Source organism: Cygnus atratus, chromosome 8 (assembly GCF_013377495.2).
Source record: "Cygnus atratus isolate AKBS03 ecotype Queensland, Australia chromosome 8, CAtr_DNAZoo_HiC_assembly, whole genome shotgun sequence".
Lineage (NCBI taxonomy): Eukaryota > Metazoa > Chordata > Aves > Anseriformes > Anatidae > Cygnus > Cygnus atratus.
This window is the reverse complement of record NC_066369.1, coordinates 30,623,993-30,731,475: the sequence shown is the minus strand read 5'-3', so window position 1 is coordinate 30,731,475 and position 107,483 is coordinate 30,623,993. Positions and strand designations below refer to the sequence as shown.

General features: G+C 44.6%; 1 protein-coding gene across 1 annotated transcript; it reads right to left on the bottom strand.

Moving 5' to 3' along the window:
* Window positions 1–3,840: 3,840 nt before the first annotated feature.
* On the bottom strand, window positions 3,841–107,243 carry CACHD1 (cache domain containing 1). Its single transcript, XM_035564416.2, has 27 exons — window positions 107,007–107,243; window positions 71,135–71,197; window positions 60,205–60,353; window positions 48,964–49,070; window positions 39,261–39,387; window positions 36,931–37,075; window positions 35,147–35,363; window positions 31,997–32,146; window positions 30,754–30,987; window positions 28,389–28,538; window positions 27,714–27,837; window positions 26,846–26,963; window positions 25,390–25,558; window positions 22,723–22,865; window positions 21,912–22,093; window positions 20,087–20,197; window positions 16,447–16,569; window positions 14,370–14,469; window positions 14,131–14,247; window positions 12,722–12,882; window positions 12,280–12,366; window positions 11,956–12,072; window positions 10,839–10,990; window positions 10,450–10,611; window positions 9,393–9,470; window positions 8,368–8,469; window positions 3,841–5,728 (listed from the first exon to the last, which is right to left on the bottom strand). Exons 1-27 carry the CDS (start codon window positions 107,241–107,243, stop codon window positions 5,490–5,492), a joined length of 3,864 nt encoding a protein of 1,287 aa, XP_035420309.1. The 3' UTR covers window positions 3,841–5,489.
* Window positions 107,244–107,483: the final 240 nt, after the last annotated feature.

Here is a 107,483-nt window from a genome sequence, read left to right as displayed (position 1 = left end):
CTTTTGTACTTTGGATGCTTTTTTCCCCCTGAATATACTACTGGATCAACTAGTCACTGAAAAATCTCAGTTGAAGTTTGCAGAAGAGGTAGAAGAGGTTTACCCTGTGCCTGGTGCAGGCCTGCTATGCAAAGTGAGTAAGTCACTTTGGGAAACTGCTGTTCACATCGTGCTGGATATGCTCTAAATTCCTGCTAATTCAGGCTCGTTTGAGTTCCCAGGCAGAGGTTTTGTGTACCCCAGCCTCAAAAAGCACCATCCGAAGCAGGCAGTGTAAATCGTGCAGGGGCAGGGAAGCATCAGGCTCTTCTACTGGCAGCAATTCTGCGCAAGCACTGGCCAACATACCAGTTATGTTTGGCACTTTGCTAACGAGGCAGGGTTTGGAGGACTTCACTCTTGGACTTAAGTGTCTGAATTCCACTGTAGCCTTGGCTTCAGGAACACAAGCCCTTCTGGGCCAAGGTCCTTCCGTGACTCAGTTCAGAGCACATCAAGGAAACAAAATAATTACATCTCATCACAGAGACACTCTGCAAATAAGTAGTATGAAATACTCTGACATTTATATTATTTTTTCATAGTTAGGATCAATGGCAAAGGGAACATTGTACAGAAAAACAACCCAACAGTTACTGAATTAACTGCTGTAGGGATTAATATTCCAAACATCACTGAATGACAAAAGAGTTGAAAGCTCAGTGCAGGCTCCTTTGAAAATCCCAGCCATAGCTGGGATTCTTTTTTTGGAAAACAAATGAAATTGGTATGTAAGAGCTCCAAATGCTGCAAACTAATCTTTATACTTGCACACAGCCTTTTGGATTACCTGCACTCTCTTAACTTGACCCAGGACTTTCGCACCCTATTTTCTCCCCTCCTCCCTATTTGGTGCCAGCTGTGCAATAAATTCTACTCTGACAAATATACTTTCCCTCCTCATCACCATTTCTGGGTTACTTTACAGAATAAAGTCTTTGGAAAGCTAGAGATCTCATTTTGACCAGTTATAGTCATAACTACTGCCCATGTGAACATCTGATGAATTCTTTCCTGTCCTCTCTCATTGCAAAGGGCAAGGGTAAAGATAATACTTCATGGTGTAAGTGGCCTTATAAGTGTTCATGAGCCAAATGTAACATACTCTTCTTCCCAAATCACATTTTTATCAAGGCAATAATGTAAACAAATTAAAAAAAGAGTCTCAATTCATTTAGAAGCAGCGTATTCTGAACACGTGAACAGCTTCCACCTCTATGCAGGCTAGCTGGTTTTGCGGATGGATGACCTGCTAGTTACGTATAGGAAAAGTCAATACACTTCAGTGCTCCCAGACTGAAAGCATTAAGTCTATTTATCTCTAGTGAATGCAAACCAAAGGCAAAACTCATTGTAATCTCGGAAAAAAAAATTCAAAATAACTTCCTGGAAGAATGAAAGAAAACATACAGGAAAATAAGACAATTAAGTTTCAGAAATGAAACAAGTAACAAACTGATGGCCATGATATCTACCAGTTATAGGTAAGGAAGATACAGGATACAAATCCATGTCAGGCAAATAACTGCTCATTTTGTTCCTCAGTCAACACAATAATTATGGGGAGGAAAGGCCATGGCAGCAACGCCTGCAATAAAACTGGTAGTGCTATCATGCAGCTTCTTAGAAACCTTGACTACGTCAACGAACAGCAGTGTCTTTATCAACATTAAATGTATTCCTGCCGTAACAAGGTTAGCTGTCAGCATTTGAATTTGTGATCTGACACACCTCTAGATGTGTATTTTTTCCTTAATTATTCCTCAATAGCAACAGCTTCGTCTCTTCTCATTACCTCAAGCGTAAGCAAGGCTGTCCAGACCCCACGAATCAGGAACAGTTTGTATGTCCTAGAACAAAAGCGATGAAACAACGATGAGATGCGGCTCATAAAAAAATAAAGATAAAATAAAAAGCAAGATAAAGACAAAGGGCTTTTGATGGCTTGGACTTCTTGATAGCTGTTCAAAGAGCAACGTTATATAACACTTAGATATATTTCTAGCAAGGCTGCAAAGAGCACTGCACACACTTTATACCCAGCACATAATTCTAACACAACCACCAAAATCTCTCCACTGAAACAGTATTTTAGTCAAGGAAGTAATTAGGGTTTGCTTGTATTTTAAGAAAGGTATTTTGACCTATTGTCTTCTACACTTTATGTACTTATTTTCATATTACTTTCTAACATTTTGAACTACTGTGATTTCTCACACTTAAAAAAAGAAGTACAGAATATGCCCGTGTGGCTGGGTATGGACATTGCAAGGTTAATAATGCATTCAATACAATCTAGAGAACACTCCTGTTTAATTAGAGAGGGACACACAGACACAGACACAGATTTCTAGGTTGGAAGAGAACTCAAGATCATCGAGTCCAACCTCCGACCTAACACTAAGTACTCCACCAAACCATATCGCTAAGCTCTACATCTAAACGTCTTTTAAAGACCTCCAGGGATGGTGACTCCACCACCTCCCTGGGCAGCCCGTTCCAATGCTTAATAACCCTTTCGGTAAAGAAGTACTTCCTAACATCCAACCTAAAACTCCCCTGTCGCAACTTTTGCCCATTCCCCCTCGTCCTGTCACCAGGCACGTGGGAGAACAGACCAACCCCCACCTCACTACAGCCTCCTTTAAGGTAACTGTAGAGAGCGATAAGGTCTCCCCTGAGCCTCCTCTTCTCCAGGCTGAACAAGCCCAGCTCCCTCAGCCGCTCCTCGTAAGACTTGTTCTCCAGACCCCTCACCAGCTTGGTCGCCCTTCTCTGGACTCGCTTGAGCACGTCCATGTCCTTCCTGTAGCGAGGGGCAAATGACTCAATGATTTGTTTTGCACTACAAACATGCTCCATAACTTACCTGGTATAAATTAAGACTGGCATCAGAGCAGGCAGGCAAGTGCAGATCTAGCCAGAGGTGCACTTTTCTTTATTTTTTGTTAATATTGTATTATATGCAAGGGAACAATTTTAATGTTGCTTGCCCTAAAAAAACTATGACTAGGGAGCAAATACTTAATTTCAAGAACTTGAGCAGCACAGTGAGATTCCTTCACGTGTAGATGGACAAGATAAAATTTAAATTCTGTTTTACAAGTCGGTAACTTCCAGGGACACTGTCACGTAGCAACAACTTTTGGCTGAAAGCCCTCTACTGTTACATTAACAGATTCAAGCAAATAAAGTCCTGGCTAGAACTTCAAATTTCATCTACCTCTGAACTTTAATGCAATCACCTTCATGAGTGCTGCAGGACTAGGACACATCAACAAAGCATCTTGCTTGGTGTTTTACACAAACTCCTATTAAACTTACATATAGTTCAACAGTTTCCACACTGAAAGCTATTTTCCCGTCATGCTTACAAATTTTGCCTCTTGGCTGTGCATGTTTTTGTTTGGTCAAGCAGTGACATTAAGATAATTCATTTTCTTTTAAAGTCAAACCTGAAAAAACAACCAGTTTGTGCACTGCCCAACAGCCAGTGTCATTTTGGATTCAAAATTAGAGATTCTAGCAAGTTGGGTCTACAGACTGAACCACAAACTGTTACAGGACATCAGATTCAGCCCTTCGAAAACATAAAATGGTGCTTAATAGATTTGTACAGCTGTCTCATCAGCAAAAAAAACCCAACCAAATGAAACAAAAAAACCCACGCAACCCCCTCTTACACAAAACACAACAGAATGACAAATCCAATGCAACTGACTTTTCAGTAACGCACAAGAAAAAACAAACGTTTAGCTTCGGTGAGCCTACAGAGTCACTGACCACTTCAAAATTGTTCACTTCCCAAACAATAACCAACAGGCTAAAAAAAGAAAAAACTTTAAATCACACATCAATACTGTCATTTATATGTACAGCTTAGATCTTTCAAGATAGCTGATAAAACCAAGAGGAACCTGATCAAATGCTTCATTCCTACTACAGCACTCATTCAGCCAGAAAATTAAAGGAAACTGAGACCGAATAATTTCAGTCTAGCCAGTTATCCACAGAACTATACGTTATATACAGTTTATTTCACTAGAGATTTTAAATTTATACATAGTATAAAGGGGTATCCTGATATCACACATATAGTTATTTTACCGTAATGTTTAAGAACCATTTTTTTTTACATAATACAGTATTAAGTACCATATTAATTAAAACAAGTGATTTAAAAAAACTACATATAAATGGATGTTTATCATATGCACAGTGCAAGAATGTTTTTATATCACTGTAATCACAAAATGTGAATCTAAAGTACAACACTGTGATTTAAAACTAATTTATAATTATGATGCCCTGTGTTGTAGACAGATTGATTAATCTTTGTTTGAATTACCAAGCAATGTTAAATTCCAGACAAACAGCAGCAGCTTATAATTATGATTTCAAAAAGATACCTTCCACAGTAACCCAAGTTGTACGAAACACTGGTTTATCCCTACTTCTGATCCTGACAGTTTCCTAAAGAAACACAAAAATGGCACAGATTTCATTTGGAATTCTCCAGTAACCAATGCTAAATAAACCCTTTATTACTTCCAAAAAGGAAACCTTTAAGGATGACCAAAGAGGTTAAGATGGAGAGATTTATGGGCAGAATTCTCAGAATTTTAGTAACAAAGTACAGGATTTCTCCTCTGCAAATAGGAAGAAAATACTGTAATGTAAATCCGGTTGTAAAATTAACAGAAAACAATTGTGAAGAAGAAAGCATTCATAATGTAAACACGTCAGAGACTACTTCTTCATTTTCCCTTTTGCAGAGTGGGGCAGTGGATGAATATCAGCTAATAAGAAACAGACGTCTTCCTCAGAAGAACCACTTCAGCATCAGAGAATATATGTGGTAGTTGTTGAAAATTGCTAACATGTTTTCTCCTCTCCCTCCCCCCAAAGTTTCAAGTTCAATAAATAGTAGAAAAATAATCCTTTACTTAAAAATCTTGAGATGCATTGTCCCAGGTTCCATACAGCAATTGTCTGAGCAACAAACTTTCGACAAGCAAAAAAACTGCAGAGAACCCGACAGGCTTTTCCCCCGCCCTCTCTGTCTGGCACCTTTTTAGTCTTCAGCTGCAGAGTTTTCTGCTCTTCCAGTTAAGGAAACCAAATCATCTCTGGCTCTTTTAAGCTCTCTCTTCTCTTGGCTCAGCATAACAGGGCTTCCAAAGCTTCAGCTGCTGTATAAACTTGCATCCCTGTTTTTGGAGGTCTAATGTGCCTCCTGCTCCATTTTATTAAATGTTATGGCAGGTCCATTCATCAAGCACATTTCCCTTCCAGTTCTGAGCCAACCTTACATTTATAAAAATGTAAAGCTTTATGCCTAACAATTTACTCAGGAAGTTAGCTAAATTGTTCCTGGTAAAAAGCACAGAACAAAGCTGCCCAGTGCTGCATGGATCGTTGTTCACAAGTTTTCTTTCTTTTGTTGTTCATTAGCATTCTGCATCCACAGTGTGTACCGTGACTGCAGCCTGTAAATGGTGGCTGTGGTGAAGAGTTGGGTGGTGCAACCGGTAGTGGTGAAACTTGTGACTCAACAGGGCAGCTGTTTGAGGTGGGGTATCCAGGTCTAAGTCTTCATCATGGTTTCCAACATCAACACCAGCTGACAACGGATCGTTGTTGCATGGAGGATTTTCACTGTCTTCCTGAGGACTCATAGTGCTGTAGCCTGGAACGTAAAACAGCAGGGATGAGAATTAAAAGCAGACTAAAAGGTCAACATCCACAGTGCTGACTGCCACGTCCTGCATAGAATCAGGCACAGCTGGTGCTTTAAAGAGAATAAAAAAGTAGCTGCCTCAATTAAAAGAAAACAACGCAAAAACCCACCTTCTCCTGTAATTACAAAATGCATCCCTTTTCCTGTCACGTTTGGAACCTAGCGCCTGTACAACACCTAGCAGCAAGACCAATTGTGCATTCAACAGTTCGTTATGGTAGAATTGCTAGCACTGAATTTAAAAACAAAACCTAGTAGAAGGGGTTTTTGGGTGTGGGGTGGGGATGGTATCTTTTAAGATATTACTTGGATTTTACAAACTGAAAAGAATTAAGTGGGCTCTACTACCACTACCTCTGTTACTATCAAACTGCAACTTTCCTAGTAAGGAAAAGTACTGAAAGTAGCAAAACTTACTCAGATCATCTCATCGTATTATATTTAATCACAACGTATTTTTAAAAGTGAAAGAACACTTGTCACCTATTAGTGGTCTATTTGCAAACACCAAACACGTTTTCAATGCTGGTGATCTTCCCACACAGGTGAAGAAATCTACTGAATCCACATGGAAGTATTTCACACAGTCCCATTAAGCCAAATAGTTCTGACTCTTCCAGATAAGCATGCACACACAGCATAATTGACTTGAGGCTCTTCCTTGGCTAAAATAACCTGCTACCAAAGTCTGAGAAGTTAAAACAAAAACAAACCAGATCAGCCAGATCACGTTTGTGAGTAACGAGGCAGTGCATTCACAGGGTTATCCTAGGGAAATTACGTCACTAGAGAGTTAGCTAACAGCTAGCTGTTGCAAGATGAGATTGTGCTTTCTCAGTGAGAAAGCCATCTTGTAACAGGTCCCTTGGACCTGCCCCTTTCTTTTGAAGCAGGTGCTAGTAGTTGCTATGAGGTTTGGATTTACCACTAAAACCAGCTGTTACCACTCAAAACCAGTTTGCAGTGTCCCCAACAAAAACAGCTCAGTATTTCTAAATGCAGAAACGCAAACAGAAGTTTTCTTCTTTGAAGATCTTGCTTTAATTAGAACAATAATCCTTCCGAGAAAACTTTGGCTAGGAGCTGAACAACTCCTAGTGCTTCTGAGCATGTCAAGTTTTCAGCTTGAGACACCTAGAAGCAGCGTGTTAAGAAATATCAGGCTAAGTAGCCGAAGTTGGTTCTCACTTCGATGAGTCACCATCCCTGGAGGTGGTCTTCAAGAAACACGTAAATTTAGAACTTAGTAGCATGGTTTGGTGGTAGACTTTAGCACTAGGTTAAAGGTTGGATGATCTTAGAGGTCTTTTCCAACCTGAACAATTCTACGATTCCATGGTCTGAGTCATGGCTTCTAGTTGGCAGAGAAGAACTGGGGGAGAAGACTGGGCAGAAGACTTCAGCCTCTGAAGAAGATTACAGAGGCTAAAAACAGAAGTGCACATTCCGGAGACAGGTGGACAGTAACCCTGCTAACCCTCACATGTTAACGAGGGAAGATGGCAAGGATTTGCTGGGACTACAAGAAATGGAGCAAAAGGAGCATTAGTCTAGCAAATCTGTCTCAGCGCAGGTAATCAGACCCCAAATCCCAGATAATGCCTCCTAGAGCAAGATTGTCTCTCAGACATCTGTTCATTCACACTGCACGGTTTTGGCACTGAGATTTCCTGTCCATCAGTAATTCCATTAGTGCAACCACTGTCTTAAAATTGAACGGGTCTTCCAGACAATTGACACCCACTGTGGCAGGCTGTTGTCTGTAGCAGACTGCCCTAACTGCCCTTCTCTTAAATTCTGTTAAGCTCTCCTCATGAGTCAACAGCACAACACCCTTCTAACTGCTTTTAAGAGTTAAGTAGCCTCAGGGCATGAGAGAGGTATTAAAATTCTCTGAACCTAAACAGTACGTATGTGCATGTGTGTGGAACAACCACACAAGGCTGAACACCCTTCTAACTGCTACCCATGTACACAGTTAATATTGATATTTGCTTAACAGTGACATGAGGTGATGATCAATGGTGATGATATTGACTGAATGTGCAACAGAAAGGCTAAGGAGGCACCCAAGTCACTGACCTCTAATCCATGCTTTTTTTACCCTAACAAATGCAGGCATCCAGCACGTTGCTGGAATTTTATGAAAGACATGCATGTCCCATTGAAGACAAAAAGCAGTAGATATGCTGACTTAATTTCCAGGAATTTGTTTCCCTCACTGAGTAGGAGAGGTTTATCATCTCAACTGAACATCTAGATTGTTACGGTCAGCAGTGGAAAACCAGTGTGGTAAATGTAGCAACATTTCTGTTAGTCTGAATTCTGGTCACCCAGTGAAGCTAGCAGAACCCAAGGACCAGACAGGGAGACCACAGCATTTAGCTGCTCTCACACGACCGCTCTGACAAAAACAGCTCCTTCGCCGGACAGCATCATTTGATGAAGAGTGTCAAAACTGTTTAACTGAAGCAATAACGTGCAAGGTGGTTTTTGGGTTTTTTTGGCAGCCTTATCTGCAACATGCTAGACATCTGAATAACCACAATCATTAACCTGTAATTAGGATGGTGATTTTAAGGTATTACCGTGGTCGCTCTCTGTTCCCGATCGACCCCAGTATCGGCGTCTGCGTTCTGGGCTGTGGGCGTGCCGCTCTATTACCGCTGCGATGAACCGAGTGTTACTGACTGGGGGAGAAAAAGAAACGGAACTGACTTTTATGAGAGTGCTTTTACTGAATTTTATCAGTGGGACAAATCAGGCACAGTGAAACAGGCTTTCTGCAAGCTAATTCTACTCAAATACTACTATTAAGACTAAATTAAGACTGTCAAGTGACAGAGGACTAGAAGTAAAGAGATGGTATCTAAATATGGGATAGATCAAGATCCAAACTCATCCACCTCATCAACTTGAAAGAATTTACAGTATTAACTTATCCATGCTAAAGAAAGGACTTGGAAAAACAGTAGATGCAAGCCATGAAGCTCAGGTATGCTTATTTTTCCAATCTGTAAGTGTTGACAGAGTTTCAAATCTTAGGTGCTGTTTTAGTGTGGGATCAGAGGCAGGGATCTGGTCTGAATCTGGAGCTCTCCCAAAATTTGGGTACACCTGTGACATTTTACAATACAGCAGCATTACATTCAAAGTGCCACTTTTACTGACAAAGAACGAGCACCCCAAATTCAATGCAAGTAAGATTTACTGACACATTTGTTGAAGGTACATGCTAGACTTGGCCTCTCCTTGCCAAGGCTGAACAAAGGTAGCAGCTCTGCATACCTTTTGCATATTGTCACAATTGTAATTTCTAAGCTGCAGCTCAGCTGCTGTTGGAAATGGTCATGATGGGGGGGGGGGGGTGTGTGCAAAAGAGAAAAATTTCCTCCACACAGTTGAGATTATAATCTTTTAAAAATAAAAAATGCAATTTTTCAGCATGAGACTGTAAGTACTCTGGAAGTTACAACTTAAGTTAAAACACTGTCCAGTCATTTTCTACTGCTAATCAGCACGGAGTTTCCTTTTTTAAAAATTCTAGCTTATTAAGAAAACAAATCGTTCATTTACTTTAATATTTTTGACAGAGAATTGATTTGGTACTTACTGATTCCTCTGTCTTCATGGCTGTCATCGTCTCTCTCGTCCCTATCATTTTCCAGGTTCGACATACGCACTGACATTTCTACACACCATTACAAACAGAAAAATGCAACTGTTAAGAGAAAAATTTTGGATCATCTTACTAATGGCTGTTACCCTGGTTTTATAGTGGAATCACTTTGTATTACTGCTTGAAGAGATGCAGCTTGGTGTGCTCTGTTTCCAAGACTGATGGGGCATAGGGATACCACGAAAATGATACAGGCCACATCCCTGAATGGAACAGGCTTTATAGAAAGAGAACTGATTCAAAATGCAGACAGGGTAATCAAATACACAGGTGATTAGCACCAATCACACTTTCCCTTCTGTAACTTTCTAATCACCATCACTCCTCAACAGCATTTTCTCCCAAATACAGTTTTGTCTCTCAGACTTCAGTGCTTCTGTCACAAAAATATCCTCTCATCACAAGTTTATAAGGGCTCCGTGACTCCAGAAAAGCTTCCATGCCCTGCCGAGGCAGCCACAGCAGAAAGGATTTTGCTCTGTTTTGCCTCTTTGATGTCTGTGATCAAGAACATCACGTGGAACAGAAGCAGGGATACAAGTAAAACAACAAACATGTCCCAAACAGCCCAAGCAGAAGGGGTGTGAAAACTGTAATACTCCCAAAATCATCACTCCAGTGCAGAAATAAACATAGATGACCAGCATGCTATGACAAGGCCCCCAAAGCCGTGAACTCGGGCTTATCATTTTAGCTCTGGAAAAATCGTAACTTCAGCTTCCTGATAGGAAATGCTTTTGAGTTTTTCGGGCAGACTTTCCTCTGGAGGCAGCAGGTTGGACTACACCCAGAAGAGGGCAGCAATACACAAGCACCCTGGACGTGACCTTTTACAGAGGCTGGCAAGAGAGAAATAAAATGGTGTGAAGCACTGAGGGGAAAAAAAAAAAAACCAAGAAAAAAGTTTTTTTTCCTGCATGCGTTTTTGTTGTTGTTGTTTTCAGCTTTTAATTCCCATAACTACTACTTCTCTCAACAGTTATCAGCTCACCCTGTGCAGCCAAAGGTGACATGTGCTGGTGACTCCTCCGATGTATCTGGTGGCGATAGGCGTATACTGCTAGGACAAGCACCATAATGCAGCCCATAATGCCTCCAGCCACTGGCCCGACTGGTGCACTTTTTATCATGTTCAGAGTGATGACCTCATCTCCTAAATCAAAAGGTACAAAATATAGGGGGGAAAAAAACATAAGTGTTCTCCAGAAAGGTTTAAATCAACATCTCTAACGACTAGAGATGGAATCGGGTGATCTTTAAGGTCCCTTCCAACCCAAACCGTTCTATGATTCTATTAATTCAAAGCATGCTCTGACATTGAAAGCTTAATGCTATCGAATGAAAAGAGTTAATGTAGCGACTGTTCAGAAAGACAGTTACCTATTGCGCCCAGGTCATCCACATACGGGCTCTTGGCTCCCACAATGCCACCAAAGCATTCCTTCTGCGGGGCACAATAGGACTTATCCAGATGGGTCTTCCCATCACTGTCTACCATACACCACTCACAGTCCAAGACACCAAAGCAATCCCTGAAAGTTAAGAACAAAAGAAAACAACATTTACTGCCAAGTCCAGAACTTTTCATTTGACACAGCTCAGCCTGTTTTAGAATCATGAGACAAAGGGAGGCCAAAGTCATCTGTAAACTCTCACATTATGTAACATATGGCCACAAAAACTTCTCACTAAAATGGTCAGCTAGAACAAGGTAAGTCATACGGGGGAGCTGTATCTTGAGCTTCCAAGCCTGTTTGATTTGTGTTTTTTTTCCTCCCTCCCTCGCATTGAGCAAAGGGAGAACTTCCTATTTGTAACTCCTCCAATAAGACACTTCTCAGCATAGTGAAGTCTGACTACAGCTCCACCCCTTTTCTGCAATCCTTTGGAAGACAGAAGAAAGGATTTGGAAAAGTCTGGTCAGAGCATGATGTGTTCTAGCAATCTCAGTTCCCTAGAGACCACTCAAAACTGGCAAAAACTAAATAAGCCCTCAAGCATCTCCACAAAATGCCAAGAGTAGAAGAGAGATACAGGAAGCTGACAGGCAGCTAACATTGCTAGCATGTTCCAAAGTCACCACTGTTAATGTATTGTCTCCTTTCTGCGAACACTTCAGTCCACATGTTCCTCCAGAAGGCAGACAAACATAGCAGTACTATCTGTTTTGCTAAAAAGAAGAATTTGTCCTTTCAACAGCAAATGTTGCACTTGCACAATCCTCAGCTCTTCATAGAATCATGAAGTGTGACTGGAAAGCCATTTGTTTGTTATTAATGGTGTTATGTGACTCAGACAGAAATAGTGAGGTCTTGTGTTCCTGCACCACAACATAATGTCATCATTGGTGTTTGCTATAATATCTCATTCTGGTATCATATTTCCCTTTTTTTTCTTCCTTCAAACCGTGTAAGGAGGAGCTACTTTCACTTAAAGGAATAATATTAATTATTTCACGAACACCATGTATCTTCAGAAAGGGAGAACTGCACTTTACCCGCTCTCTGTCCTCTGATTGCACTGAGTGTTAATGCACTGCGGGAGAGCATCCTGGAGGCTTGGATCGATCGCTGTGAAAGTCATTGGCTCCTGATGTACTTCACAACTAGGATTCCTATATTGGGGCAAAAAGTAAAGCCTTGTAACGTAAGAAGTGGTCAAGTAACAATCCATGAAAAACATCATTTTACCTACTACATTGTCATTTGCTTAAATATACTAAAAAGTACTGTATGTTCTCTCCCGTACCACCTGCTAGTTGCATGAACAAACGCTCATTTTTGTTAACTTCTGTCCCATGAGACAGGACATTTGTCCTCACCTGCTTTCGGCGTTGGTGAGGTTGCCAGTACACTCGTTTACCTCCAGAGGGCACTCGCACGGGCACTCGCATTCGTTCTGCTCCATTCTTCAGAGGCAGAAAACAAAAACAAGGCATCAGGCGGCTCGTGAATTTTAACCCCACCGTGCAGCTGCAGAGGGACTGCTCACCAGTGAGAAAGCTGTCCAGTATCCCTTCTTCTCTTACCCCCTCTTATGACCATGGCAAGAACAAACTACTCTTAATATAGTGACACTATGGATTAAAGGAATGCTAAACCACCATGACCCCTACAAGCAGCATGAGTAAATTAACTGGTTTTCTCTTTAGTTTTGCACTGCACATTTTCGTTTAGCTTATAAAATAAACACGTTTTAAAAAACTGTTTATAAACTTTACAAAATGCCTCGACTAGCCCACTCATATCAGATCTCCAGCTGACCTGTGGCAGTTCAGACAGAGCCTGTCCACCATGCTGCAGGCACAGAAAGCAAGCGAGTCGCAGGTCTCGTTGACGATTCCCACGAAGGCATTGGTGCCCGGTATCCTTGTGAGCCTGTACTTGGAGCAGTGACTGCCATGGACAAGGTTTGTCAGATCTCCCTAGGGAAAAAAAAAAAAAAAAAAAAAAGCTGTGTTAATGGTATACCAAGAAACCTGTTCTTTATGCAGCTGAAGATTTTCCCCCTTCCAGGGGGACACACAAAGCCGAGGGAACAAAAATGCATGGGAGAGCTGCTTTTACAAATATGAGGCTTATGAAGTTGTTCTTCAACCTGTTGAGTTTTGCACATCTTCCAAGCTGCTACTGGGTGGAAAGACTTTGATGAAGATAGAAAAAAGATGCTTAGCTTGTAAACATTATGAGATGCAGCGGCGGGGCTGAGCCTGACATCCCGCTGACAGCAGGTTACGTTTCACTCTGTGGCATTGCTCTCCCCACCCGTCCCACTGCGCCAGCTCTCCGTGACCTCCGCTACGAGGCTCAGCTCCGACGGGGAGACACCATCATGACTTGTTGAAAACTTGCTGGCACACGTACATAAAGAACCCATACACCACAGCACTGTACAGCTGCGATCTATTTGGTAGGCAGGCTAATTTCTGATTCCGATTTGCACAGCACAATCTTAAGGTTTTGCTCTGTCCTATACAATTTCCTTTAGAGTAATACGCTCTTTGCTTTGCATTTCAAATGCGGGGCAAATGTTTAAGCCTACCTGACACAAATCAATGTATTCTGACATAACTTTCAAATATTTTTGACACTCATTTCCCACCTTCTCATTAATAATTGAAAAGTATTATTTGAAGAGCATCTTCTCCCACAGAGCTTAACATCTTTTGAATAATTCTGCAGTAATCTTGCAAGGATGGATCTGTTACACTGCAGTCGGCGTTCACCACGCAGCGAGATGACAGCCCCTGGCTTGGACCTCGAAGCACGGCTGAGCACAAGAGGAATTCAGGTCTCCAGACTGCAGTTTGACAAGTGATAACCTGAAAATGCTCGCGCACATTGCATCACCAAATGCATTTATTTGTTTGCTTGCCTAGCAAACCTCTCTCATTTTCCTGATGCTGGCCTAGACTTTACTGACATCAACCACAGTCGACCATCCATAATCCCTTGTGTGTCAACTGACTTCTCATGTGAGAACTATTTGTGCGGTTCAGATCACTGATTTCGTGTTTGGAGGGGGTGAACAGAGGCCAATCCACACAGAAGGCTGGCTTAGACTCATGTCTGCTGATCCTGGCAAGGCTTTGTGTTTCCACCAAAAGAAACCCAACCCAACCAATGCACATTCAAAAGCAAAATAAATAAATAAAAACAAACAACACACTTACCACTAAGCTGGTATTAAATTTATAAAACCGCTGAACTGTTCTGTCACTGAAGCTGTTGCAGAGGTTTTTCTTCACAAAGTTTGGGTGGTTAAGAATGTCATTCGCTACCAATGGCTCCTAAGTGAGAAACGCAGTATTTGATGCCTTTTAAATCAGGTACAAACAGCAACTTCTCTACAGTCCTTATCACTTCAGAAGTTAAAAAAGGGAGGAAGAGATCAAGAAAAAAGGAGCCAGACCTTGTGCGTAATATGCTGTTGCTCTACTGGCGCATGTCCTTTGGGATCGATGAGGGTTGGGTGGGCCACGAGGTACCCCCTGTCCTCCATGATAAAGCACCTGCCCGTGACAAACAAGAGCTGTCAGTCTCCCGTTAGGCCTCCTTAGGCATTACAGGAACACGGTGAAATAAAGCATGATCTTCAATTTACAGCTGAAGGAAGAGCTTTTAAGGGCTTCTGTTTATTAAAATAACAGGGCCATTAAACAAATTCACTGGAAAACAGTTTTGAAGGCTGCATCAGTATTTCCCTGAAGCTTTTAAGCCTGTTACTGCTGCTGCAAGCCTGGGCTATGGAGAACTTGAAAACTGAACTGGTTAGAAACAAAAAGGGAAACCGATCGGTGCATGGTCATGTCTGGTCTGGAAAGATCCTGAACTAAAGGAAGCATACTGAACTTCAAAAAGGTTTAAGAGTTCATTAATCTACCATGTTACTGATTAAACAGAGGTTTCAGACTCATTTAATGACGTCCTGCTTTAGAATTAAATCTTAACGGAGAGAGAAATGACTTGTTTCACTCGCAGCCCCCCCGACCTTTCCTCTCCCTTTGCAGCAATTCCCGTTAGTTTCCTGTGTGGAAGCGATGCCCCATCCGTGCCCCCACCCAGACAGCAGCGTGCTGCGAGGCTGGAGCCTGCCCTGCCCGCAGCAGCCCTGGGCTGCGTGTTTCCATAGCCACAGACACGGCGCTGGGAAGGCCGGGGAGCTGCGCGGAGCCGCTGCCGGCATGAGGGAGACAGGAGGAGGGCAACGCGGCTGCCCGACACCGCCCAAAGGAGTCATGAAAACATTTCATAGTTTTTTCTTGGTTTTCATTTATATATTTATCTTTACTCCCTCAATCTTTTGGGGGTTTTGCATTAGAAATTCATGTTGTGGATGGTGTCTTCTATTTTTTTCCTAAAAGATGTTAAAGGAAACAGGAGAACCAGTGGGCTCGTGACTACCCCAGAATGACTGCAGAGAAAAGCTTTGTAGAGATACACTTAAAAACAAACAAATGCCTGCCAAATAGTTAGAATTGATATCCCCTGATACCTGCAAGCATTTATGCAAAGGCTGTAAAAGCATTAGATCCAGCTTCTACATTAGAATGGTCTAACAAAGCATTTAATGATAATGCTTGAAAATCCTGATTTAGGGAATACAGGAACAGAATAAAGTATAGAACTTTACTTCTGAAGTAAAGAATAAACTGGAGGAAAAAAAAAAAAACAAAAAAAAGAATGCCAAACCAGAAATCCTGATATGCTTTTTAAACGTAATAAGATATACAAAAAACATCCAAACCAAACCAGAAAATAACTGGAAGGATGACAGAAAACCACTTCCCTTCCCAAATTCAAGATTTAAAAACAAAGAAAAAACAACAATGCCCAAACTACATTATCAAGTTACTCCAGATCCAAACTACAACCTCTCCCCCCATGATTCTTCAAAGACAACCAAGGGAGGAGGAACAATTAGATACACGTAGGTCAAACTAAAATTAGATACTCCAGACACAACTGGACCTTTTACAACTAGTGCTGTGCTAGGTATTTTTTAAAAATATAATAAAAGTGTATTTTAATAATCACAGTTAAAATAACTAGAGCTAATATATCATTATTACACATGAATAATCACTGCTCACAAGAACTTGGTTGGTCAGTGTTCCAGAAGGGAGGTATCTAGAACAAACCCAAATCAAAACAAACAGAAGAGAAAGGAAGCGTGTTCATTTAATGAAAACTATCGGTCTCCCTCCCAAGATTTCAGTGAAGCCTAAATATAACAAATGGAAATCAGTTATCTTCCTTTTTTTGTATTACTGCAGACCGTTTTCTTAGCTCATGATCTTAGTTTGATCTTGAGCAATAAAACGTCCACATAATCTGTATGAGAACCAGCACAAATTCTAGTGCAAATCAGAGTATCAACAGTAACAGAATTCCAGAGTAAGACAGGCTGGCAAGTACCTCTGGGTCACCTGGTCAAATAAAGAATAAAAACCACTGAGGATAGTTATTACCTGAAAGAAAAGGCTTACCTTATTTTGTTTCCTCCGTCTTGGTTACAAACTGGGAGCAGGTCCATGAGAACTTTGTAGAAGTACCGCAGGGTGAAGTCAATGCCCATCACAGCCACTGAATGTCCCGAAGACATCTGCGCGCTGCGAAGCAAGGAGAAAAAAGCAAAAAGGCTTTAACGGTTGTATTAATTAATATTTTAATTGCTCAGCTCCCTACTTGAACAGGGGACTGGATTCCCTGGCACGTGAACGACCAGCTCAGATCCATCCGTATATGGCTCGGATCCATCCGTACACCAGCTGCCTGCAGAGGAGCGAAGCTCCGGCACCTCTATCAGGCGCTATTTAACGAGCACTGTGTTAAATGCCTCACGTAGGGAAACTGCATGCTATTACCAGGACAGCTACCCATACTAGCGGGAATTCAACACGAGTAATTCAGTGATTAACCTCACATTGTCTCCCACTTGCCTACTGAGTGCCAAGTGACATTTCAATCCCCGTAATGTAACAAATGTTCTGATCCCGTATTTTTCCCCCGGTGCAGGGCAACAATAAACCACAGGAAAAGTGCAGAACCTGAAGTCTCTGTGGATGCTTACAAGCAGAGGCAGCAAGAGCTGCTATGCATTGCAATATCTTGCCCACACTGAAAATGTGCTTGTGTTCCTATTTCTATGCCTCAGTCCAGGAATATACACAGTTGCCTTGGCAACTGATAAATGAAAGACCACAAGACAGTCTCAGGCTGATGTACAGAAGCATATTTTCTTGCAGCTCTATAAAGGTAAAAAAGTACAACTTTTGCTCAGTCCTAATCTTTTTAACTTTCCCCACCATCAGTACAGTAATTGCAAGAGCTCTCCTGGAAGAAGCACAGCCTTGACGTTTGGCTGAAACCATCTGGCTGCTGACAGCTCCAAACAGAAGTTATATTCCAATTACGCTGTTATTTTTCCGTAACTTCTGTCCCAGAAAGTTCCCATCTTCCCCTCAGGAGTCATGTCCGGATGCACTTTAATTAAGGTGCAAATCCCCACTGGGAAGTTGGGCATCAGAGCAGCGAGGCCCTGGAACAAAACCCTTCTAAAGCAATAACAGAGGAAAAATACCTAATATTTATTACAATTATTTTCGTAAATGCCTATTTTGCAGCGGCCTGTAGTAGCCCAAGGCTGGACTGAATGACCAGGCAATCCCGTCACATTTCCAACAGCCACATTCTCATTGAGCTGGCACGACGAGAGTACGTTACCTCTCCTCCCTGAAGAACGTAAACCATCAGCTCATCCGCAAAGGGCAGGGTGTGCTATTTTGCACATACGTAGGCCTTACACTGATGACATAGGAGATGCATTTGAAATGCTACTTAATCTACTCTTTAAAATAGTTTTATCTCTGAAGATAGGAATAAAATCGCTTAGAAGAGAACTGAGCAGCACAGCCGGACTGTATGAAGTGGAGGCTGCTGGCCACCCCCTCTGCATATAAAACCAACTCCATTTACTGGACTGAAGTTTGTTTGCTTTTAAAGAGGCACAGCGAAGATGTAGTGAAATTTAATGTAGTCAACTCTAATTTGTAGATTTCTAGATGTAGCTTTTAAAAATGGTATTGAATTTATTTTTAGTATTATCCATCTCAGGAAGAAGGAATGGAAAAAGAATGACAGTGAAGCAGCACAGACAAATTTAACTGTCTGTGACAAGGCATCAAGCTATGAAGTTAGCCCTCTGTCCTAAGAGACAAAAAGTCATGAGGAATGCTGTAAATATTGTAGCTTCATTATTAAGTATTAATTCCTTCTGGTTTACTGAAGCAAGCTGTATTAAGCAACTTCTTGCATGAATCTTCTATTCCCAGACTCCAAAAAAGAAGGAAGATACACATAAGATGGCAATGTGAGATAAACTTCAGTTCCAGACAAACTGATGTTGTTGCACAGCTGTTTCTAACAAGTATGTGTATTAACTCCACTGATCCCCTTCCACACCCCCCTTTTTGGGGGGGAGATTATAACTGCATGTGACTCTAAGCTTCAGAGGTCACATTTACCCAGGAATCACACTCACATCTGCCAAACTTCATTTAACTCTTCCTTAATCATGTTCTAGTCACCCACGCAACCTTTAAGTTTTTAATGCCAACTGAAACATCTCTTACTAGATAAAAATCAGAATTTGGATTAAGAGCACTTCTCCTCTTACAAAAGTGCTTATTTCCCTTGAATAAATCTCTGCAAGAGGCACCACACAGGCATCTGGCTTGATACCGCTCCTGACAAAAGAGGCAGATGTTGTGCGGTGGGAAGCCCCGAACAAAGCCAAGATGTGTCCGAGAACTAAAAAACCGTGTCTAAAAGATGCGTCCAAGAACTAAAAAACTGAGCTTTGCTGGCTTTGTGATCTGTATCTGTTAGATAGAGCGTGCAAGTAAGCCACGTGCTCAGTGAAAACCTTGGGAGAGCCTCCATATAAAATCTGAACTGAGTACCAATATTTCTGAATCTTGGGAGTGCTTGTAACAGAAAGCTTCAGTACCCATTCTACCAACCGAACTCCTGTAAGCATCCTAAGTCTCAGAATGAACCACAGCCTTAGGCTAGGGGCCTGGCCAGGAGAGAGGTGAAACACTGAAGGTCTGGTCCTTGACGAACGGGTCACCTCAGCACTGAGAAGGTTTTCCCAGACAGACAGACTCCACTTCATGGCAGCAATACTAATTGCACTGAGAATAACGGGAACGCCGAGATTCTCTTCATCAACTTTGAACAAAGAGACATTAGAATGTTCCCTTTTTCCTTTTTCAAATCACAGAAGATGTTAATTATGAAAATGTTCCCTCCCATCTGGCTGTGATGTTCCTTTAGCTATATGTGGTGCTTTAACCCTAAAGGCACAGGCTGCTGCTTTCATTCTGATTTGTTTTCTGCAGTCCTGTAAGTACAGCTCAAGGTTTACGGGCTGCTCCACAAGTTTTTCTTCCTCCTGAACAACTCGCTACAGAAGTGCTAAATTTAAACAGCCCAGGCGAGGAGCTCTCTGAATTTCTGGAGCACAAACAGCTCTTTAAGGAGTAGGCTTGTGGATTCACCTTCACTGGCAGCTCAGCAGATCTGCTTTTACCTATCCCTGTCCGAGCATCACCCTGGTACATATGACTTTTGTGTGTGTGTAACTTCAGGAAACTTCCAGAAATTTAGAGATTAGCTGTCTTGACGAGAAAGTAGATCATACCATTTGACTAGTGACAGAGAGGGAACAGATCACAAAGAAGGACCACAAGGAAGTGGTCCTTCTCCCTCTCCTAGATCTTCATCTTGTACACATGAAATTTCTCCTCATGGTCATCCAGAAGCACTTTCTCACCCACCCAATCAATCTTTTATTTATGCTATTCTTATTCACATATTAAATAAATAAACCAGAATATAAACTCATTCATATCCCAGGGATTCTTCACAATGTCAATATCCTATTTCCAATGAATCTACCCAAGGTTAGATTACACTTCATCAAATGCACTTTAAAAACAGGCTGTTTTTCAGTTCTTGAACGCAGAGGAGTCACCCAGCCTGTTTCAGTCCTACCCAAAACAAACCTTTTCAGAAGATTTTCAGAGTATTCTCACTTGACACAAACCTACAAACACAATTTACCTGGAAGAATGGACTGTGTGACTGATGGTAACGACATAGCCTGCGCCTCCAACATCTAAGTAGGGACCAGTAAAGGTAATTAGTCCTGGATTAGCCACTGCATGCAAATACCTAAGGGGAGCCAAAAGAAACATTCGCAATTAGTGAAAAACAGTTACTTTAAAAACTTTAAGGCAGTATCCTAGATTTTGCAGAAACACAGACAAGCATTGAATTCTGCACGCTGTGAACAACGTGCTGCCAAATTAATGCTTCTTAATATTAACCAAAGCATGACGAGGACCCAGATGTAAAAGAGACTAGCTCAATAAATGGTTCCTCAGTAGCCAACTGCATTTAAAAAAATAAATCACTTTACTTGTGCATAGAATATGTGTAATGTCATTTTGGACATTTTTCTCCCACAATAACACAGGATGCAGTGTCAGCGGAGTCTCAGACTCTCAAAGGAAATACAATCAAAATCGTGACATCACAAACAGAGGGGAAAGTACATCCTACCAGCAGAATTCACACATGAAAATCTGGAAAGATGTCAGAAAGCAGTAACAAATCACAATCTTTTAAAACTTATTGTCAATGTGAAATAATCCACAACCTTGTCAAATATCTTCCTACTGCCACAAGAAAGTTTCTAAAACATTCTAACTGTTGAAAACGCTTTTATGCATGAAGAAGCTATCACCTGGCTTTTTTCTGCCCCACTGTACTAACTTGCAAGTTTGTGCTGCTCTGTGCAAGCAGCTGAGCCGACTTGTACTTTATTACTGTTTTGCTTGCATCTTCTTCCCAAAACACTAACATTTGGCCCTATTTAAAAACAAGACACTATCTGATGCTGCATGTGGAGACTTAAAAACGTGGTTTGAGGAAATCAGTGAAGTATGAAAGCAAAAAACCAAAAACAACAACAAACAACAACCAATAATAAAAACAATAAGAAAGGCCTTTAAAATGGAAACCAGGGATTGCAAAGGTACAGTCGGCTCATTTACAACATGAATGCACCCCATTTATCTCGCTACAAAAGAAGAGCAATATTCCATCATCTTATTTGTCAATAAAACCATAAGCAACAACAAAGAGGAAGAAAACCTAAAGAAAAGGTAATCAAGAACTATGGTAATGATCTTTCAGGGGAAACATGGGTCAGGAGAGCTCCAGCATGGGTGATGCCAGGAGCATTCAGAGCCCCCCCCATACAGCTGGAGGGCCGGGAGCCAGGCTTAGCTTGTGCCTCGCAGCCTTTCATGGGCTTGCTCCGAGTCACAGTGCGGCAGCACCTGGCTGGCTGCTTTCAACAAAGCGCACGTCAAAACACACTCCAGACGGCTCTCATGTCTCAGGCTCTCATTTGTAATGTATACAAATATTTTCCCAAATCAAATGCTAGTGCATAATTAATAGCTCGCAGCCAAGCCAGCAAATTCCTATTTTGAAGCAGTGAAGAACCCACTGTACACAAACAAACAAGATGACTAAAATATTCACAACCAAAAATGGCACAAGGAGCTGAAAAGACTTCTGAGGGCTGAATTAGCTAATCCCTAAAGGGGATGCTCATTTTCTGAATATTTATATTCCCATCTGCTATAGCAGGGATATGAAACAAACGATCCTTTAAAATAAAATGGTTTGAAATTAGAACCAATAAAGGTTCTAACTAGCTGCATTTAAGCACCTTTTACCCACGATGAAAACATTTCTAGTTAAATAGTTTACAGCTGACCGTAACAAACCCAGGCTATGAAATCGATACCAAATATTTTTCTTTATTGCCCTCCCAGATTATCCAAAGCTTTGATAACAGGACCCTAAAACTCACCATTGTCTCCTGGTGGGATCAAATGCTTTGTCCATGAGGGAACCGGGGTAAATTCGGAGCACCCCATTGGGAGTTGCTATGTAACGGCGCACAATATAACTGTTCAGGCTACTCATTTCCATTTGTGTCATCCATTCATCTGTGACGTGACTGGTAGCCATTACTTCATTTCTGACAGAGAACTGCAAAACAAAGGCAGACCTAGCAGGGTTCCTCTAAGACTTGCATGAAAAGATAATAAGCTGCTCGCGGGGTTTCCTAAAGCGCGATCAGAGATCATCTAAACTCAATTACTTGTTTAAAGTCTTCTCACACCAGACGGATCTGGCACATTCCGAGCAAAGGAAAAGCTTATTATAATGAAATATTGTTGTCGTTATCTCTGTGGCTTTTAGCACTTGCTTTTTTAATTCGGGTAAATAAAAATGCTGCTTTGCTCGCAGAAAGAAATAGTTTTCTCATTTATATGCCTAGAAACACAAAGGTAATTTCAACTAACAATTTTCTGCAGCTTTATTTTTCCTCACATTTATTTCAATAGCTGCTTATCAACTTTTTTCCACCTCATGGGGAAGGATGCCCTCCCCTTCCTCTCTCTGCTCCTGTGGACCTTGAGGCCCATGGCCATCTCTCCAGGCATGGAGATACCACTCCAAACCACCATGCCGCTTCAGAGCCCTGCGAGCACCAGGAAATAAATGTTTCAGGTAGTCCCCTCTGGGATGAATGTTGTACAATCCAGGAGGTCGAGCCAGAAGCCCTGGATGGGAGGAAAGCAGGGACAGAAGAGTGGCCAACACCAAGGACATACCTTAAGGCCAGGATTAGCAATCAGACGCGTGTTGTCGCTGAGGTACGCCGTGTAATGTTCCACCATCCGCTTTGTCTCGGGCTGGCTGAGATGTTCGTAAGGAGAAGAGAAGCTGCCCGCAGAGAGCATTACCGTAGGGCTTTCTAAAAAGAGCAAAATAGTAAAAAAAAAAAAGTTAAGGACAGTGAATGGGACGTATTGCATTGTAAATACATTCATGTCATGAAAGGGCTTCTGATGTTGGTGTCCTATCTGAGGATATATGGAAGGAAATACACCAGCGTGCTCTTTACTCCTGTTTGCTCCTCCACTCTCCCACACATCAGTAGGAAAAGTACACAGCTTTCTGGGGTAATGAATGGACTGTGAGTGAGGTGAGGAAATGTGAAGCTCTCCACCCAAACCAGGACACTTATGAGCACAGCTTGTCTCCCGAGGCCCTGTCAAAACTCACTTTGCACAAACATTTCTACAGTGCTGGATACAGTTTTTGATAAAGTACCAATGTCACAGTCATCTAGGCACAGCTCTGGCCCATTGGGCTACGCTGCTTCCAGGATGTAGACAACATATTCTTTGCTTCTGGCAATAGTCTTAATTGAAGAGGAAAAAAAAGTTAACACCAGCTCACTGCATCGGATCTGCTATGCTGCTACCCATACACCTGAAAGGAGATCTTAATGAAAACAAAGAAATGGCTAAATGGGATTTTGGCCATTCAGGACAGCGCAAAGGTGTACAGCAAGGGAAGCCAATACTGGGAAAACAGGCTGGCAGCAGTGGAGTAATTTAATGTCTTACCATAACACGAATAAAGTTGTGAAGTTTTAAAAAAAAGCAGATATTGAAAAAAGGGAAGCCACTGAAGAGTCAGAGATGGAAACGCTCAAAAGGAAACAGAGGAGTAGTGCAACAGCTGGAGGAACCCAACAGTTGTCCTGCATTCACTCAGCGCTACGAAAACATGGCCCAATGTCAACTATCTGCTTTCGTAAACCCGAAAATGCCACATAAAACAGACTAAGAATGGAGAGAATGATGCAGCGTCACATGGCAAGGCATATGAAATGCTAAGGGACTTCAACTCTCACACAAGGCAGTGGAGAACATAAATCACAACACAAACTCCCAATTCTGAAGCCAGCTCTCGACCCAACAGACCACGCTAAACGCTCACAAACTACCTTTCCTGTTTCAAACACAGAGGTGACAAAATTAATCCATTTACTCTGATCTCTGTGTGTTATTTGGTAGACTTTAGTGCCCTCGTTCTCAAAGTCTAAACAATTTCTGAACTGTTGGTTTTTGAAAAAAAACTACAGGAGTTGGTTTCCCTTAAGAAAAAAAGATTTTGTGATAAGAAGAAGAAATTATTTCACCATGTTAACGCTGGCTATGGCAGAGGAAGACACAAGAGGAGCCTTCAGTTCTAGACAATGAACAATCAGAGAATTACAAATACAGAGGAGGAAGCTTACTGATAAATATATAGCTGGCAGGGTTGATTGTCAGAACAGACTAGCAAGTAATTTTTCATTGTACGTAACTGCAATACCAGACAGCTTTTTCTTTTTAAAAGAAAAATCATGATGATGGTGCAGGGCTGAAGGTTGAGAACAACATCTTTTCTGAATATTTAACCCATGTAACCCAATTCTCAGTGTGCAATGGTCTCCAGAAGAAAAAATTAACTGAAGTGAAGCGATCTGCTTTTATTCACATTCCACTAAAACATATCACTGTACATCCAGCAACCATATGTACTGCAGTCATAACTTATGAACTTCTATTATAGTCCTTCATCTGCTTCCCAGACCAAATATTCTGATATGACTACATTTTGCTTTGCATGAGGTTTTTCCACTTGTCAGCTTAGTACTGTGGTTTTTGGATATTTTCCATTTATATCTTGTCTTTCTGGATAGAAGACAATCAAGACTAGGCACCACATTAAAGAAAGAAAGAAAGAAAAAACCACTATTTTAAACAATTGACAGCAATTTCTATAGGTTTGTCAAATTCCTCCATTACTCCTCCAGTCTAATCTCACTTCACTGTTCGTGGCACTGCATTATTGCTAAGAAAACATCACTACTGTCTCTCTAATCCATCATAAGACCGTAAAACCTTGCTACAAACAAAAGCAGTTAATGCAGAACTTCTTATAAAATAGCACAGATTTTAGCAAAAACACCAAGATTAAAATTTAAAATTTAAAGATTTAAATTTAAAATTTAAATGTAAATGTTAGATATATAAAAGGTGTTAGATATATAAAAGGTGTATGTTCTTAGGATGTATTATGTGCCAATAAACTGCTTTACAGCCAAGAGAACAGCAGTTAGTTTTAAGCTTGGTGAGACGTCTTTCACTCTCCCCACTCCACTTTCTGGGAACTTGATCAAGCAGGACTGACAGCGTAGTTACCTCCTGCTCGGATGAGCAGTCCCACTGCATCCACCCACACACGTGCTCTCCAACGAGCAAGTTAGCTATGATCACTGAAGAGCAAAAAAGCCACGTAAAGCTGATTTTCTAATCAGCCTTAGAGGAAAAGAAGTCTCTCCAGAGGACAGTATTTCCAGCGTTTTGTGAGAAGAGTTTTCCTTTCTGCTGCCCCACTCCCCAGCAGCATCACGACGTCAAGAAGGACTACGAGAGCTTTACCTAAGGTTGCCAGCTGCTTGAAGTGCAGGCAGGCGTTGGGCTGGCCCAGCAGATCCAGTCGATGATACAGGAGCTTGCTGCTGGGGACAGTGTTGAGATTCTTAAGCTGCTTAACGGGTATTTCTGGTTGTATCACCACGACACACAGAATAAAGGAGGTGTCCTGGACCTGCAAAACACGGACAAGTCAGTAATACCTTCCCCTCCACTGCTTAGACAGCAGTGACTTCTAACACTGGGTCATGGATACTTATTGAAGGGTCATTAACAGAGAGGCTCCAAGCTCACAGATGATAAAAACACACTAGTATTTGCATTAGGAAGAATACTGGCAACTTAACTCCAGAGAATAACATTTTATCATTGCCACACTTAATTGTGTGCTGCACGTGCCACATGCTTTCATGGTTTGCATATCTATATTTTTTTTAAGCACCCTCTAGTACTTCAGACTAGCAAAACTTGGAGCCGCCCAGCTGCTCCGTATGGGTGTTTGATATTTAACGTGGCATTACAACATTAGACAACCTCTTCTGCGAATTTCTGTTACCCAATGACAGGTTTAATCTCTTAAAGTTACTCAGCTTAATCTTTAAAGTTTTATTTAACTTAATACTGTGAAATGATCCACAGGCACCCTCTTAAGCTTGCTGGCACATAGAAGCAGCCAATTATTTCTGGCATCAGTAAAATTCACCTGAATTATATATAATTTTAGGTTCCATTTTAACCCCAAGGTCAAGATTAGTGTTCAGTTATGTTCAAAAACTGAACTGAAGAAATGAAGACAGCTGTTAGAAGCTCTCTTAAAGCTCTTACAACTGGTAACATAGCCTGTTGCATATACATTGTACTCAGCTTCAAGGAAAGCTGTTATATAACTAATGTTAATAAGAAAAGTGTTAAATTACAGCAAACATCATTAACGGCTTCTGATATAATTCTGAAATGAGATACTATCAGAATGAGAAGCTGACGTTTTCCCTATTAAATTAATGAATCACACCACTCTGCCCCAAACATAACAACAGTGATAAACAGAAGAATGACTTAATGCCATACAGTGCCTCAGCCCTGTTTTTGTACTTGGCCTCCTTACACATCACTCAGCACGCAGTATGCTCTTCAGCCCCGCAGATTTACTTCCCTTGGGAACGCAGGGTACAGTCACCGTGTAACTGTACATCACGTCTTAGGAAATGGGTGCCGTCACGAAGAAAGAGCACACACGTGTCCATACAGACATGTCTCTAAGGTTTACATGGTAACAAACATGAAACTGTAATTTCACTCATTCTTTACTAAAAAAAACAAATTCATGCAGTTTGAGTAACTGAAACCTTTCATGCCTCAACAGTAACGTTTCGTGCTTCACTATATTCAATATGTTAATCTACTCGTCGATACTTTAACTTACTTGATGCCAACATACAACAGTGTCACTTTAAGCACTTACCATTTTCCAGGCGTAGCTGACATTGTAGGCTTCTTTCCCAATTTCTCTCAGTTTGTTTACATGCCAAGACAGTGAGGAGTTCACAGGAACCGTAATGATCTGACTGCCCAGGGGAATGCTACATTGGCAAAAACAACATCCAACGCTTTATTAAACACAGAAAAAGCTCCTAAGCAGTATGCTTATAGAACATATCACAAGATACAAAGTGGTCAACTGTTACCTGTCTTCAATGAACAGAAAGATTGTTTGCTAAAAGCGTACTTGTGTACCACCACATTTTGAGTCAAATCTGTCTTTTCCAACAAAAAAAAGAAGCCTTTCAATTTCTGTTCTGTACATTCATATAGCACATGACCACAACTCATCTTTTCCTGGCACACTATTAATACTGGAATGGTCCTCATTTAGTATCACTTTAAATTTAAACTAGGAAAGGCAAGGCAGACTTGAAATTAGATGTAATTTCCAGAATCAGCAAGGTTTACATTTACATATATCACGTTGTATCTTTGTCTACTCTACTGTTGCTTCCTGGCCAGAAATGTTGAAATTCATGCTTGAAGACAAGAACTAGTCTACTTTAGCAACGTGCCAGTTCTTAAGAAGGAAGTCAAGTATAAGATTTGCAATGTTGGTCACAGAAGTGTAATTTCTCCAAAGTCTATCAGACATAGAGGGAAAGAAGGCGAAGGAAGTTCACCCCCTCAAAAAAAAAAAAAATCTTACATGATTAAGACTAGGAGATACCCAATTACAGCTGTAAGCACAGTAATGCAAGGTAATGGACAAAATGAAAGTCCTGTATTAACGATCATGTTAATGAGAATTCATTTACTCATTTGGACTTGCATCCCAGATCGCTTACCTCAGGATGTTCTGCCGCACCAGCTCAAATTTAGGAATGTTCTCATAATGTATAATATCTGTGTGGAGCGGTGGCTCAGACAGCAGGTAGGGCCTGGTGAGAGATGGGTGCATAAGAGTGTATCCTAAAAAATAAAGACAAAGACATGCATTAAACGCATTAAGATAACTAAGCCTAGAATGAATGTTTATAGGGAAAAAAGAAAAACAATACAGTAACTACACACAGGTGCTGCTCAAATTGTACATATTAATAGAAGTGAACAAGCAATATTATCATCAAAGAAGTTGCAAAGTAAAAACTACTGAAGTTGCCAACAAAAGACAGCTCAAAGAACCAAGCAATAAAAACAATTTGGGAACAGAAGAAAACAGTTGACAAAGGTATGCACCAGTTTTGCCTTTTGCCCTATACACAGAAATACGTAACAACAATTTCAGCAGCAGTAAACATTTCCACATCAAAACTCCAATACTGAAATTTCGTGTCATGAATCCACCTACAGTCTCTAGCTGGCTGGCAACTCTCATGCAAAACTAACCAAACACCACACAATCCTCTAATAAACATTACCATTCAATATTTATAGACAATTTAGATACATGAGAATTAAGCATTTACTTTTGATAGCTAATGACCTCAGTGACAGTAAGATTATTTTAACCAAAAAGTTACCTTTGTTATCGATGAGAAATGTGTAGGAACCCAAGGAGTCCTGGTAATAGGTGACATCTTCCAAGATATATGCAAGATTAACATCTACTCCAACAATCCCCAGCAGCAGGTTTCCAAAGTAACATGGTTTACTTACAGTCATTATCAGGCCTTAGAATGAGAGGAATAACAGAAAAACATCAGCAATCTCCAGTTAATTTCTGGCAGAGGTAGCAGCATGTGCTTTATCATTTCAAAATGTTATGCAGTTAAGTTTCATACAGTATTACATGCTGAAATATGGGAAAAAAATGGTGTACCTATGGGGAAGCTGAGCAGGTCATCTGTTGTGCCTGGCTGTTTTTAGCTACTCTCACCAGTTATTTTTTGTTGCTGATAGTGACCTAAGGTACATTTAATCAATTTATTAAAATACACAGAACATGTAATGTTTTGGGTTTGTTGATTTTTTTTTTGTCAGCCTACAAATGAATGCCTTACAAATAAGAATCATTCACATGAAAAGCCAAGATACTATTTTGTTCCTTCAATGCTATGGCAACTTAAGGCAACTGCAAAAAAGGAGGAAGGGGGAAGGGAGACAGAATTCATACCTGTAAAGCAACAACAGGATGAATTATTGCTCATCTAATTGCATATTCAGAATATTAAACCTCCTCTGCTCAACTAAATCCCAATATAGACACTGTACAGGGAATTATACCTGTAATTACATGATCGTTTGAGAAGCATCTCTTGTGCCTGAGGTAGGAACTTTAGGTAATACCTTACTGCTCCTACTTTCTGTGCCATTGCTATTTAGAAACTCTTCCTTCAAACCAATCTACAATTTATTTGCATGCATAAATACTGAAGTGTACTTAAAAGCTTATATAAGCAAAACTTTCTCTGTTGCACCATTTCTAATCCTTCTGATGCTCACATTTTCCATTATACTTGGATATCGCTTTGTGAGAGAATAATAATAAAGCTTAATTACAGAGGTTAGGAAACACAGCAAGAAACAAGCACTCTGACTCAGAGCAGATTTACTCGGGAATGGTCTTAAATTTGTTTCGGGACTCAAAACCTAAACTCAGGCACCCTTGAAAACCATTCAGCATAACCCCTAACTACTAGGTAATAGCCAACACTAAGAATATGCAAAGTCTTGAATGAACAAATACAGAATTTGTACGTTGTCATAGCAATACACAATCACCAGTGTGATTTCCTTACATCATCGTCCTGTGTTTCACCTCTCTTTACAGAAAGTCCTAGAGATATGTCAGGTGAGCTACCCAAGACCAAGCAGGGGTAAACCCTACAGCTCTGACCTTTCAGGTACATACACTGATAGCCGTCACTGACATCCATCAATGCCTACACCTTGATTCTCTCCATTATCTGGCTGTAGGAGCGAAATCAGATGAAGTTGAACACACTGTGTTTGTTAACGCGGCATCGAGTTTTAAGGTAAAAGGGCAGATCCACACACCTTCCACCATGTCAACACAAATTAGCCACTGATGGAAGAACCAGGCTGCAGACATCCGCTGCACTAAGGTATTCTTCAGGATGCAATCACAGGCTAGGGAAAAACTGACAGCAGGCTTCCACTAAATTCGATGTATGCCTTGCTGCCAGACTGCTCGGGGCCACGGACAGCTGGCTGTCAGGGCAGCCCAGCTCTGCTGAAGCTAGAGGAAGAGCTAAGGACAGCACATTTTGGACAGCATTTAATAATCTCTTTATGCCATTATTAAGCTGGTTGCCTTCCCTCTCTTAACAGGGGTCTGACTGCCAGTGCCTGACATCCCCATCTTCACAGACAGGACAGAAAAAAGGAAATTGCAGCAGCAATGATGGCTCAAAAGTCATGTGCATGGCTGCAGAGCAGAGAAGGAAGGGGAGGCTCAGGTGATGATAAGTTTTTTCTCTTCCAGTGTGGGAAACTATGCAATCCTCTGAGTCTACTGTAAGACCTCAAGCCATATGCAAGTACTGAAATAATGAACCCTGCAATGGTGCGGCATGGTCGTGGGTGTCACTTCAACGTGACATGATTGCTTTGCTCAATTAGAAAGAATTTCTCTCCACAGATTAAATTCAGGGGTGCTATATATATATATTCACATACATGAGAAACTCACCCCTGAGAATCCAACCTAAAATCTACCTACCTCCATGTCCTATTACCCCTTTTTTCATAACTAGACTTTCTGCAGATAAAAAGCCTATGGGCGTGAAAGGCTAATTTTACATCTGCCTTGGAAACATGCCCAGAAGCATCACCTTACAAGACTACAGCATATTTGGGAATACGTAAGCAAGAGGAAACCTGATCTCTTAGATTTTTATACCCAATTTCAATGTAAGCACTTACCATCTCCCATTTCATCCGAGAAAGGCAGACTGAAGACCGCCTCATCAATCATTCGGTTGGGGAGGTTGGTATAGAATCGGCCAACTGTAGTTTCCAGGTTACTCAGCTGGTTTAGGACCATCATGCTGCCCTTGATCACTGGCAGGGCTGTTCGATCTGGCACCCCGTACTTCACCGAGTTCTGCTCTGCCAAGTCTCGCAGGAAGGCCAGTTCTTTCAAACCTGTCACTCCCTCTGAAACCAAGAAATATAAGGAAGGAGATAAAAGAAGCTTACTGTCCATCAAGAATTGTGCATCTTACTCTAAAGCACCATAAATACAAGCAATTAGCTAGTACAAAATGTAATAAGGTTACTTCTCACATACTCTGACATACAGCACACAAAAATTCAACACGCTGTTCATACCACCACTTTAAACAAAGATTTCTTTTAACAAAGACTTATGTGACCTATAAATCCACAGGACGGCTCTTTGTTCTCCACTGGTGGCTAGTCCACATAAAGAACCCGGAGCATATTATACGCCCTTGGAGATAACAGGCTTTGTTCTTTAGCTTAAACATTAAAGCCTCACATTTTACATAAGTCCCAGGTTCAATTCCTGCAAGCAAATCAAAGACTTTTGTACATATTAGGACTCAAATGAGTATTTAAACGTACAGTAAAATGATATATCAGCTTAAGCATTAGTTTCCTTGGCTAGAGCCTGTGTGCCATTTTCAGTAATGCAACATGTAGCCTACTTAGTGAAGAGCTTTGCTGGAAAACGGAGGAAGCCAAACTGAGCAGGTGATCTTCATATTTATCTTCACTCTCAAGTTAGGTCCTGAGTTATCAAAGCACTTCAGGTTGTTTGATGTTACATTCATGCTCACTGGCTAACAACTCCAATGTAAGTCACATGTATGCTCATTTTGTGGGAGCAAGAAACACTGGCAACGCCAGGAAGGTTTACAGTTGCAATAGTTATCAAATTTAATTCAGTCTGATTACCACTAGACATTCTAGGCAAAAATCTTTTGTATCCTGAGCAGCTGCACTTTGATATACAAGCATATAGTGGCACAGGGTTTTATACGTTAAAGAGGCAACATCTGGATATGGCCTGGGGATTACACGGACCAAAATCCATTAACAAACTGCTCCCCAACAGGGCGTGGAATTACACTTGGATGAGCTTAATAAACTGGCTGTTCTATGAAAGGGAATTTCCATCCACTGGAAGGAGAACATTTCTCACCATTCATAAGCGCGTAAGTGAGAATCATTACTGAGTTGTTGAGAAAACTATTTTCTTCGTTGATGACGCGTAGAGTAGCCTTTTTATCATCTTCTGAGGAATCTTTCGATGTGATCCCAGCCGAGAGATAAATTATGACCATATCAGTATCTAAAACGAATATAGCAGAAGGTGCATTAGAGTTTTAACTCAGTAAAGTATTGTGGTAAGAGTCCTTACATCTGCTTGCAAATATATACTGCCAACAGCTTCATTTGTAAGATTCACAGGAATCTACAGTGGATAAACACGCTGGAGCCTTACGAATTATACCTTTTGTTATTAAATGTCCATTCACACCATTTAGCAAACCCCTGGTTGGTTTGGTGCCTACCAGCTACCCAGAAGGAACACTGATGGGCTTTGCAGAGCAGACCCCACCGACACAGTCTGGCCTGGCTGCAACTAGGCAGGAACACACTCGAGATGAGCACACAGCGTGCTGCAGAGGCCTCTTAACAAGACTTAACAAGAGCAATAAGCCTGCAAGTTTCACCTGCTGAGCCCTGCTCTCCCCTGCAGAGCGGAGCTGTGCGCCTCGCGGGGCAGCACCTGACTGCATTTCCTACAAGAGAACTGCACGGTGCTTTTTGACAGGCAGCGCGAGAGCTGAGGACGCCAGGGGATGAAGGGCACCTTACCTTTCCTGTGGTGTAGGTCAGAGCGTAACGCCTGAGAAACGCAACGCGCAGCCCTTCATCTCCGGCTCACTTTGCATGAAGCTGAACACGTTTTTCGAGCCGAGTATGTTCTATGCAAACGGCCTGCTTCGAAGCCTTTGAACATGCAAATCCCAGTCTTTGCTTACACGCAATCTGATTTCATCATCTCAGTGTTAGAAGTGTTTTATGCATATAATTAAGACACTTGTAGTGATCATGCAACACCACATAATCTGAAGCACATGAGGCTTGTTGGTTGTATGCCAACTTTGTTGTCCCATCTGTTCTCTCTTATTTTTTAAATAGTTATGAATATTGACTTGAATATTTTGTCCTCCTGACTTGAGAAGACCTTCAGCCAGAACTGGGTTATGACACAAACGAGTATGAGGAGCTGTTTATTTGCAGGGAATTTCTGCTGTATTTTTTAAGAAGCTAAAGCTAGAAATAAAAGCAAAGCCAGATATTAATACAGCTTTAGCTGTATTTAAGGAAAGCCATTCATCTGTTTCCCAGACTACAGCACAGATATTTTATGTCGCAGCCTGGGCATGGTGCTTTTAACACTTTTTAAACATATATGTTTGATTTAACATATCTATGTGTGTGTATAGAGTTTTCAAGGAGTGTTGGCTCTCAGGGACAGCATTTTCTTACACTTTGGGATGAAGGTCTGCTGAGCAGGACTGCAGTAGGAACTGGCACAAGGCAGGAAATTCTGACGTGTTCAGCAGCACAATTCCTCCATCACATACCAGTAGTTCCCTTCTAACTTTTCCAACGCGAACTCAGGAGCAAGGCTGTATCTCAATAGCTTCCCTGACACACCCACACATTGTTCTTCAGGAACAGGATGTTAGAAAATTAACATTCAAATGAATAATACTTTTTCTAGCTTTATTTTATGTTTTTGAAGATAAAAAGATTATTTATAAGAAAACGAATCATGGTTTATAAACATCCTCTTCTCAAATCTATTGTGTCTCACCCTATGAATTCTGAAGCTTGCTATATTCATATTAGATCTTCAAAAATCTTTTACTTAGAGAAAACCAAAATCCATAGCATTTACCTTGTATTTTAATTTTACATACTTCTGCTCCCAAATAATTGTTCTAAATGAAACCTAGTAAAAATGTGTTCTTCCACATTAGTGAAGAGGACGCCAAAACCTTCTCATCCTAATACACAAACAATGCCAAACAGAAAGGTACGTAGGAGGATGTTGTAAGATTCACAGACAATGTTCTTGGAATAACTACCCATGACTAATACGTCTTATCCCAGCCAGCTTCAGCAGCCATAGATTTTTTTTTTTTCTCTCTAGAAAGTTGCACCCCTTTCATCATTTTGCCAGAGGATGGTAAAAACCTGCCCTTGACAACCCTGTCTTTCAGCTAAGCAATGTACAGACAGATAAATGCTTCACTTTATCTATGGCCTAAAGCTCAGAAGTTGAATGAACCTTTAATAGCAAAAGCACCATTTTATAAACTGAGGGAAAGTGACCTGAAACAGAAGCACATTTCCTTAGTCTTTCAAAAGCACTTTCATCCCTGGGGTTTTCTTTTTAACCTTCTTCCGTTCTGTACAGCAATCTGAGCTGCTGCCCTCCAGGACAATGAAAAATTTGCAATCGTCTGAGCAGGCCCAGGACCAGGCTATGGGATCTGCGTTACATATACAAATTGGCTAAAATGACAAGAGATCAGGGTGCTCCCTCCACCCTGCCACGGCCCTGACAGTGCTACTTGACTCCCACGAGCACTCGAGCGCAGCCTTAAGAGCTGCCTTTCCTTGGCTTCCTGGTAAGCAAACGTGCCACTCGATTTCACATCCACCTTTCACCACGTCCCCATTACAAAAAACACACAAAATAAAACAGTTTGGGGAATGGGAAGGAGAAAGCCCATTATGCATACACCAAACTTCAGGAGGATATTAGATGAAGAAAAATTTGGCCAGGCCAACCTCAGATTCCATAAAATATCATCCATAACTGGTATTCTTAAAACACCCTTTTCCCTGAGAAGTAAGGACCACATCCTAGGATTCCAGTAAGGGAATTACCCGCATGCATACATTTTAGCAATATGCCAGTGAACCTGCAGCAACAGCAATTTCCATTGAAAGGACCCCTGCGTACCTCTGGGACGTAATTCTGTTATCAGCAATGCACTCCTGCAATTTCATATTATAGCTTAAATGAAAGGAAAGTCAGCGAGTAGAATAATTTTAAAAGGAATGGCGACATTCAACAGCCATTTGTGAATATTTCAGATCAAGTAAATGCTGTTTAATAAAAGCCATGAGTTTGGTTTTTTGGGGGGGGGGGGGGGGGGTGATATTCCAAACACTACATTCCTTTGGCCTCTGTCAAAGTGAGAATCTCAAAAAAATATAATTGCAAGCCTCAGAAATAATCAGGATTACACAACAAGAGACTTACTTCCTTGGAGTTTCGTGCCATTGTTTGTATTTCGTATCAACTGGAAAGCCTTTTGAAATCCTACTGCGTGCTGTGTAGGGCTGTCAGATGACTTTATACTGCTAACGAAGGTGGACATCTTCCTTTTTGTCTCACTAGTGGCAGGAGACAGAAACGTCTTATAGCACTGATCCAGCGAGCAGGTTCTTACTGTGTCTGCCACGGTTAACACAGAGATCTTAAAAGAGAAGAAACTATATTGGATTACCTTACCATTTATAATTCCTTACATACCAATATAGGAAACACAATGATAAGCCAACTGAAGAGATTTGGTGGATTTAAATTCAATTGTTAAGAAATAAATGCTTGAGGCATAAATCCATCAAATTTGAAAAGGATTAGACTTATGGTGATTTCAAGAAAAAGAGACTTCGGTCTTTGTTTCTCAGATGAAGTCAGCTCTGCTCTGTTCAGGGCACAAACCTAAGCAGACTGGAGATATCTGAAAACAAAATCAGCAGAGAGCATTTCCAGGAAATCCTTGGGTGTCTATAGAAATGTGGAGGGTGCACAGAAAATGAAAAAAAGAAAACTCTCTACAGAATTTTCACAGGAGAAGTGTTATGATTTTTTTTAAATGTTTTAATCAAAGCGACCCAAATCTACCATCCATTTTTATCCTGTAAATAAGTTAAGGCATGTAGTGGTAACACTTGCATTAATATACATACAACATACCAATCTAATTAAATGAGTGGCATACTTTATTCTAAATTATGACTGATGCAAGAAAGTCACCGAATAAAGCAGTAATTATTTACTCGTTTAACAGGTTTCGTAACCACTGAGCTACTGACCAAGTAATCTCTCTCTCAAATGTATTTGCTTCATTATAGGTCTGTATTCAGACAAATACGTTTGACACTTAGATTTAAGTACTATTAATTCTGGTTAACTGTAAGCATTATTATACTGCATTAAAACTCTCTAAAACCAAAGAAGTTAGAGGTGTTTTTTCTATACTATTTACGTAAGGCAAAGATTGTAACCAGTAATTCTTCAATATAATTTGACTAAAACTCCCTTCCAACTAGGAAAACAAGCAGCAAGAACAAGCAAGGTCCCACTAACAGAGAATTACTGAAAGTAAAGACAAAACTGGGGACTGCTTGTGGAAGCACTTTTTGTGCCCATGTTGTAATCCCTACTTCAAAAAAAAAAGATGGGTTAAGTGACTTTCTCAATGTCAAGTTGAATGTATATGGCAGAACAAGAAATACAATACAGATTTCTTGGCCCTTTGCTTTATCCTTTTCTTGCTGGTATCACAGCTGTCTGGGAATCTTCCAAACACTAATTACATTTCAGATCACTCCAGTGTAACAGCAGAATAAATCATTTCCATTTTCCCAGGCAAGAGGACAGCTTCAGAGGCAAAATGAGTCACTCAAAGCAACACTTCAGTCATCAAGCTCCGAGCATGGTTCCAATTGCCTACTGAATCTCACTGCTGACCATGACCTAAAGTCTCTGCCAAGATCGATAGCCTTTAAGGATTACTCAGAAACAAGATTTTGCCTTAAATCAGTGGGTTTCATCTTTTTCAGCCTCTGGATCCCCAAATGCTTCCCCCGCAGTAACATGGGCTTCCAAAAGTGAGTTTGATTCTTCATCACCCATGAGAAGCAGACCACAGATCTCCATGAATCCATGGACCACAAGTTAAAAACACTGCTTGGGCTGAAAACATCAAGCATGGCTGAAAGCAGCAGAACCATGCTCATCGCTTACAGAAAGCTCACCTTATCGTGTTCATCTATAGAGCTCAGGATAACCTGAGCAGCATCTTTGGCGATCTGAAGCTGTGTCTCAGTGACCGAAGCCCCGTGGTCCACAATGACGACGATATGCTTGGACTGAGGTCGGACAGTAGAAACGTAGACGGGCCTGCAGGAGAATGGAACGCAAAGCACTGCCGTGAGTCATCATTTCCACTAAGATGTTTACAAGTGAAAATAGTCAAGAACTAAAAACAAAAATAGCCCCACGTAGAAACAATAACTTACAAAAGGAATTTTTGATTTTATAGAACTTCTACCAGGAAAGACCATCTGGGAATCCAGACCTTAAAGAAAAGGCCCTTGCTTTCACTCCCTCTGACTTTAACCCAAGTCAGGTGTCAGATCCTTCTCCCTCTAGCACAGCAGCTGCTTCCAGCTAGAAATAAAAATTTTTGCTGAAGCAGTGGCAGTGTTTGGGACTACTGTTCACACCAGGCTTTGGACTGAGCACGATAAGCACGAATTATTTAATGATAACTGTTGGGTGCCGGGAACATTACTCACATGGAAAGGTAAGTGCAATGGTGGGTATTTGCTGGTTACATGACAAGTAAAAACCTGTGCAGCTGTGCAGAGTTGTATTAGCATAGGGAGCTTGGTTTATTTTAATAAGAGAAGGCTTCTGGCCAAGAAAAGTTTTTCTCTTGGAGCCCTGGAGGATTTCACACGGGTTGTGCTCCACATCCCCTCGGGTATGCGCAGCTCTGAGCCGCATGGCCCACCTGCGTCAAACCTGGGTCAGGGCTCAGTGCTGCCACGCGTCTGTTTGTGCTAACATCAAAAAACATATTTTCAGTGAAGCGCTGCTCAGATATAGTTCAATATTGTGAGGTATGTGAGAAAGATTTCACGAGCTCTCTCGCCAAGGTTTCAACCTGGAAGAAATTAGGAGTATCTTCAGCAAGAAGGAAGGGGAAAAAAAAAGATAGGCCCCTTTTTCCTCTTTAGCCCGGACCCAAAAACTACTTAAGAGTCAAGTGTGAGTTCTGGAACCTAAATTTTGTTATATTAAAGACAGCCACAGCAATCGTATCAACAGATAAAGAAATGCAGAAGGTTTTAGACAAGGCACTGCAGTAAACAAGTGGCACAAATCTGTTCTTAATTGTAGAACAGCCTGCAGCTCTACACTGGTATTAATACCTAGAACTTAACTAGTGCATTTGATCTTCAAAGCACTTAGTATTAACTAATTAATCTGTCCAAACTACCCTGTAAGGTAAATATTAGCAGAAAAATAATATCCCTAATTCATCCATGGAGAAGCTAAGACCAAGATTAGGTGATACGTATGAAATCGCCAATGGTTTTAGTGTCAAAATTCTGATGGAGACTCAGGTACTCCCAGCTCTCATGTCTTCAGACCGCACCTTTCCAAGACTACAGGAAACTTAATCAAGCCCAGACGCTTCAAGCTTTGATGATACATAGAAGATAGTACCAGTAAACATCTGATTGCTCAACACTGTCGAGAAACCAAAGTGCTGCTCAGCTTCTGTGCATTCAGCTCTGTGGAAATGTACTTGGATGGGCTAACGCTTCCCCCGCGCAGATTGATTAGCTGGTACAATTAGCTAACTTGTGACTTAATAGTGACTAAAGCCGCTGCACTTTCTCAGAAGAATCCACCCTTCAGTCTTGATCAATCCCCATAGCGTTGACAGCAAACGCCAGGGGTAAAATACTGCACTGCAACTGCTCTGCTGCATGCCTACAGATAGAACAGGCAAGTTATTACCCTGAATAAGAAAATCATGTCACCATTTGATCCTTTTTTCCTACAATTTTCTCAGTAGAACCAGAAAGCGTCCACTATTGCTGCTTCCCTGCTACCCACGACGTGCCACTTGAACCTCGGGGGGAGGTTCCAGAAGCGCTCTTGCTGAGGGCCTTTCCCATCTGTTATCTCCAGCCCCCTTCCCCAAAGCGATGCACCTGCCTCAGCAGCAGAGTACGTGCTTACTGCTTTGCTAATAGGGGTCAAGTATGAGTCAAACACAAACCAAATTTTGCCTGTGGGCTGACCTTCAATTTACAGGTTGCTGCTCTGTACAGCTTATTTGATCTGAGAGAGGTGAGGAACCTGTTGGCAACTGTATTGTACTCCAAAGTTTCTTTTTCTTAAGTGAAATCTAGTACTTTAAAAACAAACCTAAGGAAACCAAGGGACCCCAGCAGAAGTTACTCAGGAATGTTGTTGTCTTGGAAAAGCAAAACACTGGAAAGAAATCAGTACTCGAGGAATGCAATTTTTGTGCTTTGCCCACTAAACGTAAGGAGTCGAGTCGTACCTGCTGCGGTGTTCATAGCTGCCTTTGCACCGGAACTTGTGGGCTGGGAAAACGGTGAAAATGCCTTCTTCTGAGCTGAAATACTGCCATTTAATTCCCGGGTTTGACTTCAGATTATCAGCAAGAACTGGAAGTTGGACAGGAAAAACGACAAATGAAGAAGAGTTATGAAGGGAGGTCAAACTTGGAGCCATGTTTAATGAAAGGCCTCTCTCATATGTACTTGGAGAAGAATAACAAGGGTCCCAAGCAGCTCTGTTTGAGGATTGCTAGAGCTTCACGTCTGATTTGCAAACAGTTGAAGTCTTTTAGAAACCTAACATAAGACTTGATAGATTTTATTTAATGGGATGACTGTTCCTGAACCTCTGAAGCATAACTGCGACGAAAGAAGCCAAGGCAGGAGCAAAGAAGGAAGAGATTAAGGCAACTATATATAACATACATGCAAACATACATTTACACATAAACACAATGTCCATATGGAGTTTTCATAAAGAAAAAAAATGTTTAAAAAAAGTATGTTCTTTACACTGAAATAACTCCAAAATACAAAATATGTTTGCAGCTTACAGCCCCGTAACCCAGGTTACTAACATTACCTGTTTAAAAATGTCTACATGAACATTTGGCAAAAATAGTTTTACAAACAAATGTGGGTCAATGAAAACCTCACCAAACAAATAGCTGAAAGGGTTAAAGAACAGGGAGAATCTTTCTTTGTTCATCATGCTTTCATTTGTGAAGGGTAGACAGATACAACTCCCACTCTCGGGACTGAAGAAGTTCTTCAAGTTTCTCATTATCCCCGTGCCATAATTGACAGGGCTGCATGCTCTCATGTTGCTTGTTAGGAGAAATAGCCACTTTTCAGGAAAATCACAGCGTCGCCTCTTGGGGTTATGCAGCAGCCATCCTGTCTAAGTGCTGCCTGGCAGCTGGTGGCTCCATGCTGGTTCCACCACACGCACCACAAGCATCACCACCAGGTTCCCATTTTCAAAATCAAAGTAGAGGAAGAATGAAGGTAACATTCATCCTTAGCAGCTACACAGTGACTTTCCTCCAAATCTCTCTAACTCCTCTGTGCCAGGTGATAATTACTCAGTGTATGGATAAAAGCTATGAATAAAGAAGGTACATGACATGTTTCCAGGTGGTGTGGTCAAGCACGAACCAAGTTCAGAACATAACTGGGGAGCACAGATCTCAAACCCTCTTGTAGTTTATAGACCACATTCATTCTTCTTAAAATGTGCTTACCTTCCCTTTCAAATGATCTTTAAGAAAGCGCTACTTAACACCCACAAAGTCACTCGAAAGCTCTAGCTCAGCAGCATTAACAAAACCGACTGCATCAGTAAAAACACAAAGCACCGCCAAAACCAACGACCAAGTAAAGCAGCTTCCCCAGGGTTGAGATTGTTCACACTAACAACTTGAAGATATTTAAATCACACTGAACGAACAGCTTGTAAGGATATCGCAGAAATCATGAGCACTGAGAGCCCAGGTCAGGAGAACCAGCTTTGAGTTGCTGGCTGCAGAGGTGGCACTGGGCTCTCTGCCCTGCGGTGACACGGGGATGTCCCCGCTGCCACCTCCACTGCTCCCCGCAGGCCTGGCGAGGGGACAGGGGCAGTGCTCACCAAAGCCATCGCCAGCTTTGCCACACGGGTGACATTAGGCAGCCGTGGGCTTGCTGAGTCCCTTAGAGTGAGAGCAAAAATGCTCCCAGAGAGAGGGAAGGGAAAGTCACTAGCACGGGAGGCACAAACATCTCACCGACACAGCGCAAGCAGGACTGTATTCTACCTAGGGGAAGTCATCTCTGCTGCTGCAAGCTGAAAACAAAACTCAAAGGTTTGAATTCTGTAATTTTCATCTAACAATTAAACGCACTTTATAGCTCTAAATGTGCTAAAAAGAAAAAAAAAAAAAAAACCACGTTCCTTGTCATTGCTCCCGTCACATTTTTTGATTGAGGAACTTGGCAGGACTGGCGGAGGGAGCTCTGCTGTGCAGCTCTCCACCTTTCCTTGAGCAGTTCACTTCTGGCACTCCCCTTTGTGCTGACACTGAAAATAGGCCAGACAGCTTCATCTCCTGGATCTCATTCATTATCAAATACCCCAATATTTGGGTTGGAAACCACCGCAGGGCACATTCAAACCCTAACCAGATGTTCTACAACAAACTACGCAGGCAGCCTCAGTTTAAGTTCCCATCCTCAGCGGTTTAGCACCTTCTCGAGTTTCCCAGGCTGGCTGTGGCCACGACGCTCTCCAGCATTCAGCTCAGTGCAATTACCCCATAAAAACCACTATCTCTCCCCCCCCCCACACCTTATGCTACAGTTGTTTGCATTTCCACTGTGCCTACGAGCCCGTGGCTGCATCACGCTGGCCTCTGCCCAAAGCGGCAGCTTTGCACGATCTTCACTCCGAAGAAGCTGCTGCCTTATGAGATGAGGAAGAGGACCCAGGAAGAAACAGAAGAACAAGGCTCCAAATCCCCACACGGATGTCGAAGCTCGTTTCTCTGCCCCTGTGCGCAGGTAACATCAACCTGGTGATGTTCTTGGGAGCACAAATCATTTTTCCACTTCATTTTCACACTTTCAAAGAAAGCATCCGTGATCTTGCAACCAAAAGTCAAACTCGTTTGCAAATGTTTTTTGTTTCACTCAAGCTCTCTATAAATTTCTCGCAAGTCCTTGTGTTGGTGTCACACTTGAGACGATGCCAGTTTATCGGTGCCATTTCTGTTTTGTAAAAAAGCAGGTTTTTGTCACAAGTAGTTTTTGTGTGGCAGGGACACAAAGCTGTGTGAAATTTTAACACTGCAAAACCAGAAATTTTAAGAAAAAAATCACTTTCCATTACAAATGAAATAAAGCTAAAACCACACCGAATTTCTAGCTTTTATAGCTAGGCCTACCAGCGATTCCTCTCCCCAGTCCCCTCCGGAGTGCACCCAACCTCTTCTTTTCCTCTCCAAAATCCTGTCTGGAAAGCCGGGATGTATTTCAAGCTCGTCTAGGGTGTTTCAGCCTCATCCTCCACGCATGGGAGCGTGATGCCTGGCCACAGCCATGGGGATCCAGGGAAGTATCTGGTAGCCTTTTATTAAGCTGCAAAGAAACACTTGAGGGGGAAAAACCAACAACACAGCACCGCCTCCCCAAAAGCACCAAAACCTTGGAAATATATAGATGCAGTTCATAAATACATCAAAATGTAATTGATTTTAAACAACACTGCCTCTCAGCATCACGTGACAACGTTTTATTTTCTGAAAGACTTTGACCCAGACTTCCTTCGCCCTCCTGTAACCGCTGGGAAATCTAGGTGTCTCATTAAGCTAATTGCTCAGACTGCTTTTACTAACCGAGACCGAGCCGGCACCTTCCGAGGGCTCTTCACTGGGTCATCCTCGCCGGCTGCACGCTGAGCTGCCAAAACCCCAGGCTTAGGGGAGCTGAACCTGCCCTCAGAAGTCAGCAGTGCTGAACTTAGCTCATTAGCAGCATTATATATTTATAATATAATTGCCATCATAAAGAGGCTGAATTCCTGGCGTTTAAGTTCTTCTCATGTCTTACAGAGTCTGAAGACTGTATTTTCAAATCAGGTACTTGAGCACTCAAAGCCTGGCTAAAACAACGTGCCCATTTTAATTTCACCAAGAGCATTAAAATAAAGGAGTTTATAATTACAAGGATTTTTTTTAATCATTGCTATATTGAAGGTAAACTCCTCATTCCCACAAGGCCATGCTTTGTATTTACTTTCCCATGACAGCATCTGGGCTTAGATGCTCATTTTCCCAATAAAACAATTGGTTTTGAACCCCTAACAAATTGCTCGCAGCCTCAGTGCTCCCCGTCTGCTTTTCCTCCTTCTGCTCATGCTTCCTTTGACAAGTACATCAGGTCGATACTGCCTTCCCTAGACACTACCAATTTTATCGTGACTCGTTGCTTATTTCTTTTTCCCATGACCACAAGAGACAAACTCCCATCAGATAAGCAAAAGCTGAAAAATACTCTTTTTTTTTTTTTCTTCCTCTTTAGGTGCTCTCTTATTTTCCATCTACTAAAGTCACAACAATGCCCTGCAGATACTTCATCCTTTCTTGGTCTCTGCCAGGACACAAAGCAAATGTTCTGCCTCTCCTTTTTTTTTTTTTTGTTTTGTTTTTGACAAACCTCCCCTCCCCTAAACTCTTCACTCCCTCAGCTGCTTGCCTGTACTTAATTATCGCCTCATCCCTGCAGCAAAGCCAGGCTTTGGACAGGTTATGCAATCAAAAGACCCCCAAAAAACACCTCGTGAGCTGCCTGCCCAGCCTAGAGCTAACATCGATGTTTGTCCGAGTAGGCAGCAGTAGCAGAAACGTGCGCAGGGCATTTCACCGCTACTCATTTTCTAGGCTTTCGTAGGCTTGCTAAGACCTGTGGTTCCCATTTTAACTCAAACACCAATCTAATTTTTCATTTTCTGGTCAGGTTCAAGTTATTTTTGCACGTACAGCAAGCCACCTATCTCCCTATTGTAACACAAATAACTATTTTGCGTTACATGCAATGATTTTGCAGTTCTAAAACGAACATCTCCGCTCCGCAAAGACCCAGCCTTGATATCCCACCTACTGGAAAGAACCCGGAGGTCTAAGCCTAACGCAGAAATCCCAGAGGTGTCCCTCACTTGGAGGCACAGACGGGGACACGAGCGTCCAGCTGGGACCTGCCCACGGGCCGCCACCAGCAGGCAGCCCCGGAGCCTCCGTCCTCGCCACGCACGACGCGGCACCACCTGACCCCAAACGCTGCCGCAGACAGAAGTTGGGAAGAATTAGCATGAGAGCATTTGAAATGATCATTCTCTCTAATTATAAATATCTAACAAAGCAAAAAGGACTTTTAGAGAGAAAGCCCTGTGTGATAGAGTTTATAAAACTTCAAAGGGAATGCGATATGATAACACTTAGCACTTCTAGATACCACTTTACATCTTCAAAGCGTAGTCAAATCATTAACTAATTAATCTTCAAAGAAAAGCACAGTCAGTAAAAAAGAAAAAAAAAAGGAACTGCTGAACATAATTGCTCATTATAAGAGTTTCTTACAGTCCTCTTCTTCAGCATTACATTTATTGAGCTGCAGACCTCACAGCGCTCACCAGGCAAAAAAAAGAAGTTGAGTTTTCAGTGAAACACACACACACTGCAGCTCTTCTCCAAGAGACAACAGCTCTTCTCTGTTAAAAGTCATCGTTATGGAGATACTTCAGTGACGCTCTGGAACAGCAGCAGACAGTGAACGTGTTTAGTTTACAAGTAAAGACACCCTCTGACTCCCCAGACCCACAAGACTTATCCGGGACTTTCTGAGTCAAGCTGCATTCTGCCTCATGCATTTTCTCCAGAAATAAAAGCCTGCAGCTTAAACCCAATTAAAATTCTGCTGATGGCACGAGCCAGGACTGAGCCCAGCTCACTCCTTGGGAGCTGTTTGGACTCTGAAGGGCAAAGAAGTAACAAACATCATGTGAGGGAGTGATCCCAGCTTCCGAGCTTTAAAAGGATTTGAGCCGTGAGTTACCACCCCCCTCCAAACGCCTCCCAACTCCTTTACCTCACCCGAGCTACCAGCTCGAAGTATAGCAATGTAGGGAGCACGACCAAGGCACTCCACATCTTACATGATCAAGACCTTGAATAAGGCACAGACAAAATCTCTTGGGAAACGTGGTCCCACCCCTGCATGTTTCTGGGGAAAAGCACTCTGCTAAAGCTGCCTGATTTGAAACAGACATTTGGACGTTTTGGAGGCTGAGAAAAAGAAAGATTTACTGGTTCCTTGTTTATTCAAGAAGATAAAGAGCAAGCAATCTGATAACATAATGCCCAGGCTCTGGGCAGAGTTTTGTCATCTAATAAATAAAGGACTACTCACAGAGTGAGGGCAGATCTCTTAATCTGACTGACTGAAGCCTGTGGTTCCCCGTGAAGAATAAAGACTCTCTCCTCATCTATTTCGTAGTCATGGCTAAAGGTAATCCAAATGGAAAACTCAAGCCAAGATAAAACAAAAACTTTTCAAGGAGAAAAAAAAAATAAATGACCACCACCACCAAATCACCTCATCTCACAAAAAATTAGCAGAAGTGGAATTTAAGGGCTGGGAGAAGAGATTTTTTTCTATTTTTTTCTTCTTCCTCCCTTCTCCAAGACCATGTTTATTTTCTACGTTATAAAAGTCCAATCGAAAATTACAAAAAAATGTTTATTTTTGCAAATTTCACGAGCTACACTTCCCCCGTTTAACAAACTGCTCTGAGTAGAAACCAGGCTGGCTGGCTGCACCACGGGCTCTCCGAGGCTCGGGTCCCGCGGCTCGCCCGGAGCCTGCGGTGCAGATTCCATCCCGTCCCGACACCTCCAGCTCCGCAATGCCAGCCCCGCGCTCTGACGCTCTGCCTGGAGCCAGCCAAGAGTAACATTTACAGAACTGACATCGAGGCCCAACGCGGCACGAGTTGAATTTACGTTTTGCTGAGAGCTTTTTGTAGGCCAGATTCTTTCAACTGCAAAATTCACGCAGGCAAAGAGGGACACCCACGGGGATTTTTTTTTACACGAAGAATGAACTGACCGACCCGGTCAGGAGGACAACCTGGCTGCCGGACCTGCCAGCCTCGTTTGGGAAACCCCGAGCAAACCAGAGCAGGGTACAGGAGCTCCTGCTCTGGGAGCTGGGGCAGCAGAAGGCTCGCAAAGCTTTTCTCTAGAAGGCTGACAAGCTCGGGGTCCATCCCCAGCATGCTGTATCCAGGGGAAAAGCCAGGATTGGCAGGATTTTGGGGAAGCCAGGGCTGCCCATCCTGCCTGGAAAAACATGATCAAAACAGCTTTTTAGAGCAGGAAAATAATTCAGACTAAGGAGGAGTCTGGATTCGAAGTGCAACAGATAGTCCTCACTAGCTCTGTGTGGGGACCCCTACGAAAGGAGTAAGGAAAATAAGAGATTAGGGAAACCTTCTCTTGTTTGACCTTTATCCTCTTTCGAAGAGATCGTTAGTTTAGAATAACAACTTTGCATGCACTGATTCATCCAGAAACAGCTCCTGCGCAGACCAAGTGCTCTGTCTTAGGTGCACCTTCTAAAGCAAACGGCCTCACAGAGCCGGGTCACTAGGCAGGATGGAAAATCCAGTTTCAAGAGAGAGATGACACAAAGGAAGTACTTTTAAAATACATTTCTAACCCTGCAGTAATCTGCACAGCTGTCTCTCCAACCAGAACTGCCTCCTGGTCTGTTTACATCCCCAGCCTGCCTAAGGTCATCTGTTGTTACAAGACAGTAAATTTTGGGGGCAGGACTGCTTTTTTGGCACAGTAGGTTGTGGCCTGTGACTACGCAAGCAAGAGCTCCAAACACCACCAACACAGTACGCTCCACCCGCTAAACAGACACCGCCACCCTGCCCCTGGGCCTCCCCACACCCCCTTTATTCCCAAACCCAAACAGTTTGGCAGGGACAGGCGACGTGCTGCTTGGGCAGCGGGCGATGGCAGCCCCGCGCCGGCCCAGAGCCAGGCCAGCCCCGTGTTTCCCAGCCGGGGCAGCAGAGCTGAGGCACGTTAGGTGTTCTCACCTGCGGAACGGGGAAGGAAGGTGGGAAACCTCCCCTACCGGACCTCCAAACACCTCCAGAAAAGGAGGCGAGGGACTAGGGGTGCTTACTGCTTGCAGCTCTCCTACAGAGAACTTAACTCGGTGTTTCACTGGGTTTCACTCAGCATCAGCTGGTGGTTCTCAAAGAAACCTGTTTCTGCCTCATTTTCAGCACCAGCCCCGTCTTCCTGTTCCATTCCTCTCTCAAGAGCATCTTCTCACTAGTAGAAAAGATCCCACCAAAGGCCGTGCTTGAGAGCTGCTAAGAGGAAAGCCAGAGGAGAGTTGTTCACTGTCACCAAGTCCTGCAGCGTTTCCCTGCTCTCACCATCGCTCCAATTCCCTTGTTGTGTGCTGCCCCGCGCTGCCAAGGCCATTTCGGGAAGCTTTCGAGACAGAGGCAAGGGCAGAGGAGGCACTCGAGTCTCAGTGGCGAGTCAGGACAGTGAGAACTTGCGCTCACTTTGTTTTTGTAAAAATTCAAAACAAACGTGAATGCTTAAGGGAAACTCCAACTTAGGTTGTTTTCCACCACTCAAGGAGAAGGGATACTTTTTAATGCATTCTTTTACATGGATGTTCTGCACTATGAAAGTAAAGAATGGCTTTTCTGTTTCAAAGGACCAGTAAGTGATTGATTCAGTAATTTGCTTTTACTGCAGTGCCTGAAAATCTGCTTTCAAAAATTATTCTGCTTAATGAACAATTGAATGTGATTCTAAACATTACTATACTAATAATTACTATTTTTTATTATTTTTTTATTTTTTATTTTTTTTTATAAAGAGAGCCTGCAAGTAAAACGAAGTCCAGTAGAACACAGTAACTGAACAAAGACTGCATATCTTCAGGATGGGAAACACCGCACAAATTACAATGAGACATATCAGGAAATTAGCTTGTCTGGCCAGCACCTGTATTCAAGATGCAGCATACAGTGGATGGGATGAAAAGGAACCTATGGGGGCTTCTGGGGGCTTTTTTTTTTTTTTTTAATTTTGTTAAGACAGTAACTAACCAGAAACAATGCAAAGCTACAAGAAGAGATGCGGTAAGAGAGGCTAGGCATATATATCTATATTATTTTTTTTAATCCAATTCTATCCTTTTTTTTTTGCAAATGCTCTGTGTGTGGTAAGGAGAGAATTCTGGGTCTGGTACAAAAGATGCATGAGAATTAAAATAAAAAACATTCTCTCTGGAATCTGCATCATTTGTAAAAAAAAAAAAGAAAAAAGAAATTTATGCTAAATGAAATCCTCAACCAAAATCTATAGTGCTCTCTAATTTACAGCACTAAGCATAAAAAGCTGAAAAGCAAGATAAAACAGCTGGGCAAAACCTGAACCATGAAAGAAGAACCTGAAAACTACATATTAAGTTAAGTTGACTGTGTAAAAAATGAAAATCAAAAGAAAAAAGCAAACTGTGCCACACTGCAGAACCAAAAGCTTGATTGCTCAGGGATAAGTCGCATGCATTTAAGGGTTTGAAGCATATTTCCAGCTCCTCAAGTGTGTTAGCACAACAGGTTGACAGTCAAGATAGAAATGCCCTGAGAAGACAAAGAAAGGAAATATTTTAGAACGTCCTCATATTTTGTAGTTTTTGCACGTCACTGCAAACACAGCCTCACATTAGCTGAACTCAGCTAAGAAGATCAGAGAAACTTCGCTGCTTGGCCCCATCAAGAGCCGGCACTACTGATGCCGAAGCAGACAGGCCTAGGAAGGAAAATGCCTTGGAAGAAAAAAGAAAAAAGTGCATAAACCACAACAAAATTATCCATGGTAGGCTGGAATAAAATCTTCATGACATTTTTATAAAGTCCTTAAGACTAAGGGCATACTTTAGGTATCATCTTTCCATCATGAAATCTCAAATTAAGAGCAGTGTGACAGTTTCAAGGAGAAATAGCTTGTTGCTATGGCAATCCGTGCTAATTCTCCATGCCAAGGAAATGTTACAGTCTAGTGGAAAAAACCTACAAGAGAAGGAAAATACCCAAACTATACTACTTACCAGAATTTAAATCACGTCCAGGATTGAAGGCTCTGCTGTTGACAGTGGTGGACAGTCTATCGCAGCTAATCGTTCTAGACACGTTGGTGTTAAAATTGCCATCAAATCTGAAACGACAACAGCAGGATTAGCAGAGCAGACATTACCTATTAAACACACACAGCATTTACAGTGGAAATAAATCTTTCTGAAGGTTCAATGAAAAAGAATTATTTGTTTGGAAACTCCAACATTACACATGTTTCTAGGGTCCATGACAAATTGTGAAACCCAAGAGCAGGGGGGATAAACTCATCACAGCTGGATTGCATCTGCTCCCTAATATGATACGTTGCATTTTTCCTCTCAGTACTCCCTGAAAGATAGGATCGGGGGAGACTGAGCCCTTTCATCTAGATTTGTAGAGGCTCCAGGCTGGGAACAGGCAGAGCACCCAGGCCCTCGGCAGGTGTCTCCTCCTGATGTCGCACCAGATTTTTTCTTGCTACTAAGATCCTTTCATCAGCACTGATATTTCCTCTGTTGCTTTTAAAAAAAACATATAAACCAAATACCTCCTATGAAGAGGATTTCCTCTTTACGTCCTTAGGAAAAAAATCTAGAAGTAGATCAACACAAACCCATTTTCTGTAGCAATATTTGAGGATTTACATTCTGAAGAGCACAAGGAATTTGAGTCTGAAGCTTTGTTACATTTCATTAGGCAAAATAATTCCAATACATCCCTAATTCTAATCCCAGAATCATCTAGGTTGGAAAAGACCATCAAGATCGAGTCAATGCAAAAAGTAGTTCAGTGCGTAATTTTAATGACGACAAAATCTAATTAAACCAAGGCCTTAATAAAATTAAAATAAAAAGGGTTTAAAAGGTTTTTAAGTAACTATAAACATTTCTGAAGCTTTCAAGGACTTAAAGGCAGTTTTGTATCATTTATATAAGGCCAGTTTTGCTCATTAATATCCCTGTGACCTTGAACTCTTGATGGCATTTGACTTACAGTCTCATTGTTCACAGACCTCCAGAACTATTTACCTCCTATCAGAGATTTTTCCTACCATCAATTTATTTCTGAGAAATCACAACAAACCGCAAGTGAGGCCTGCAGAAAATCATGTTTTGGAAGAGGAGCCTGGCTTGCCTTGCTGGAGTGCTGGCTGATAAGAACACTGTCTTGGAGAGAAACTGGGCAGAACAGGAGGTTGTTGAATATTGTCGAGACTGAAATAGCAAATTAGAGGACATACGGCTGTGTCAAAAGATACTAACTTGATTAATACCAGTGGCACATCAATAGCTTACATACATGTACACAACCCTCACCCAGTGCCATCCCTTTAGATCAAAGCACGTACGTATTGTATACACACTTTTAGTCGTTTATTGTCAACTGCACAGAGATGTTTAACCCGAGGTTATTTTTTCATGCACATGTATACGCACATATATAAACATACGTACACACACAAATACACACGTGCTGTAACACAGTGGAAGCCCAAAATGCTGGGAGTAACGCTGCTGAGGACAATAGGCAGCGCTCTTCTGGTTGAAAATTGTCATTAAGAAATTGAAATCCAGGAAGATGCAACTAGTTCAACAAGCAAGGTGCCCAGCAAGAACGGGAAGAGATGGATTTTCTTGTTCTGAACTTGCAGGGTGCGTGCTGTAATGGCTGGGCCTCCTAGGCACAACAGATAATGACACAACGTGCTTCTAAATCATCCCGCTAAAACAACCATCAACAGAAACAAAAACTGAGCCCACAGACAGATGGAACTGGTTACCACAAGGAAATATCAAGTTATGACCACAGGAAGTGAGCCTTTTAAAGCAAACTAAATCTCTCCTAATCCACTGTCTTCTGTTCAGCCCAAATCAAAGTAATTTCTTCCTAAAGGAACAAAGCTGAGGCTGCCTCAAGCCAGCCAGACCCAGGATCTGCCCCATCTCCTGGCTATGGGACCCTCGCATGCAGGATGCGGCAGAACCTTTCATAACTTGGAAGAGATCTACAGAGACTAAGGAAAAGAAAAAAGTGTTAGTAGGCTTAAGGCCACCACTTCTGTACATGACTGGATCCACTTTCAGAAACGTTATCATCACAGAACCAAACTGATGTTATTGAAATGGGGGCTAGAGCTCACCGCAAGCAGCACGGCTGCCGCACGCAGAGGTCACGAGTTGGCATTTTGGGCATCGCTCACGCCAGCACAGCCAGACTTCAGGTTGGGAAGAATTATTTCCTTAAAGCAGAGGCTTAACTTCTGAGTGGAGGGTGCAGCACAGCCTTCCCCATACTTAGAAATTTGCCCCTCGAGCAGACAAGTCATTTCCTGAGAACTTGGTACTCAGCTCCTGAATAACTTCCTGAACCACAAATAATTACTCATGCAAATGCATAACAGAACGTCAGACACTGATTTCTTCGGTCCTAACATCAAATTAAATATTATGACTTCTGCAGAGTCACAAAATGTTTTGTTTTACATGGCTACAGCTCACGAGAGCCACGGCTCTGTCTGCAGAAGCCCTCTAACTTAACTTCGGAATATGCAAAAATAAGCATTATTGATTACAACTCTTTAATTTTTAGGATCTTCACTGCTATGTAGAAACCTCATTGAAAAAAAGTATCTCCTTAAACTAGCGTGCTTTAAAACTGATTTAATCAATACTCATAAACACTACATACATTTTAAAGTGATTGTATTAGTCTTAAAAAGATGAACAAGACTGTCAATGGACAGAGTTAGAGTTAATGAGGCACCAATGTTTTTTTCAGCTCCTACCAAGCAAGCAAAAGTTGTGTTGATTTTTTGTTGGATAGGGAATCTCAGGATTAAGACGAGCTGATGAAGGATGGGCTGCCCAAAGAACACGTTTATCTTTGGGCAAAACCAGCCGGGGAAGAGCTAGAGACTGCAAATTACACATCTCAGTGCTAAAGAAATATTTCCAAGGAACACTACGGAACAAACTCTCAGGGAAGGATAATGACTTTTCAGGATGTTAGCTAATTGCCCCAGTGCTCCCATCAAAATCTATTAGCAATGGCAACAGGCTACCTCATTAGCAACTAACATCGTTCGTGTCTCAGGGCACCAGCAATAAATGCTGGGGTTTAACTCAGAATCATCTGGAGTCTTCCTCTGCTCCTAATTTTATTTTATGGCAAAAATCACCTCTCACACTCACTGAAAACTACATGTGCACCCTGCCGTACAGTTCTTACACCGCTCAAACTACCAGCTTGAAGTTACCAGACTGAGAAGTTGCATTTATCTGGATTTATAACGTCGTGCAAAAGATCAACACAGGCAAGGCCCTCAGCTCTTCTCGGGGAGTCCTGTGCTGCCATCAGGAAAGCGAAGGAAGAGATTCTAAATAATCAGCAGCAGAGCTGGGGAAGGAAAGGGAAAAGCTACTGCAGCCTGTACCAGCCCTCCTTTCTCTTGCCACAGCACACATATAACAGAAGGAGGATAAAGTTAATGTCAAAGGGATATAAATAAAATACAGAAGAATTCTTTAAAACTCCACGAATTAACACCAGCCCTCAGAGCTGCCGCCCTAGCGCCGGGCTCCTCCAGCCTGAGCCGCGTGGGACATCTGCTCCACGCCTGGCCTCAGGTGCAGCCCACCCTAAAGCTGCCTTTGGGGTTTTTGCACCTTGCACAATGCAACTGATCTGCGACACACGGAGCTGGAGGGGAGCAGATCCCGTCGCTAGCGGGGGTGCTTGGGAGACCAGGAACAGGGGCTGGACTGAGGCAACGTGCGGCAAGCTGACAGTCCGGCATTTGTGACCACTTCGATCACGCTGGAGAATCTCACACGTGCTCCTTTTGGATGCCCTTATGTTGTTTCAATTAAGAAGGTGCTATTAAAGAACCCGATGATCCTCACCATTAAAACAGCAATTAAAGCGAAGCCTCAAGACCGCAACGTGTTCGTTGCGGTGAACACTGGTTTCCTCCGCTGTACCTGCTGGCTTCACCTCCCCTACGATGTATGCACGCGATGCACATTTTCAGCAGGAGCTTTGCAAATCTTCACATCATTTAGTTTGGAAGAAGTTATTAAAAATTAGTGATTGAGGATTTGCAGACAAGCATCGATCACCACCCCTTCTCTATACAGAAGAGACTGCATTTCAACAGTATTTCTCATTTAATTTTAACAGTATTTCTCACTTCTGCCAGCAGAAAAGATGACAAAGTGGACAAAGTGAGTACCAGCTGTCTGACTTGAGACCTCGGTTGGAATCTGGCCCAAAAATTTCCAATACCACATCCAAAACTTATGGATGTCTTCCAAAATTCTTACCAGAAGAAAAAAACAAAAACACCACCACAACTCTCCAGTCAGATGTAATTAGTTTTTGTATAAACTTAAACAAGAGACAAAAAAAAAAAAAAAAGAAAACCCCCACACTGGCTGAAATTCAGATTCAAGAAAAGCCCTGCTCCCCCCATCCCCCTTTCCCTGCCTCTCTCTAAAAATCCCTTCCTTCTGGATTCACTTTAATGAACAACTGATCGAAACTGCATCCCGAGGGAGCAAACAGAGCCGCGACTCCCACTTTGATCTCTTCCCCATGGAGAAACGCGCTCCCTGCCTGGCTTGCAAGATGTTCACTTGATTGACGTTTGCTCTGATGTGCAAACTGCTTTGAACTTCAGACATTTAATTCCCATCAGGCTGCACTCATTTTTATTCTCCTTCAACAGGATTTACAAGCAGGAGATCAGCAAATGCAGAAGATAAAATAAATTTGCAGAAGCTTTGAATCTTACATCAAAACAGCGCTCAAGTGAGCTCCAATTGGATTTTGCTCAGCCTGAATTTGCAGTGTAAATCAACCTCTTTTGTACAGTTGCAGTTTAGGGAAAAATGAAGGAGCTGTGCACAAAAATGGCATTTGAGCAGCCAGCGCGGGGTCCACGTTGTTTTGAGACTCATTTTGTTCTGTCCCAGGCCATTTATATGAATTTCAGGATGAGTTCAGTATGCAAATGAAATTAGGTAAGTTCACTGAAAAAATCAGCATTTCCTCTTAAGTTCTCCACTAGGCACGTTTTCCTGAGAGTAAGGCAAGATCTGCACTCCTGTTTTACGTGCTAACGTACTTAGGTAGAGCAGGAACCATCTATTTAAACAGAACGTTGGAAAAACAAAGTTTTAATGAATAAATTCAAGAAAAAGCTACTGATGATTCAGTTCACCACTTTCTTATGGCATATAGGTTGTTCTAATTATTTCAACTCCTGCTTGAGAAAGTCAAAGTGTATTTATTTGTATATAGAGAGAAATTTGTCCACGAGAGGAGTTTCCTACCTACCTGCTGCAGCTCCTGAACAAAACCAGGCCGTGCCAGGACTGGCACAGTGCACGCTCCCTACAGCTTCTGGAAAGCCACATGCATCGCTGCAGTCTGATACTCTGCAGGAACAGCAAACACAGCTTAAATTTCATCGAGTGCGGTCCACCCACTTCTCCTTTGGAAGTGCAGCTCTTAAGATACTGCAGCGACTGAATGGATCCCCGTTATCTCCCACTTGACTGCTCAGAGAGCAAAGATAAACACCGAAAGAGCTGCGATAAAACCCAAGCGCGTTAGCAAATATTTAACCATCTGTTTAAAAAGGAAAAAGGCAGACCACTTCTGAGGGCGCTATCGCGGTCCGGGAGTAAATGATTTTCCAAAATAGGTTTGTAAACTCGCTTCCTCAAACAGCTCGACCAGCGCGGGTAAGGCAGCGCTGCCCAGCGGTGTTTCACCACCAAATATTTCTGCATTCTGCTCCGTTCCCAGCTTTAGATAAAGGCATTCCTTAAGCACTTGTCCACGTTGTTAAACAAAGAACCAAAATAGCTTTCCAGCTGCCTCAAACCACGTACATGAGCAGCAAAAGCACTAGATGCGTAGCCACGCACATCTCCAGGTCACTGTGACGCTTTTCGACGAGCGCCAGCAGTGACACCCGTGTCGGGGAGCAGCGAAGGACGAGGGGGACGCCCCACCTGCACGCACGAGGACAAAAAGCTGTTGGTACTCCTGGCAGATGGCCACTCCAGCGTTACACACACTGTCAGACACACTCTTTCCTTCTCTGCAGAGCTTTATTTTCCTTCACTTGCAAGCCTCCGGTATAAGTCGCCTGTGTGACCTACTCGCGGCCATGCAGCCCAACCCCATTTTTACCAGCACAGCCGCTCCAGCTGCCATTCCCAAGTCAGACACCACAGACCTGCAAAATTACAAGCACGCGGAAAGCGAATGCTCCCAAACAGCTCCCCCAGCCCGCTAAGTCCTTACTTAGATCCACTTTTGACAAGAACCCCGTGGGTTCCCACCGAAGGGCAGGGCAGCGGCAGGCACTCGCCAGAGCCCAACGGCAGCTGCACATCTCCCTGCCTGCTGCAGCCCCATCTCCCCCCATACACACCAGGCCATCCCAGTTCCCAGACTTCCCAGCCCATCGAGGGCTTTCTCGGGACAGAGGCATCCCTGATGAACAGAGACACGGAGGCATTATCCTCTTCAGCAGGAAGATGCTTTAATTACAACACTGTCGTGTAAATGACCCCCCAATTCGAACCTGAAAGGGGATGTCTGCAGACTGCCTGAAATCTGTTTTCACGGCTTCTTCAGCAGCCCAATAAGTGAGGGAACACGAAGCCCTGTGTTTCCAGCAGGGATTTCTTCAAGGGTTAGAAGACGCCTGTCACCTGACATCCATTTTCCTTATCTCCCATCAGTTTACCTACGCACTTCGCCAAGAGCCCGGAGCGCTTTACCCACCCCAACCCTGCCTGGCAGGAGTGCTGCCTCGCTGCAACCGCTGCAGGTGCCCCTCCGCGTGGCACGTGGCCCTGGGAAGGGGATCTGGGCTCCAGGCTCCGTCCTCCCCGGCAGCAGGGCAGGGAGGGGAGATTTGCACTGTCTGCTGCTGCGCTCCAAGTGCCTCTCTCTGGTTGCTCTTCTCAGCTGCCGTCCCTCCTGCCGTTGCCATCTTCTTTTTTCCACTCCCAAACCCTGAGTAGAACTGAAAACACCAACAGCTGGACGTGAAGCACCAAACAGCAAAAACTGAAGAAAAAAACGCAGCCTCTGCTCTGCTGCTCTAACTGGAACCACAGCTGCATGAAGCGCATTCACTGGGGCTCTTAGTTGCAGGAGCCAACACCACACAACGGCAATAAAACAAATATTGTTCTCCTGGTCATATCTTACTACGCCGCTAAACAAGCGACCTAAAGGCCAAGTTCATTTTCTGTTCCAGTTCGTGTTTTGCTGGTCCTATTTGCTATCATTTATTTATAGGCGCTGGGTGTGGTATTCTCACAGCTTATCTCCAGCAACACAAACTGTCTGCTAAGCCAATGCTCAGATTTTCAGGATGAATACAAGCAAACGCAAGGCCACACATGGACAATTTTGTTAATAATAACAAGTACAAACTAAATAAAGATGCCAAGCCATTACAAAAAACTCACGAGTAAAACAATGAACCTCTCTCTACATATTTCACCATCACCAACTGATACAGGCTTTAGCAGGGTAACAAAATCACACAGCAATAAAACTTTAAAACAAATGAAGATACTTGGAGGAAAAATGTGGGGAAAACCATTTTAAATTATACTGCTCTAATAGCTTTGGGTACTGCCTTCCAACAGAACGATTCCCAATTATGCCGCCTTCTTTTAATGGGTAGGGGCATGCAACCAAATAACGTGAAGGACATCTCAGGAGTTTTTTCACTTCAGTCAAAATGCTCAGGTTCTTCTTTTTCTGACCAGAGAGAAAGAAACATGACACGAGAGTTTTTACTGAGATCAGTTCCCTTCACAGAGGGGCATCTTGTATGTTGGTGCCTGAATGAGTTAAGTGGAAGAGGAGCCTCTCTCCCACTTTGACAGGTACACAGGACAGCAAGGAAGTCAAACTGACAGATATTATAAATACCTTCCACATAATTTTTCCAACACCACCCCAAACTCCTTGCATTCCCAAAGCAATTTCTGTAAGTTACACAGCAGCGTAAAGGAATAACGCAGGAATCACCTGCCAACATGAGTTGCCCTCAAACTGAGGAGTGTCAGCGTGTATTTAGAGGCTGAACACGGGACAGAAAGCCTCAAAGGTCCCGGCACAGGCCCTTAGATCTACCTAAGAAACACAGCCTGCAGGTAACGTGCTTCTGCCACTGTGCTTGCACCAAACTTTTACCCAAGTGAAGAAGGCTGCTTGACAAACACCGCTCTAACCAACAAAAGGAATACACAGGGTTCAGCAGAGGTAACAAAATATTTCACAACTCTCCTAGAAGAAAAACAATAGCCCGAAGGATGCACAAATTTTCAAGTCACAATCTAAAACCATCTCCTAAACAGCACAGACAAATCAGGCTCTTTTTCAATGCTCTCTCTTCTATAGCACCACCTACTAAAGGCTTGAAACCAAACAGCAAGGTTATTACGTTTATTGTTGCTGGAACAGTGCTCACGCCTAACACTAATGCACTTCTTTTGGACTTCAAGGATAAGCTGTCACCAGCAAAACTGTACCTAACTTCACTTCTCAAAGTACTGACCTCCTCGTAGCTGGACCACGTCAGCCCAAACGTCAAAGGCAGAAGAACTGAGGTCAATCAGTACCTCTCAAAATACCATCACAGCGTCCCGGTGGGAAATCCTTGGGTCTGAAGTTTAAGAACTACTCCTAACTCCATGTTCAACTACTTACATGTGTCCCTGTTCTCAAAACTCTAACCGTTAATTTAGGTTTCCTAACTTTCAGTATTTTCTGTTAAAAATGTCAGTATATAGCTCTTTTGACAAGAAATAAAGAAAGAAAAAAAAAGAAAAACTATTGCCGATTTCAGATGTCTCCCTGCAAAGACACTCACCCTGCGCACTGATTTCCCCCTTTTAATGAAGTTTGGAGATGTCCAAGAGGACAATGCTGACTCTGGCCAGGAAATAATCTATTTATTTTGATGGAAAGCTTCTGCTTAAAAAGAAGCTTCTCTCATTGTATCATAAATTAATCTCTTGTCTGGAGAGTCAGGGCAGGGGAACGGTGTCAGGCGACCTCCGGGCTTATCAGGAACCACCACCTCTTGCCCCCGGGAACGTTTCCACCTTCCCCTTAGCATCCTTGGGTCAAACACCAGACCTAATAATGCCACCTGAATATCAACATCACCTTTTGTTCCAGACAATTTTAACCAGAACAGGCTAACCACAAAACAAAGAAAAACGAAAGGAAGAGCAACAGCCAGGGGAGGCAGAAGGGAGGGAGACAACAACTGACGGGCTGGCAATCGGCCAGTTCACAAAGCGTGATGCTAACAACTTGGAAGCTCAGTTTCACCAGATAAACGTGGTTTTACATTCTCTCTCTGTACGACTTGCAGACAACTTCCTAAAGATGGCAGTGGATATACTTCCAGTGGTCTGCTACGCTGCAGTTCTTCCATCAGAACTACCTGCCTGGCTCTTGCTGAAGCACAGCCCGGAAGATCCTGCAGGCTGACAGACTGATCTGGTAACCACTTAAACAGATTTACTCTGATCAAGCCAAGTAACTAAATAATGGAAATCACATTATAAAGCCCAGACGAGGAGCTCTGCAAATAGAAAATTCACGTCTCTGCTTTGCCAGCTGTCACCTCCAGTTCATTTTTTAAGCCGCTTTCTGTGAAGGCTCCTTACGCAGGTCCACCATCGGGAAGGACATTTCTGAAGGCCTTCCAACCTGAGTCATTTTGGAGGACAAAGTGAAAAGAAATTCATGGCAGCTTCCAGACTAAGAGCAGAGCTCTCATTTTTTATTAAAAATTACGCCATCGTGACAGGGGAGGTTATAAGTTTCCTCATTCCTCCTCTTCACCCCTCACTGGAAGGTGTTATGGCTCCTGCATGGAGATACCAGGCACCTGAAAAGTTTTCATCCTCAAATAATTCTTGACCTTCCTACTAACACTGCCCAAAGTCTGGCCATTTAGCACCAAGTACACCAGCATTTTATGCAGCCCCTCTGTCCACAGCAGGAACTGCGCTGAGACCATGAGATTCACCCCATAGCCACAACCAAACAGCAAGGTACTGCTTTCTTCAGAGCCACCTGAGGCTTAACCCTATCCAGGTTTCTTCCTTTCATGCCAAGCAAAACAAATAAAACCCAAAAAAGCAGCCTCTCTCTTCATACACGGATTCATGACGCACGTTTGAACGCAGTGAATATTTTAAAACCTTACATAAATAAAGGTTAATGCTGTCATTAAGAGCTGTCTTAAAAAGTTAGATTACAGAAAATAGTTTTAACATTTATTACCCAAATTACCTTCCTCCCTTCAATGTTTTTAAATCAGAAATGAGATATAAACAATGAAAATATACTCTGTATTCAACGTTTACTGTGTATAATAAATGGTGAGAAAGTTACTCTTGTTCTTTTCTAGCACATATGGAAGTGAAGTGTTTAAAATGTTGATTGTTTAAAAGAAACAATTACACTGTTACTGGAAAAATCAGGCACTCCATCACACCTTCCTGCAACTAGGAAACGCAAAGATGTTTCTGTAAACACGCAGCATAATACAAGTTGATTAAAGACAACCAACTGCCTGGATTTGGGCTATTCAAAGCTCTTTAAAAAACAAACTGAAAATGAACAAACTCAGTTTTCAAGCAATGTTCTCAGTTTCCGTAAATCTGTGTATCGAGCAGCAGCAAGTCAACTGGATTAAGCTGTACCGCAACACTTCTAGCATGTGATGTACTGACCAGCTCGTGATTTTGGTTACTGCACTTCAAAGGGGAAAAAAAAAGAAAGTCCCATGACCAGCTTCAGAAGAGTTATTCAGCCTAAGTAGTGTCTCAGAGCAAAACAGGTATCTTGGATACAGACAGGCTCATTTCGTAGAAAAGTTTGTTCAACCCTTAATTGCATGAAATAAACTTTTGTGTGTGTGTGTTTTATTTTACAATCTATCATAGCAGAGCCCAGTCCTTGTTTAGAGCTCCTCATTAAACATGTGTATACTAGAAACACAAGAGCAGAGGAGGAGACAGGATACGGAGCACCTCTGGAGTACTGCTTTCCCTGTTTTCTCCCAGTTAACAAGAGTAACAGAAAATATGTGCTATTTTGCAAAAGACAGATTTTCATCTTTTTTCTTCACATATTAAATGGCAACCTAAGTAATTTCAGAAATCGGTACTTACTCCATCATAGATGGTGGAATAGTGCAGCAGTCCTGGATTGCAGTCAAGGGCGACGTGAGATGAGCGGTATACGACGCTTCTACTACTTGCTTGTTTCGATTCACGACATCCAAGTAACGGTTAAACTTCTCACGGATTTTTTTTGCCAACTGAAAAAAAATAATAAAAAGAAAGATGAAAATTCAGTCAGTTTCTTTGCAATACCATGTTCCTTACTAAGAAAACTGAACAGAAAGTAAAAACCACATATGTTAAAGCTAACAGTTGTCTGCCTTGCTCGCTGTACTCCCTGTTTTGGTGGCTCAAGGTACTGTGAAGTCAAGTAATTAATAACATTGGCCAAAGAAGGCAGTATATATAATAAGATAAAGTAATTTTACCATCTAGTACTTGAACACTGAGTTCTGCGTGCATGAGGCGTGAAGTTTCCATTATATCTAACTTTCCTTTCACCGAACTGGGACCCTGATAGGGCTCTACCTGCACTACTGCGCTCAGCACGGAAGCTCCAACATGGTGCTCTTGCAAGGTCTGACGAGGATACGATGGAGACCAAAATAGCTTGACGTGTGGTCTAACATCCACAAATGGACTCCTAAGTAATACCACAAATAATACCCCTAGTGTTACCCCCTGTGAAAACGTAGATAAATATCGTACAGCTTCAGGAGCAGACAACAGCACATCCGTCAGAGCACTGAACGTATTTAGGAGAGCAAGCTCAGGACCCAGACAACTCCAAATACTGCCACGCAAATTTTCTCTTGATCAGCAGTCTCCTCAGGCAGGTTGATCGGTGCAGAAATATTTCACAATTCCTTTCACGTACTTCTCTTCACCGTGGTTTGGGCAAAACGAACCCTCCCACTTCTTGCTTCTGTCTTTGTCTCTCCTGCTGCCTTCCTGGGGTGCCCCAGGGACCGAGCCGAGCATCTCCCAAGTGAGGCTCCTACAGATCCAGCAGCTCACCGTGGCTTGCCATAGGCTACAGCTACTTAACTACAGTTTAACTTCAAATAACAATAAAATGAAAAATCTGTAATTACTATTACAATACAATAGGAAAAAGAAGGCAACGTCTCACAGACAGAATTATTCCACAAGCTTTTTGTCGACAGGGTTCCCTGTGACGGAGGCAGCCTCTCACAAACCAGGACAAGGTTTGGAGGTTGCACTACCACCCGTAACAGCAGGCAATCACATTTCTCTCCTTTCGGAAAGTAAAACCAATCAGCCTGAAGTCCTGCCCCAACAATTCTCAGACCTTCAGCGACGAGTGACTATTACAAACTAATTCTAACTTTAGAAACAGCTGATTTGCGTACATTAGCCTCTTTCTTAGATTTGTCTTTTAAACATTTACTTTAAAATGTCTAAATAATAAATACATTTTCCATCTAGCAATGGTACTTGTGCAAACATGCAGCGTGGGGCTGGCGGCTGTGCCACCGGAGCTACGGTCACAGCCCTGCTCTCCCCGTGCCCAGCGACTCCGAACCGAGGCTGAGAGGCGAGGGGTGCTGCAGGGGCACGGGGCAGGACCCCTGCAGCTGCCCTGCTGCGGGCAGGCGCTTGCTCGTGCATCATGCGAGGCACTTCACGGCCAGCTTGCCTAATGACTTGCAGAGGAAAATTGGAAGGGAAAATTTGTGGCTGTTATTTGAGCGGACGTGACAGCAAACGCAGCCACCAGGGAGCATCGGGCCGTACGAGGAATGTTTATTAGGGGTTTTGCTCCATCCTTCATTCAAGGTTAGGAATAAATAAAATAGACTGGGCATACAGAAAACTCGGGCTGGCACATTCGGCATGCTTCTCACACCTACACAGTCACCCCCCACGTGCACCCGAAATGAAAGAGAATACTCTCTGAGCAGCTGCGGGGCTGAATACTCGGAAATATTTCATTCTGCATTTCTGCAAACTTTCAGGGCTGGGGTTCGTCCGTGAGTTCACAACTCCCATGTGTCCTGCTGGGCTCCTCCTGCACACCCCAACTCCGCTGGGCTGATCGAGCGGTGCCACGGCATTTGTGCGCCCAGACCCGCGGCGGGTTGTGCCAGACCCCCTGGCTGACAAACATCTCCCCTACCTGTTACTAACAGGACACTTCACCACAATTTACTTTGTTATGCGAATAACGAGGCCCACAGTGGTAAGGTCCATGACTTGGCCTCCACTGTTCCCATCACACGCAGCAGTTCAGCAGCAGGTCTCTGAGGAGCACGGGTTTGGCAGAACCTTGCCCGGATGACCTGCAGCATTACACCTAATTACCTTCCTGCAATGATTTATTGCCAAGGCACCAGAGGACTACCAATGGCCTCTTCCACACGAGGCATCCAACGCTGTTAAATCGCTCCCAGTTGTCAGATAATAAGCTGCTGGGTGGTTCCTTCTCTTCTCTATTTTCAGGCAAACTTTCTCTTTGTCCAACCGTATGTCTTAACACGACCTTGGGAAGCGCCGTCTTCAGCAGTGCCGCAAAATCCACAAGGCAGATTTCATACACTGTAGCATTTACATTTCTTGGTGACCAAGCTCCCCCTCTCAGTTTGGGCAAATGAAATACTTGGGCTTAAGCACTACGTAGTCCAGATACTTGGATCTATACACTTCTTTCTTGGTTCCCTATTTGAAAGCTCTAAATGGGGAAAGAGCTTAAGGTTGCTGAAAAAGGAACCGCGTGTCCTTCGTTAGCGGTAGCAAAACTAACGTGGAACATCAGAGCACAAGGAGGCCCGCCTGCAATCGCTGCCTCTCGCTGATAAACGCCTGCTGCACAGGGCAAGATTCAGCTATTGACGAGCTTTCGCCTTGCAGGTTGCGCGATGAAAGCTCCCCACACCCTTTGAATTCACCCTGCCGGGCAGAGTCTGAGGATCTGAGCCATCTGTTGTCAAAAGAGCCCGCACCTCAGAAGCTGATAAAAAGCAAATGCTTCGTGCCTAAACTGCATCTCCCACCTAAGGACCACTAAGTGGCACAAAGTCATTACGTTACCTTTATTAAACGGGCTCCAACGCTTCAGTCACATGTGTTTCATCAGCAAGGGAACCAAAGTCCCCCCATGCTGCCCAACCAACCAGCCTGCCCCTGGCACAGGCATGCAGGAAGGGCAGAGTTTGGCCCATCTAAGCACCCCAAAAAACACCACCCCCTGATAATATGAGGATACGCTCCCAACAACCAGAACAGATGAAAACCAGCAGGCTCAAAACACGCCATTAACAGCGAGATGATCCAAAAGCGATTTTTTCATTGAAAATTCATCACCATGCACAAATCACGTTAAGACTCTGAGGACAACACACCAATCAGCTGAAAAATTTGTTTTAAAATGGTTCAAAGTCATCAAATCGAGATGTGTAATCTGCATGAAGCCTAACAAAGCTAACTTGATTTTTCTTCCATAGCTGGGCTTCACTGGAGCACAAAACATCCTAACATCCAGGACAGTGCACAGTCATTCCAGTTCTGGGTGATTAAACCAGCAGCAAAAGCTAACACACATTTCCCAGCTCCTCATCTCGGCGCTGCGTGCCCATGCATGCACACACACATCATTAGCTCGGGAACATTATTCAGCTTCATCAAGGGATGCACTTGGCTGTTAGCGCCTGTCAGAAGAAAAGCTGCAGCCTTAAATCAGCTTGTTATTTTTCTAAATTAAAAAAAAAATATAAGAAAATAAAAAAAAAAAAAGAAAAAAAACACTTTCATCCAGAGATCACTCGCTAATTTTCCAGCCCACACCCTGCCTCTTTCAAGCTGCCCAGAGCTGCGCACTGAAGGATGTGCGCGCTGAAGCTGTGCCACGTCTGTGGCCAAAACTCAAAGGTGCAGAAGGAAAGAAAGGACAAATGACAGAGGGACAGAGCTCTGAAACACGAAAACATCCTAACAGGGTTATTTTAAATATTTTAGAAGGCAAAAATGGAAAACTGTGTCCTTAACCAAGCACATAAAAGGGGATGGAGGCTCACATGCCAGAGCTACCCATGGGCGCGGACCGGCTGGGACAGACATTTCCTGCTCCTGCAGAAGGGCTCAAATCCACCCGTTTTAATGCAGGCTAAAATAAACTCGGATACCTTGAGATTGACATAAAATGCTATTATCCCCAGGTGAATTCTCAAAGTGCTCTTCACTTCAATTTTAAAAACAAAGAAAAAAACCCACCTTGCTCAGCATTCATTGCATGTTTTTCTTTGTGTTTTTTTTTTCCAAGCCAGATTTTTACATTTTCTCCCTAATTTTAAGAAACTGGCTACCAAGAAACGAGTGCTCGCGCCAAACAATGCAGCCATTAGCTCTATTTTTTCCCCCCTTTTTGGCAGCTGGCGTGCAGCCAGCGCCTTTCAGTTTGCAGACAGGTTGGACGGTAACACCTGTTCCTATTACAGCAGCACCCATGGGTAATGCACTTCAATTGTCACCATCTCCACTGACAACCTTTCATCACAACATCAGGGAGCTTCCCTAATTTTCCCAGAGACATTTTGCTCATTTGCATCGCTCCCTGGAGCTTTGTTAAAGCCTCGCTCCCCTCAAAGCCCCGCTGCTCTGAAGTCTTCCTTTTTCAGGGGGCACTGAGGGAAAGCAGAGCTCCGAGGTTAGGTTTTAGTTCTGGCTGCATCTCAAAAGCCAAGGTATTTTTCATGTTATTGAGACTGTATATAAAATATGTATCAATGAGGCTGACAGGCATGGATGCCCTAACGGCCTTACAGGGGGGATTTAGTGCCGCCGGGCTCCTCGGGAAGCGCTGCTTACACACTAACGAGTTCAGGCAGTGGTTTTGTTTTTAAACCCCATTTATGAACCAGCAGAATCTGGAACAAAAGACGGCCATCACGCACCCCCCTGCTGCATCACATCACGGTACTATGGATCCACAGAGCCCTGTTCTAAGAGGTTTTTCCCATACTTATTCCCAGCCTGCTGGGCTCCTGAAGAAGCCGCTGCTTCTGTACAGACTCCGAAGAGGGTCTTGTTGTCTCCAGAAAGGACGCAGAACCACCGCCAGGTTATTCGTACACCTTTGCATTAACTTCAAATCATTCTTCCTTCTCTGGATGATAATGAAAATATATTCTAGATCATTGCATCAGGAGGCAGGAAACTACTTTCCAATACACATTTCTTCAAAGGGAACGGCACTCATTTGAGGCACTCCATCCTCCAGTAATTTTAGCAAGGTTTCCCAAGATATACTAAAGGAAAGGGATTTCAAATGTGGTCCACAGCAAAAGCTAGAGAAAGGACCACAATTCCCTAAATTATTCTGGAAAAATGTTAAACGCCGTACAGACTGCCTTTAATCACAAGCCTCATGATTAACGGATGTAAAATTCAACATCTTGTGACCATATCGTGGCTCCCAGCCAGGGAGATGTCATGCTTAACAGTAAAATCTTGATTTTTCACCGTGCTCGTTTCCCTTGGAAATTTGAGCCACGTCTGCCAACAAGGGCCATGCCCTGAGTGACACGAGACAAGTCGTGCTAAAACATCGGGAGGCTGCAGAGGCTGTCCTTTAATTGCCACTCAGGTCATTAACAGGCAGTGCTGCAATGTTTCTCCCACCCTACAGAGGAAGGACCACAGGAGGAGTCCCCAGCAGTCTCACCAACAATTAATTGTTTACAAAATCCGTTCCTTCTTTTCTCAAAATAGTTCCAAAAAACAGTTTTGCACCGGTTGTGTGGAAGTCCTCCATAAATCCAGAAGATGAGAACAGCCCAGGAGCACTGAAACAAATGGGAGAGCAGCAGCGATGATGAAACTCCCAGAAGCCAAGTCCAGAAGTACAGCATTTCAACTGCTGGTAGAAAAATAAAACACCAAACATTATCTACAAACAGCATAACAATCCAGTGAAAGAAACCCAGAATATCATCATCTGGGATTTGTATTTGTCTAATGCTTTCCATGGGACAAAAAGCTAAGATAGTTTGCAAAATGGCTACTTAATCTTTAGGGAGTTCTCCCAAATTCTGTGTCTGACTGGGTCTGGACAGCTCCACGTCCATCCCTTGCTGTATTTTCAGAAGGAAAGCTGACCTTCTCTGTAGGAGCTCCTTCCATAACAGTCACCAGAGAGCACCGTGTGAGTTACCACCTCGGACATCCCTGAGACCCCTTCACAACCACAGGACCGCGTGCACTTCGCTCACGCGGCGCTACGTACCTAAGAGCAACTCAGAAAGGTGTCCTACCATTGAGAGTGCCCCACCAGCCGTATCCCACTTGTGCCCAATTTCTAACGATTGCAGCTCAAGCGTGAAAAACATGCGCCTCCCAGAACTCGCCCACGACAGCAAGATCAATATCTGAAATAACACTGTCCATCAGGAGCATTGGACCAACGCAGACGGAACTCCGTGAACAGGGGATCCACGAACTTGGATACAAAGTTCTCCAGCAGATTAACACGAAATACAGTTAGGTGTGCCTTGTAACACAGTAAACAACAAAACAGAAGTTTTGCTTTACATTAGGTAACGTGTTTCACTTGGTGTCTGATTTTTTTCAACCACTTGACTGAGCTTTTTTAACTCTGAAAAACGAGCATCATTTCTGAATTACACATACATTCTGCCGTTCTAACAAGAACGCTTTGTTTTTCTCCAGAAGGCATTTTTGAGACAGACATAACCCCATCAATTCAACCACAAGCCACTGATGATTTCAGCTTTCAGAGGTTTTTCAGAGGTTTACTTATTTAAGATACGCTATTCATCAAAAAATCCTTTAGGTAACCTGGTGCTATTAGAAACAAACATGTATACGTGCAAATATAAGTGTTTTGCCTTAAAATTCTGTTCCTGAGCCTCCTAACCAATTTCCTTGAATTCCTGAGCAGCTCCTAGCAGCTTTACACAAAATTGATTCTCTAGGTAATTATGGGTATTTTTATAGCTGATAATTATGCTCTGGATGAGCTAGCAGGAAAGGAAATGACTTTTCTAGCTCCACACATAGAAGTTACATAGGGAGTAGGAGCTATTAAATCAGGCAAAACCCAGTGGCAGAAGACATATCTCACTGCTAGTGCATTTACTTATTGCAAATTAAAATCCTTCCCTCTGTCCCCATCCTTCCCAGACCCCAAACTTCAGTGACTATGCCCAGGAATATTCCAGCAGGGTGATTTTCAAGGGACACGCGTGTCCTTACAACTGGCCGTCTCGATTAAAGCAGTCACCAGGGGCGCACGGGCAGGCTCTGTGGAACCACAAGACGTGACCACACACTTCTCTCTGCAGGGACGTCCCTGCGGAGCTGCGTGGCCCGACCGTGGTCCCACCGCTGCAGGAGGCAGGGCAGGGCTAAGGGCTCCGGATGGGCGTGCTGCTGTCTGACTTTGGTTGTGCCATCAGGACAGAGAGACACGGCCACCTTTAGGAGGAAGATTAAAATTAAATAAATCTGTTTTAGCATGCATCATTTCCTAGGCTGGTTTTAAACCTAGAGGTATTTTAGCCTAGCTCACAAATACAATCAAAAGGGAACCGAGTAACCCAGTTTGAGACCGGAATAATTTGCAAGACAGAAAGGTTCAGACAGCGGGGAAGAGGGGACCCATCTGGTAAAGCAGCTCCCTGGAACAGCCCCTGGGATTTGTGCTGGTATCGTGGCTGCTGCGCTCTCAGTTCTCTGGCTAGAGCTCAAGCAACAAGACTTTCTGCACGGGGCCGCTCAACACACACCTGCTTGGGGCTGCTCCGCCGTCCACCTTCCTCTCTGGTTTCCAGTGTCCCGCTCTCTGTACTGCAGAACCCAGACGTTTGGCACGATGCTGAACACATGCTGCCTTCCCTAAAAAGGGCTAACCTAGACTGAAAATAACCATTTTCCACCTTTTTACATCATGAGTTCACACCACTACAATTTTCTTAGTGTACGAGTTCTCTGATACGGAAATAACTGTCAGGAAAGGTACTCAAGTTTTTTTTGGCAACTGTCATCCAATTTTTGATTACCTGTTCAAAGTGAAAAAGGATACTTTGGATAGCAATCCTACAACTCTCGACCTTAAAAGTGTAAGCAGATTAACGTCAAAAGGTAAACCTCTCCCTGTGTGGCACAAAGAAAGCCAAGTGTATTAAATTGTTCAGCCTGAAGGCCAACAGCTGTAGTTTTTCCACTTTCCCAACGAACTGGAAGTCATTATTTACAGTTTGGAATATAAAAAAACAACCCACACAACAATCCAGTGGCCTGCCAGACAAAAATCCCAGCTGACATAACCGTAATTAATTGCCTTCGGGTATCAGTTGCTAAGAAAATGTTAATGAATGACAAAAGCAGGAAAAAAGTGACAGGGGATTGAAATCTGCTTACATTTGTTTGCATTTGCTCAAGATGATCCCATTCGATGCTCTACTCTTACTCATAAAACTCGGTTACATCGCTTGTGATTCATTAGGGCTGGAAGACCTAGTTATTAATGGAACAGAAGTGCTCAATTATTCTGCTATCCACTTCACTGGTGAGCTTTTAACCGCAGTAATTACGCTTCACCGGGGCCTCGTTTTTCTCCTCTGACAGCTCAGAATTCATCACACTACCTACAGCGCTTAGACAGTTATTTGTATCTACTTGGAGTGAATACGTCCATCTGGGACCGAGAGACAAGCAGTGCCTTTTTCTAAGGGCAGAATCTATAGTCAAAACTTCAAAGTAGTTTTAATTCGGTTTCTTGGTTTCCCGAAAACACTTTTGGCTTTCAAGAGCCATCTGATACGTATAATCTAGCCCACATGGCCCTTTTGTGGTGTGCAGACCACCCAGAAACACTTGTGAAAACCCGATCGCTGAGTCAAAGCCAGCGAAGCCTTCGGTGGAGATGTCGGGCTGGTTTCAGGCTGACACTTGTGAGGCCACGCCACAGCTCCTCTTCTGCAGCGAGCGCACCTGCGCGTGCCCCAGCGCCTCTCTCCTGTCCGTGCGTCCGACCTCGGCCCCTAGGGAAAGCAGCTGGCAGCAGAAGTGAGGGTGCAGTGCCCTGCCAGCAGCGGGTTTCTTGCACAGGATCCCAATTCGGGCATCCAAAATCTCTGTGCACCCTCCCCTCAGCTTTAGGCGAAAACAGCTTTTGTCATTTTTTTGTTTAGTTCCACTTCTGCAGCCAAACTGCACGTGTAGGGCAGGGTCCCACAACAAGACCACACCTCCAGAAAAACTTGGATCAGTGTTCCTTAGCTGACTGCAGCTAGGAGAAACCCCCATAATGCTTAACTTCCATCTGAGGGGTTGAGACACTATTATCCACAGGGTCAAGCAATTGTTAACGCCAGCATTGGGGTAATTTACTAGAATTAATTCTTTGCTCTAGTTTCTTCCATCGTTTCTCACATACATCTGTATCTCACCATACAAAAATCTGAAACAGAGACAAGCAGTACCAAAGGTTAAGCGCAAACAACTTTTTTTTTTAAGCAAACCTTACCAGTTTTTAGCTAACAGACAAGAAATTAATCCTAAAATCTGCATGATGTCATTCTAACAGCCTAATTTAAACCCCTTATCATTACTCACACGGCCGTATATTATCACAGTTGTCTGTCAGCATTACTACACACTACAGTTTAGTGCTGGTATAGGATTCCTACACCAAAGACTCGGTTTTTGTCTAACAAAACCCAGCATTTCTGGAACTTTTCCTGCACTCCCCCATTTTCTGCAGATTAAGTTCCCACATTGATCATAATCCTATCAAAAGCCACTGTGTTTGTTTGGAAAGAGCAGAGGAGCTGAGCCCCACTCTCTATTTCAAAATCACCCACAGCTTAAATACATCGCACATCGATTCAAAATCTCATTTGATCCAACTCTGCTTTGACTTTTTCCTTGGAGAAAAAAAGAAGTATCTGGCAATTTTATTATTTTACAGTAAACATAAATTTGCTGCTATTACATGACTCTTTTTAATGCACGCGTGCACATACGATATGCTCTAGGAAACATCCAACAGAGCTCACATGCACATCTGACTACCTGCACAGCTAGAGAGCAGTTCCCCTTTCCCCAGGGAAAGCTCCACTCTGAGGCACTTTTGTTTTCGCTGAACATTAAAACTGGTTTGATAGGGGTCTAAGAAGGTCAGGTTACTCGCTGAAGGTTGTACAAATGAGTCTGTGCTTCAACTGGAAGGAAAAGACGGTTCTTTGTTCCAGCCCCCAAGCAGTGCCTGCCACTGCTACCAAAATTCATCATGTTCGGAATGAAGGTGCAAGTGGGAGAGTACAGAACCGGTACCTTCATTTCTTAAAGATGAAAATTGGATCTCTTTGATCTGTCTTGAAATTTATCCACCACTAATTTTCCAAACGTATACATGCATTAAAATGCAAACAGCCTACATGTTAAAAGATACATCACCTCACTGTTAAATTGAAAGTTTATTTTCCCCACATCTTCAAATGTGATCTCATATGGGGAAAGAAAACACATAAAACAACAAAAAATCCTAAAACAACTGTTACAGGAGGCTGCAGCTGTCCCATATTTACACACAGCAATTGATACCATTTCCACATTTACAAACAATATTAGAGTTTTCACCTCAAATGAAAACTTAAAAGAGACAGTTCCAACGTGAAAACCAGTCAATTAACGTGAGATACTACACAAGGACCCCACCTCTGCATTTGTTTTTTGCTTCCGAAGGGAAGGACCCACAGAAAGCAGATGGAAAGGCTTTCCAAGACAAAAGAAAATTGTCAAATACACAGTCAGCTCATACAATACATTTCCATTTAGATTCTATTCCACTTATTTTCCTTGGTGTTGCATGTTAGAAAAGTGACCACAATAAATTCAGACAGAACTGTAAGTGCTAAGCTGACTGTGTTTGTGCAGCAAAACAGAGCTTTTGTCTGTGCCATAGGGCAGCAGTAGGTGGCAGGGGGGTCTGACTTACCTGTTGAACTTCACTTTCTCCATTCGATATTTTCTCTGTGTACACAAAGGAGTTGAATATCCTCTGCAAAAAAAATCAGAAAGGATGCATTAGAGACATTTTATCCCAAAAGTCACATTAACGCAGTTTCAAAAGGTGCACGTGAGGAAATCTGTGTCAGAGATGGACCACTTCACCTGGAAGTCTCTAATGCCAGGTCTACCTAAGGGGAATCAAGTTCACCTGTACCTGCTCCTGGATCTGCATGAAGCATCTGTTCTCATGTTTGAAGGCAAAAAACGTAACAGGTTGTGGTTTCAAAACATGTTATTTTACTAATAAAGTGAGGATATTTAAGATTATACACTACAAAACAGAAAAAACACCCATTGCTTTGTGTCCTTCCCTTGATGTGATACTGGTGAAACTGCTAAGGCTTGTGTTTTCAGCAAGATACCAAGACAGAATCAGATCACAAAATTATTAGCAATAACTGCAGATACTAAAGAAGTATCAATTTCCTCCAAACACAGCGTAATCATCGATTAGCAACTCCTAGAGTTTTCCTGACGCAGGTTTGGCTGATTTCCTCCTAGGAAGGACACCCGCAGCCACAGCTGGCAGAGGCAGCCCGGAAAACCCTTCCGTTTGCTCTGCTGCGCTTCCCATCATCACTTTCCCTTATCCCTCTCCCTCCTGAGGGCTCCAGGAATTTCAGAAATTTGAACTCTTAATTCTAAAGCAGCATTTGGAAGGGCAGCAATAAATCTCCTCAGTTTACAAGTCTCAGAGAGCCAAGGAGGACGGGGGGGGAAAAAAAATCTGCTCTTAAAAGCTGCCTGTACATAGAGACTTCCTCTTCTTCCAGACCTTTGTTTAAAGTTCTGCTTGGGTACTTTAACTACAAACATGTTTTTTTTTTTTCCTTCCCCCTTCATGAGATGAAAAGATAATTTAAACATCAGAAGAAAATACATTAAAGCATGTCATTTTGATGCAAAATGTTTCAAATGAATTGAATTTTTCTCTCCACGCAGCATTTAGTCTGCAGACATCAAAAGGAGCGAGAAGGAAGCAGTCTGTCAGCTACCAGAATGGGCCCTCCTGGCCTCAGCACGGAGCTGACCCCTTCCTCCGCGCCTTTTGAGCACAGCTGCGCTTCCCAAAGTCCAAAACGACAACAGAGACCGTCATGCACAGTTACATAGTCACAACATGAGCAGGAATTTACTTGTGCTAAGCTTTCAATCTATTTTAGCTTGATTTGTAATCTAAACACGTTCTTTAAGAAGTGTTTGGACTGTGCGCTTAGTCACATGGTCTAAAATTTCAGGTAGACCTGTGTGGTGCCCGGAGTCGGATTCGATGATCCTTATGGATCCCTTCCAACTCGGGATATTCTACGATTCTTCAAAATGTTGTGTCTTCTACTCACTGAAAAGCTCAGTGCGTGCAGAGGGGTGGGCAGGAGCCTGCTGGCTCAGCGTCCTCACAGACCAACCCCAGACACCAACAACTCAACGTGGACAAGGAGCACGAGCCACACAGGTGCTAACCATGGCCACAGCCCTCTGCTCAGGACGAAAATAGGCTGAACGTGAAGAGAAGCCACTTGTTAGCGTCTGTACTTCATTCTTCCCAGCCCGGCCGTGCAGCGGGGCCTGCCGAGCAGATGGCCGCCGGCTGAGCTGCTCCACCAGGCCCCACCTGACACAGAGCAGGCCCCGACAGCCATCACCCAGCCCTGTCACACCCCACCCGCAGCCAGTACCATCCCAGCCTGCTGCACGATCACAAATTGCCTGAAGGATCCCTCCCAGGTTGTCCCCCTTGGTGTCATCACCACCTATTTTAAGTGTATCATTGTCCGGAGTACTCAGGTTCTTGCTGAACACCGCTCACCTGTGCGAAAAACATTCGCTTTCCCTGCAGTTTTCAAGTTCCCTCAAACCCCACATCTGTAAAAGACACCGGCTCCTGGTGGCAGAGGGCAGATCCTGTGGACAGGGCTCCCTCCCCACACCTCTCCTCCACTGTCATCTCCTTCCCTCAGGAAAAATGCCTTCATTTTTTTAATTCCTCCCTACCCAAGGTCTGGCCGTGGCACTAATTAAGCTTGTCAGTCCACTCCCGATTCCTCTGCAGCATTTTTAAAGATTTGGGAACAGTTGGTTCATGGCTATGCTGTGTCCCCATGTGCCATGACACACCTGGCATGGGCAAACACTGCATTTCAGCCCCTCAAGTGGCTTGGTTTCATCAAGCAGATTTCCATAAACTTAAAATAAATAAATAAATACATACACAAAGACAAAGCAGCTTTTGTTTTCTGATCCAAACTCTGAATTAAATTTCAGGATGGTTTAAAATCCAGCACTGTTACCACTCTCCCTTTATGCTGCCAGAGATTACCCGGAATGGCAAGCAACCTTCACCTCATTCCCACCACAAAGCACCGGTTTTCAAACACAACCTTAAGAAGCAAACAAAGCTGAAAACGTCTTCAGAACCTACATAAGTTTGAAATCATCTGCATTTTCCATACTTTGTTCTGCAGGAAAGCTGCAGCACTGACATGTAATTCTAGATTTGGCCAGGCTACAGTACTGGAAATGAGGGAAAGCGTAGTTTGCATTTTTCCTTTTCCAAGTCGCTTCAAGCATCTGCGATGCTCAGTGGGAGCCCACGCTCGCTGGGCTGGCTGCACCCACCGCCCGCTGTTTCACTGCGCGTGGCACTCATGCCCAGCGACACGAGCAGAAGCCAAGGGAAAATAAATACATAAAAACAAAAATTAATCAATCATGGTATCTGCGGGGACTGCTGCAGGATTTCTGCCCACTGGCAACGGCTCCAGACAAGAAGCACCAAGAGGTGCAGATGCGTCCACATCAGTCCGCTGAGGGTGAACACAGCCGGGATGGAGTCCTCAGAAGACTGGGTTTTGTCTTACAAACACACATTTCAACACATTAGAGACCCCTGCTTTCCTAAGATCGTTAATTACCTGTCTGGTTCAAATTACTTGCAACTTCCTAGAAAATACTCCTCTGCAGCAACCAGCTTTAATGACTTTCATGTAACCAAGTGCTTCTCGGTGCCACCAGCTGCCTCGCTTTCAGCTTTGAGGACAAGCGCTCGATGAGCGAGATAAATTATGATGTGACCAGGGGCTCCAAGGGTAGGGGTCCATGGGGGACCCCTTGGGACGGGGAAGATTTGGGATGCCGCCGTCATGATGCCTTCCACAGGTGCGGTCTGACAGTGACAAATGTGCGCAGCGCCGCAGCCAGCCTCTGCTGCTAGAAAGGGGTCAGGCTTCCTACCGAGCCTCCGAGATAAGGGGCAGCTCGGGTTCAGCTTGGCGGCGTACTGAAACGAGGCTTTGGACATTCACAATCTGTAGTTTTAAATTCGGGAGGTGACTAAACTGAGCTTAACATAGAAAGCGAAATATTAACCAACGTGTTCCCTCAGTGCCTTGAGGTGAGAACAAACTCAGCAGCAACGCACTGTAGCAAGAAAGCACTTCAAAAGCCCCCAACTTGACAAAAAAGCACAACCACTGCATCAAAACAAACAACAACACAAAAGCAACAACCCCCAAAACCAAGCCTCCAAGATCCCCAACCAAACACAAGCAGCAGCTGTTCATGAGAGCCACCAACGAGCCGCACATCACTATTTGCCAGGCGAGATACGAACCCATCTCCCCACCAACAAAAACAGAATTTTTACAAACCCGGAGCATTGGGAAAAACAAATACAAGATCAGGAAAACATCAACTGAGCTGTAAATACATTGAGGCTGCTTTCACATTTATACTGCAAGGCATTTAAAAGAAAAAAAGTTTGAGCAGATTTTGGACATGGGCTGCTGGTACCTCGTATTTGGATCATGCAGGATGAAAAAATGACCGTATTAAGAAAGGATACAGAACAGCAGTAGCAAAATGTACACGTGTCAAATATAAGCAGTATTAACTCAGCGGGGCTGCTGTACTTAATCTCAAGTAGCAACTAACCAGGGTCTGTTTCTTATTTTAAAGGTTAATGTTTTAAAGTGAGCAACCAAATATATAACAACTCCTTTTTATGATGGAACTCGCAGAGCTAGACTGTTATGAGGGAAACCTGTGGCTTCTTCTGGAGTTTGTTTTTGCAGCGTCTGAAGCCGTATCACATTATGTTTTGTTACCATTTTCTAGAACTGAGAAACATTAAATAGTGGGTTCCCATGAGATCAAGGATATGCTTCATGCTTTCCTCCAAGAAATTTATATATATATTTATATATGAAACTAAATTGGAGGAAGTCATAGCAAAAGGCAAACTCCGATGAGCGCAATGCCCCCAGCAGCGCTGCTACACCCCCTGTGCAATGCAGCTCAGCATCCCAAAGGACTGTCCTCACATTGTACTGCCAACGCCCTTCTCTTTCAGGGGGTTTCAGAAAAGAACGAGTTTTCAGGAAGGATTTAACTAATCGATGCTTTTTTGTTACACTATTTGTCAAGCAGCGCCAGGCATCCTCTTCAGACAGCAAGACAAAGAGATGCGACCAGAGCTGAGCTGGGTCAGTGCTCTTGTGGGAGGGAGCCTCTCCTTGAGGGCAAGGCACCATGAGAAGAGCAGCACGTTCAATTAAAAATAATAAAATTAAAAAATAAAAACGGGAATGTAAGGACTCATACAACCTGTGATTTCTGCAGTCCTGGCCCAGTTCATCTACTGTCATCTACTTAAAATTCCCTTTTCCTGTTGTTGCCCTCAGACTACCTTCCCTGCTGTACATCCTCTCCCAGCAGCTCCTCACAGCGTCGGCCTGATGCTCTCCCCTCACACCTCCACCTGTCTGATGGGTGGCAGAGAATCCCTGCAAGGCCTTCAGTGCTGTTAAGTACCCTGATCCCAAACCAGCCTTGTGTTCATACGGAAAACAGCCAAAACCGACCTGCACTAAGGTATGGGTCTTCATTTTGACTAGCAAAGAGCACAACCTGAACAAGCACTTTTAAAAATCATCAGTAACTCTGGTGAAGTGCTTCCTCTTATATAAATCAGTGGGAGTTCTGCAAGTTTTTATCCCTTCCTTTAACAGCGAAGCATACGGGGCAACCTCCATCTGTTGTTCCTCTTACCCATCCTGCTTGTCCTGGAGTTTGGCTTCAAATACAGCATGAGGTTTGAAACCTTGAGGCACTGCCTGGTGCCCACCAGTTTTCTTGCTTTGAGGAAACAGATGGCATGGAAGAGGAGCAGAACGCAATAGTGCTCTGTGGGTATAAGAAATCTTCACAGTAACGCTGCTCAGGACCGGAGAGTAACTCGCCTGGACTCTGCGGTTTGATTCACTGCCCAGCACGTAACTGGAAAGTAAATAAAACACCTGGCTTTGAATTCAGAGGCCTGAGCGTACATCTTCCTTCGTGCTCTCGCAGGGGCCGTTGCCAGTTCACCAAGCTGCAAAATGGTTCTGTGGGACCAAAAAGTTCCCGGTAATCCCTCCCGAGGCAGACGCACCAGAGCCCTGCATGCAGCTGGTACCGAGGCAGGCTGCTGCAGCCCACCGTGCAAGGGGTGCTCCGGGCACAGCTGAGATCCCCCGGTGTCCTTAACCTGCAACTATTCATGGTAATCTGTACGGTAAATGATTGCAAAATTATGGCAAGATAGAGCAGGCTGCACCTAAGCAGTTATCTGGGGCTCGGTGTGTGACAACTGCATTCGGACACCACGTGGAAATCCCATTCCTGTTCCCATCTCGCTCAGTGCAAGAATATCGTTTGCTCCTACGCCAGCACCTGCAGAGCCTTTCCAAGTAAAATGCATGTTGCTAGTAGGCAAAAATCAGTCCACACTCACAGGTCTTCCTTGGTGGAGCATTGTTAAACCACACCACCATCTGAAGAGAACCCTTTGGCAGCTTCATTAAATGATTTTGCGATTTTACATGTAAACTTCACACAAGGTTAGTTGCAATGGGGAGGAATTGGTGGAAGATATTCAGTTGTGAGAAAACGCTCAGACTATCTAACACAGCTTTCCCGTAAGCAAACCGAACACAGACCCTCCCGGTACTCAAAATGCGAGCGTGCGTCCATTTGCAGATGGATCTTAATTCTGAGGGGGGAAAGCGTCACAGAGCCAGCGTTTATAATTCACCTACCACCATTAGCCTGTGGCCGATAAAAGCCTTTCAGATCATTTCAGGAGCTGCATTGAGAGCCAGGGGTGCTAGGTAGGTAGGGCATTGCTTGGAAACAGTCAGAGTTTAGCACAGTTCTTGTAAACGTGTTTCCCTGGAAAACTTCTGGCATTTACAATGAGGGAAAACTATGGAAAATTGAGTATCTGCCAAAAACGCAAATCAGACACCAGCAGATTTTTCCCTCTTCTTTTTCAAGGGAATGGAGAAGAGGGGGGAAAAAAGAGAGTGAGAGGGGAAAATACCCTAGGAAAATTAGTTCCACATGTTAAAAAGATTATTCATTTAGCCAATGTAACTTGACTAAAGTTATACTCATGACAATGTCAATGGCAGTATTTCAGAAAAAGGAAAGTTATGCTCCCCAACCTTAAAATATAAAGCAGATGGTCTTCTCAATAAAAGTGGATTTTTTTTCTCCCTGCACTTATCCCTCCTTCTAGACTTTAGGATGTGAAACTTATAATATTTATATGGATTTCTTCATGTTTCCAGTATATTTAAAACTGATTAATTGTCTATAACCAAATTGAGTTGAAATTATCAGAGCAACCCTGAGCAACACAAATGCAGCAAAATGTTGAATCTGAGTTTCAAGTTCTGCAGCCTGAGAGCTTGAGAAGATCCATAAAAGCTGCACCTCTGCAATTCTCTGGCCCTGAACGGGACACTGCCTCGCAGCCTTCCCAGGAAGGGATTTAAGCACTGACAATGACGACGGCTGCTATCTTTTATCTTCCTAGGAGGACGGCCAGAAGACGTTTTTATTGATCTCTTCCCAAGGACGAGGCTTGCAGAGGCAGAGTGCTCGGGCAGAGCTCTCCGTTCGTCCCCGGGTGAGACGATCCGACGCCGACACGAGCGAGCAGCTTGCCATCTTGCCGCCCGCTTCTAGGCACGGTGCAGCACTGTAACGCATTTCTAATAATTACTTTTAAGGTAAAAATAACAAGCAATGGTACTCCTACAGAACATTTTCCAACTCACTGCCTTTTTTCAGTCCTCCTAAGTCAACAGAGAAGTTGCCCTGGTGCTCCTTATTCTTCCTTAGGCAGTGTTTGGCTCGATGTTGTGCCCATCGCTCAAATAACGCAGTTACCCCTAGGTTGCTCTATCAGGATTTTAAAATCCAGCCCCCATTTGTCATTCTCTCTTCCTGACCCAGCCAGCAGCAGCCCCGGAGCAGAGCTCTCCCTCACTCCGTGCCACCTGCCCTTCGGGGAACGAAGGTGAGCACTTGCTGGGAACAAAATTAAACTGAAACTTCATACAGTGGGGAGAACTCTGGCTTCATTTCCTGGTTTGGTTTGAAGCTTGTGTCAGAAATGACTGACTAAAAACGGTGAAACAGTTCAGCAGCAGACCGATACAGGTAAATAGATGTAATCCTACAGCCAGAGGAGTTTAACACCATTTTAGTATCCTTACGGTGCCTGTCCGATTGGTGGCGAATTCAGGATACAGCAAGCATGCAGAACATGGATCGATTTACCTAACGCTCCAGTGTGTAATTTTACCGTGAAGTCAAAAGAAAAAGAAAAAAAGAGGAGGGAGGGTGGGATGGGAAACCGAGAGCACATGATTTTTTTTCCTGATGTGTTTAACACAAGCGAGGCAGAAGCTGTTTGGCTTTGCTTGGACAAAGGCTGCAGCACAGAAGCACTGAGGCTAGAGCAACGCATTAAAGAGATCTACTTGAATCAGGAAAAAAAAAAAGTCCCAAACCGACCAGCTTAAACATAGGAACGTATAAATCATTACACTGAACTTCTGTGCATAAAATGGATGGGCTGATGCTAACACAATTACAGACTGTTTTCTTTCAGTGTCCGAGCGCATCATTTTTCAGGATCTCTCAGCAAGAGCCATCAGCGTTTGGAGCAAACACCCTGATAGCAGCCTGCCCCTGCAACCGCCGCTGCAGCGCTTCTGAACGGTAACCCTCCAACACTGCCTGCATTCACAACGAGACGAGGTTTAAAACTTTAAACACGCACTGTAGCCAGATCTCAGCTGTCTCCAAGCAAGACACTACATTTTTTCCAAGAGAAAAATCATTTATCAGTAACCACCTGAAGCAGACTGTCTGTACACAAGTACTTTCCTGTCCAAGTCGGTGTCCATAAGAAGCACAAGAGCACCCTCCGATTACCGTGTTGATTCATTAGCAGAAGTTATAAAATCACCTATTTCCGTATCTCATTTGTGTTGTTTTGCTTTGCTATAACCCACCCATTTCCTTGTTTGAGAGGCAGAGAGCAGGAGGAATTCCTCGTGCTCCTGAAGCCTTACACTGTTTAACTTCCCAAATGCTTTTAAAAGCAGATAAAAAATTAACTCCAGGAGATAAACACTTTGCGTTATCTTCATTATCTCAATTGCTCTCTCTAACCTGGATGTAAAGCTGTTTCCAGGTAACTCCTACGTTTCCAGCTGACCCCAGCTCCGAGGCCAGCCCCATCCTGGTGCTCACTGACTCCCGGCCGTGTCTGCGGGTGCAGCAGCGGGGGCACACCAGCCCTGGCCGTCAGACCCAGGTGAGCAGGACAAGCCTCTGGAAGTGCTCTGGGAGCACACGGCCGATGCCTGCGAGGTCTGCCACCTCCAGCCGCTGCAGCTCGACTCCTCTCCTGGCTTCCGTGTGGCTGCCTGCTCTTGTAGGTGTTGCAGCTAGAAAATAGTGCTGTTAAAAAAGCCTTATGGGATGGCATATATATATATATATATATATATATATATATATATATATATATATATATATATATATATATTAAAAATCTTCCAGTTTAATGTCAACATATCATATGGGTTAGAAAGAAGTAATTCCTTCATGTACTAGGGGCAATAGCCCACTTGCAGGTGGAGCCTTTCAAAACACTTCTCCAACCAGTCTCACCTGCTTTACGCAGCGGCTGGGAGAGTTGCAGGTGTGCAGGGGCAGAAGGGCTGCGCTCTGCTAAAAGCAGCCACTGGAAACAGCATTTGGGGCAGAGACAGCCAGACCGTGCTCAAGGAAGAGGTGCTCGGGGCAGCTTTCATTACACTGGATTCGGCTGGAGAACGCCTGGTGCTCCTCCCGCCTGGTACAGCCTCCTTTGGAGGCGGCAGCGAGGCTACGGGCAGGGGCAGAGCCTCCCGCTCAGGCAGCGCCGACCTGAGGGACAGACAGAGGCTTTGCAGACCTTTCATTCTACCATCCCCCTCTATAACAACCCTGGTAAGACCAGGGCCAGATGATTAAGGGGTTGGAGCGTCTTTCACGTGAGGTGAGGCTGGGAGAGCTGGGACTCCAGGGGGATCTTACCCGTGTGGACAAATCCCTGAAGGAGGGAACCAGGCTCTCCTCCGTGGCACCCAGAGACGAGACAGGAGACAACGGGCACAAATTAAAGCATGTGAAATTCCACTTGGTCACAAGAAAACGTTTACTTGCTGCGAGGGTGGGCCCACACTGGAACAGGCTGCCCAGGGAGGCTGCGGAGCCCCCTCCCTCCAACAACCCCACTGGTTGCATCCCACTGCAGCCATCCCGGGATTCTCCAAGGACACGGTGTCAGTCCCACAGCCACGATCCCCACACCAAAATGTTGGCTCAATCACCAGATTTTTACAAAAGCAGAAACAAGTTACTTTAATTTTCTCTCTCCAGCTTTGGCACTTGAAATCTCACGGTCCTCTCTGAGTGTTAAGTAAAGTGAGATGTTTCCTTAAGTGCTAAGGAAAATAGAATTACTCATCAAGCAGCACTGGAAAGATCCCATTTCTCTTCTCATTTTCCAACCAGGAGTGGAATGAGCTCAGGGAACAAGCTCACTAACAGATTACTTATCTGACAATCTCTCTCCATTACATTTCACGAGCCAGAAGACCATCAGACATTACCAACACGGCTGAACAGACCTACACCAGGAGTGAATGTTGTATCCTGGACCCCCAAAAAACAACGTACGGGTGCAAAGTAGCAACTACTTGCTAGGATGGTCAAACTGAAGAAGGCTTCTAGAGGAAAGTGCCAGAGCCCATCGAAGCAAATCGCTAGAGCTCATCCAAGGTCAGCTGCCTCGCAGAGATAATGGACACCAGCAGCAGCGGAGCTGACCCAGGGCACCCAGCAGCCCTGCTCCCACTGAGCAGAGTCCCTGAGGTCTCCAGGACCGCTTTTCCCTCGCTCTGTGAGGGCCGCAGCCCAGCAGGAGTCACCCCGACGTTAAACAAAACCTGGCAGGCGCGCTCAGCGGAGGCTGGCCGGTTCAGCGGTCCTGCTCGTGTTTAACTCATCTCAGGGCACAGGAGGAGGCAGCGCAACCCGCAGAAAACAAATGCAGTCTTCGGGAAAGAGCCGAGCCATTAGATGTTATCTGCTCACAGAGAAATTAAAAATTGAGACCAAGGAGAGGCTCATGAATTGAATTCCTACGGCACTTCAAAGCAATTTGTGCATGAATGCAAGCATTTATTCTTCTAATTAAAAAAGAAAAAAGCAAGTAAAAAAGCAAGACATCATTTACATGAAAGGGGGGGGAGGGGGTTGAAAGAAAAAAAACACAACAAAAACTCCAGTGTTAATCAAGAGCAGAGCAGCTTCCAACCCAGAAGCAGGAGAGAAAGCTCAAGATTTAATGAGGGAAAGCGCCAAAGAAGAGCAGGACTTGCCTCAGAGTCTTTTGTAGCACGGTCTCCCTGCAGCCAAAACCCATGCCAAGGCAGCCCAGGAGAATTGCCACAGCCACCCTTTGGGAGCAAAAATTATCTGATGCTTTGCAAAGCGCAGGCCTTTATCCCGTACCCTCATTGTTTTACAAACCGAGCAGGCTGCAGGCCAAGGGTGGGACACCAGAGGCCAGGAGGGGAGGACAGACTGGCAGGAGGGAACCATCCCGCCGACGGAGCCACAGAGCGTCGAGATGAGTCGGGGCTGCACGACCCGCGCCCTGGCCGGCCCTAGGAGAACTTGGCACCAACGGAAGGAGCTGACTTTTTTTTTCTTATGACCTTACTTTATTTTTATGGTTCTCTGGCATCCCCTTCTCTTCCACCTCTATACTGGGTCTCCCCAGTACAGACACGCAATACATCGTGTGTGCGTTTCCTCATGTGACGAGCACCAGGCAGTTCAAGTTCGCTTAACGTTCAGGTCCATGCTATCCATGGAGGCACAGTTATTTTAGTTAAACAGACTCCACAGTTGGACATTTAAGCACTTAAGCACAAATTTTTGTAGGTATTATATCGGTCTCTAAGAGTGCCTGAAGATTCTGTTGTAATCAGGGAGTCCCTAGCTAACTATTTTTTACGTTTCGATGCCCTGGTTAGGTTCCGTTTCTTGCCACAACAGCAACTTTAACATAAAAATCATGCTTCAAGAACAGAACACTACATAGCACAAAGGCTCATGGAGAAAAAGGCTGAAAACAAGCCAGGTTCTCTAATCCACTGTTCTAATTCTATGAATATCAGCAAACCGATATTTATCACCTTAAAAATAGTAAGTACACACCATGAAAACAAGTTCCACTTTGAGTGACACTGAGTATTTCGTAACTGAAAATAATCATTCCGACCTTCTAAAAAAGATATTTTTTTCTGAAATTATTACAAATACACTTATCTTCCAAGCACTCGGTAGCAAGAAATTATGCTGAACGTCAATTTAAAAATCAGCGTATGCACTCTTCTGATGAGCTGCTGATTAGCAATACAGAGATGGAAAGCACCCGAATTATTTCCGTGTTTGAAAACGGATGCTACAAATCAGCAGTTGAAATTCGCAGGATTTCCCTGCCGCCCCAAATCTCGACAAGTGTTTCACCCCTCTGAAGACCTCCGACTGCAGGGCAGGATTTGCCCGTTTCCAGCCAAGCCCCTTTCCGGACGGTCAGTGGAGTGGCTTCTTGCAACTATTTCAACATATCAGATCCTCAGCGCCGTGCGGTCAGATTCCTGCGGTTTCACATGAAAGCCGTACAAGCTTGGCAGGAGCTTTCTGCCAGGACCGGCCCGGCATCGCCACTGTTCGCCACGCGGTTTTCAAGAGAAACACAGTATTTTCAGCTATGGCAGGCCTGCGCTGCTACGAGCTTCCGTAAGCTGTCATTGCTTTGGGCTTTGTGTTGGTTTTAACGAGTCTTTGCAAAATATACTTGTCCTAGGATGATTAATACTGGTCATTTGATAAGTGCACCAAACGTGCAAATTGATAATGCTGAGCAGAAATTATTCAGGTATTAAAGGTAAATCAAATATATTTCGGCATGATTCCTTCCCACTTACTGAAAGAGATAAATATTTAAAAGACAAAGGCTAATTCTTCTAGTTTATACCAAAGTTTACAGATGCACATTCCTGAATTCCTCTTCTAACCTAAAGGGAAGACAATCTTCAGTGTCTGTTCTCCTTCAGCCCTTTGAAAAGAGTACTCCGATTTACTTTGAAAGCTCAGCTTCTTTGTGAAAATGCGAAGAAAAGGAGCAAGAATACAAATTGTGGGGTTTTTATTTTTTTTAATACTTCAGCTGAACTGGCTTCTGTGGATTACCGAAAAGCAAGCACGTCCACGCAGGACGCAGCCAGCCCAAGGTGGACCAGCACAAGCGCCAGCACAGCGGCACAGCACCGCTCGGCGAGACAAGAGGCTGCGCTGGCGGCTCCCACATCCCCTTCCATCGCTAGATTTGACTGACATCAAGTTTAAGTCTTGCAACCCAAAAAAACACAGAAACCACGCAAGGCGATCGCTACAAACCTACGAGCACAGTCCTGGGATCCTGCACATCCACACAGCCTTGCAATTTACGGCCAACCTCACACAGCACCGTGAGGACAGGAGGAATGGAGCAAACACCACAGCTCAGGAGCGGATTTCCACGGTAAAAAGAAAGTTAAACTGGAAGGAACCAAATTGCGAAAGAAAACAAAACAACACAACCTTGGAAACGCATTACAGTAACATTAATTCCTTTTATAATCTGACGTCATTGCCAGCTGGGTTGTACCTATTAGAAAGGTCAAAAAGGACTCATGCATACACACACTGCTAAAATTAAAACAATGACAAAGGCAAATACTATTTTTGTTCCTTCTGTAAATATTATTACAAGCTGCTTTTCCACAAAACACAAACCATAAAGTGAGCTCCACTGCTCCTGTCAAATGAACACAATTAAAACAATTTCTGTTTCAAAAGAGAAGAGAATTACTTGACCTTTTTGTAAGTCTCAATTCATGTTTAACTTTGTCTAAATAAAGTGTTTTTGAACCTCTGGAGAAAAGACTGCTCGTTTGCTCCAAATAAATCTCTGCTGTGATTTCCTTCTGAAGAAACCACTTACATGAACATTCTTATTTAAGCAGCCCTCATGCTGATCACACATACAGTGTCATCTTCATTAAGAATAATCAAGAATCCCTAGGCAGACATTTGCTCTTGGAATTATAAAATCTCAGTGGTTCATAGTGTTCAAGGTTTCCTAACATTCACTCATATTTAATTTTTTGAGGATGCACACGAAAACCCCTTTGACTGGAAAATATTTTAAATTGAAGTGTTTGGTATCAGATTCTTGCTCAAAATAGCTTTCTATTTTCAGTAAATCCTCCAAGCTTTCATTTGTTTGACAAAATTTTATCCAAATTCAGAAACACAAGTAATCAATGAAAAGCCTGCACTTGCATTAGAAAGAACAGTGTTTTACTAAACCCCGTAATTCCCAAACTTTTAAAGCACTAGATGGTAATACCAGTCTTCAGGGTTGCTGGATGAGCTGTGTTAACGGGCATCGACATCCCGCTCCGCTGGGAGCCCAGCTGGTTGTGGCATTCAAAGCCACGCCGAAGCGCGCCCAAGGCAGCACCTAGGGCTGGGAGGAGAACCAGGAAAGCAGCGGCTGCCCACCTCATCATTTCTCACTGCCGGACGTTCTCCATTACACGTAGATAACTACGGTCTTCAGGAGGCTCTGACAGCTGCGTTACTTCCAGTGCTACCAGCGAGCACGAGGAAAGGCCAGAGCTTCCCTTGCGTTTCCCCGAGCGAGATAACAGCGGTCTGGCAAACCTGCAATTGAATTACGCATTTAAGGTTGCACAGAGACAGCCTCCAACCTAAACAAATTCCTTTTCTTTTGCTTTTCCGTGCAATTATCTACGTATTGCACATATGTCTGAACACAGAAATGACTCTGTAATCCACTTTTGTATCAGGATTAGCGAGTTCAGACACCAAGGAGAAATAAAGGCATTAACGGTGCTTTGAATGCAGACACAACTGAGGCAGATTAATGCTTCTCCGAGAATGAATATTCCTGATGTCAAACACGGTTACTACTGCCCTGGGATCTGTATTTGACAGCCAGAAAGTGAAAGAAAACGTAATTTATCGGACAAGAAATTTTTCATTGCGTTGATACTGATATATTATCTTAATAAATTAATGAACAGATTTTAACTTTAAGGAACTAATAAATGGCTGATACTCACCATTTCATTTCACCTCCCTGTTTCGACATGCAATCTCTATTTTAATTTCCAAAAGCCTTCCATGACGCAGTTCACACGAGTGTTTTCACTACATTTTTGTTACACCTGTCAGCTCCAGATGTCTCTAACTTGCTCCAATACCACTGCAACCCACAGGCTTCTGCCTCGCCTCCCTGTCTGACTTTAATTCTTCTACGCCTTTTCAGTAAAGCAAGGATACAAGCACAAGGGCAAGGTTACAAGAGCAAAGATATCAAGGAATATAAAAATCCAAAATATTCAAAAAATATGATTCACCTCCTGATTTAGAGGGAACACAACACAGTACAGTGAAGTAATGGCAGGTATTTCAGGGACAGAACTAAGGATTCCAAACAATAAGTCATTTAATATTGATTTTTTTCTTTTTTTAAAGAAAAAAAATCTTCTGAAAGCTCTGAAAAGATCACCTTTCCGTGCAAGGTAAGGTCCTTTCTCTGCAGCGCCTGACAGAACATTAAATCAGTGTTTCAACAACAGGTTTTTCCTAATTCACCCTGGGACTTAGAAGCAGATGAATAAGAAGTGGCAGTAACGCAGTGCCTGCATCTTCCCGTGGCGGATTCACAGCCTTTCACACTTGGTTTTTAGTATTAAAATTATGATGTGGCAATCGTAACAGTATCACCGAGTATGAAGTGAACTCCATGGATTCATACTCGTGTCTTCAGCACTCCTCAGCGACGTCTGGGGCCCCCTGACATCTGCCAGCATCTGTCAGAGCCGCACGCCTCCGCTGGCAGCGCTGCCAGCTGCTTCCGCGCTCCGGTTCTCCCCGCACAAAGTCAAATTTCCACCAGGAGCATTATCTAATAAAAACATAAATTATCCGGACAGAAAACGTACCGCAGCATGCGTTTAATTCCACATGTTCAGAATTACGAGGTGGTGACCTTCACATGGAACCATGAGGAAGTGGAACGCTAACCAAATCCTTCCTAAGCAGCCACCCTATGGCCAAGAAAGATCCGAGTGCATCAGCCGAAGAACAACAACAATCGCAGCAGTTTCAAAACAATTTACAAAGGTCTCCTATTCGATAACCAGAGTAATCACTAGTTACTTGTGTTAATTCAATATTTTTTCATTTACTTGCATCCAATTTCCCCCCTACTGAGAACCCCGAGCTATTACTCACACAACAGCGATGTGAGAAGCTGCCGCCTTGCTGCAAGCTGCCCCTCTTTTCAGCCACGGCAGCGAGGACACAGTTTTTCTTCAAAGCACGAAAACCAGAGCAAACCCCTTACAATCCTTTGCAAAGTCTAGAACGCACGACAAAATTTAACACTCACGAGGACTTCCAATGTATTTATTTCATTAAACCAGCTCTGCCGAGGACGAAGCAGGCAGCAGCCTCTGGATCGTGTTGGGTTCGGTTTCGTTGGCCAGCTCCGCAGCGGTCGGGGAGGTTTACTTGCTGATCCTAGAGCACTACAGCCCCTCAAAACGCCACCAAGTCTAAGGATTATATTTCAAAACAATTCTGAAAACATTCACGCAAGTTTTGGGCACAAAGAATAACTCCGAGGTCCACCCTCCCACTCCCTGAGCTCTTTCTGGATGAAAGCAAGCTGAAAAAAGCGCTGCCAACGTTAACCTACCGCACGCTCAGTCCACAGGATCGGGCTAGAGCTAGGTCACGGCACACGCGTGGGAATCAGGTCCTCAGCATCGGCTGTCCTGCCCTCCTGATCTGCCCCTACCACGAACCCAGACAGATCCACCCAGCAAGAGGCCTGGAGGAAGCACCACGGCTGTGATGGATGGGGCTCGCACTTCAAGCAGGATTAAGAGGTCTTTTCTCTCACTGTGAAGTCTAAACTCAGTCTTGAAACCTGGGATGACAAGCCCTCATCGAGTGCTATTTTGTTCTGATGTAACAGAACAAAGTTCTGCCTTTAAAACCTTTCATAGGATCCTTTAAATTATTTCCCCAGTGCTCTGTAGATCTTTCTCACAAACCCACTCACCATCTATTTTCCCTGATCACAGCTCAGACAAAAGCATTCTGCAAGTTCTGAACGTCACTACCCGATCCAAGCCGTGCCAAAATTTCTCGTTAAGATCTCTGTATGTCCACAGCGCTTTAAGAAGGGCACCCGGAGATGCACAGAAGCTGTTCAACGCCGAGTGTCTTTTCCAACATACGTACCTATGGCGCGTCCGCCAACAGCCTAACTACAATTGCGGATGAAAAGCTTAGGGGTCCTTTTACACGTCTCCTGCCGTGCTGCATGCTAACAAGCAGCCCTCGGATTGAAGCAGTGTGAGCTCAAACAGCCCAAACCAACGTGCGGTCTGTTTTGTCGCTGTGCACGGGAACAAGCCTCCGAAGGACGAATTCCTTCAGGCTGGCATGTAACAATGGCACGGTTATTGCTGACCCGAAGGGTGCAGTTCCCCACACCCAGGTGTGGGCAGCAAAGTGCCGTACAAAACGCCTCCCTTCGTGCTGCTGCGGCAGGGCACGGCCCCCCAGCCTGTCAGAGATTCAGAAGCTGGCACGCAGCCCGCTGCAAGAAAGAGGGCTGCTAGAAACAGCAGTTATCAGTGTGTGGAAGTGGTGCAGCTGATGGATCAAAGTCAATCAGGCAGTTCTGAAGTCCAACGCTCGTTTCCTCATTGCTTTGCACTTTCCTGGAAGCCTACAAGATATTTACAATGCAAACAAAGCCCATTTGTAAGCCCCTGGAGGCACCCGCACCTCTGCAACGTTGTAAAGCAGTACCAGTGAAAACGAGACCCGGGTTCCCACCTCCTCTTTTACCTTCCCCGGAGCTAAACCGTACTTTGCTCAGTCTCCGATTTGCTTTAGAGCCTCCTGAATAGCAAGACAAACAGGTCAATAAATGCTGTTCTTCCTGTCCCACAGACAAATGTGTGAAAAAGGTGCAAAGAAAGATTCCTTATTCCCTGCCTGACAAATGCTTTCCAGAAAAAGCACACGAGAATAACTGCATTTTAACAGGGCTCCAGCTGCAGCATCTGTAAGAGATACTCATTTTTCTTAACACTGCATTTCAAAATTATAATAATATCACTGCTTCTGGAACACATTTCTGGCATTTTTAGTTTTCAGGTTGGTTTTCATTTAATTGCAAGCAAAACAGGCTCGCTACAAGAATGGGACGGGGGAGAGGGATGAGCTGCTGGGAGGCAGGAGCCGTGGGACTGTCACAGCCACACGCGAACACACCACTCTCTGCCCACGTACATTGGATCAATTTGATTTTATTTCAGCTTCTCACAGCGTGCATGCCATGACTCAGGCAGGAGATCGGATTTTGCAATTTCTAAGTGCACAGCAGCTTCAGCTACAAACACTGCAACTGGGAAATGACACTACGGGAGCAGCAGCACAACCCGCGCTGCGCCCGTGCCTTGGGAAGGACTTCCCACCTGCAGGAGCTGGGGCACAGCCGTCTATTTCTCAACATTCTCTCAAACTACTCACCAAAAATCTCACAAGGCACAACCTTAAAGGCTCTGTGAGCAGAGGGAGTTTGGAAACCCACCAGGATATTACCCCAGAAAACCCTGACGCTGCGCAGCGCAGCCGCTGCCCTCCCGCGAGGAGCGCGATTAGCACGGCCGTTTCATTTCTGCGCATCGCCTAAGCCCACCTGCACGCCCGCCGTGTCGGATCGCAGCACGCTCTTCCTGTATTCATTTTACATTCTCCTGCCTCGCAGACAGGCAAGGGAGCTAACAAGCAGTCCCCAAGGCTTAGTCTGAAGAGAAAAACTGGCACATGCTTAGGCAGCGCGACCACAGCTGTTGCCTAATAAAATCCTCGTCCGGGAAGGCAGAGGAGCTGCCCAACGGCAGCAGTCAGGCTGGTTTTAAGGCTTTTATTTATTTATGCTAAACCAGCTGTTTCAGATGGTAAGCTGCTTCCTTACCATTTCAGAAGTTACGAGCACGTAATGGTGAAGCAAAACGGTCTTACCTCGACCAGGCAGAGCCGTGCCAAATTCCTCCAGACCCATCACTGCTGGTCATTTACCCGTGGTGCAGCAGATGTTCAGGCTCACAAACCACTGAAGTCTTTGTGAAAGACCAGCGACTGGTTGGATTAGATAGCTTTCGCTGGTGAGATCCTTATCTCCTGTATTCAAAAAAGGCTTGCTTTGATACACATGAGATAAAAAAGCAGGCTATTTGCCTCTAGTCTGAAGTATGCCAACCAAGATGGCATATTCTGCACTTAAAAAAAAAAGTCAGAAGGATGAAACAACGCATGGTAACAGCACTACCCAGCTGGAAACGTTTACGGGATCAGCAAGGTCCCAAGACAGTGTCCTTGAAACATTCCTACAACAATTTTACCTTCCAGGTATTCTAAACTTCATGGGAAAATAAGGGTAACCCAGGCAAAGCAGCAAGAGACGGACTGGAAAACGCAGTTAGCTTCTCCATCTGGACAGAAAAACACCTCCTGAAGACAACGAAAGCCATAGAAATCCACCCAACCACTCATGAAAGCCCAATCTGATCTTGGGGTGAGGGAGAGGAGTCGTGTTTTACCCCAGTTGTGTCTTCCTGGTGCAGCCAGCTCGGGGAGAGCCCGAGGAGCCCTGTGGACAGCCCCGTGCCTGGTGGCAGCGGAGGGGCAAGCAAAACCCTCTCCTCTGGGCAGGCAGCCCCAGCTCCACTGCTTGTGTAACCCTCCTCACCATGGTTTGCCTCTGCAACCACGCTGCTAGGCTGCACGATGAGTCAGACCGAAGATCCCCGGTGAAAATAAAGCAGGTTCTCCTCGGCTTGCTCCGCAGCCTTGCAACCCCAAGACCTGATGAGGCAGGAGAGAAGCATCTCCTCCTCCTGCGGCAGCCAGCCGCGAGGTTGGACGCGCCGTCAGCTGCCGATGTATCCGGCCGCTGCCCGGGGCTGAACCCACGACAAGGTATCTGCCCCCTGCTTCATCGGAGTAAGTCTGAAAACTCATTCAAAAAGATCGTAAGTCAAGGTTTTTATGGAATTAAAACAAGGTTCAAAACCTAGCCTCTCGCTGCATTATTAGAGGAAAACTTCACAGTTTAAAAAAAGTAATCAACTGCATTGTTCTGAGGAAGAGAAAACGAAGAGCACCGTCCATGGAGGTGCTCTAGGGGAAGCGAGCACCACTTCACTTCGAAACTGCGCTCTCAGTCACATCCCGCTGTGTTACTCTGCCTCTCAGGATTCCTCCAGGACTTGTCCCTCAAATCAAGAGCAGATGCTGGACACCACTTAGTAACGGGCTTGTAGGTTTGCTGACTTAAACCACCCACTTTTGGATGAGACCTAAGTTACCCGACAGTCAGCGTTCTCAAACTGCGTGGGAGGGAAGAGGGAATAACGAACAAGAGACGGGACTGCAGGACCTGCACTCTCATTTTTGATCCACTTATACCAAGAACCTGCACTTGCACCATACTGTCGAGTGGCAGAAGTAAAACAAACTTAAAACTGTCTGAATATCTAACAATTAATAGCTTTACTACCTGAATTCAAACAATTTATCAAAAAAGCCTCTCTGCCAAGTATTTCACTCTATTTAAAACAACCAACAACAACCTTTGCCACGGGTCGGAAGGTTGCTGCCCACCACGGCGATTACAGCTGCATTAACCCCCGATCAGCATCCCAGTTGCCAGCAGAAGGCACCTCTCAGATTTAAACCCATCTTCCAAAGAAGTCCCATTTCCATACAGTAGTTCTGTAGGGGGCCGTGTTTAACGGCAGCGACAGGAGGGGACCCCATGGGCTCCCCGGGCTGAGCCGCAGGAGGAGCAGAAGGCAGAGCCAGCGGCACCCTGCCCTCACCAGCAGGCAGGCATACGGCTTCACCCGTAGGAGCTCAGCAAGGGAAATGGGGAGAGAAATCATGCTCCATTTCCTTGGAATTTGCCTAAACAAAAACAAAAACCACCACCACATTTTGCCAGGAGCAAGAGATTCTCTCATTCTCCCTTCACAAACCAACCTTTAGTAACACCTTTGGCTCAGTAGGTTTTTATTTCAAATTCCAGCTTCCCCCTGACCCCCAAAGCCACATTTATGCTTCCCATAATGTTTAATTTTCCTTTCATTACGGCACTACTGTATTTCCTTGTCCTTGGAGGGTTTTATCAGGGATTATACACATGTCCTGAAACACAGCTGCTCTACTTCTTTTCTCCTTTTTTCCCCCACATAAAACCCCGTCTCTATCAGCCACCCAATTAGCTGTCCACTATCAAAAGGCTGCCTTGGCCTTTCGTCTTCTTGGAGACTGGATTCAAGTGACAGGGAGTCATGGAAACTGGGGCTGGGGTCATTTCCTGTTCCAGCATTTAGTCCCAAAAATAAAACAACAACAACAATCATAGTGGGGGTTTCTGTCGTGCAAAATACCGAACACCGCTCACACCATTCTGCAAAGCATGAAGGAGATATAAAAAAAAATTCTCCACGAGCAATACTCACCTGACAAACCAGGAACCTGCTTTTCAATTCAGTGTTCACGGAACCATCCCTTAAAGAAACCGAAGTAAACGAAAATCAAAAGACAAAGCCTGCACCAAAGTCATACCTGCGTGAGCTGCTTTTCGCCGTGCTGAATACGCAATGAAATTAATGACATTTTAACGGAAAAATTCTTCCGCTTTCAGAGCCCGTGTGCTTTTTATAGCTCACAGGACGATGGCAGCACGCCCTGTGCTTCCCTAAGCATTCCGCTAAGCAAGGAGGACAGAAAGGCGTTAGGTAATTGTGCAGGGGCTCGTTATCACAGCCCTTCAGTTTCGCGTGCTTTATCTATTCCATCTACCTCCCTTCAGAAACTAACAATCTCCATTACCTCCCGCTTTCACAAAAGCAGCTCGAAGCTTGCCGAATTTCAGAATTACACAAGAGCTGCATCTGACTGGTACAGCCGCAAAAAGCTCATGAGAGAGACCGAGTGCAGAAACACGACAAATTCCACCCAGCGGCTCCGCTCCCGGTACCGGCTCCCACCACACCTGCGGTGTGAACCCACGCACGTGGGGAGCACAGGGCGCAGTGCGACTTGCAGCGCTGCAGCACGTGTTTTCGTTTGCCTGCACCCACCAGGTGCTAGCAACACGAACCTCTCTCGAGAGCCCGCATGCATCGCGCTAGAAGCGAGCTGACTACTTGCGACCGCTGGGGCATCCCTGCTCGGCGCCGCAGCCAACGATCCTGCAATATTAACCAGCAGGGACTTAATTCCCACACGTTCCGAACGCAAAACTTGCCTGTCATCTAACACCACGCAGCTCTCACCTGTGAGATTAATCTCAATTCAATTAATCTCGTTTTAATAACAGCATGGCTTGAAGGAACTACGAATCAGGAGAAATTTGGAGCCAGACCACTGGGTGGTAGAAAACTGCCAGGTTAACAACATCCACATTACTGGGGAAACTGCAATCAGTGCTGGCCATCTCCGGTTTCTGAACCCTGAAGAAATCAACTCCTCATTTCATTTTTAAATTAACCCACTACAACAACGTGCTCTCAAAAATTCCACGTTCATTCTGTCTTACAAAGGCCAGTACTCAAAACTGAAACACATGGGAGAGTTCATGAACCACGGAGCTTCTAACTTGGGTGGTAAATAAAAGTAATAAAGGAAAAAAAAAAATCAATGGCTTAGGGACTTCAGCCCTTTGCCAGATTTTTTTTTTGTTCTGATGAAAGAGGGAGAGAGAAACAAATGCTGTAAGGTTGCACATACATCACGTAATGAAGTTTTCAAATGAACAGTTAAATGGAATCTAACACAGACAGACAGAGACCCTCCTCTGGGAAGATGAATTAAACTAAGGATTTGGGAGCTTACTATCGCTGCAACAAGATCTTTTCTTTGGCAAGAAGACAGTGAAGAAAATGAGGGGCACCTGAAATGAATCCAGGCACACCTTGAAAGAGATAATGCCTTCATCCAAAATTAGCACGCTGGCATCCTTTTGGTTTTACCAAAAGAAAAGCTACATCCTCACGCTAGGGCTGCTGGCAAAGAGGTATTGAGTGACTTGGCTGACTTTTTTTTTTTTTTTTTAAGACAAAATCAGCACTCGCAACAATGACAACAGTGCATGATATCTTAGTTAACCCTGAGAGAAGCACCTGCACATCATCTGGGAACACGGAGAGAGCACAGCCTACTGCCACTTCCACCTCTTGATTCATGCTCACTTTGGCCACGCATGTTCCTCTTTACTAGTTTCACGCTTCCATGAAGCTACCTGGGCGCACCCCAGTCCTCAGCTTTCTCTCTCAGCCACGTCACAACTCCTTTATGCTTTGCGGCAACCTCCAGGCACTCAAGCCAGACACTGACCTACTTCTGCTCTTCCTCGGCCATAATTTGGGATTCCTCAGAACTTGAAGCAATACCTGTAGTTACAGACGAAAACTCAAAAAAAAAAAAAGGGAAAAAATACATGAAGTTAGACCAATGCTGATGTGTTGAAAGCTGCTTGAGTTCATGAATGAAAGAATGAAGAGAGACGACAGCCACCTGACCATATTAGAAACCCTACTCCAAAGAACTTCAATCCCATCTGTGTGGCATCACCACCTTAATTAAAAGGGCACGGCCTTTGTTCAAAAAGGAAAAAAAAAATCTCTGCATCTTCTATGAGATGTTCTCCAACTGGAATGCATTTCCTGGGAACGCGTAGTTCTTGCAACAGGATTAAGGTGAAGCTCTCTCTGTAACCCACAGAGCACACAAATTACCAGCAACTGCAAAAGGAAATGTGTTTATCAGAAAGCTTCAGTTCATGATTTTATTTATTTTATTGAAGTTTACTTCTTTTTGCTAGCTTTCAGTGGGAACTTAATTTTATACCTGCTAGATTCTTGCTCTCGTGAAGACGTTTGCCAGGTCAAACTGAAGGCATCTGTGTGCTTGCAACCTTATTTTTTTGTGAAAGAAAACCTTTTCCTTGCCAGGAATCTGTGGTACACCACAGATAGAAAAAAATACCGAAATCCAGCTGATGGATTAAATAGAAGATGAAAGATAACATCAGATCTCAATTAAAAAGAAATAAATAAAATGCTATTCTGGTAAAACGGCCACTACAGACAAACCTAATCCTTGGACCTAATCAGGAAAAAAAAAAAGGGCGGGGGGGGTACCTGGGCTGAGAAAAGTTGTCTCAATTTCCCTGGGCTGGGAAGCTGCTATTGTTGACTCAGACCCACTTTTACTGCCAGGAGAGCAGCGAGCTCATTGCAAATGCAAAGCCCCAGCTGGGGGTAGGAAGAACTAAAAGTGTTAAATGCTCGGCTCATGAGTGCCAATACCAATCACCTCTGCATTGCGGAGCCGGGGTTCCTCCCCCTCCCCTCTCGCTCCCCATTATTCTCCATTCAAGCTGAAAGCGAGAAGGTCTTTTCCTCTGCCTTTCTGTGTCAGCCAGACTTGGGAAGCTCCGCAGGAATTGCTGAGAGATCCAGAAATGCACAAAAGCCTCCTTCCACAAAGCGCCCTTTCATCTAGGCAGTGTGTCTATTAAATACGTCCTGTTAATGTGCATACATTTTTATGAAGAGATTATAAAGTGAAGACTCAGTCACTAACTCAACTGCACAATAAGATTTTTAAGTCTATTACTAGAAAACCGGGGTTTAAAACGAGTAGCTGGGAATGCTTCATCACTCCTCTGTAGTAACACTCAAATAGGTCTCGCACCCACAAGTGACAGCCAAGTCGTACTCTGTACGTTTTAATGCTTTCATTTCTTTACCTGGTGACACGCAGGCACCTCCGGCCACGATCCCGCCGCATTTGGCGCTGTTCAGATAGGAAATGAAACGGAGGAGTCAAGCCCTAACAGCATCCCTGCACCAAACGCGATGCTCGGAGGCTATCGGTACCCTCTGCCTCGAGGGCCTTTGGGGTGACAGCTGTGTCACGCAAAACCCCACCACACGCCACCACCGCTCAGACTGAAGGCACGCCAAAAGCTGGGGTGCTGCAGGTATGCTAAAAGTCACCTGTGCAGTTCCTGCCCTCCCTTCTTGAAGTGCTTTTGCCACCTTCTCACTGACCTGTTCCACTGGGCACAGTGGAAAAGAGGACACTGGGGTGCCCTGCCCTGCTCCAGTCACTTCTTGTCGTCCCAAGACACGCTCTGGGGAAGTCACAGCATCATCACTGCTTCGGCAGGCTGGCAACGGGAAGCTTCAAAAAAAGACTGATGTGGATCCTGCTTGTCTGTGGTGGCTCCAGGATCAACTGGTGAGCTGCCCTTCGTTCCTTAGCATTTGCTTCTGCTCTCACCAAAACCAAAGCAGTAAACAGCCATCTTACCTGCCTTCTCCATTACATCCCTTCCTACACGTTTTTCTCCCTTTCCTTTGCCCACTGGGATCTCCCAAGAGTTTGAATAACTCAAGTAGATAGAAATTCCTGCCAGACCTGGGAAAAAACGAGTTATTTTTTTCAACCAAAAGGGGAAAACAGAAAGAATCCACCTTTCTTCCTTTCTGCATCAAAGCAAGGCCACAAGTTGACAGTCTTCACCAGCGTGGGTATGGCTTTACTCCAGCCTCACATAACGGCCTCTGCAGGATCTGCAGCTAGCCACACGACCAGCCCACAGACCTACTGTAGTAAGACTTTAATATTTTAAATATATTTTTGGACACACAGGCAATCAGACTTAGGGCCTTAGAACACGAGCACCACTTCTTGGGAACCCAAATTGTCACCTGCGCTTCCAGACGGGTTGAGGTTCGGGTCCAAAGGCATTGAATACACAAGAACTTTTTCTTTTCTTTTTGTATCAAACCCGTACCAAAGCGTAGATGAATAAAAAACAGCTAAGAGCCTGAAGAAGCCTCAGCTATCCAAGTGCACATCAAAGCCTAGCAGCCCTTTCTAACTTGGCTGAGAGGAGGCAACAGCTTTCATTACATCTTCAAAGCACCCCAAAACAATGCCGTTTCTCTGCTAACCTTTATAATGACTATCTTACCCTCTCTTAGCTGCTTATTTTTTCCTTTCACGGGTTTTCAAGCTGTTCCAAAGCATTCAGATGACACACGTGAAGCAGAGCATGAGGCAGCAGGCCCCGCTCCTCACACACGCCCTCCCGGAGCACGTCCATGTTCCCTCCTTGTGGGCCCGACTCGAAGCCTTCCCTTCCCTTCTCAGAGCACCTCTGCTCCTTCAGGAGAAATCCTCCACTTTGAGCACTGAGATCTGTGGTTATGGATGTTGGCTTTCATTTATTTTTGGAGGCTGTTATTCTATTCTTGGTCACTGCAACCTCAGACTTTCAAATGCTGCTTTTTCATGTGTCCTGAATGTATTTTTCTGATGTATTTCTAGACCCACAGCTAACAACTTACTGAATAAATGCATAAATATGAAGGGGGATGCAAAATTATACTTACATCATCATGATGAAGCACTATTTTAAAATTCGTTAGGTCCAATTCCTTACCAGACAGAAACAAATGACTAGCCATTTCTATCAAGGCAGTTATCTGCTATTAGGGTTATATTGAGGTTTTTTCTTTCATTTTGGCCTGGCATCCACAAGTTTTAATGGCAATACAGTACTGTCAGTAGGTCTGTATCTAAATTGTTAAAAACTGAATGGAACTTTGTGATAAAACGCCACACTCCCAGCCGAGAGCTGAGCACACAGCTGGGTCTTCCCCTCACTGCCTTCAGCAACCATTAAATACCTCCTAGAAAGCCAGAGGAGTCACTGCACTGTTCCCTTCACCAAACCCAGTACCCAAAACTACTGTGAGAATCAAAGGGGAAGGACGTTGCTGTAGAAGAGCCAGATATTAAAATTTGAAGCGATAGCTCCATTTCAGTCAAAACTAAGCAACAAACAAGAAAAACAGCCTTCACCTTGCCCCAAATCTCACACCCAAGCAGTAACGCATGAGGGAAGGTAGGCTTCTAAATGGCATCAGTCACTTGCAAACCTGACATTGGCGAAGCTAATCTAGAGCTAAAAAAGCTTGAAGATTGCTGTTTTCATCCTCCTCTGCAATGTATTTACTAACTTTTTTCCAAATATGATTTTTTTTTTAAATCATGGTCTCCTACAAGCAAAATACAAGAGACCGTATCCAGGAATAACACTTTCTAATTTTAATCTAACAGACCAAAGACTTTGAAATTTGCGGTTTAAAACCAGCTGCCTGCCCACAGCTGGGGGACGTGCCAAGTCTGCCATCCCCAGCGCTCATCCCCGTCCTCCTGCCGGCACCAGACAGAGCAGTTCTCCCCGTACATCGCTTCCTGTAGCCAAACTCCACCAAGCCAGACCGAGGGAATAAATCCCACATCACACCAGGCAAGCCCTGGAGAGCCACCAGGGCGAGGAATGAAAGGCAACTGAAAAATCCACGTTACACCAAATTCTCTGGGCAAAAAGTCTGAACCCTAGCCCACGGTTGCAGCATATTTAAAATTAAATGTCCTTTCATTGTTAAAATTGTTAAAGGTGTTATTCCTAAATTAAATATCCTTTTGTTTTATCCTTCACATGCCTGTCATGCAACACAAAAGTTCTGCCCGTAAAGCGTTGGTTTGGCCACCGGCCTTGCCTGTGCCGGCTGCTGGCAGCTGAGCCTCCAGAGCTCGCACCGGGTGAGCCTCCGCCACGTACAATTACCTCAACTGCAGTTTCTGATCCACTGGAGGGGACTCTTCTCCTGTGTATTACACTTGTCGCAACGTGGAGAGAGCCTGCTTTTTTGCCCAATTGGTATTTAGGTCTCCAAAACCAAAGCCATCCATCCCATAAGACTTTCCAAGTCATTTGAGTACCGAATGCTGCTCGCACGCAGTAGGAAAGCCTGCTGTAAGACCTTACGCTCCTGGCCCACATAATTCGGGTTCCTTTGTTTTCCAACAAATAAAAGGCAAAGCAGAGCTCAGAAACCTCTAAATGCAAAAGAATATCTTTAAGAGAGAATATCTTTAAGCAGGGGAGGGACAGACCAGGGATGGCACAGCAGGGCCTGGGCAAGAACTGGGCAACTCCTGTGCGTGCAGAGCAGCCGCCCCCATCCACACAAGTCCCCCAAAGCCGCAGGAAGGTCTGCGGCGTCACGGCGGAGACCGCAGCCCCCGGCGCGCCAGGAGCGCACTCTCAGCAGCTGAAAAGCCAACAGTTTGTATCAGTGAATCAGCACACGCTGCTCCCCCTCTCACTCAAGATGCAAACCCCTCCTGCTCCCTGGGCAGCCCTCCGCGGGCTGCTGAGCTGCCTCCAGCCGTGGCTCACAGCCTAGGCTCGCTCCAGGCAAGCAGGCTCCCACCACAATTATTTTGGGCAATCTGTACCTTCTCCCCTCCGCCCCAACACCACAAACACCTTCCCCCTGCTGCGTTCGATATTGCTTCTGAGGTGAAAGTACAGCCCAGGAGGAAATATTTCTCATAGTTCCTTGGCAGAAAGGGAGAGAACCAGGAGCTGAACTGGAGACAGGGAGCTCATGAAGGCACCACACCGAAGGGTCGTGGTGCCATCACCCCGCTCTTGTGCCGCTCGGCTCACCTGCGGATGCAATCAGGGCTTTAGACTTAAAAACAATTTTCAAAATAATAGCAATTATTTAGCTCACACTATACATGCTGCTAAGGCTATAGCAATCAAAATTGGAAAAATCAGAGGCTGAACCAGGTGGCACGTGGTTTCCACAACCCCACTTTTAATCCAAATAAACGCTCATTAACAACAAAATAGGAAATAGATTAACTGCTTCTTCACACACACCCCCAAGCAACAACACAACCAAATTCCAGCCTTGATAGGTGTGTAAAAAAACCACCAATCATCAGAATAAGGAGCGTAACGTTGCCTCTTCCATTCATCCTCCTTGTGGCCGCAAAGCGAGCTTTGTAGGAAACCCACTGAGCTGCCAAGGGAGGCCGCTGGAAACACAGCTTCCAGGGGATTTTCTTGGTCTGGAATCCACAAAAGCAGCACAGGAATCCTCCTGCAACCCTACCAGGGCACGTGCACAAGGAACTCTGCTTAAGAAGTTCCAGCTTCTAGAAGCTTTTACAGGAACTTCCAGATGTGTCTATTTTAAAGGCTTTTTCCCTGGCCTTATTCCCACCTGTGACAATCGTAAGCGTAGCCAAAAATTCCTCTTGCATCGCAGGAGTACGTGCAAAAGAGGGCCAAAAATGGACAAAGAGCACTCGCTAGACAGCCCCACAGAACTGCTGAAAGTGAAATTGCAGCTTTTCTCAGAAGCGTGTTACGGCTTTCCTTCTCTGCTAGGAGAACGGTTGCAGCCTCGAAGCACAGAGTGAAAACTGAGCAAAGCTGTGTTTAAAGGGAAACGACGCCAGTGAAAAGTTGGTTTCATCAGCTGCTCCTGGCTGAGAAGCCGGTAAAAGGAGATGTAATAGTTTGCTTTTACTAACGATTGGAATTGTGCAAATAGACTTTGGCAAAATCACTCGGGAGACTCTAGAGAGACCTCACCCACAGCTGATAAAAGTGACTCCGGGAAACCCTTCCGTGGCCCCGGAAACCACCAGTATTGATTTGTGTCACCGTCGTTATTTCACAAGTCAGCCCAGATTCTCTGCAAAATTAGCGCAGCACCTCCCAGAGACCCGTACCGGAGAAGGACACACGCAGTGCAGGATCCCAGCAATGACTTCGCACATACTCTATCCCATACTGCAAAAGGCACGCCTTAACGACAGATGCTGGATAAATATCAGTATTAAATTCCGTTTTCCACGGGAAAGAAAGCACGAGGATATCCTTTCAGACTTCATTAACACTGCACGTTATGCAACAACAAGAAGCTCCAGGAAAGCCATGACTGCAGAGCGCTCTGCTTTTCCCGATGCTCAGTACCTCACAGTTTTCGGCTTTTTTCTGTGTTAAGCCCACGATACAAGAAGAGGTAGCAGAGCTGTTAGTTAAAACTGCCAGAATTTGAGATACAAAACCAAAACTGCTACATGAAATGCGCTACTTAGATTTTTAACTTATATTACCCGTGTTCAGGAAAAAAAAAAAAAAAGAAAAAACCCAAGCGACTGGTTTCTATTCAACCACATGGAAATAAATCATTCCTGGGACGTTATCGAGCCCTTACAGAAGTCCCCAGCAGAGCCTCCCACGCACCCTGACACACGCCAGGTTGCCGTGAGCAGTCAGCACCGCACACGAGCAGCCCGGCATCGCAGCCGCGAGTTCAGGCCACAGAGCGGCCCTGGCAAGGGAAACGGGGAAATGGGGGACACTTCCTTACAGCCGGGCACTCCTCCACATCAGCATGCACAACTGATAAGGTTCCAATGTTTGTCTTTCTCCCCAATTTCTTCATCAATAACTGATGAACAGAAAACAGTAACCGTTAAATAAAAGACTCAGCTAATACTTAATACACCCTTTTATCCATGAACATAAAAAACAACTGATAAACAAAATAAAATCCTTCAATACTTTATATCTTCTCCTATTCTCAAGCATGTCTTGCCTTTCCATCTGAAATAAAGTGGAAAGCATCCAATTTTGCTTGACAATAAGCATTAAAGTTCTTCTCACGAGCACCTGGTCAAGCTATTGGCGCTATCGCAGCTTCTGCTGCGTTAGGACCATTAGGCACCAAGCACTCCTCCTCTGCTGAAGGAACCTACGAAAAAAAGTTGGCTGTGTTTACTTTCCTGCCTTCGTAACCTCCGTGTTATCAGCCCTGCCACAGCCGAGAGATTCCCCCTTGCTTTACGGCTCCCTTGGACGTCTTCCTGTTAGCGACTCCTCCGTCCCCCCACGCCTGGCAGGGTCCTCGGCGCGGCGGTGCAAGGGGACAGCTCATTATCTGCCGACCCACCTTGCTGCGCCGCATCCGGCAACTTTTATCTGCGCAGGACAGCTGCGTTCTCCCTGTTTGAAGCGAAATGTCAGCCTTCGCTAATGCACCCAGGCTTACGGCGCTAACGATGCCTCGCCGCTTTGAAGAAACAACTCAAAGCCTAATTAAAAATTCAGATTCGGTCTCCTACGCGCCGCCGTCCTCCCCACGCTTCCACCAGGACCTCTCTGGATCTTTTTGAAATGTTTCATGCTGAAAAAAAAAAAAGAATCCAAGTGGAACAGGATGAAAAACTGCTGCAGTCTCGGGCTTTCACAGAGCCTTGAAAAAGGCTGGCGGAGCTGGATTCAAACCAGGACATAATCATGTAAACCAGATGAGATTTTACTCCACTGATTTCTACCCTGTAATTATTACTAAAGCGAGCACTACTGCCAAATTGCAAAAAGGATCTACTCAAACATTTATCAGCCTTCCTTATTTTTTTTCCCCTTTTGTATTTCAATTTCACAAGCTGGAATCTACCTGAAAATAAAAGGAAAAAAAACGAAAGCTGTTTTCCGTGCTGTCATTTGGTCGAGGGCTCTAAATTGTCCGCAGATGCCCAGGTTTCGGATCCAGTGCTTGAGGACTCGCAGTGTTTTACACCCCTTGCTGCACAAGAACTTCCCAGTCACCCACAGATTTATTTGCAAATGCTTATAGAAATTAGAGGGGCAGTGTATGAAACCCCCATTTCAGGGGTGGAGAACCAAGGTTCTGGTATTTCGACTGGTCTGCAGTGCAGCTTGAAACGGGATTTCTCTCTCAAGCTGTAAATCCACTGTCACTAACCAGAAGAGCATCCCACTAGAAAAAAATATATACATATTTGTACTCTGCCAGTGTTCTTTTTCACAGGGATTAAATAAGCAGACGGTTCTTGTGACTGTGACTCTTTGCCATCACCCAGAAACCTTCAAAGAACGTGGAGCTTTCAGAAGGAAGGTGTCACCTCATCCTCCCCGCAGGAACCCCGGGACATCTCCGCGTTGCTGCACCGTTCTGGTCTGCGTTCAGCCTGTGTGTCTTGAAGAACATACGGCTGGCCGAGGTATTAGCAAAATAAACAGACCACATTTGCCAGTCAGCCTGCAGAAGCACGCACTACGCCGTTCGTTATTGTTACATGTCGCTACGTCATCCGAGCAAGTATTAATATTAAAACAGAAACAGAACAACAAAACCCACCACAGTTAGCGTGGAAAAAAAATGGGCAGCAAACTGCTATCTTCACAGTCAAAACCCATTTATTTCTTCCAACCAACAGTCGATGAGAAAGGGCCCCGCTTCCTTCACCGAGTGAGTGTAAAGGATTCAGATGGCAGAGCTGTCTTCAGAAATATTCAAGGCCCTCTGGGCCTATAACTTTTGTTACTATCTGGCTAGAAACATCAGCGTGTATCTTGAAAGTTATAAAAGCACCTAACAGTGCTTTTCATCTTCAAAGCATTGCTTAATCCTTTCAACTCTCACCGAAAGCATTATATCCCCGTTTTGTAGGCGGAGATGCTCCCTTGCCCAACGCTACCAAGAAAGCGCGGTTCAATAGTTCTCACCTTGTGCGCCCCGTGCCGCTCGGAGGGTTAAATCCTGCCAAAACCAAACAAAACGCTCGCAAAAGTTCCCACTTACTCTTCTCCTGCCTTCACCTCCCGGCCGAAGAATTTCGGTTGGCTCAACCAGCGACCTACTCGGTAATTTCAACTGAGTCACAGAGCCCAGGCTAAGCCTGGCCAGGTAACGGAGCCGAGGGAAATTCCACTGGTAGACGAGGTCACGACACAGCCCCCATTTTTGCCGTAGTTTTAGCGTAAGGAGGTGCTTAGTTTGTAGTTACCGCTGAAGTCTGCCGCCAAACTGAAATCTGTTCCCGATAACTACACGGCCACCATCCCCACGCGCTCTCGCTAACCAAAAAGAGGATAACGGCTATATGTGATTTCAGGAACCGTACCTGCATCCTGCTGCTGGTGCACAACCCCGTTTCTTTGCGTGGTTCTCTCCCATCACCCCGACAGGATCCTGCCCGCGGGGCGAAGCCAGCAGAGCCCGAGCCTCACACTACGGCGCCTTTCCCCGCTCCAGCCCCACAAAAGCTGGGGGGCACGCACCAGTAAGGCATCCTGCCACAAAGATGTCTTCCTTTGGATTCCATTTCCCAGGCACTGGATTACTTCAGGACGGGCCGTTACAAACAATAACGCCGTATCTTAAAATGGCAAACGTCTTCTGCATTGCTACGTCGCGTCCATCCACCCGCACGCCACGCGGAGGCTTCTCCTCCCGCCTTTGTCACCGCACAGCGAGGAATGAAAGGCTGCGGTGTGGCTGCTTCTGGTTAGACTGGAAGCAGCGCTGATGAATTTGGGGGGAAACTTAACCAGATCACCCCGTGCAGAAAGACGGGCACACATTTGCACATACACCAACCCACGCTACGATGCACGAAAGGAAACGCACGCGGCATTCAAACACGGCACCGTCACTGAGTGCGGCTCTTGCAGAACTGCCCTGCAGAGCAGGAACAGCAATAAATAGGTGCCGGAGAGAAGTCAGGCGACTGATGGACATCACGTACCACATCTCTTCCCCAGGAGCAGCGCCGAGACCTGTAACGCCCAGCAGAGGCAGCAGCCCGCACACCTCCAGCCCAGCGGCACACGAGGGCTCCCACCCGGCGAACACCGTGCGACACCTCGCTGCCACACCGCTGCCCCGCCGTTCTGCACCCTCAGCTGCTCCACGCAGCCCCAGCGAGGAACAAATTCATACGTGCAACCGGAGCACTCGCAGGTACGAGGAAAAGCATTGCTTAGAAGCACCACAGAAGTCAGACACTCAGCACGCGTCTATAAATAGCTGAGATGCGAGTGCCAAAAACAATTGTCAGGGCGATGCTGGCATCAGAAATCTCTCATCCTCCTTCTTCCCGTGGCTTCAGCCGGTATCACAACGCCGATGTACACGCATCTTGTTCCTCCCAACGGGGCAAAGTAATGCGATTAGGTTAAAAACACCAAGCTCGCCTTACTGCTGCACTAATTACGTGAAATTCTGGTAAAGGAGAATGCAGGACAGGAAGGAGACACTGCGCAGACGAGACGGATCTTGTTTATAGCGCTGACTGCTGCTCCAGCAGAAATCCAGTGTATTCTCCATCTCCCAGCTTCCATACTTGTTACACCCTGCCCTTCTTCACAGGCATTTAAGGCTCAGAAATTTGGGGGTTCTCCTCTTACCTCTTCCACTTGCTTCTCTAACGTCTCCTCTGTAGGCTCCACCTCGTCCTCCCTTCCCTCGCTTCTGGAGGCTCCTTTTACAGTTTTCTCTTTTCCCAGACTCTTCCCTGAGCTCAGACACACCCCAACCACCCTCTCACCTTCCCTCTCTTTAAGTAAGCATTTCCACCTGCTCCGCCACCCACTGGACGTTTCCTCTCCGACTCAGACCTACCCTTCCTCCACAGCCCTCTCCCCCACGCAGGTCCCGTTCCAGCGGCTGGTGACACTCCTCCTGCCTATCACCGGGACGTGCGGAGCGGGAGCTGCAACCGAGAAGGACCAAAGCGTGACGGCAGGGTGCAAGAGCAGCGTTCGGTCCTGCCGCTTCCTCCTCTACGAGGTATAGGATTGAATAAAACCACAGCTGCCAAGTGTTTGGATATTAACCCTCCTCCTCACTGCCACAGCCACCTGTCTCCTACCTCCCCAAGACATCTCCCCCAGTTTCATCCTGTAATTATCGATGTCTCCCACCTCTGCCCCCTCACTCCCTTTGTCCTGCACAGCCACAAGCACCAACCACCCGTCGTCCCCATGGCTCCCCACCGACTTTGGACCTGCCTCCAAAACCAGGGCAACACCCATAGGTTTAGATCCAATTAAAGCACAAAAGCCCTCTCCCTTCTTCCGAAATCCCACCAGCCTCCCTTATCCGTGGGCAGAGCCACGCCACGGCGAGCACCCGCTTGTGCTCCGACGGTTTCCACGCTCACCACCAGCCCCACACAAGCGGAGAACAGGGGGACTCCGCGCCAGCTACACCCGGCCCCATCTGGGCAGGCTTAGGCAAATTCTACCCTCAAATCAAGTACGAACCACGGGCTGCAGTGACACATGTCATAACATTTTTTGTTCTACTGCGGGAGGTCAGCAAAGAAGCTTCTAAAATCAGGGGAGGTTCGTTTCCACCGGTTTTTAATCTTAAACAGCTGTAATAATGTTACAGGAGGGAGCACAGGACAGGCTGCACGTTAGCTTGATGGGAGTTAAGGCAGCCAAAATATTAAGCTTACAAAAATAGAGCTCGGTATGAAAAGGGTTTTCAGAGTTTAACTACCAGTTTCACCGCATTACATTACTTTGGGGCCTTAAATAGCCAAGTAATAGTAAATAAGGCATTCTAACGTTATTTGCATCCCTGTGCACCGGCATCCAGCTGGTTCCCAAGCCAGGACAAGCGACCCTCAGGGAGATGGGGCTCTCCCTCATCCCTGCAAGGCGCAGCGTGCAAGGTACCCACGTATATTGTTGTGCAAGTTGCTTGTTTTAAAGCCAATATGCATTGAAGATGATCATATTAAGGTGTTTTTAATAGTTGATTTTTTTAAAACATGCCAGGACAGATTTAGCAATACAATTACACTGACTTACTTTCCACCACCCAGCACTCTAGCATTAAAGGATTACGCTCTTATCTTTTGAGGAGAAATACGTCCGTGGGGATGCACAGTGTGTGAAAAAAGCGACTTTCCTGAGTTGGGTACAGCAATAACCTCCCCCGTTAAGCGAAGCCATCTCAACCCACAGCTTCCCAGCCTCGAGGACAAGAGTGGCGTTCCCTCAGTGTTTCCCTGGGCGAAACGCGGCCCGGGGAGGCCGCCCCACACAAAGATGCTTCGGAGGTGACAGGACGGGGCCGGTTTGGAGCAGATAAAAGGCCATTTGGGTAGAGACCCCCGCTGACCGCATCAAAGCTTCTCCCTTTCAGCGCGGGAGGCTTTTAAAACTGAATTTGCTCCCCCCATGCCAGGGGCTGCCCGGGGGCCGGCGTGTGGGACCGCCTGGGGGCCGCGGGGAGCCCGGGGGCGACCCGAGGGGCTCGGCCCCTTCTTTTTGGGGCCGCAGAAACGCAGCGGGGACGGCAGCGAAGCAGCCCCCGGCGGCCCGGGGCCGCACAAAGGGAGGGAAAGTTTGCAAAGAAGGGAAAGGAGCAGGCGAAAGGGAAGAGAAAGGGAGAAAAAGGGATCGGCGGGGAGGCGTGTGGGAGGGCAGCGGGGCAGGAGAAGCGGGGCCGGCCGGGCCGTACCTGCATGGTGACGACCCCCAGCTCCTCGGCGGCCAGTTTCCTCATCTGCGCCGCCACAACTTGCGCTTCCTCCAGGATGGCGAACTCCGCCTCGGCGGCGCCCAGCCCGCACAGCAGCGCCAGGCACACGAGGCCCAGCGGCCCCCGGCCCCGCGGGCTGCGGCGGCGGCGGCCCCGGGCGGCTGAGGCGGCTGCGGCGGAGGCGGCCTCCTCCCGCCGCCCTCCGCCCCGCGCCATGCTGCCGCGGCGGGAGGGCAACTTCCCCCCGGGCCGGGGGGCTCGCTAGAGCCGCGGGGCGGCCGCCATGCGGGGGAAGGGGACGGCGAAGGGGACGGCGGCGCCGCTGCTCGGCCGGCTGCGGGGGACCCTGCGCGGCGCGGCCCCGCCGCTGAGGGAGAGCGGCGGCGGAGAGCCGCAAACCGCGGAGCAGGGGAGGAGCGGCAGCGGCGGGGCCGGCAGCGGAGTGGCGGCGGCGAG

Bases quoted from the DNA above. Each gene is read 5' to 3' on its own strand.
- CACHD1 (XM_035564416.2), bottom strand. From the start codon at position 107,243: ATGGCGCGGGGCGGAGGGCGGCGGGAGGAGGCCGCCTCCGCCGCAGCC. The intron at 32,147-35,146 runs GTAAGTCTCTTG...TATTCGTTTTAG, and splicing joins TGGCACGAAACTCCAAGGAA to ATACTGATATGGTCATAATT. The intron at 14,248-14,369 runs GTCTGGCTCCTT...TTTCTCACTTAG, and splicing joins AACAGCATATTACGCACAAG to GAGCCATTGGTAGCGAATGA.